Source organism: Anopheles ziemanni, chromosome 2 (assembly GCF_943734765.1).
Source record: "Anopheles ziemanni chromosome 2, idAnoZiCoDA_A2_x.2, whole genome shotgun sequence".
NCBI lineage: Eukaryota > Metazoa > Arthropoda > Insecta > Diptera > Culicidae > Anopheles > Anopheles ziemanni.
In genome coordinates, this window is record NC_080705.1 from 77,188,604 (window position 1) to 77,313,811 (window position 125,208).

General features: G+C 44.3%; 13 protein-coding genes across 14 annotated transcripts in view; 5 read left to right on the forward strand and 8 right to left on the reverse strand.

The window, feature by feature from the left end:
• Positions 1 to 583, forward strand: part of LOC131281048 (uncharacterized) — a 1,331-nt gene extending 748 nt beyond the window's left edge. The window contains exons 4-5 of the mRNA XM_058310300.1: positions 29 to 113; positions 184 to 583. Of these exons, the coding sequence (XP_058166283.1) occupies positions 29 to 113; positions 184 to 471 (373 nt within the window). The 3' untranslated portion in view covers positions 472 to 583. The remainder of the gene's footprint in view (positions 1 to 28; positions 114 to 183) is intronic.
• Positions 584 to 756: 173 nt separating this feature from the next.
• LOC131281301 (large ribosomal subunit protein mL54) lies at positions 757 to 1,439 on the forward strand. Its single transcript, XM_058310578.1, has 2 exons — positions 757 to 949; positions 1,023 to 1,439. The coding sequence occupies exons 1-2, from the start codon at positions 856 to 858 to the stop codon at positions 1,328 to 1,330; spliced, it is 402 nt and encodes a 133-aa protein (XP_058166561.1). The 5' UTR covers positions 757 to 855; the 3' UTR covers positions 1,331 to 1,439.
• A 66-nt stretch (positions 1,440 to 1,505) lies between these two features.
• Positions 1,506 to 2,873, reverse strand: LOC131294426 (uncharacterized). The gene is made up of 4 exons (XM_058322473.1): positions 1,953 to 2,873; positions 1,807 to 1,872; positions 1,640 to 1,741; positions 1,506 to 1,577 (listed from the first exon to the last, which is right to left on the reverse strand). Exons 1-4 carry the CDS (start codon positions 2,871 to 2,873, stop codon positions 1,506 to 1,508), a joined length of 1,161 nt encoding a protein of 386 aa, XP_058178456.1.
• A 252-nt stretch (positions 2,874 to 3,125) lies between these two features.
• On the reverse strand, positions 3,126 to 4,250 carry LOC131289966 (NADH dehydrogenase [ubiquinone] 1 alpha subcomplex subunit 8). The gene is made up of 4 exons (XM_058319323.1): positions 4,141 to 4,250; positions 3,927 to 4,074; positions 3,600 to 3,775; positions 3,126 to 3,527 (listed from the first exon to the last, which is right to left on the reverse strand). Exons 2-4 carry the CDS (start codon positions 4,053 to 4,055, stop codon positions 3,305 to 3,307), a joined length of 528 nt encoding a protein of 175 aa, XP_058175306.1. The 5' UTR covers positions 4,056 to 4,074; positions 4,141 to 4,250; the 3' UTR covers positions 3,126 to 3,304.
• A 4,570-nt stretch (positions 4,251 to 8,820) lies between these two features.
• On the forward strand, positions 8,821 to 36,166 carry LOC131294329 (PTB domain-containing adapter protein ced-6). Its single transcript, XM_058322378.1, has 10 exons — positions 8,821 to 9,019; positions 32,186 to 32,431; positions 32,507 to 32,671; positions 32,750 to 33,036; positions 33,104 to 33,384; positions 33,467 to 33,567; positions 33,653 to 33,965; positions 34,035 to 34,159; positions 34,335 to 35,291; positions 36,076 to 36,166. Exons 2-10 carry the CDS (start codon positions 32,288 to 32,290, stop codon positions 36,139 to 36,141), a joined length of 2,439 nt encoding a protein of 812 aa, XP_058178361.1. The 5' UTR covers positions 8,821 to 9,019; positions 32,186 to 32,287; the 3' UTR covers positions 36,142 to 36,166.
• An 11,585-nt stretch (positions 36,167 to 47,751) lies between these two features.
• Positions 47,752 to 52,541, reverse strand: LOC131294427 (homeobox protein unplugged). The gene is made up of 3 exons (XM_058322474.1): positions 51,503 to 52,541; positions 48,359 to 48,588; positions 47,752 to 48,267 (listed from the first exon to the last, which is right to left on the reverse strand). Exons 1-3 carry the CDS (start codon positions 52,539 to 52,541, stop codon positions 47,752 to 47,754), a joined length of 1,785 nt encoding a protein of 594 aa, XP_058178457.1.
• A 5,383-nt stretch (positions 52,542 to 57,924) lies between these two features.
• On the reverse strand, positions 57,925 to 58,705 carry LOC131281335 (dynactin subunit 6). The gene is made up of 2 exons (XM_058310660.1): positions 58,680 to 58,705; positions 57,925 to 58,604 (listed from the first exon to the last, which is right to left on the reverse strand). Exons 1-2 carry the CDS (start codon positions 58,700 to 58,702, stop codon positions 58,043 to 58,045), a joined length of 585 nt encoding a protein of 194 aa, XP_058166643.1. The 5' UTR covers positions 58,703 to 58,705; the 3' UTR covers positions 57,925 to 58,042.
• A 1,998-nt stretch (positions 58,706 to 60,703) lies between these two features.
• On the reverse strand, positions 60,704 to 77,001 carry LOC131282642 (polypeptide N-acetylgalactosaminyltransferase 1). The gene is made up of 5 exons (XM_058312162.1): positions 75,586 to 77,001; positions 61,927 to 62,140; positions 61,544 to 61,854; positions 61,374 to 61,479; positions 60,704 to 61,294 (listed from the first exon to the last, which is right to left on the reverse strand). Exons 1-5 carry the CDS (start codon positions 76,278 to 76,280, stop codon positions 60,770 to 60,772), a joined length of 1,851 nt encoding a protein of 616 aa, XP_058168145.1. The 5' UTR covers positions 76,281 to 77,001; the 3' UTR covers positions 60,704 to 60,769.
• Positions 77,002 to 79,379: 2,378 nt separating this feature from the next.
• On the forward strand, positions 79,380 to 82,145 carry LOC131286509 (vacuolar protein sorting-associated protein 51 homolog). 2 transcript variants are annotated; one of them, XM_058315480.1, is made up of 4 exons: positions 79,380 to 79,510; positions 79,587 to 80,689; positions 80,774 to 81,709; positions 81,788 to 82,145. In XM_058315480.1, the coding sequence occupies exons 1-4, from the start codon at positions 79,430 to 79,432 to the stop codon at positions 81,894 to 81,896; spliced, it is 2,229 nt and encodes a 742-aa protein (XP_058171463.1). In that variant the 5' UTR covers positions 79,380 to 79,429; the 3' UTR covers positions 81,897 to 82,145. The 2 variants fall into 2 exon arrangements, with proteins under 2 accessions (XP_058171463.1, XP_058171456.1); XM_058315473.1 differs by having other exon boundaries at positions 79,587 to 81,709.
• Positions 82,146 to 89,315: 7,170 nt separating this feature from the next.
• Positions 89,316 to 96,246, reverse strand: LOC131282199 (uncharacterized). Its single transcript, XM_058311607.1, has 9 exons — positions 95,288 to 96,246; positions 94,865 to 95,185; positions 93,387 to 93,461; positions 92,625 to 92,672; positions 92,448 to 92,557; positions 92,224 to 92,358; positions 91,367 to 92,141; positions 91,060 to 91,264; positions 89,316 to 90,981 (listed from the first exon to the last, which is right to left on the reverse strand). The coding sequence occupies exons 1-9, from the start codon at positions 95,556 to 95,558 to the stop codon at positions 89,325 to 89,327; spliced, it is 3,597 nt and encodes a 1,198-aa protein (XP_058167590.1). The 5' UTR covers positions 95,559 to 96,246; the 3' UTR covers positions 89,316 to 89,324.
• A 338-nt stretch (positions 96,247 to 96,584) lies between these two features.
• Positions 96,585 to 113,371, reverse strand: LOC131281488 (uncharacterized). The gene is made up of 2 exons (XM_058310823.1): positions 112,932 to 113,371; positions 96,585 to 96,969 (listed from the first exon to the last, which is right to left on the reverse strand). The coding sequence occupies exons 1-2, from the start codon at positions 112,932 to 112,934 to the stop codon at positions 96,757 to 96,759; spliced, it is 216 nt and encodes a 71-aa protein (XP_058166806.1). The 5' UTR covers positions 112,935 to 113,371; the 3' UTR covers positions 96,585 to 96,756.
• A 2,753-nt stretch (positions 113,372 to 116,124) lies between these two features.
• On the forward strand, positions 116,125 to 117,645 carry LOC131282506 (programmed cell death protein 2). The gene is made up of 5 exons (XM_058311987.1): positions 116,125 to 116,330; positions 116,399 to 116,502; positions 116,584 to 116,665; positions 116,726 to 116,959; positions 117,026 to 117,645. Exons 1-5 carry the CDS (start codon positions 116,151 to 116,153, stop codon positions 117,482 to 117,484), a joined length of 1,059 nt encoding a protein of 352 aa, XP_058167970.1. The 5' UTR covers positions 116,125 to 116,150; the 3' UTR covers positions 117,485 to 117,645.
• Positions 117,583 to 119,928, reverse strand: LOC131282507 (probable 3-hydroxyisobutyrate dehydrogenase, mitochondrial). The gene is made up of 3 exons (XM_058311989.1): positions 119,630 to 119,928; positions 118,464 to 118,703; positions 117,583 to 118,390 (listed from the first exon to the last, which is right to left on the reverse strand). Exons 1-3 carry the CDS (start codon positions 119,795 to 119,797, stop codon positions 117,806 to 117,808), a joined length of 993 nt encoding a protein of 330 aa, XP_058167972.1. The 5' UTR covers positions 119,798 to 119,928; the 3' UTR covers positions 117,583 to 117,805.
• Positions 119,929 to 125,208: the final 5,280 nt, after the last annotated feature.

Consider the following 125,208-nt stretch of genomic DNA (forward strand, 5'->3'; position numbering starts at 1 on the left):
TTAAAACAAATTCTCCTCCACCTTTCAGCTATGTTCCTCCACAGCGGTGGCTCCACAACAGTGAACATGGTGCAGTTATTGCTCTCTATCATCCATGTGCAAACAAGCAACAAGTGAGTACACAACTTCCGCTCTAGGGAAAGAATCGATTCATTGTGTTCTTGCCCTCCTCCATTGACTCAGGTTGACCTGCTGAAAAACATCGTTAAGAAATGCCTTTACCGGCACGTTATAACACCATCGCAGCTGCCGAGTAAAGATCGTCCGTTTGCGCTCGTCACATGGCATGCAATACTGGAGTTTTCTGTTCTCGAACGGAACATTGTAGAATCGTTTATTAGGAAGTATGCCCTCAAGGGGCCGGAGCAGACGCACCGCGATGGACAGTACGACCATATGTTGATTGAGGCAGCTGAAGTGGTTTCAACAATCGACGATAGTGTTCTCTGCCCGAATAAGCAGAGAGATTAATTCCAACCATTCCTCCCTTGCCATCTTCCTCTGACAGGGACTTTTATTCAATGTGCGTCAATGTGATAACTTTTACCGTGTAATGATGGTGCAAAATAAACGATCTGAAGGGCTAACAAAATGGTTCCAATGTAGTGCATGCCTAATTTTCGTTATTTTACGGAACATTAATTTTAGTGCAAAACAAAATCTAAAAACCTTGATGTCATTGGTTAGCATGCTCGTACATACCTTGGGTGAGTGTGACAGTTCAATAAAAACAGCCCTTCGCCGACTTAATCAAAACAGTATCCCACATCGCGATCGTCGGAAACCGGAAAACGTAATTTTGTAGTTTCTTAAGGTTTAATAACTAGTGTAGTAAATTTTCTTTTATCAATCAAAATGAGCAACTTAATCGCAAGCCTTGTGCCATTGATGAGACGAAGTTTCATTCAAATAACCAGCGTACGAAATTATGCAACACCAAAGGCAGGAGGTAAACAAGTCTTGACCAACTTCTGTTCACCGGTTTCGTCCGCATGTTAACGCTAATTTCTCTGTTTCGACAGGAGCCCTCGGTGGGTCAAAAAAAAAGAAGCTCGGTAAACTTGGCCCAGTCGTGGAAAAGAAAGTAATACCAGTAGAAACAGATGCGAACAAACTGGTGAGCTTTGTATGCGGTAGTAACATTATGAAGCAAGGCGAAGATATCAAACTTAAGCCTGACTCGGAATATCCGGAATGGTTGTGGACGATGCACGTCGGGGCTCCTCTGACGCTGGAAGAAATGGACCCCAACACGAAAGCGTACTGGCGCAAACTGAGGCGAATGGCGTTGCAGCGCAGCAATAAGTTAGCAAAGTTGAAAAAGTTCTAATCTATTTGTTTGATGTGTTTAAGGTAATGTGGTTGTGTAGAAAATAAAATGCAATTAATAAATGCTTAGAATTGTATATTCATTTTTCATTGCATAGGAAAATGAAAAGTGACACACGAAGAACGATAAATATTAGTTTATTTTGATGAAAATCCACGATAGAATCAATTTCTATTTATTGACTGTCGGGCTCCAGCTCACTGAACTGGAACAATACAACCAGATATGTAACAATAGCAGCCACGGTCTAAAACCGATAAGAAAAATAATTGAGAACGAGACAGTTTAAATCTCCATAAGGATACCTACTCCAAAAAAGAATCCCATGTCTAAAGTAAAGAGATGCAGTGGCGTGATTTCATTATCATTTCCCAAAAAAATTAAGTTGGTGTTAACCACGTTGCATCGTTTCTGAAACCGAAAGCAAACCAAATCATCACCAAACAGACCGTGAACCATCAGCATATTGAACTTACAATATTTTTTAAACTGTAAGTTAGCTTGCACTGTGCTTGTCCAATGAGATATTTCAATCTTTTCTCCTGGAAATAAAAATGCCAGTATTATGCAGAGTATCCGGAGAAACAAATTGCGATCATATTTTAACGAGAATCCAACTTACCTGGTCGCATATGCTAGATGAATGGTAACAAATGAGAAGTAGCGCGCCTAGTTGTGAGAAAAATCCCAAGCACTCAGTGACACGTTTGTATTTTTCTATCCAACCGTTATGGGACCAATGCAGAATGATGGATAGATTCACATAAAATATCATACACGATGAAATGAAGGTGTTTAGAGCGACAACAATAAGCTGCAACTGATTCGTCCGGCAAAACGCACGTTGCCGTTGGCGCTGAAGCAGCACGCGGTTGTAAAACTGGTCAATGGTGGCCCACCAGTACGTGTCCATTTCATTCTTGAATTTGGCTTTGTTTTCAGAAAGGCAATTCGATAAACGGTCGCAATCTTCCCGTGCGATGTGATGAATCAATACTAACACGGAATGATAGTAAAGTGCGATCATAACGCTAATCGCCTCGATAAAGTAAAATACAACGTAAAACGTAAACTCGGGCCACTTTTCATCATACAATACGACGTACGTGTACTGGTTTAACTCGTAGTTTATATGATGGGTTAGAAACAACCCAAGCACAATATACAATCCCTTGAAAGAAGATTTTGCATTGTTCAGGTTGCGATTCAAGTATTCTCTCTCTTTGATCGTGGCCAGGAAGTCGTTAGCAAGTTTAATTTGATCCGCACTAGAGTAGAAATAATTCAAAAGTAAGTTTACATTCATCGCCACAATCGTAGATACGATGCGAATAAAAAACGCAAACATCCTCACTGAAGGAATAGTTAACAAAATACCGTTTTTACCAACCACTGATATGTAAATAAGTACAAAGTTGGGAACGATAACATGAAGGAATAGTTTAAATGCAGTTAACATTCCATTACTGCTAAATTTTTGTTTCGAAGGATTGTAACGAAAATTTAACACACCAAGAATGTAATAGCAGAACAAGTGTTTCATCGCGCAGACACTTCTAACCCCGGTTGCAAGTTATTCTACAAATAAAATAGGGTCAATGAGGAATAAGACAGCCAAAATGTCAGTTGCCCAACTGCCCAGCAACTGATAATTATTTTTTGATGTACTAAATTATTACCTGCAAACTTGCTTCATCATGTGGGGCATGGCTTGTTGATGGTATACATTATTAATCGCTGTTTTCATTAACAATATTCTTTCGTTCAGCTCCGGCAGGTTGTACGCATGTCTGAATGAAATCGTTTTTAAAGATTTACTGAAGCTAAACAAACCCTCTTTACGTTGAACATGATCCTCTGACAGTATTATTCAAATCACTAACAGATATCAATGCATATCTACACACGATACGATTTCACGCTCCCGGTCTTGCATATGACACTCTCAACCCCTTTGAACAATGTTGCAAGCGCCTAATTCAGCCAGTGGAAGCGAGAGCCGTACTTTGCTGGCTCCCGGGGATAATCTTCCGGCAGGCCGGGAGTAGCATCCGGGTATACAACCTTCTCCTTCTTCGGTGGTGGTGGTCGCTCGGTGGCGTGAACTTTTGCACGACAGAAATATCCATAGTCGGGACGTTCTAGTTGAAGATTATCCAAGACGCACTTATCGTAAACACCCTGCGTTTTGCGGCAACTTGACGGAAAAAGAAAGTGAAACGTTATTCAATGTTCCGACGCAATATGTTTAAACCAAAGTGTAACTTACTGCTTGAATTCCAAATCACCACTGCTCTTGTCCAGGCAGTTGGCGTACTGCGTGAACTCCTGGGCACACGTCTTCTTCAATTTGCGGAAGAACTCGAACGCACAATTGGTTACTGCTTTACCTTCATTGATGCAAGCCCTTGGGTCGTCCAGCTCTTGGCGACATAGCATAAATTCCTACAATGTAAACAACTTGAGTATTCAACTGCAAACTGCGGCGCTCGGGGAAGGTTATGTTTTGATTGAGAATTATATAACAAAGCAATCGCTATTCCCGTTGAAATTGTAGAAGTCGTAGCTAGCTAATCACTTGAAACACACAACTTACATTATTCTGGGCTTCACAGTACTTGCCCAAATGGAAAGCACCGGCGCGAAGAGCTGGCCCGGAAAGGTTAATCTCCGGCACGGTAATTTCTTCCTCCGATGGAAGGTAAGTATCCTTCGTGACAACCATGGCGGAGCCCCTGGACGAGCTATAATAAGAATTATAAGGATCAGATAAGAGTATACATAACCGAGAATCTAGCCTCATAAACTACCTTCACTTTCTGTGCGATCTACCGAATAGAAATCGCACAACGAAAGATAGAAAGATCAGTTCTCCACGACCAAAGATGAAAATTTTCTTTTCAAAACACCGAGCTGTCAAGCACCGATTGCATAAATACGTCAGTTTTGTTTCTAGACCAAGGTTCATAGTGCGAACCAACACATTGCTGTAGAAACCTTTTGGGTACCCTTCAGGAACGTATGCATGTTGTTTAAATTATAAAAAGATATATTTTTGTACAATTTTTTCTTCTTCTTCTTCTTGGCGTAACGACCTCTTGGTCATGCCTGCCCGTTAAGGGCTTACGAGACTTGTTTCCCTGTTGTACGTGGATAGTCAGTCCTCTCGTACAGGGGAGGGTCCGGTCTCGGTTGGGATTCGAACCCACGATTTTTTAAAATTCACTATTTGGAACTGTACATAAAATAACTGGTTTCATTTGTAGACCATTACAAATTACAAGAAATATCCAAAACTCTTCTCAGATTCCAAACAATTTACAAACTTTGAAGTGCATTTCCTAAATGCTAAATGTCCTCCAATAAATGTCGATTGAATTGGAAAAACTATAACAAAAAGAGATGAAAATTGAATCGATCTTAAAGCCAAAGGAAATCCTTCGCTACTGAGCAATACACAGAATAGTTAAATTCAATTGCACTCGAGTTATGTCCTACTCAAAGAACATTCAAAATAACCTCCTCAGATCTGGATTCGAAGAAATGGAGCCCTTATCGAAACAAGATCCGGAAGTAGGCAATAGACCTTTAAATAATCAGTGCGGCAGAGAGAGGGCTGCATAAGGGAAAGGCACACTACAGCATCCATTGCAGTTATCCCAATCAGTGTGATCGTAATCTGCTTCGGCGCATTGTAGCACCTATTTGAAGGTCCAGCCCAAGCCAACGGAAAGCCACTGTTATACATTCCATCCAATTATTTAGTTAGTCGAGTGCACCGTCGATGCTGCGAGCTGTTGGATTGATATGAATCTTCTGTTCGCCCATTTTGCAACTAATTTTATTTATGCTTTTTGGCATCGCATGGGATAGTATATAATTTACCAACCTAACTTCAAAACGCCGGTACTCGAAGAAACTGGTTGGATCAAAACGATAATAAGTAGACGTTCAAAAGATGTAAATATTTCAAAAGTTGTACGTTCTTATGTATCGTAGGGCGCATCAACAGGTCTTATGGTTGGCTACAAAAAACCGTTGGCCCGTAAAAAAAAATGGCACGTGCTAACATGAGGTCGGAAATTAGCAAAAACTTTAAACTAAATTACCGCGCGCCACGTAACTGTGACACTAATATCGGATTTATTGCACCGTAATCATGAAAGCAATCAACGAACAAACTGATGTGCGACAGTATTCACGCCACTTTAACCGGGGAGCTCGGGAAGGGCAGAAACGTTGGACGGTTTAATACCGCTTCGTTTCCTTTATTGTACTCTTCATGCCGCTGTTGGCCATTTTTACTTCACAAAACAAGCATCCCATTGACGTGTGATTTGAATACACAACGCACCGCAAGCGGTTTTGCAACGATGCACGGTGGAAAACAGATGTGGCCGTAATGTGGAGCTCGATAGTCCGACTACTTGCAAAGGGGAAGAGAACCCCCCCGTTTTTCCTACGGGGTTTCCCTTTTTGAGGAAGACTAGTGTCCCACAGCATAATCCTCCCCTTTTGCGGGCAGTTCGGTCAGCATCGTAGCCATCGCAACGCAAAAAGGGCCTGCTGGAGCTCATTGAAGATATGTTTGTTTATTATGCAGCAACTACCGCATTCAATAGCTAAAGGAGCGATCGTGTTTGGCGTAAGAATTCAGCAAGTGGTTTTGATCTTTTTTTTCCACCCCACAAAAGCATGATCGCCCCTCGAAAGGGGTGCAGTAAGGTAGGAGTGTGCGTGATGGTAACGCTATGTTAATACTCTGATTTAGCTGACATAAATGTGTTGGTGGCTTTGATCAGGGTGAGTCGCAATATCCGTACAGTACTAAGCATAAAAACATACATTGGTTCGAAAGCAGCATATAACTTTGGAAAAATCTTAATCTTAATCTAACTCAAGTGTGTTTCGTTGTTCAAGTATTGGCTTTACAATATTTGTAAAAAATAACGATTCATCAATTACTTACGTGGTGCGTGCTGTTTTCAATGATTCTATTGATGGTGGCAAGTAGAAACACGATATGTGTTGCGTTTGCAATCCAGTTTGTTTTATTTTGAAAATGAAACGAGCGCCTTCCAAATGGATAAAAAATTAACTGATGCTAAGAGGTTGCAGCTACCTCTCTATTGGTTGCGACCATCTCAGTAAATATGCCACTATTTCAGTTAACCATCCAACCGCCAAAGCAGTTTTTCTCCGATCGATTCACAACAGGATAGGTACTGCTGGAATTAATTTGGTGAAAGCAACAGACATCGCATTAAAAGATAAAGGAAGGTGTAAAACATCGATACCATGTTTTCTGAAAATAATTTTGAATGTTCAACCTGCATGCTGTTTGACATCCGCTGTGAACTGTCAACGGTACACGATCGGCCACGTAGTTGTATGATCGAGCTGCTACGCAACTACCACTACGCCCGCAGAACGGCCATTCTCCAGCCCCTGCGGAGCGTTCGCAAGCCTGCTGTTCGATCCAGTGGTAGTACAACCGTCCGCCTCAGTGCCAATCGTGTCATCGCCGTGGAGAGATCTTCAACCGATCGTTCCTCCCTGCCCGTTAAGCGCCACCAGTTTTTCCGTACGTGTTTCCTAGTTGCTGTTACTGTTGTTGTTTTCTCGTTGTTGTTGTTTTTGTTACTGTTGCTAGTGTTTATACGTTCCCAAACGCGGTGGTCACCGCGATCACTGCGGTCGCCATTGCGCTGTTTACCTTTCCCAGCATCCCGTGTGAGCCGCCCCGCAAGCTGCTCGTAACGCGACTCGTAGTCCCACCACCCGCACTCCCGCCCGCGTCAACGGTCTGTGTGCGTGTGATCTCCGTCCAGCCCGCTCCCATTCCCGTTGCGTTCCGCAGCGCTCTTTGAGTCCATCTCGAGTGCATACGAACTACGCCGTCGTTTGGCGACGTTGTGTGTCGTCGTCGTACTGGACATTTCTCGATCTCGCTCGAGGGACTTCCATCCGTCACACGAGTCATCGACATTCCGTGGTTAGTTCGGGAGAACCATTTGGTGCCACGAAACACTCGGCTGTGTCGCACAGTGCTGCAGTTATTAGCACAGTCTCACTTCTAACGATCTCGCGAGATCACAAGAAAACAAACTTCCCCCGGCACGGTCGACTAGAAGCAGGATAACCTTCGCCCTTATTTACCTGTAGCATACTCGTGCCCACACCACCACCGCTCGCCCAGATTCCTACCTGTTGCAGCAGCAGTGATCGGCCGCACAATCAAGCAACCATTTTAGCCTCCATCTTCCCATATCATCCCCAGCTCTCCTTAGCACTGTTCTATTCCTTCTCCACCAAGACCTCCTTCCGTACCGCGGTCGGTACGATCATCAAGTACGGTTGTCGATTTGGCAACCTGTCCCTTCTCCCGAGCGAATATCACCATCCAGCTCCGTATCTCGTGTGGTTTCTACCCATGGCCGTATAGTGACGAAGGCTGATCGCCTCGTTCCGCTATGCGACCTCCTGCTGATGCATGCAGCAACCTTTAACCACCTTAGAATTCCGTCCTATTGTAGTTCAAACGTGTTCCTCCGGTAGAACGCGATAAAGCCAGCCGGGGTGGTTAGATTTATCCACCGGTACGTGCTTTTTGCGCGGTGATCTCCCTGTTCCTGCTGCTGTTGCTGCTGGTGGCGACGTCGATTAGCGGCGATGATCGACAACGCAAGCCTCCATCCATCATCGGACAGATCGAGCTGTTTTTTTTATCTCTTTCGCAGCCACTGGGGAGCGGCCTGTCGTTCACCGTTCTCCTTTTTTGGGGGTTTGGCCATTTTGACTCGACGCCAAAGGAAGTTTTGGTTAGCACACGAGCTTTGAAAAAGATGTGCGAAAAAAATAAAAATACGTAATATCGCGATAGAAATTAAAAATGTTTTAAATTGTTGAGCCCGTGTTGTACAACGGTTCTTTCTAACCTTATCCAATGCACATCCAATTTGAGAGACTTTGTGGGCTCCTTTCATTTGTTGTATCCAAGACGATGACTTGGTTTTTCCCATCGATGATCGTATTCTTGGAAATTAAAGGTTCTCTCACAAGCCTCCCCTTCCAATCCCAGCCGATCGTATCATCCCCTTTGGCCTTCTTGATCGCGATCGATGGAGACCATTCCGACTCGTGGTGCCGTTTCCACGTAGCTCCACTAGACCAGCAGCTCCCATTCCCGATTATCACTCTCCGTTCTTTTACCCGCAGGAAACGCGAAGAAGAAGCGTCGAGAGCCTGGGTTGTAGTGCGTATACCGGTGTGCCCCGAGCCCTATCTTGCGTGGTGGTTAGGCGCGTGTGTGCGGTGCATTGAAAATAGGAGTGCAGTGCCGGAGGTGTTTGTGCAGGCAAAAAGTGTCCGTGCCGGAGATCGTTGCAATTGAGCGTTCACGTGTCCGCGAGTGTGCGTCACCAGTACCAGCAGCACCCCTTGTCCGTACCCAGGAAAGGCAATTGTATCGGTGCGCCGGAGGACACAGTGTCACTGCGGTTTTCTAGTGCGGCTGTTCGGAAGGGTAATAGGCGCGAGCGAGGCAAGAGCAGCACCGAGGAGATTCCACCATCATTCCGATTCCGTCGACCTCGTGTTAGACGCCCGTCGCTGTACCGCTGCTTTTTGGGGGGCCCTGTTTTTTCCCCACCAACGTGGACCATTTTAGGTACAAGGCTCTCATTACGGGTAAGTGAAGTATCATTTAGCATTTGCTTTTGGGCATGATTATACTAACGATTTAAATGCCATTTGTTTCGACAATATGTCGTTCGAAGATGTTTTATGATACGAGATTCAAAACCACTGTACAAAAAACCTACAGTGGTTTTTGACTTACGAAAATCTTGTTCAACTATAAAATGAGGGAATATATTTCATTGCAAATTTATTCTGATTTATTTATTCAAAAACGACATTTGAAGAGCATTTTCTTCGTCTTCGATTTCTAGTGTGATAAGCTTACAAATTTACCGCTTACTTGTAACAACGAATGAAATTATATGCATTGTCATTCTGAATTCGTATACATGTTCTGTAATGCCTGATCTTTTTTTTTTTTTTTTTTTTTTTTTTTTTTTTTTTTTTTTTTTTTTTTTTTAAAGAGATTTTGCGCCTTAACGGCGACATTCATCTCTATCTTAAATAAAAGTTACATATTAGGGAAATGTTTGGAATCATGGGATAGTTTAAGGAAAGGATTGGGTGGGGAGGGGAACAATATTGCCTTAATTGTAATGCCTGATCTGTTAAACAGCTACGTTAATGTTGATCATGTGTTGCGCCGAAACACACAGATTGAGAACCACTGAGTTAAGCCCGGGTGACCTAATGACAAAATTATGTGCCATATGAGAGCATTTCCTTATGGTTATGCCACTTTCAAAGCAGTTGATCATCATACTAAAACGCCGTTAACTGTGTTTTTTTCGCAACGAACCGGCACAATTTGGTAAGTCCCACACAATATCTTCTACCGAAAAAATATATTTGTGTCCACGGGCGAACTAGGTTTTGGCTTAGTTTTTTTTTTCGTTTTACATTTCTGTACAACCCACTGTCTCGCCGGTGTTAAAAGTTTGAGGTTGTATGCAAATCACATATGATTGCGAATCTCACCTTTCTCCTGCCGCGCCGAAGGAAGAAGAAAAACAAGCAAACCCCGCGGGGGGAAATAAAGGAGTGTGGGGAGAAAAAAACGATCCTCAACCCAATTCGTGCCCGAATCCTGGTAGGAGCATCCCGTGGAGTGTGTTGTTTTTCTCTTCGCGCACGTTCCACGGCGAGCGGCACGTTTTACGCCGCTGCCCCAACAAACGCCAGGCGGATGCGTTAGGTAATAGAAGATGACGGACCGGCAAATGTGGTGGTCGGCTGATGCGTTTTTTGTTTTTGGTTTTGCATGTGCTTTCCTCATCGCGCTTGTCATTTGTGTGTTTTTCCCTTTGCATATTTTTTTTTTCTTCTGTTTTCCAACGGCAACCCATCGCCCGGACGATACACATTTCCCCTCGCCCCCCCAAATGGCGCCAGATCCGCGATCCGGCTGCGTGCGCGTGTGTGCGTGAGCTGCTTTGGGGAGCAGCGTGTTGGGAAGCTCGAACTTTCTCTTCTCTTCATTTGGTGGGTTAGTTCGTTTGTTTGTTTGATGTTGATGGCTTCCTTTCTTTGGTTGGATTTTTTTCGCGTTACCTTCTTCAAAGTTCCCTGGTTTTTTGGTGTTGTGTCCTCCTCCGTATTTTTGGACTTATGTCTTCGTGCAGGGCAAAAGGAAAGGCCGGTTCCATTATTGAAAAAAACGATGATGAAGTTTTGAACAGGAATCGTTTTGAGTTGGTTTAAAGTTTGCATACAAACCAACAGTTCCCACACCGCAAATTCGGACGACATAAATGATTTCCGGGAATCTCGCTCGGGTACAATTACAACTAAAATGACGTGTCAGTTGTGGAAAAGCTTCTCAAGAGCGTTGGTAAAGGGCGAAAGGGAACAGTACAGAAAAAATACACAAAATAGGGACTTGAGAGAGGGAGAGAGAACACGTAAGCACACTCAGCATATCAGCGACCCAGCGACGAACACACACCTTTGGACCGGGGGATCCAATCCCGTTCCGATCTACTCGATCTAGCGTGCGCTGGAAACTGTTTGGCATTTCGCCGCAACCGCCAACCTGGATCGTGCCTTTTCTCTCACCACCATCATGCGACTTGTGCCTTCCTTTGCTTTTCCTGCTATGCTATGCTTGCCAACCTTCCCCAAGGGGTACCAAAGTCATAGAAACTGCCACCAACACAGATACCCACTGGGCGCCATCGCCCGGCAGTCCGGCCGGGACGGGAATGGGACTGCCGTGAGACCGTGCCCTCAAATGGCACACTACGAACGATTGTATAATGCTGGCTTTGACACGAACACTAAGGTGTAGGTGGAAGTGTAATATTAGAAAAATGTTTATGAATATGTTGCCAAATTTCAGCATCGCTTTGATAAGTGCTGTCTATCACTATTCAATATGACTTTCACATAGTTTCCCGTTATGGAATTAATTCCAAAAGAGTTGGATAAGCCAACTTAAAAACCCATGCCATGTATTTCTTTTTCGAAATGTCAAAATCATTTCTAATTTTGGGAACTTCACCGATAACATTCATTACCATTACTATTTGGATAAAACACTAGATGCCAAATAACGCAAAAGACTGCACGCAATTGAAGTTTATTCCACTGCACAAAGCTGCACGCAATGTCCATCAGAATACCCAACAACCAAACCATAGTGAAGAACAAAGAGACACAGCTCTAGGAAGAAAGAAAACGAGCGAAGCATAAATATCATACCTATCTTCAGTAACTTCCAGGTGCGCTTTGTGCCGTACTGTTGCATATTTGCATGCACTGCGACCACTTTGACGCAAATGCTCGGAGTTAGCTATTTATCTGCCATTCCCCCCCACCCAAGCCCCTGCCCAAGAAACAACGAGACGTTTGTGCTATGCTTTTACCATTCACAGATAGGGGTAAATCCCTCCTCCCTTGGAGTAGTAGGAAAAAATGTAGAAGTGAAAGCTAAATAAATCATAGCCCGCCCGCTAAGTTTCCCGGCCGCGATCATCACACAAAACAATGAAGCGTCTTCGTCCCGTCCTCCATCTTGACGGTGTGTCTTCTATGTTTTGCTCGGCGAAGCAAGAAAGGGCTATCTTTTACTTACTTTCTTTCGGTATGGAAATTCAATGAAAGATAACAGTAAGAGGTGTAGTAAACCTAAATGTTGTTTAATGAATGCTGATGGTGAAATAAAAGGTTCGAAAGTTCTGCCTAGCCATTCCTAACGCAACTGATAGCATAACGCATGATCTAACAACAAGGGTTAGAAAACGGACTCAGGAAAAAACGATGATATCTCTACTAGACCCCACTTAAAAGCTTAACGTAACTGTCGATTGCATGGGGTTTGGTTAATCAAGCTTCTGCCGAAGTACATTACTAGCTGAAGAAAAAAAAAAATAATTACATTTGGATGCCTTTCAGGTTCAGTACAATTGCTGATAACGTTTGGCTGCATTAGATTTACCAGTTTAGGTAAACAAGGGGTGGTAACGCGTAGAAAAGATTGTGTAACAAGACAACTAAAACTACTAGATGCTTGGAAGGCCAGCAAGGAAGAAGTATCATTAGTTAAAAAGAAGAACATGCCAGATACTAAGCAATAATAATTACGTTTATCAAATCCCTCCAAAACTTAGATTCCTCTGATCGTAAAATAGTTTCACACATCCCTTGCTACCCCCTTACCGTTTGAATATCCATTCCCCAGTTTCCAACCACGTTGCAAAAATCGACTGCCACGGGAATTCGGTTTTGTCATAAATCATTCCAGATGCAGTGGCCGAGCGATGAACATTTATTCGCAGCCACTTGCAAACGTCGTGGAAAGAGGAACGTTGCTGAGGCAAAACACATTCTGTTGCCTAAGCTAAGACTCCGATCGGTGGCTCCCCGAAGAGTTTGTTGCCGAGCAACAAAGCAACAACAAAGACCGTAACACGGGCACGTAATGACGAGTCAGTTGCCAAATGGAGTTTGCGCGGAATCTCTCGCTAGTCTCGGGCTCGAGCGAGGGGGCGGATTGATTGATTGCCGATGCTGCGAACCGTGCGCCGTTGGAATGCGAGAAAATGGCGCTTTATCATAATGTGATGGGAGAATTTAAAAAATGAAATCATCCTATGGTGGCTGGAAAGTGCGGAACATTCCATCGCGCAGCCGCTTGCGTCCGTGATATTTCCGAAGAAATAAACAATTTTATTAAATCAAGCGGTCACAGAGCGTCCCACCAATGGACACACCTTGCTTTCATTTATTATGTTTAGATGCTGGCGTAATCAAAACACTGCTTTTAAAAATAAACAAAGTGAAGCCTTTCGGTAGACATCTCCACTCGAAAACAAAATAAAGCCCTCCATAAGTTGGCCTACACATTGTTGACTTGCACAAGTTGTTTAATTTTTTAGATCTGCACACGATTAAAAAAAAACACCTAACCTTCATTTTTGATAAACTTAAGTGCAAAATAAAACCGTTTCCGTAGGCAGCAGGCAGCTTAAGTCGTTAACGAGTGGTGTTCGCCATTAGAAAATTAGTACCTTCATTTTCGTACCCTTAACGTGAGAAACATAACCCGCTTCTGCCTCTGCGAGGGTAATTCACTCAGTTTGCAACAAACAATGACAAAAAAGAAAGACCTTTACTTCTCGGATGACGCAGCGCATTACGGGATGGAGATTTAAGACATCACCAACGGGAGGTTTTTGGCGCTGCCAGGTTTGGTCGTCAAAACAAAAGGTCAAAAAGATAGTAAAAAGTGATAACAAAATAAACAAAACAGCAAAGGAACATACAAATGACTCCAAGGGTCCTTTTGCAGTTTCCACTTCCTGCAACGTTCGAGTGGATTTTTGTTTTGTAATTCTAGGGTTTGAAATTGTCTGCCTTAAAATACCTGAGGAAAGATTTAAACTCTATATTATCAATCCAATGCTCTAACATGGGGCTTATTTAGATACACTTTTTCCACAATGTTATTAAAAGAGTACTATTTATCTAACTCTTCCCATGGGAGTCTGTGCAAAACATAGCTCCAGAGGTCACTTAAGGGTTGAGGTTTCCCTCGAACAAGATCGAACACAATCGCGCCACAACGAAACGGTCCGTTTGTTGTCAGCTGCCATCGTGCCGTATGCGAATGTGGGTTTCCTTGTGGCCCTCTCTGCCTCCTCGCACCCTCGGCCATCCATCACCACTTTTGGGGGAGGGAGAATTGTGTTCCTTTTGGTCATGGCCGGTGGTCGCGTTCTAGCGAATGTTTTCGTGCATTTTTGCCATGACATGACGTGATTCCACGGTGACCATGGGCACCTCAAACACGACGGAGTGTCTACGTCCCCCTCGTGGGGGTGCATTTGAGAGGGGGGGAGGAAAAATGCAGTCGATCGGTCAGCTGACAATGAGTTCGCTCGGTGATTCGTTCTGCCGATCGGCCAATGCGTGTGCAATTCATCGTGAGCTGCCGTCACGGTTGGCCCTCGAACAATGTGCACGTAAGCCCACCACACACAGTGCGTGAATCCGGGGAGGGAGAGGGAGAACGCTGGACGAGGAAGAACACAAATTGGTTCAAACTGATTTGTTTTTTCGTGAAATCTGGCCAATTATATGAGGATCGATAGTATCCTACAAGGTTAATTGTTACCTTCTACACCAACGAAGTGAATGGTTGGCTGACAGTTTAATGATTTTGTACAAATGGCAGCTTTTACCTTGCTTTTAAGAGGAAATGTTTTTAACTGCATCGTGTGCAATCAGTATTTTATACCAATTATTTTTCTCTTTAATATCTAATTTAATAATTTTTTGAAGCTACTCCTACCTTCGTTGAATAAAAAAAAATATTCGTCTTTGGATGAAAAATATACACCACCAACCAAACACGATAAAGAAACGCTATCAAAAAAAAAAACAAAACACCCGTTCGTTGCATAACTGTCGCCTTAAAACCAACTATGCTCTATGCTTACCAAATACCGAACGCGTTTTGTGTTTTGTTTTGATTTTCAAATGATCATCGCGCGTTGTTGGTGTGTGTATCGCGAAAAAAACAAAAAAATGGGGTATGAAAAAGAAACAAAAGCTCCACCCTGCCGGAAAAAAGCACTCAAACGGAACTGATGAGTCAAAACCGGTTGAAACTTGCAATAAAATAAAAAGCAAATAACAACGCAAACTGTGGATTGAATGAAGTACACAAGATACGAATAAGAAGAGAAATATTCATATCTAAATATGCCGATAAATGTCTTCACCCCCTTTCCGCTCGTGTGTGGTGTGCAAATCAGGTTTGTGGTAAAAATTTTCCAGCAAAAAACCGGCCCACGAGAATGGGGCCGCGAATGTCGAATGATCCGGGTTGTTCTTTGTGAAGTCCTGGAAACACCAATACCACCGCGAAAGGCACTGGGGGAGCTGGACCAACCCTCGGGGTAGCCCACTAGCCCCCGGGGAGATCTTAATTTGAGTCGCAGGTTTTACGCCGGGTTGATTCAAGAAGGTACACACATGCTAAACTACCACCCTCTCGCACACAGGTGTACCATTCGCAAACCGCATTCGCCGATGACCACTAGGTAGGGAAACAACTCATACACACAAACACACATACACAACGAGGAAGGAGAAGGTTGAGCAGGTTTGCATCAGCTGGTTTGTTTGCAATGATTGCTATCGGTTTGGTAGCGGTAATATTAGCAATATTTCCAGACAACATAGAAACTTTTGGGTAAAAGATAAATACATTTTTTTAGATATAATCCTAAGCATTTTAATTATAATCCTTTGGTTGAAATAAAATGTACCTGTACCTTCGCTCGATTTTTTAAAAGCAATAGGAAAAAGATTTTATTTATAGATCGAATGCATGTTTAACCGCTTTATCAGTCATTATTGCATTTTAGGAAAAATTTCTGACAAAATTTGTACCGTTTTGGTAACATATCAACAATTTTTCAAGATAATCATAAGCTCTGTGGTTACAATAAAATGTAATTTCTTTCGCTTGATTTTTTAGCAACAATACGGAAAGGATTGTCTTTAGCCATCGAATACGCCTTTAACCGCTTCATTAATGACATTCGTTGGGCAGCAGCATGCATTCGTGTGCCTCGGTTCGGTTGTAGCTAGCTTTACCTCGCCTGTATGCGTATCGTTTGCACTCCGCATTCCATTGCATCTTATCTCGTGTTGCATCTCAAGCGCGTTCCGTCGACGGCTCGCTGCATGGCGGTGCATATCAAAACGATCGAAGATCACCGATAACCTACAACCTAGCCACGACGATTGTGCACACCCGGACGAACGCTGTATACCGGGCTAACCGGGGGAGGAGGGTAAGAAGAATCGGAAACAATCATTTGCATAAATTAGTTAACGCCGGAGAGGTGTACTAACCGGTGGAATGGAAGTGTGTGTGTGTGGGGTGGGGGTCGGGTGAGGCCGGCACGCTGCAGTGAACGAGACGAGACGTGACGATGACGAAATGTTTACAGCATGATCATCCCAAACCAAACCCATCGTGACTGTGTGTGCGATAAGTTCGCTCAAATGCACGCGGAATGCAACTGCATAGCGTGAAAGGGGAAGGGAATGAGCGAGGAAGTGCTGTTGCCCTAAAGAAGATGCATTCTGGTGTGTGGCAATTCTTTGGTTGCAATAAGTTGTGTACGTTATGTTATGAAAACCACATTCCACTGGGTTGTGAATGGAAGGTAGCTGATAGTCAAACAATGACTAATGTGTGACCATGTTTTCATCATATTCTGCGAGAAATTAGAATGGAAGGATAAAGAAATCGTGCAGGTCGTTTCATTCATTCTCAAAACATCCAGGAATCAGGTGGTCTTTTATTAAAACTTGTGTAGATTCATTGGCAATTTATAAAAGTTTGTTCCACATTCATCGCATGAAAGCTCTCACCTCAAACCTTGCTGTGTATGCAAATCTTCCAAAAGTGTGTGGACTTGGTCTTGAGCATAAACATTGTTTGTGATTTCACGAATGTTTCCAAACTTAATATTAAATAATGAACTCAATAATGAGGCTCAAATAAAAGTCCAATTGTTAAAAGACGTTTACTAAAATGTTGCTCTTCTAGTTGCAAATTCTAAACAGTTCTTCCCACTATATGAAAATTAAATTTAATTGAAGGAACTCGTAAAGAGCTTAGTTAGTTAGAATTAAAGGTAAATAAATAAGAAAAGGGCAAGATATTGTATTTCGTTATACTTTCCACAGTCACAATTGGACTGCGCACTAGCGCGGATCGTTAGCAGTGAACGGGGTTCCTGAAATAGGTTAGCGAAAAGTAAGGTTATTCCGACCATATGGTGGCAGTCAAAATGTAACTCACACAGAAAATCAGAATAAATACAGAAAATCAGGACATATGGCCTTAGTTGCCGATCCCGACTCAATAGAGCTTAGCTTGCGAAGGCCCAGGAAGCTGGATTCAAAAGCCGTACCGGAGTAAATCCTCGCAGAAGAAGAAGAAAAAGAAGAAGTTTTACATGCCAGAACCGGACCACGCAGCTTTTATGAAATCAAGTAACTACTAGCAGATCTATTTTCAAATAAAGGGTCACCATTCTCAATTCATTACAAAACTCTTTCATTGGTTAAGTTCGACATGGACAACCAGAAATGCGTCGTTCAGAATTTGCTACAAAGAAGCCTATTCCTAGTGATAGCAGTTCTTCTAGAACAATGTCCTTCATCTTCCAGAGGAACCGTGCCTGATAGATGCGTCTTCCCATGGGCACCTTCACGCATCGCATCGAACTTCCTCCGAGCCGTATCGACAGTACACAAACAAACCCCATAAGTACTCATCGGTGCCAAGGACTGGCCTCTGGGACTGCCGTTTTCTGCGGTCTCTTCAGCGTCCAACGGAACAACGCACATTTCGAGGCATCCCAACGCTGCACGCCGGGAGGGTGCTTGTTGTGGTTGGGCAAGGTCCAAAATCAACGAAAAACCGGTTTCGCCCGAACGGTCGTCCCTTTTGCTCTCCCCGGACCTGGCGTTAAACCGGAGTGGTTTTGGTTTTCCGTTTGGTTCTTTCTTTTCTGTTTTGCCGCACCGAAGATCAACTATTTTATCTAGCTGTGTTTGTTTGGTGGTTCCGTTAATAGTGTGGTTGGGAGGTTTAGAGAGCGAGGGAGAGCGGTATTTGGGGGTTTCTTGCGGTTTTGTAGCTGTCGAACTAAGGCTAGTATTAATGTTTTGACACAACACCCATTGGGAATGTCAGTAAGCGAGCAATAAATTTCTTGTGGCTATTGCTTTTGAGCCCCTGTCATCGAGATGACGTTGAGCTGAAACGATGATGATGATGAAAACTGATAGAAAATAATTCTTAATCCATTACATTGTGCGCTTACATCGCCCCTTTTGGAAAATTATATACTTTCGCAGTATAAATTAATGGTTGGCTTTAAAATTTCGCAAATCCAGTGGCTCCCATCTTGTGGTGAACTCCACGGTGTAAGCTCCCTGAACGAGCGAAACAAATGACGCAATTGCTAGAACGTGATGCTCTAGGACTCGGCCCCAAGGTTAAAAGTGAACCGCCTCCAAGGAGTCGACAGCTAAATCCGCCTCAAGAATGCTTCCTTCATCTGCCTGCGGGGACATGATTGAAGCAGAAACGATCGACAAAGAGCCTCTCGGCGACGTGCTGTTAAAATGTGCCTACCCCTGCACCGCACGAAACAGGGATTGTTGTTGTGGAACGAGTTTTTCCACACTCGAACAGTCGAACCGCCGTTTTCGTGCGGTCGAAGTTGCACAAACGTCGCTCTTCTCCGTCCGTTCGCGCCTTCCGGGAGTGAAGATGAATCCCTCTGTGTGTGCCCTCTGTCGAAGGTTAGCGATTCCAAGATGGGAAGGGAGGCGTCGGTGAAATATCGTTGCGGTTCGGCCGATGGCGGGGTTGTAAATATTTGCATGATCCGGCGTAATCTTTTTGCGGCGACGACGACGACGACGACTTACCGATCGTGCTCGGTTTGCAACTTAAAGTCGCGCGTGCACCTGACAAAGCCCTGGCGGATGTTTTGGTTGCTTTGAATCTGAGATGGATGCTCGAGTCGTTCGGAGGCGAATGGAGGAGTACAGCATTGCGTTTTGTTTATTGTTGTCAGGATCGCTTCGTTTCCTGCTCTGTTGGACATTCTAATTGAATTTAAGCAGAGGCCTGTTTAAACTGTGAAGGTTAAACAAATAGTATAGTTAAACACTTCAAAGCAAACTATAGCCATATTGGTTCGCAAAAAGTTACCGTATTTTCGCGTATATGACACCATCCTAGTGTTTTTTATTCCCTTTACAATTTTTCTTTGTAGGTAATACATTTGTACAACTCATTTAATTAAAAAAAGTTTAAAATATTTTTCACTCCAAGTTTTACATTGGATGTACATTGCTATTAAATAAAACTCCGAGCTCCATCAATCTTTTGATGAAATACCTTTTTTGAGTCTTTATTTATTAATTCTAATTGTTATGCTTCGCTACTGCTAAACAAATTTAATTTTGAAAGTCTTAACTAAATATATTTATTTAAACAATCTTTTTCTTGAAAAGATTCGCCGTTATATTAATTTCCGTACATAACACCACCTCTTCTCTCGGCAATAATTGAAGCCGCCACAGCTGGTGTTATATAAGCCGAATTACGGTACTTCGTTTGACTACCAAAGGTTTCCTTTGCTAATACGAAAAATTCGTTTCATTACATGTTCATAATGGTCCATTTAGCTTTAATATGGATTAACCTACAGTGCCTGGCAGCCAATAAGATCACTTTGCTGAAGCTATTCGTTTAAAATGGTGTGCCTTATGACTATCCCATATTGCAAATTTTCCCCCACTTTAACATTTTTAAACTTTTATAAAACTTCCAAATATTTTTGATGTCTTTGTTTTTCCTGTCCAAATTCAATTCAACAAACACTAACTGCGCCACCAGTCGAGCACACGTTTCACATATGTGATAATAGAATGCATTTTCACGCCAAGGAGAAGTTCATCGACCCCGTCCGTTCTCGTGCCGCGAGATTCGTTTGTCTTTTCAAGGAAACGATCATGCACGGGACAGGGCAAGGGACCTGGCAGGGCTGGAAGGGTGTTGAATAATAGTAATGATCACCACCGACCGCCGTCCGTCCCGCACACATCATTACCGGATCGTTTTTCCGAGCCCAACGCAGGTGAGGTGCCGGTGATCGCACGGTGTTAATACCCTGCTGTATCCGACGTGGAGATTTTCATTAAAACGCCCGGTGGGTCAGTGGGAGTTGGAGCTGGCCGAATGGAAACTGCCACACAATGGACCTATTTCGAATGTCGAAGTATTGGTCTGTGTGCAAGCCGAGGGAGAGGGTGCATGTGTAATACACGTGCAAAGTGATTGGACCCTCGAAGTTGCGATGACGAGAGAAGAAAAATGCACGGTCAACGCCATCCAATTAGCAATTTGTTCCATATACTGTGTGATGTGAAAATTGGCCCATACGCCGATTCATTTCCATATTTTCACGGGTGCAACAAGTGGTGGGGGCTTCGTGAACCCCTAAAGGTGTGAAGCACGCGGTAATGGCGGGGGAGTGTTGGCTTAGGTCCCCTGTCAAACAAGGCCACCATCCAGCGCTGTCACCCTTTTCCATCCCATCCACCCACTCCCAAGGAAACGAGACGATGAGACCAACGTTATCTCACATCGTTTGCATTGTGACACGCGGCGGACCGAACAAACATCGCCCTGAAGAGATTAGCTTCTTTGGCTGCAACACGGTACGGTGACCTTAGCATGTTTAGTGTGGCGCACATTTTCCGTTGAACCAGAGGTCTTTGAACGGCGTTACCAAATCCTTAGCATATGCAACCGCTATTGAAAAGCAGGTAGGAATGGAGGCTAGAGGCACTGTTGAAGTTTTGGAACAATGAACTCTTTTGATAAAAAAAAACATTGGTAGATGTTATGCTAATTTATAGCCCTTCTTTTGGGTCAGGCCTTATGTTATGTCCTATGAAACATTCGACCAGGTTCATTTCAATTTTTGTTTCGAGATTCATGCGAATTCATGATTCTTAAGTCCATGGATCCCTAACAATTTCCAAATCTTGCAATTAATAACAAAATAAAACAACTTCAGATAAGTCTACCTTGATTGAAACAGATTAATAAATCTGTCGATGAACTTTTGCGAAGCATAAATAACTTGAAGATTTACAAATTCTTTGAACGTTCAAAATGAGTCTTTTATATTGTTAAATCTAAAGCTGAATACCACATTAACACTAGTTAGAATCGATTACCAACTAAGCAAAAACTATTTTAAATTTTAGTCGTTTTGAAAAAACTGTTTGATGGTATAATTGTCATGTTTGATAGCTATTTAAAAAAATATAATTATGTAATAAAATAAATTTGTTGCCTCTTTCGAATGAAGATGTTCACGTTTGCCACTGATTTGCATGAACTTTTTTAAAACAATTACTCTTAGTCGTGGATCGTGCTAAACAGAATCTACTGCCATTGTCGCTAAACAAAGCAAATCAAGATTAGGTGAACAATACGTCGCAAAACTAGCCCGCATTGTCTCCGGCAAGAATGCGCTGATTACAGCGAGCTGAACCTTGAAGCGCAGCGTGGCACAAAGCCTCGAGCCTGTAGGCTATTATTAGCCGTAATGGAGATGAGCACCTTGAAGCCGGGTCCGCGGTCTAAGGTTTGTCGACCTTGCCTCGCCTTGAGACGTTGGCCAGTGTGCGTTTCCACAAAGTTCCAGCAGCCACACAAACGCAGAAGAGTAAAAAATAGGATTATTTTTTAATTAATAAAATTCGTTTATATTCACCTTAAAAACATTCAGTTTTGAACAAAAAACAAGTCTGCTCCGATGAACATTCTTTTTGATCCCTTTACCAATCAATAAGTCAATGTCTTACTTGCTTTCTTCACCTTCATTGCTGCCTCCAACTGAAAGCATCCATTCATTGTTGATGACGTAGAAAATTGCATTGCGTTTTTGCTCCCGCTTCGATACCGTTCGGCCATAAAAATGAAACAATACGGAGCGAATGTAAAGCCTGTCTCATAGTAAATTGAGCCAAAGAAAGCGCGCTACTGTGGCGCCTCTAGTAGCGTCAGCCGAAAACTAATATTTTTAGTAGTATAAGTGAATAGTAACAATGAAGTTGTGAAAGTTTCAGACCTGTACTATTGTTTTTCGCTAAATGCCGTATAATGGAAATTGAATGACCAAAAATAAATCCGCACAAATAACTGGAGCGCCGGTAGACAGATTGACAAGGCCTGGAATCCATAATAAAAGCAAAGAATAATTACAAGTATTTTTCTTTTGTACATTTATGCATAAAGCTTGTTATAAAAATAAATTGTTACTATTTACGTGTTCCCTGTTTTTATAAATTCACGTACTTTGTTTTGCCGATTTTTCGACCTCCCATTATTCTACAAGTGTCTTGGAGTGGTACTGGGTCAATAAGATCACTTGGTACCAAAACCAAATTTCCCAGAGTTTCACCCCATCGAAAAAATCTGGGCAATTACAAAGCTTCGTCTTAGACAAAGTGGTGAAACAGTTACAGATGTTCTTGGCAAGAGGAAGTTAACGGAGGTTGCGAAAACGGTGTCCCATTCCACGACATGGGCGTTAATGCAAGAAACAAAAACAAAATACGTGAATTTAAAAGAACAGGGAACACGTAAATAGTAAAAACATATTTTAACAACAAACCTCATGTAAAACTCTACAAAAGAAAAATACTTGTCATTTTTTTGTTTTTTATTTTAATGGGTTCCCGGTATATTCAATTTGCTCAGTTGCCTTGGTGCTATAGTATTTTGTGCGGATTTATTTTTGGTCGTTCAATTTTCATTATACGGCATTTAGCGAAAAACAATAGTACAGGTCTGAAACTTTCACAACTTCATTGTTACTATTCACTTATACTACTAAAAATATTAGTTTCCGGCTGACGCTACTAGAGGCGCCACAGTAGCGCGCTTTCTTTGGCTCAATTTACTATGAGACAGGCTTTATTCGGCAGCCTCGTCCACTCGGCTGCATCCTAACGGAGCTTGCCAGTGGACTTGATTGCATCTTGGTGCATCTTTTGCAACGCTCACTGCGTCCTTCGTTGGCTTCCATTCGTCATCATCATCATCATCATCATCGCCATCGTCATCAGCCAACGTCAGGTGGCTGCTGGGCACGCGATTAAGAAAGCTGGGCATCGGCCTCTTCCCGCCATCTTCTTCGGCCTATTTCCTTCGCCCTTTCACCAAACGCGTGGTGCGATTCTGCACTCCGATCGATAAAACTGCTGCATCGCAACTCGATTAGATGCAGCTCACAATCGACTCCGTTCCTCTTTCGCAGAGTATCTCAGAGTGCATAGTGTTTTTTTTTTGTATATTTCACCGTTCAGCAATCTGGAACACTTTGCCAATCGCCAATTACCCATTGTTTTTTTTCTCACGCCTTCACTATTGCTTTTTTTCTGTGTGTGATAACCACAAAGTTACTCGATCTCTATTGCAAACCATTTCCTACCCCCAGGGGGTTCCCATTGTTTATCGAAGCTTGGAAAAGACACACAATCATAGATTTGTTTTACTCTCCGAGTCTCTTGGGTTGGCTGGTTTTGGTTTTTCGTGAGAAGAATTGAACAATTCCACCCGTTGTTTGCCTAAGACTATTCCACTCGGCTGTGTTTCGCAATAAATAAACATAAATTTTATCCATCAACCATTTCTGTTGGCACTTTGCTTGCTGCTGGTAAATGGTATGGAAATGTAAACATATCGACTACTAATTTGGTAATAAAACTAATGCAAACGTGTGCATCGAGTATTAATCGGTGTGTTTTTTTCGTTCGGTTTCTTTGTTTCGAACACCACCCAATGGCGGATATTATTAATCCATCCCATCGATTAGCGGCCTCGATCACAAACCCGTTAGCAAATCGTGACCGAAATAATGTGCTTCGAGTGAAAATGATCATTAGGAAATCAATAACTTGTAATGTTTACTGTTTTCTGCTGCATCGGATTGTTCAACGTGAATATATTAACCGGCTCTGGTACGTGTGCAGATGATTAAAAACCGGGGTGACCTTTTCAATCTTTGTGACTCGACCGCCATTTCCATCCCCCCGATTGCTTTATTGGGAATAAATCAACGGTTTGTTTAAACGGTTGGTAATAAATTAATTCCCGACCTGCGTACAGTACGTCACGTTGAGGCTTTCAAGGGCAGGTTGTATTTAATATTTTGTTACACCGAAGAAACACAAAGCACTGTGAAGGTTTACTTATAACCGTTGTAAATGTAAAACAGCTTGGAAAAACTCTACTGATAATAATTAAAATACCGCACGATGGATATGGAGTGTTGCATTTCACAATGGGGAAGACGGAAATCTTTTAGTTTTCATCTTTCCACGACCTCCCACCGGGGTGACCCGGTTTTCTTTCGCCGTCAAAGGGTCACGGTTACACGGAACTGTCTCGTTCTGGGTTTCCCTCTGTTCGTCGCGATCTGCTCATTAACCCGAATGGTGCTGGCGGCCGGATTAAAGGGAAAATGCGACGGTTTTGGTTTCATCTTGCTTTTCTTTAACCGCGTCACCGTTTCCTCAGGAGATGTAGGTTGGCACGAACCTCAAATGGGGTACGCCATATCGCTATCTGGCGCGCAATCTTTACCTGGATGAACCTAGGGCATGAGAATAAAGAGATAAGTTGGATTTCCATTTCGAAACCTTGCATTCACTGTTCATCAAAATAGGACATGACAAAAATTGTAAGTTTTATTTTCATACAACATTCCATCGCAGTGTGGGTTGTGATGTTGCTGTTGCAGGAAAGTAGTAGAACTTATCTAGAAAATGTTGACGCCCCGTTCGCTGGAATGACCCAAACTGTTCCTGCTCTTCTTATCAGCTCGCAATCGTCGTCTTTCGTCGTCACCGGAATTCAGTGGCATTTGTGGCGCAACCGATCACCAGTTGCGTCCGCCCGATCCAGGAACAGGAAGTAAGTCATCATGAGGTCTACTCGCGAAACCCCACAAGGAAACGGCATCATCGGGGCGGGTGCTCGAACTAGTTTTCCCCCCCACGAGGGCCGCATTAATGCGATTATTAGTATCATCATCGTCTCCAGCGCTTCTGCGAAGAGAGGGCAGTTAGATTGAAAAAGAAACATAGTCAATGGGAGACACAGCATCAGGAAGACATGTTTTTTACCGCAGACGTTCGCGACGTCAGTCAACATCGTCGCCAGCAGGAGAGCTTATCATTCGTCAAGGGAATATGGGCGTAATAGTGGACGAGTTGTCGTGTTCCAAGGCAGTTGTTTTATGGTGTGCCCCTCGAAAGGGCATCGCCATCCGATGTGATTATGTAGGAGCATATGTCTACATTGACCCTATGGGAGAGGGATGGGGTCCTCCAGGGGTTCATAAAATGCAATCCATTGGTTGTTCATACGATCTCGTTCCGTACTTAACATAGCTAGTGTTTCTCACAACACATTATTTATTAAAAATCTTCCGGGCTTTTCTTTTCTTTTAAATATATTTGTAAAGCTAACAATTGTGTTTCCTTTCTTAAATGGAATTCATCTTCTGTTTCATGATTTAATAGGTCAGTTAGAAGAATCTACCATACTTGTTTGAATCTATTTGGATATTAGTGCAAGTTGACCTTATGGGGTTAATGCCGAGAACATGAATGCGACAAAAAAAAAAATATTAACGTGTCTAATACATCCAAAAAGAATTTTAGGGAAATTGGTCAATTTGAGTTTTAAAATCAATAATACACCAGGATTCAACAAAATGGATTTGAAATTATGTAACATTTAGCTACCATACTTTAATAATTAATGGAATGTGGTATTTCAACCAATTATCAAATTCTTCAAGTACCTGAATGTTATAACTAACGAATAATGAAATATTGTAAAATCAAAAACAAAAACGTCCTCAAGTCCGCCCCGTCTAGAGAGTTTGAAGCATTTTGGGGTCATTTTCCTGGAATAACCGATGGGAAAGTTTGCCAAAAACCAAAAACACACAGACCAGGAGTTAAAGTATTGTTATCAAAAAAACTTCAGTAAAAATCTCTGCAACAGTGTAGTGCGTTAGGAGCACACGGCATGCCTTCGAATCGACTTAAAACTACCAGGTTTGTTACGATAACAGTGGTAAATGCGATGCACTCCCCCATGGTTAACTCTTCAGCTATGGGCATGTTGTACCATTTCCCCCCGCTGGGAACACCCAACCCCATCCTAGTAGCAGTGTTTTCCAACGAAAGCGAAAAGCAACGGGCGAAATTGGTAACCACTGGCAGCAAAACTGAGCCAACATCGCGTTTAGTATCTTTCCCTGGTGCTGCATCGACCTATGTATTCATGTCTCGACTAAACCACCCGCCTTAAGTTCACACACACACACACTCATACGTTGGCCCGCGGAGTTGCGCATTAGCCACGGGATGGTGGTATGTTATTGCGGCGTAATCACACCACCGATTCCATGGTCAGCTTGGGTTGTCTCGCAGTTGTGACGGTGTTTGGGGCCCAACAACTGCTACTGGGTTGAAGCCAACTCCCACCTAGCCCTAGAGGGAGGGCTCGTGGAGGAAGTGTCCAATCCCTTCCCCCGGCAGGAGAAAGTGATGAGGAACCAAAAAGAGGTAGTTTGCGATCACTTCGCACGCGTCGTAAGGGCCGATGGTGGTACACCGCGAAACCTCGGTTTGATCGTCAGGAAGGAAGGTAACGGGGTTGGGACGTGCGGCGAGGCTTCGGCCGTGATTGGAGCGAATTATGAAATTTCCGGTTTCCGTGTTGTTTTTTTTTTCCCCAACCCCGGGTCATCGTGGACCCGCGCGACTTTGCGGACCGTAATTCCGATCGTCTTCGCTTCGCCTTCAGCGGCGATCGGTTTCTTTGCGCTCGAGCGCGCTGAAGATAAATTCCGGTTTACAAGAGGTAGTTGGAGGTCGATTGTCGACGCGGTGTGTGCTTTGGTTCATTCACAAAAATTGCGACCACCTCGTTTAAAGCGAGAAAGCAACAAAACAAGATCACGTAAAATCATTCCGGTCGAAAGACACGCTTCGAGTGGGGTTGTTCTGTAGTATATTTACGATGCTTCCTGATCCTTGCTATTTTTTCACATTAGTTTCCGTCCCCTCTCCCAGTTGATTATGTGCGAGCCACAATTATTGCCATTTCGAACTCCACCCGAAGGACAGCGAAGGGCAGCAATAGCCTTAAGTGATAATCTTCTCCGGCGAAGGATACATTTAATTGTCGCCGATTGGAGACGACTACCCTTGGCTCGACCGAGCTGAACGACGGACGGTCAGAATCACCAACGAACTTGTCTTTATGATTTAATTTGGTTCGGTTTGTTCAACAAGTCATTAAAAAGAAACTTATCAGCCTCGAATGTGTTTAGAATGATGTTTCATTCCGGAAGCTCATGATAGTTTAATTCCTCGAGAATCCAACCTCGTTGGACCATGTTTAATTAGTTCTGGTGGGACCATGATGTTTTGATTGTCCTATCGCATCTTCTAACAAAGCCGCCGAAAACTATTTCGCTTTTCCAACAATTTTCTTATCAACTTTTTCGGTGGCACCTCTCGCTCTAATCAAATCAATCTTCATCCGCAGCACCTTTTTTGGCGTCCGCCACACATGGTGTCACCAAACACCAAGTGACCTCAATTGTGTGCGATTATTCTTGCGCCCCAAAATGCGTGACACCAACCCCTGCCCCCTCCGGGTGACCGAACGAACTGGAGCGAGCAAGCACCGACAAGAAAGGCCAGCGGCGTGAAGTGATCCTGATCATTTCAATCACTCGCATAATTTTTATGAGCACAAACAAAATCGGGTCGACCCGCGTCACCCCAGTCCATCACGACGACGCCCCCTGGGGGGGTGGGGGGGGGGAGGGCGACGGCGGCTTTACAGCAACAAGTTGATAACGTCGTCAACAAGAGGAGTTATTGTTTGTATGGTGGCTTCCGTGCCTCGTGCCCGTCCCCCTGCGCGATAAGACGCCCTCGTGCTTCCTTTGGCCTTTGCCTTTGATCAGCTGTCAAAAGGAAAAGCAGAATGAATCTGACAGTTCGCGTCCGTCCTGCTTCTCCCGCAGCTAACTCGATCGTGGCCTCGACGTGGCGCAAATCAGCGTCGAATGTGCTCGAAGCGCATCCATCGGATACAACCGGGACGAGACACGCTGCTGGTTCCGCCCCGCCGAGCCGTGTATAAATAGAAACTTAACCCGATAATGGCCTCCAACTTCCACTTCAATTTCGCCGCGTTCGCGTTTACGTGTTTGAAAGCTCGCCGATCCTTACGCTCGTTGTCCCAAACAAGGAATCATGTGTCGCCGTTCGCGACCTAAACGACGACCCAAGGGTGTCCACCAGAGGGATTCCCCGCCCCCGGAACGTGCTTTATCAATTGAAGCGAATGGATTAATGTGAAGATAGTTGGAAAATTGGACCCTTGGCTTTATTTGGATCCATCGAGGAAAACCAAAAAATGAAAAATAGGTACACCACCCATCCGTTCCCGTCGCACGTGCCGGACCTTCTCCCGGTTTGCTTAGCGCGTGAATAACGACTGGCTTTCATTTCGAGCGTGCAAACGACTGTAAAACGATCTATTTTGTCGGCTTGATGACAACATTATCGTACGTCTCAGTCCAATTGGTTACATTGTACCCAGTAAAGAAAGTGGTTTGCGTCACCGAACCATTTGTGGCCAAGATTTGTATGTTATGTATTTCATTCAAAATAGCAGAACATTTGAACATTTTATTTTACACAGTTATTGATTATTTTATTTCATGAGCTTGTTTTTGGCAGAGCGGATTCTTTCATTTTTTCAAAATCTTTATTCAGTTTTTTTTAGTTTAAATGTTGATTTTGAAATAATGTCACACAAAGAATTAAATTAAGGAGGAAACGATTCTATTGTATTTCTTTTAATCCTTTTGTCAAAATTTCTTTCTTGCTTTTTTAGCTGATAATATATTTTCTTGTATTTTGTATTTTTATTCTTTCACTTTTAATTATTTACAATGTTAATGTTACTGTTAAATGAGGGAGATTACAATTTTCATACTTGTTTTAAAGCTTTAGTATTATTTTCATCTAACAGTATCTTTTTTACTTTAGTCTGACTGTTTGTGCTCCGTTTTCTTTTCAAGTTTACCGTCACTTGATCCTGACCATATCAATTTCCGAAATCAAACAATTTGCAATATTCATGGGAATCGGGCAAAGATCTATCTAACTGTTTCGAAGAACTAGCTGTTGGTGTGTTTTGCCACCAAGGTGGAAGCTTTCCATGAAATCTACCCGGTATTTTAAAACGTTACTATGTATGGCCAGCGTGAAAGGGACCCTTAATATTTAACGAAACGATCCAATCGTAACCCGGCCATTAATTTATACCGCACCGCTACGGAGGTTCCCTTTTGCCTTTTTAGATTATAATTAAATTAACAGCGGCGTTGCTGGCCGATCCGCTGCGGCGAAAAACAGACTCACACCAGATGCGCGTCCGTCGACGGTTTGGGGGAGGACTTGCGTGAACGTACCTTGAACCGCCATTTCAAGTACAAAACCGCCCACATTTCCTCATACCCATGCCACAACGGTACGCAATTGTCCGACACTTGGTTTTCGGTGGCGTCTGTTGTAATTTCATAATTAGCTCAGTTTCTGCAACGCAGAGCCCTCCTCCCCCCAGAGGCCAGGTTTTCGGGGCTGCCCAGACCAGAAGACCCAACAACCCCCCAGCCTGGGGGTTTGAGGGGAGGAGGTCCGTCGTAACCTTGAGCCGCGGCAAACGGCACCGATCGATTACCGGTTTCATCCGCCAACCACCAGCAAGCCCAAAACACCGGTTGGTTCATCGGAAAGAAAAGTGAAATCCAATGCCAAACAACTATGATGGCGGTGTTAGGAAAACCGAATCGAAAAACTTACACCACGTAACCTTCTCCGGCCATAAAAATGCCTACCGTAACCGTATCGTTGCAATTCTGCTCTACTTTAATTTCTTCGCCAAATTCAATTGGCTGACCGTGACCGTTTTAACTAGCTGGCGTGAAATTCGCACTAGTGATGAGATGAGCTGCGCCGAGCTGTGGCTGCTTCGATCGTTACATTTGAATTCTGTCGATTTTTCCTACCGTTTCTTGTCTACCATATCGCTCATGAGCGTTACAAGCACTTTGTTACTTGAACACATTTATTGACGTCAATAAACCAACAGGAAACGCTTAGACTTTCTCGAGATAAAGAAAGGGAAATTAATGGCCGCCGCTTGGTATCAAAAACCCGAACGTCTTCGACTAGCGTCAAATGGTGCTTTACTTTTTAAACCACTACAATGGGCACTGTTTCGGCCGAAAGCCTAACGACTGCCGATATAATCTCGCCAAACGTCGTTACCTCGTCGTGCCATAAACCAATAGACGCCGGCTGTTAAAAGTTACGTGGGAACTAACTAGCTATCCGCGGATGGTGGATTAGTGGCAAACTTTAGTTCCCGATTTTCCAACACCAACCGTGCTACAATGGAACGGTTTATTTGTTGTTTTAGACGTTGTTTTGTTCTGCCATCACCCTTAACCGGTCCATAAAAAAGTCTACGACCGCATGAAGTAAGTGAAGGCAACTAGTTGCCGTAGCGAAGAGGCTCGTGTTTCCAACCCGTCAATGGGGCTACGTGCGCAGGCGATTCAATATTATATTTTAAGGCGCCGGTATAATAAAACTCCGTTCAATTCACTTCCTCCCGGTGCCGGAGAGGTTGTTGTCGCACAATCTGCTTGGCAGGTTACGATGGACCGTTAAATTTGCGATGGTTAGACTGTTTGCTATCATGGACATGGCGCGTGCCCAACAGTGCACCGATGTCCACGAGAAGGAAAAACAACCTATAGGGGTCAGTTCGATAACTTCCGTTGTGAACGTGTCGGACGGGAAGGAAGTTTTTAGTAGTTTTTTTTATTTCTTCTGTCATGTCCGAAAGAACACGAACATGAGACAAATTATCACCTACACAAGCTTTAAACCTTCTATATAGCCGGGCAGGTTCTTTATTGCAATTGCACGATCACTGGCTCTTAAAATGAACACTCAAATGCTGGAATATACTTAAGCACTTAACACCTTTTTACAAATTACTAGCTGCATGATTCATTTGTTAAAGATTAAAAATATAATGTACGCATTCAAATGAAACTTGGAAAAATAAATGCATAACAAAAGCTGATGCAATTTCTCAAAATGATAATGGCGTGTAGCTTAAGCTGAACAAATATCTGGAAATGAGTTAACGACAAGGCAAGAAAAATAATTAGTCATCTTGTTATTTTGTCGTCTTTACAACAACTTAAAATCCATCAACAATAAAATTGAATTGTTGAAACCAACTAAAATTTTACTGCCTCCACCGACGGGATCGCGTAGAATCGCTTGTGGCAACAAAAACAGGAATCTGCGTCACAAGCATGGCTATTTGGCTCCATTCTATTCATTGGAATTCCCCAGCCACCGAGAAATGGGAGGTTTACAGGGAGACGGCGATACCGCATGGGCTCCTCCTCGCTGCAGCGATGTATGAATTGTGTGGACGATGGTGAACGTGCACCGGATGGCGCACAGCACAATCAGTGTGGCCAAAACCGCATCTTCCCCCTTCCGGCAACGTGTATAGCAAAAGTGTACTGCTACTGAAGGTACATCCTGGTGTGTGTAAAAACAAACTCCAAACAATTGATGACGTCCATCGATGTAACGCGATCGATCGATTGGAATAAGGGCGCCTTTAGCAGTCAGCATCCACTATGGGTAGTAATTTGAGCATCGTCGCGTCAAAACAACACCACCCCATCTGTTGGAAGGCGCCTGACTCTTCTACTTCTGTTCTGACGCTAACGTCTACGGTGGTTTGTTTGTCCATCGCACCGTTCCGATAGCGTTTTATCGCAGTAGGAAACGTGCGGACTCAATATCCACAGAAGCTTTCAGTGAGGAAGGCGTCAGCTTTGTGGCGCTAGCGATAATCGCTGGACAACGGATGTTCCGTTAAGCTTATCATGGTGGCACCAATTATGCACGCCGGTCTGAATCATTTCCCTTTCGCTTACGCCTTCTTTGCAGAGATCCAGCTACGCGGTGTTTGCGGTTTGGACTCGTCGGAGGGAACGAGTGTAGCTCATTGAAGCCGTACCAGCTGAGAAGTGCGCACCGATACGATCCACCATGGCGTCGACGCTCATGTTCTGGAACAAGCAGAACTCCAACTCCAGCCAAAACGGAAACGATGCCAAGAACACAAAGAACGGCCGCAACTGGCTACACGCACCGGATGTGCTTGTCAACGGGCACGTCGCCTATCTAGTCAAAGTAAGTGTTTTAAAAGCCCAACCGAACAAGAATGACTTTAGCCAATCCCTACTAATCGATCTCTCTACCTTTCAGTACCTCGGTAGTACTCCTGTGGAGCAGCCTAAGGGCATCGAGGTGGTCAAGGAAGCCATCCGAAGGTTGCAGTTTACGCAGCAGATGAAGAAAGCCGAGGGCGGTGGCAATGTGAAGACGAAGAAGGTGGAAATTACCATCAGTGTAGATGGCGTGGCAATACAGGTAAGGGAAACAGTACAGGAGTCCTTCGGCCGTGATGCATAATAACTTTGTTTTCTTTTACCCCCAACACCCCTCAAGGAACCACGATCGCTGACGATCATGCACCAGTTTCCGCTGCACAAAATTTCCTACTGTGCGGACGAGAAGGGCGTGAAGAAGTTCTTCAGCTTCATCGCCAAAACGGGCACGGGCTCGTCGACGACGGCCTCGATCAGTTCCGGCGACGACACGACCAGCTCGAACAACTCCACCACCAGCACCACCAACGGCACGGAGGATCGGCACGAGTGCTTCGTGTTCATCTCCAACAAGCTGGCCTCGGACATTACCCTGACGATCGGGCAGGCCTTCGATCTGGCCTATAGGTTGGTATTCGCTGACGATATGCGACGTTCTTGATCTTCGACACATCCGATCTTCGCTCTCCAATAGGCGCTACGTTAGCGACAGCGGTAAGTCGCTCGAGTCGGTCAAACTGCTGGCACAGAAGAAGCAGCTCGAGCACACGATCACCGCCTACCGGCAGCGGCTGCGGGACCTGTCCGAGCTGGTCTCGAAGGCGGAACTGGAGAAGCTGCTGCTGCGGATGGGGCTGCGGGACATCTGCGAGGTGCCGGCGCTGGAGAACGGCGTCGACGGGCACAGCACTTACAGCAGTATCAACAATAACAACAACAACGGCGCTGTTAATGGCAGCAAGACGCCCGACTTGGGTAAGAAGCAGCAACAGTGGAACATACGTTCGTCCCGTGTCCGTAGCTACAATGTCGCACTCTTGTTTACCTTTTTATTTAGGAATTGATGTATCGTTACCGAACAATGACGATCAGCTGCTGATCGAAACGTCACCGAAGCACTTCGCTCCGATCGTTCCACCAAGGAACATCCAAAATCAGGTAATTGGAAAAATTGATAAAACAACAATACTGGTGCAATGTTTCAAATTGATATTAACCTTATATTCAACTACCTTCCTTTCAGATCAACAACACACTGGAGGCGTTCAAGCCAACGGTCGGCACGAAGCTGGAGGGTCTGCTGTTGAACTCGGACTCGGACAGCGATTTTGATCCACGTGCGCCCGACAACGACACCAGCCACACCACGAGCAGCGGCGGTGGAAACAAGATCAGCAACGATTTGTTTGGCTTCGAGCCGCCGAAACCGACGGCCAGCGCCTCGCTGGGCCAACAGCTCTTTGGCAGCAACAACAATGGTCACAATAATGGCTTTGCCAATGGTAACGGGCCCGTCACGAATGGATTCTCCGCCCTGACCAGTCCTCCTCCGATTCGTAAGCCACTTCACTTGACGTTCGTTTGGTGTTTGAGAGTTATTGCAAGATTTCTTTCTTCCGGTTTAGTGGCTCCTCCACCAGCAAAGTCCGCGCCACGGAGAGCGGTACCACAGACGAACGGAAATAGCAACGGATCGAATGCATATCAGGATCTTTTCGGGTCGGCACCATTCAATCCGCAAAGCAGTGATGTAAGTAGATAGTTCGATAAAAGATCATCTTCGTGGTATACGAGTGTATTTCAACAAGTAAACAAAACCCAATCTCATCAGACACGTACACATATTTTTTCATTACTAAGGTCACAATTTGATTGTGAACCTAACAGAAATACAAAAGTTAACTTCTTCACTAACTCCCGGACAGGACTCTACCTCTACACTGGACGAATCGTCCTCCTTCGGGCTAAACGATAAAACGTACATCATCAACAAGAACGGTGTTGCTGGCACCCGGACCACGGGTAACGCCACATTACCGCCACCACAAGCAGGAATAAGTCCCTTTACGCGCGAAGTAAACGTTTTGGCGAACAATTCGTACAAGCTCGACTCTTCGATACTTTCGTACAGCGAGTGTGGCAACGCTGGTGCACATCCTGGTGTATTACCCTTTAACGGTGGTACAGGTGCGCCTCCGTCCTCCTCCTCCTCCTCCATTGGCAATACCGGACCCGCCGGAGCGTCCACCACCAACACCGCCACAAGCACGGCGGCTAATCTGGTCTCAAAATTGAACCCCTTCGCGGCGGCCATCAACGCACCAGCAATACTGCGAAGCAATCCGCTTGCCGCCGTACAGCACAAAACCGCCGCGTACGACGTCTTTACGAACCCGAGTGACAAGGAACGGCTAACCATTAACACCGGTACGGGCTCATGGCTGGACGCCGGATCCTGTCACGGGATACCGCCGTCCGCCGGGGGTAACGAAAGTGCTGCTGCTAACTGTACTGTTAACCCGCACGCACCTGCGGCCACCATTGCATCTGGTACTAACCACCTAAATCAGATCACCATCACCCAGCTCGCCGACCCATCCGGCGGCGATCCGGCTGCCGCTTCCTCCGAGGCACTGTTTGAAGACTTTGCTCTGTCCGCCTTCAACGAGTTCAAGAAGGATCTGAGCATCAACAGTCGCACCGTGAAGCGGCAGTCGTCGTTGCTGCGGGACCGGTTCCATAATAAGCCATCGGTCACTAATGATGTAGTAGCGCAGGTGGGCAAATCTGTTGCTGATGTTGTCATTGTTGGGGACGGGCTCAATGCTAATGCCGCTGGTCTACGCTTGGGTGGGCCTAAAATGCTTCAGCCGGAATTGAAGGTAATGGCTGCCGGCTTCGAAAAGACACCTTCGAGGTCGTTACGTGTCGCGTAATGTTTGTGTTCGTGTGTGCCGTCGCCAACCATGTATTTCTGTTTCCTCGAGACCATCGATCTGTTTAATACATTTTTAAAATATTTACTTTAATATGTCTCATAATTTTGTTGCGCCCTGTAAGAGACACTAATGTTTCCGAACCGGGATGAGGCAGAGGGTCAGAGGAAAGCAAATTTGTTTTATTTTGCTATCACAGTCTTCTGTCACATGTTCTGAAGAATTCTCTAACTTTTGATGGTCAAACGTAGGAAGCTCAAACATTTCACTACTTTTTCAATAAACAGAACAATATTTCTCGATCAACAGCGCTCGACCAAGCGCTTTTCATCATAAATTGAAATTATTAACTAATGTGTTAGCTAATCATGGTTTCTAAGATTTACTTTTCAACTATCCCTTCTTTCCTTCATTAATTTATTTGTGTTTAATTATCAAAACCTCTCGACACAAGTGTAACACACACGTCATTCGTTGTTGATCCTCGAAACATTCATTCCATTCTCGTCGACTTGTGCCAGTTTTCGCATTTTTGTATCGTGTGTGCGTGTGTTCGTCCTAGTTTTAATTGGTCCACCATCCCCCCTAGTCATGATCGCTGTGTTTCTGGAGATCTATGTATTTGCCTATGTGTTCGCTTTAGTAGAGTCTAGAAAGTGGTGTTATATGCACACACTCCAAGTCATACCCTATTTTACTGATACTACCTTTCCACTGTTTCCCGTTACAGACGACCAAGAACGGTTTCTTTAGCTCCGACGATGTACTGGATACGTTCGATCCGCTGAAGAAGTAAATTGGAAATATTTATCTGCTGCATCTCTCGTCTCCTTCAATCTGTCGCTGCTCATGTCCGTGGCTGTGTAACATCTAGCGGTTACAAGAGGACATAAAGTTGGCCACCATCAAGCAGAAGTGCAGCAGATACGGTTCCAGATCACGTTAAACTCCCACACCAGCTGCACAGGAAAACATAAAATCCGAAACAATCGAAAAAATTAACAGACTCCATCAAACGCTGGTGCTTCTGGAGAGCTGGTGGAGAGGATTCGGGGGTTTTCGTTTTTTTTTGTTGGTTTGTTTGTTTTGTTAAGAAAAGCATAAACGTGGCAAGACGGAATGTGCTATCCCCAGGAAAGAGAAATGGGTGAATATGTAATTTGTTATAGTAATTGTATGTACTCCCTTATATCGTAAGATAACGTTATGTATCATCCCTTTCGCGTCCTTCTATCTCCTATGTGTAAACATGTATTGCGTCAACAATGTAAAGGTGATCATTCTAACTGATATAAAACAACATCAGAAATGAATCTCGAGGAACATGGCACATCCAACGGTGGGCTAGGTGTAATGATCTTGCACCAAAACTGTTAACACACATACACATACACGATCTGGCACCCATTTACAAGGGGGCATTTAGGAAAGTTGTTTTCGGGTTACGATGATAGAGCTTAAAGAGAAAGAAAAGCACATATAGTCCCCGGAACAACAAAACCAATGGTCAATGAAGAATATACAATTAAAACTAACGCACCTAAAGCAATATAGTATTATAATTGACAAACGAGATACGAACTCTATCAGCGGAGCAAAAGGAAAACGGTGTGTTTTTTCGTGATGTACATCATGCTATATGGAACATAAAAACCCCACCCTCCGTACGGTAGCTTAAACATATTTACATTTAATCGAACCTCTCGAAAGGAAATGGAAATCGATCTGCTCGGCGATCATTTGCATTTCTGAAGTATCTGTGGTAAAACTATCTTAAACGAAACATTCCCACAATGTGTGTGCAGTAATGGCAGAGAGCATAATTCTCGTTTCTGTTTATGCTTTTTCTTTTTGTAAATCATTCGTTTTTTTTTTGTTAGGCGAGCAACGTTCACTTACATTTACCGCTTCCAACTTTGTTTCTCCTTAATGAATCAATTGGTGCATCGGCAAGACAAAAAGTGGCGTACAGTGTTTATTACCTGTTGATTGTTATACGATACGAGGGATTCTGCTTTAGGACGGGCGCGAGTGCAAAGTTTTGTTTTTCTTCTTAGAATACTTTACTCTGCATACTGTAATATTTCTGTAGTTTAGATGGTTTAATTTTAAATCGAAAACGCTGAAAGAAGAAGAAGAAGAAGATGAGAAACTATCACCCTTTAGCGACATGCACAAGACAAAAAGTCATACGAATAGTGATCCGATAGAGCAATAGATAAACACATTTCCATTTTTCCATTTGAATGCTACTGAAAAAAAAAACAAACCAAACGCAAACTTTTCCTTCCATCGTGTTTGAAACAATCCTCTTACAGAACGAGCCCCCGTTGAAATCTGTGACCAGAATATCACGAATGAACCATTACAACTAAGAATATCCAATAAACACGTAATGTTAGTTCTGTAGGCAAGTGAGGAAGATAAGAAAAAACAAACGGAGCGCACAAAAGTTGAATCCAAATTGTAGTATCACTCGCGATCTGTAATGATCCTTTTCTGTTCTGTCTTTTGTTTGTTTAGCAAGATTCATAATTTTGGTTAGTTGATACAGCATAGCGTGTAGAAAGATGAACAACAAAAAAAAACCAAGATAATACGCAAAAAATCTTTAGGGCCATTGTTATCGTATATGAGTAACCATATCAAAACATACATTTATACTTAGCTAAAGGATGTAGTGAATAAACTAAGAACTAAAAGAATCTAAATCGTACGCTTGGTGTAATGTTGTATGCTGGATTTTACCAAGTAGCACTTTTTTATTAAAAGAAAGAATCAGTTAACATTTTGTATAGATAATATTACTCGCATTCAAAGTATTCATCAAAAAATGGTTGATCACTCTTCTAACTGACAGTCTACCGCGAAACGTACGCCTCGTTAGCGATGAAAGCCCGCTTGCATTGGATAAAGAATAAGATATAGTGACGGTGGCGGATATATGTAGCAGAGGATTTTTCTTTTTTCTCTCATTTTCGAACAAATTATTCATAAACTTCTTTGTGCGCAGAACAGTCTCCGGGTTTACTACCATAATCATCCGGATCTCATCGGGTCCTAATGGTTGTGTTTTGGTTCGGGATGCTGCCTTTTGTGTTGATTTTCTTACTGCTTCGGGATACAGATTATGTTGCCACAACTTTACCCTAGCAAATGTGCGAGCCACTGCCTGCCACTGCCCTGCATGCTGCCGCTGCTCGTTCCGGACCTTGATGATGATGTACGTCGGTTGACGAGCAATTATTATGTGCAAACCATCGGTTTTTACGAACGACCGAACTAGTGCATTCCATCTTCCCCTTGCGGCAGTCAGCTACTGCTACTAGACAGGAAGGTGTAGAAAGGAAGCAGAAATCCTCGTAAAATCGTCGACCGGGCGGTTTCGATGGATGCGCGCGGTACTGTTTGTTGAGTTTGTGGTATGATTTGTGATTCCGGAAACGAACCGAATCGCGGAAAAACGTGCAGCGAAGCCGAGAAGCGAGCCGCGGGCTCGGGAAGATTGAGTGACATAGAATGAAATAGTGGGCAAATGTTGTGACGATGGAAACAATGTGGACAAAATATGGTGCCTACGTGCTTATGGTTTGATGGAGAAATGTTTCTTTCTTCCATACTATGTCGATACCGGAGTAGATCTAAAAACATATCTTAGAAGTAGCTATGCCATCATAATGGTTTATCCCATAGTTTGAACACCGGATTCACTACTTAGCATACGCCACACCTTTCACTGCCTCGAGGGACCCCCCAATGGAAAGATCGAACAAAAAAGCTATCAGGCATCATCATCATCGCGGACGAGCAAATATTAATCATAACCTCCTCGGTGGTGACCCCTCCACATCTTCTACGGGACCGTCGGTTCCGCCTCTCAAAAATTATAACACGATAAATGAATTAGAAGCGGCACCGCATACGACTCACATTTCCGTCACGATTGTTAACCGCTATTCGCCAGCCGACCGACGGTACGGTCGGTGCTTTGCGCTCTTGCACCATAATCGTTAGGGGTGAGCTAAGGAAAAGGATACGTTGAAGGATCGGACCATGACGGTGCGAGCGGCGAACGGTTTGGTTGGTAATCGAGTGCAACCGGATTGACTTTTCCCGGAGGATCCCTCGAGATATGTGATCGAAAACGGGAAGGAAAGGGAAGGATTAGAAACGGGCATACTAGTACGAATACCAATCGACTTGTGCCATTATCAATTAGAACCTGTTTATTTCTGTTAAACCCCAAAAAGAGTGAATGGTCTTTCACAAACAAAACTACCGTGCGACCCCATTTACAATCTAAATTTTGAATTGAAACTTTAGCCCCCATCGGAAAACTAATCTACTTTGATAAACTCTTCTTGATCGGTTGCTAAATGTTTCCAAAAAAGGAAAAACCCGAACCCTATCCTCTCGAGCATGGAACAGTGTAACGAATACACGATAAATGGACCCGATGTTTGACAAGTTTATTTTCCAACCCCCTTTTTTGGCCGCGCGATTTGTGAAATGTGTCACTCTTAACCAGCGCCGTCAGTGCTGAAATCAGTTGAGCGTGTTGATTCGTAAATGGAAATCATTTCGTTGCGCTTTTCCACGGACAAGAGAACGGCAACGAGACGCGGGACGGAAGGAACGTTTAAAATTCATTTTTCTCGGAGTTGCAATTAGAAACGCCCGTCAATCATCTCACATGAATGAGAAAGAATCGTGCTGAGGTGATTAACAATTACTCTAACTTTGTCCTTGAGTGCGGAATGTGGTTCTTGGGGTAATTTTAGAAGCATTCTAATTCTCTTGTTAACTAACATCTTTTGATCTGTAAATCTTACTTTGTGGGCTTATTTCGCACAAACAAAGCAGGACTATTTTTAAAGTGTTAAACATTTGGAAAAACAAAAAAAGCATCCTCCATTTGCTTAAGGTTAACCGTAAACTCAGCACCACACAGTCCCATATGCTACCAATTCTGAAGTTTCATCTTTTCATCCACATGCCCCGCAACAAACTAGCGCAAGTAAAAATAAAATAACAAAATCACCACCGCATTTTTACTGCCCTGCTTGCGGCCCACTTTGCCAGCATTGATTGGACACTTCGTGAGCGCTCCCGGGGACGGCCCACAGAAACATTTTCAGCACATTTTCCCAACTTCGTCCTGCTGAACATGGACGTTTTTTATTATTTTTACTGCCCCCGGTTTTGCCACGAACAGAATGTGTTTTGTGGGTGATGATACTTGGACGGTCGACGGTCCATTTTCGTCTCCGTTCTTCCGATTGCGACATTCCCGAACGATAGGAACTAAAAAAAACCAACAAACAACCAATATGTATTTATGCCTGCGTCCAACCCGGAGGGTGGTGGAGAATGAAAAACTGGGCGGTCAGTGTGGAAAATTAAGTCAACGAAAGCAAAACAACAGAAAAAAGGGAAAACCGCAAGACCAGCAAAAATCACTCGTTTCGAGCAAGAATGTTCGTCGGGAGTTGCCAATCGAGCGAAGGTTTTGGTTTGCCGTTGATTGGGTTTGGAAAATGTCGATACATTGTGAATGACATAGAATTCTCTCTAAGAAACTCTTCTAAAAGTGGTTACATGGTTGAACAAACTTTGAAAATGTCTTTCAACTAGTTAAAAATACCCATTTCGAATTGTTTTGAGATGATAATTTTGTTTTGCACAAAAACTCGAACTAAAATTAATAATATTTTTAACAACACAAAACATCCTCGATGATACCTTGAATGAGCGCTCAGCATCTCCTCAACTCCTGTGGGCTTTCAAAGCTTATCAAGTTGTTTAACGAAATAATTAATTTCGTTCGCGACTCACGCATCAACGCCGCCGTGTTTGAGCGTTTCCTTCCTACCTGTTGTGCCGACCGCCATCATGGCCATACATTGTCCAAATTACGGTGAAAAATGTCTGGCTAAGATTAGACCACTTCGTTCTTTTTGTCGGCATTTGGTCATGTTTTTTTGCTGCCTTTCTTCCCACTGCAGAAGGCGTCATTCTTGCGTGGACCAAGTCAGACAGCAAGACGCTTCAGCGGGCCGTTATCCGTTCTGCCAACGTTGCAATCATATCCGTCGTATATGGGGTTTGTTTTGCTGCTGTTTCAATCAGTTCCCGTTTCTTCCTGCATCACCCGAAAAGTCTCATCAACATCACCATGTCCTGCTGCTTAAAATTCCGTCGACAGCCCACCAGGCAGGGAATTATCGCCGACAATCGCCAGTAGCCACGCCAGCCAGAAACTATTTAGAAAACGATTTGTGAACAAAAAGGCTGGCAAACAACTCATTCACCAAACCGTGCGCGGGCTCGCATCTGATTGGTATTCATCGAACGCCAGCGGAATGAATTGTTTAATTACTGCGAATGGATTGGGATTTATTTCGTGTTTCTCGAGGGAAGGGTAAGGCGATGATGCATCTAATGGTAGAAAAATGCGGGTTTTATTTTATTTCTACTTCGGCCTTTTAACTCACCCATCACGGGCCTGCCGTTTTTTTTTAATGCTGTCTTGGTTCGCTAATCATGCTCACGCGCCCTTGTCGGTGGATTTTTCTTTGAAGTTTCTTAGAAGAAAGGAGGAACTGGTAAAATAATTATGCATAAAGCGAAAAATAACAATTTTATTACGAATTCTTTCATGTTTGAACGCATAATTCATTTGTGTTTTGGACTTGACCAACAATGATCAAAAACATAAGAACCTCGATATATTGTTCATCACAATTGTGTGAGAAAATACAACAAATATTTTGTTCGGGAAAATGTTTTGTTCGGGAAAAAAGGGTCATAACAATTCTGCATCTTTTATTATGATTCAGAAGAGATTTTTAGAATTTTTTTACAGATAACTTACCGGCTACGCACGTTACTCTAACACATGTCATCTTTCAAAGATTAATTCCAAGACCTTTTTTCCCGAGAAATTCTTCTTCTTTTTTTGTAAAACTGAATCCAGCAACATTCGTTAGAAGAAAAATAATGCACAAATTTTCACGATCCCTTCTACTCTGCACGGAAAAGCGGCACCGCAACTTCGAGAGGCGTGTCCGGAGTCATTAGTTTGTATGATGACAAAGGGATATTTTATTGCATGTCCTTTTTATTTGCTAGTGCGCCCGGGTTGGTTCGTTGGTCGTTCGATTTTTCCCCTCGTAGCACTTTTTCATTTCTTTTTCGTTTCGTTGTGTTCGCTCATCGGTTTTTCTCCCGGCCTTGACTGCAGCAAGTTTCCCTCAGGCCGGGAATCGTTTGCCATTGATTTCCTCTAGCGACCACATCGATTACGTACTTCCGGTTCCTCCTTCCGCTGATAGTTGTCTCTGTGTTTATTTCTTACATAGCTCATCGAATAACTTTTCTTCTTCTGGACTAGTTCTTCCAGGGTGTTTAGTTTTAACATTTCTTTTGGATAACCGAAGAATGGGATTTTTCTTACTCTGAATATGGATCATTGTAGGCAGGATTAGACTAACCTTTAATTTTTTCATACGTATTGTGAATAGAAATTTGATAACCAAATAAAAGAAATTTTATTTTGATTATATTAAGGCGATCATCACTACTTTAAGAATCATTTAAACCATTCATTACTCTTAACAATATTTTTCCAAACCCAGGAATCATGCAAATATTGTATACTTAAACCATACACACCACACCGAATACTGCCGCTTAATCGATTCAGAATCCCACCAAATCTTTCCTCCAAAAATGCTCTCACGATTTGCAACATTTCTGCCAGTCAGTCAGTTGGGTCCCGCACCCTCAACAGCCCCGACCCTTCCACCCACGTACGCGCTGGCCTGCGATACATCAACAGCTCACGTCCCGCCTAAGATTTATACGATTGGTTTATTGATTGATTTTTAACGATATGTCACCCGATATATCAAAGCATGAAAGGTGCAGTAACCGATGTTGCCGAATGGGCTTCGAGTTCTCTAGTTTTTATTTATTTTAGCGGGTGCTGAGGCCCAGGTATGTTCAACCGGAGCTGCTTAATTCCGCTCACAGATTGCGTATGCTTATAAATTGATTCCATCGTTCGGCAGGTTCTTGGTTTCGCAATCGAGCTGATCATTTTTTAATGCCCCCTAAACGAAGTTCGATCAGGGCGTGCAGAGGTTTAAATTCGTTTTTTTTCCGCAAAATCATAAACATTCCTGACCTTATTCCCAAGGAAGTGCGTTGAGTTTTGAATTATTCACTTGAGAATAATGTTTCCTTCAATGCCGATCGTTCATCATCATATTGGCATTTAAGGTATCCAGTTTTTGCTATAAACTAATTTTGAATACAACTTCAGGCGCAACACCTTCACAACTTGTATCAACTACTGAAAATTCGCATGATGCATAGATATACAAAAATAGGACTTTGCCAAATGCCTGGGGAATGCGTGAAAATTATTAATCATCCTCGAAACCCAATTTATTCCTTCACCGTGTTTTCCTTTTGTGTTCGGATTGCTAGCCATGTTTTGTCAATGTGACCCTTACAAAACATAAACATATGCAAACCAGCTGAAGAAAAATCGGAAATTTGGCCGGAACATAAAAGCGCAACCGATCATTCATATTCGTTTCAACTTGTACCGCCCATCGGCAGTCTTCGCCACCGATGGTGGTCCCGTCCACATGTGGCTGAATTATAAAGGCTTTGCCATACATTCATTAACGAGTAATAAACTGTTGGTGTCCCGACCATGTGGCTCCCGGAAACACTTCGACGCGATCTTTGCGTCAACCATTAATTGGGCATGATGGTTCGGATGATTTTCCAATGTTTCTTCCGAGGGGCCGAGCCAGCATCCGACAATTTAGCGGCCTTCGCATCGCTGATTTTAACAGCTTTTCGGTTCGGATTTTATGTTTTCCGGAATGCGGAGCTGCTTCAGGCGTGGAGTCGCAGGGCGTGCCTTTCGCACTTGTGCACAATTTTTCGGCACTATGAAAGAATAGTTTTCCTTTTATGTTTTTCCGCCGCAAAGGCGGTAAAGAATGGGTTCCAACACGAGTTATTGTGACATTGTTTCGGATCGCTAAAAAATCGAATGGAGAATCCGTTTTGAAGTCCACATGTCCACCAATGATTTAGGAGGAAGAGAGTTATGAAATAAGTTCATTTTTCTGTAGAGTAATGGAGCAGACACACTTCTATAATAGATTATGATGAGATCCCATTATGAATAGGTTTAAGTTGAAGCATCTTAAACATTATAAACCATTGTTATGCAAATTATAAAAGTGTATCTTTGTCCGACTACCGATACCTAGTTTTCATTTTTAATTATTTTACTTTTTTTCTCAATCCTTCGTATCCGCTTCTTTCTCATTCAGCTCTACCATCCCTATAGGACGTGCTTTGGAATATGAAAACATCCTCCTTCGGCGGATGGCAGCGAAGTTTGATCGATCGCCGATCGACTGACAGCATTCGTTCGTATAAGTAGGCGCGCCACACTCACAGCAACGACGTCGCCTTCCTAGTGACAGTTGTTAGCGCCGCCAATTTCGCACGAACTGTCAGCGCACCTTCACGTGTCCTGCAAGTTGACATCATCGAAACCCGTTTTATAACACAATCGTCGAAAGGGGTAGAACCATCGAGGGGGGAGAGGGAGAGTACATCTGCTAATCGGTTAGGAGATGATGATAAATGGCTGTGTCCTGCAAATCTCCTCCACTCTGTGCTTGGTGCGGTTCTAAACCGTTTAGCGATAGATAGGAGCCTGCTGGGACACGTCGCACAATAATTGTTAAGAGAAAAAGGAAAGCTCCTATTCTGCAGACGAGCGGGAAAAACAAATGCAGAATGACTTCGGGCAGCTTTTAGACGATCGAAAGAGATCAATCCTCGGCGTCGGAATCAACCCCTCCTAATCGGTGTCACCGTTAAACGGGACACGTTCTCATTCAGAATTTCAATAGCAAACCCACATCAAACGGCTCCGAACGCCATCGGGTGACAAAAGCTGGCTCGAAGGCGTGAACCTTTCGATTGTAGCGCACCTTTTTTTTTGGCTCATCTCGTACACTGTGTCTACAAAAATTGGCTCTTTTATCTCGCTTTTCCTTGTCGCCTTGCAGACTCACGCAATCGACTGCCACGAGCAGGGAAAAGGCGTGAGACACCTGGGATAATGAATGAGCTACCGGATTCGGGGGGGTCGTGATGTAGGCCGGCCGAACCCCGGCAGTGAAACCCCGGGCAATACCAATTTTCAAATTGTTAGCTCTACCTTTCAGGGGAAAAATAAAAGACCTCCAGTAGCGTGGATGAGCACGACCGAGAGCAAAAGGATGTGGCATAGATGTTCTAAAAGGAAACGCCAGTGAAAGCAAGCCACACATACACACACGCACACCCGAAGAGTCGCATTAGCGACAATTTGGTGCGTGAAATTAGCCCACTTAGTCACGCCACTAGAGGATGCTGTCGACATTTCTTTTTCCCCGTTAATCGAGGTCCTTGTTTGACTTTTGCGCTCTCTATACTTTTGCCCAATTTTTCAAGGAAAAAAAACACGCAAACGTGCTCTCCATTCCCGTTTTTCCAGGCACTCTCCACAGTCAGAACCAATATATCGGCCTCATTGCCTATTTCATTGCCTTTTGGTCTGTTAATGGTCGGATAGGTTTCGAGCAAGATTTGATTCCATTCCCGTTGGAACGGCGTTGCCCTCCTCTTTTTATGTCGCACCTTTGCGAGGTTTGTCCTTTGCTGAGCAAGGATTTGTCCTAGAGGTAGGACGCAAACGCACACCACAATCCCCCGGATAAACACTCTTCACGGCCGTGGTCGTGGTATGGGCAAGCTAAATTAAAGCTAACAATAAAAAGGGCAACAATTAATGTAATCACCAAAGGCCTCAGCACGAAGCCTCGCCGGGTCGCAGCATCAATTACATCGGATATCTGGAATAGAGCGTGAACAATCCCGCCCCGAAATCTACATCGTGTTCCATCACTAGCTGCTTTTGCAACGTAACAAGATTTCAAAGAATCCTTGCCTGGGAATGGAATGGGCGGTTCGAATTGTATAGCTTGCGCAATTTGTGTTAAACATTACGTTAATGTGTTTTTCGTATTAACGCACTCAACATACATATTTTAACGCCGCGTTTGCAATGGAGTAATAATGCTTCTTCCATCTCTAATATTACAAAAAAAAAACAATTCATAAAAACTCTTATCTTCTCTTTTCCTCCATAAATTGGTCAATGCCAGCTTTTGTTTTATCTTTATTACTATTTTGCCGAAAGGTTTAGCTATCTTATAACCGCTATTTATTACAATCCATCACTTATAAATACAATGTTATCTGTTTTTCAAATTTTTCAACAATTTGAATTTTTTTTTTCTTACCACTTTGCATTATCCACGTAAACTTATATATTTTACTTTCAATTGCTTTCGTTTTGTTAATATCTAATATGTGACTAATTACAGGAAAACTTTGCTTCAAAAATATTAAAGGCATCGTATCAAATTGAATAATATGGTTTTGGTTGAAGAAAGGAATTTTTTGTTGGATTTATTTTCAACATTCATTGTCCGTTGTTCAGTTGTTAATGTTGTTGTCACTTTGTACACTTTGATTTTTTTGTGCTTTCAATCCGGTTGTTAAATGACTAGCAAGAAGTTTAGTATACTTGAAATAAATTTAACATAAAATTTTCGTTCACGTAAAAACATGAAAACCTACATTCCTTCAGAAACTTTAGAAGATCACGATACAAATAAAACATTATACTATGCATGTTTTTTGAAATCATAAAAAAACCTATGCAATTGTGCAAAAAACATAAATTTACTGGGATGAAAACAAACGCCGAAAATAAAATCAAAACTCGTTTTATACAATAGAAAAAAAACAATTTCTCATTTACCGAAGATTGAATCAATTAAACATCACTTCCGAGCATTCCGTGCTCATCATTCCATGCTGACCTCGTGCAATTACCAACAATTAATGCTGATTTGTTTTCCTCATTCATTTCCATTGTATTGTTAACAGGCTTTTTAAATGTTTTCACCAGCAGCATTTGCACACTTCATGTACATCGTTTGTTGTTTGTCACATTTGTTGTTCCACACAGCTTCATCGATGGTTTTATATGTTTGTCTGTTTGTTTTAGCTTCCACCCGGAACAGGAAACCGATTTAAGTGAACCAATTTAAACCGAACCGCGATGCATCGGACTCACTGGGAAATGGTACGCGAAGGGAGAAAAAACACTATCTTTGTTTCTCTGTCGTTTATGTTCACACATCCACACTGTCACCACACATCGTATGGACACATCATCCTCGTTGAAACACGGATTTTAATTGGCAGAGCATAAAATTGGTCTGCTTTTGGTCAGCGTTTTATCCGCTGGCATTTAGAATGCCTTTGGATTGAGTGCACGAGCGGCCGGTAGAGGAAGAGGATTGTGGGAAGGACTGCCCAGAGAGCACAGTGTTAACCCCACCGACCCGTTCCCACCACCACCCGTAGGTACGCCATCGCCGGGCACTCCCAGGGGTTGCAGATTCGGCCGAGATCCCGGCGCTTCCGTTGGAGGGATTGGCAGCTTTTGAAGGTGCTGCTGCTGCTGCTGCTGTTGCTTCTGTTTGGCCACTCCAAATCGCTCGAAACCTCCGGTCTCGACGAGGCCCAGGTCGGCCTTCCGCAGTTCCGCCTTCGGTCCGACCAGGTTCATCTTCTCCATCTGCTGATGCTGGGAGCGGATGGCGAAGCGATTCACGTGCACCGGAATCGGTACGACGATCTTGTTCGTTGGTCCCGATCCGCCGGTACCGGATCCTCCCGAGCTACGGTTCCCGAGGCCGTGCGAGTTGAGACCAGCCTTGACGCGCTTCCACTTGGCCCGACGATTCTGGAACCAAATCTTCACCTGCGGAAAAAGTTCAAATGTTCGATGACGTTAGGTCGAGTATATCAACCAATAAACCATTCTTAATATCCTGTTCCTTTTTCCAACATACTTGAACTTCACTCAGCTTCAAACTCGTCGCTATCTGGCTGCGCTCTGTAAGGCTGAGATACTTTTTGGCATGAAACTCGCGCTCGAGCTCGAGCAGCTGCTCCGAGGTGAAGGCGGTCCGGCGACGACGAGATTTGGAACCCTCGGTTCCACTGCCGGACTTGTGCCGGTTGGCCGAGTTTGACGTGCCGTCGTCATCCGAACAGGCGTCCGAGTCGGAATCTCCAAGATCTGACAAGAATAATAAAGAAGGGAAGAGCATACACTTAAGCACACCTTTATAAGAATAGCACAAAGCAATTCTTTGAAAATGTTCACTTGTAGGTTCGTTATAGTTTTTGACGATTCCAAAAAGGAAATGAGTTCATGGATAAACGAAATCCTTATGCAACATAATGTTTTTACAGACATTGTAAACGTTTGACCAATCATTTTCAAATAAATTATATACTTTTTATGGAAGAAACTGTACATCGAATTTAATTTAAAATGAAATGCATTTAAATGCTCTAACAACAATGACTTGATGTCTTGACAAATGTTTGGAAATTTTTAAATGATCATAAGAAGCAACGAAATTTTGTCCAAAAACAGTTAAAGACTAGTTATTAATATCCACTTAAGGTTGAAATCTGAATATAACAAGCAAGTTAAATCTACTTTTAAAAGACAGACAAAAATCTACTTTATAAAACTCTTCCAACAAGCAACCTGTATTTTCCATCCGAAAGTGAAATAAAAATCCGCGGATGATCCAAATGTTCGCATGACATCCTTGGACGCGTGTCGGAGAACGATTTATCTTCATTGAGTCGCCTGCCTACAATCAAAGCCAACAACTGGTCGTTAAAGCCTACTTGATTCGCCTAAAACCACTCGACAAACAGTTGATCTCACCAATTTGTAGGATCATATCGCTTGGCAGAAGGAAGAACATCTCCTAAGGGAGGTTTTTCTACACCCTACATAACAACTCAACGCGTGAGGAATTTAGTCCTATTTCGGTGAAGGGAGAAAAGGAAACGGAATCTTACGGTTGGGGGAAGTCGCTCGGACGAGAAGCTGGGACTCCTTCAAAAACACATGCAAAATATGGTAAAGAGGCAAAAAAGGACATCCAACAAACAAACCACCAAGCGCCACTTTTCATTACCGCCTACAATGAAAGTCAATTTGGGTGCCTGGCGACTGCCGAGAAAGTGATTTTGCGGCCGTTGGGCGATAATCAAATCATAATTCGGTCCCCTTTTTTCGCCCACCACTCCCCCCGGAAGACCGGCCACGTGATCACTGCGGGAAAATGGACAGTGTATGGCGAAAAAAAGCGGAGGGAACACCGACCGATGGACCGACGTCGTTCGAACGGGTCGGTAAATTATTCATAATCCGTTTAAGTGAATATTATCATCGCCCTCCTTCCGGCGTGGAATGCAGCTTGGGAGTTCATGCAAGGGGCTGGAACTTCATCTGATGAAAGCGAGGGTAAAATAACTTTTCCGACAAAAAGCCGTTACCGATGGCCAAACGTTTTATCGTGTTCATGTTTTTAGATTGTTGGTCCTGGTGACGGTTGGCGTTTGGGCAATACTACTGCTGGTATCGATAAAATAAGACGAGTGCAGTGGGGGAGACAGATATTCTTATTCAAATGCTTACGCTCCCATCCGAACCAAATTAAGTACGTAAACGATACGTTTCACACGATTTGGAGGATTATTAATGTTCAAAGTTACAATATTTGTGGAGGAGTTAAATTAATTTGTTTGTGATTGATATCAAGATTGTGAGCGGTTGGAAGGTGTTTCGCACACCGAAGGTGTTTACGGGGGAATCAAAGCCAAATTTGACTTTTTCTTTTCCCTTCAGTTTGAAATTATCAACATGTTTGACTTACAATATTGCTACCGCTGAACAAGCCTTGAATACTTTTCTTAGGCTGGCAAGTTTTTTGAAATTCAAAATCAGTTGCAAAGTTGACATTACATAATTTATTTACAAACTATTTTTGATATGGATAATGTGCAACGAAAGAGGGGGAATAGAATCGGGGTAGAATAACGATATGCGAAAAGTGTAAAAAAAATATAAAAGAACTTCTTGAGGAAAAATTAGGATGATAGCAAGACTTCTCCATGGAGTCTCTTATAAGATACCGAAATTTCGCAAGCCGCGTTCTTAAATTGTATTCGTATGATCAACTATTTTAAGGCTCTTTGGTATGTAAACGGAAATGGCCCTTAACTATCCATTAAATTCAAGAATAAAATATCAAATATCAAGTATAAAACAGGGGCCGATTTTCACTATCCAGGAATGACATTGAAAAAGCAGAAATGCATGAAATTTGTTTTCTATTGCATTTCGTTCCAGTTGCAATTCTGTCTCATATTTTTAAAACCTACAACAATGTTTTCTTGCACAAAATATGTATTTTGAGTTTCAACGAAGTTACAAAATCCAACAGAAGCATATAAAAATCTTAGAAACTATAAACTCTTAGTACACCAACAGTTCGAGTAAAGAATAATAATGTGTTAACTCTCTTAACACGAGTTTAGTCCATTCCAGAGTTTCAGTCGTTCGTCCGAAAACCACTTCACGCAAACCTTATTTGCATCACAATTTGTATAAAAATTGGGAGTGTCTTAAACTGGAAATTAAGTAAAACAACACTTTAAAAATCAGCATCGAACAATTATGGCATTAATATGGTCGCACTCTTCAGGGATTAGAAATTAAAACGAAGTACTTAAATGTAACTAATTGTTCATTTTTTTCGAATCTGGTATTGAACAGCAAAGAAACGGATAGTTCCATGATTCGTTGAAAGGAGAACACCTTATGAGAGTGTTGTTAGTATTTTCGTGATCTTCAATCATGTATACAGTTTATTGCAAAGCCAAACCAAAAATAACATGTCGGTAATAATAAAAAAAAAGAAAATAGCCCGACAATCCATGCGATGATCCAAATCAAATTAAATCATGACGAATCGTTTTCCATTCATCGAGCTAATCGATGCTAAGTTCCTTTTTTGTCTCCGAACAACTCTTTACAACATTCACCCGAGTCAACAATTGAACGGCCGAATGTTTGTGTCGACTCACGCGGGAGTCATTAATCGTCGGCACTTTGGCGAACTTACCGGCACTTTTGCCACATCCGGCCGGTGAAAGTGACAGACTAATGTCGTCACTGTACGCCGACCCGTCCGCACTGTCCCCACCGTCCTCGTCGCCACCATCGCCACCCTCCACCATTGGCCCACCGGGGGGTACCGCCGTCGGCGTGCTGTCACTTCCGCCAGCCCGCGAACCATCGAACGGCGTACCGTAAGGTTCATCCGGCAGCATCCGATGCTGGGCGACGTGCGCCAGTGGCGGGTGTGGCAGGTTCGGTTCCAGTGACCCCGGGAACGGCACGCCCGGGGACGAGGCACCAAGGTAGCGCGGCTGCTGATGGTGTTGGTGTTGATAGGCCGCGGCCGCGTAAACCTTCGACAGGAGGCCGGCGTCGTTGGCTTGGGGGTGAAATTTATCGCCACTTCTGGCCCGAGGACTCGCCCTTCCGTCTCCCGTCCCCGACGCTGGCAACGGCATGCCGTGAGAGGCTGGTGGAGCGGGCGGCACCGGGGGCGAAGGCTGGGAGTCGATCGATGGGAAACTCGAGGACTCACTCGAGTGCGATTTATTATTGGCACCGTTCGAGTGGTGAAACAAAAAGGACGATAATTTCTCGTTCGCCGCCTGCGACAGATAGCGGCCAGCGGGGGCCCACGGGTGGTACAGCGGGGGGAACGAACCGAACGACAGCATGGCGGCACTGTATCCTGCCGCTGCCGCTGCAGCCGCCGCCGCCGCCGCCAGGTACTGTTGTTGGTGCTGCTGCTGTGGGGTGGAGGACTCCGCCAGGGACAGGGATCCTCCGGAGGGGAACGGTTGTGGTGAGTCCGCGCCACGCTCGACCGGATCGATTACCGGGGACAGGGACACCTCACGGTCACCGGTGAACTGCGGTTGGTCCGAACTGTCCGAGGCCACACTACGCCTTCGCTTGACGGCGATCAGATTCTCGATCGTAAAGGACGAACTGGGCAAGGGGCGCGAAAATTTCACATCCGTGACACCCCGTGACACGGCACCGATCAACGGCGCCGTCGTCTGTACGGTCGACAACTTATCCATCTTATCACACAGCCCCACTGGCCGATCACCGCACAGGCATAAATCACCGCAAAGCCACACCAAAAACCCGATTCCGAAAGCCGTTCCGTACGCGTTAAATCGTATTCACCTTCGAGGAGGTTCTGAACAACACGAAACTACAAACAACTTTACCGCGCACGAGGGCAAACACATCGATCGAGTGACACTTTCCGACTGATTTGATATTCGGCCAGCTTTAAACAACCCCCGTGCGGCGCAACCGTCAACCGACAACTCCTGCTAGAGCAGGCCTTCCTCCTTTGGAGTATACGACCGTCTCACTTCCACTTCGAACAAATTGATTTGCTGAAACAGCACTACTCCTCACGTAGGTCACCCTCTCTCACTCACTCAAACCGTACGTGACTGTCCTTCCTCTCCGATCCGCGGATGCCTGTTCCATTAATTACACTCCAGCACCGTGATCCTTCCAGCCAAACTCCTCCCGACGGAGGTGTTACTGTGTTGCGAAAAGAGATATCCTCTTGATTCAGGACTCACGACATGAATTAATCGGGCAATGAAAGAGACGGCAAGATGTTGTTTGACTACGTTTGCTTTGTTTGGATAAAACAAAATTCCATGAATGGCCGCTGATGCTGGAGATAATTGTCACGCCATTGTTTTCTGGTGAAACGTTCCGCAGGACAGGACGAGCCTTTGTTCTGCAAAACGATGTCTTAATCACGAGTCTTTCCGTGGAGTGCTCTCGCAAATCGATAGTGGATACTGTGAAACGGGCAATTGACCCTCCATCTTGTTGTGGAAATCTTGTTTTAAAATACCCTGAAACTTAGTAACTGATCCATATTTTATCAAACACTTTTCAAACTATACTAAAGTAATAAAAAACAGGTAATGGTATAAGTAGAGTGAATTAAACTACATTTTTATGGTAGTGCCATGCTCGGCAATTGGCTAAACAGTCTTGGAACAATCAACATAAAGTATATAAGAAACCAGTAGTAATGCCATTAATTTTGTAACACGCGAAAAGACGTACGCTAAAAATTATATTTTAATTGCTAGACAATTTTGGCAAACTAATACGCACTCATTTGGAAGACTGCCAAAAGCAAACAAACAGCACGCAATTGTTGTAATTTGTTTGTTTGGTGAAAGAGCCAAAAGAAGAAACGGTAAGCTAGGAGGAAGACGAAGGTAAAATTGAAACGTACACACAACAAATATCACCGTTGTTACAAAAACACTGTTTTTGCCCTTTTCTTAAAACAGCGATTATGTTGTTCGCAAAAGGGGCTGTAGAGTGTTCTTCGCTGGATGATGGATTCTTCGTAAACAGTTGTTCATAAAACCCAATTTGAGGATCTTACTTTGTAATTTTCCAACGTATCTGCAAAACCGTGTGTAGCACCCTGTGTTTTTTGCAAGACTCTGATTCGCTGACAACCCTCCGAAACTCCTCCTACTTAGTGCCGATGTACCACGTTGTGATTGGCTAGCAGCGAACGGTAATAACCGTTTCGTTCAACAGTCACCGAACCGGTAATGCAAGGATATCGATGTTTTCTTCTACATAATAGTAACAACACTACCGATCCGTTAGGAAAACTCGGAATACCCACAAATATCACTTTAATGATGATCCAATTATCGACCGAAAACGAAAACGACAGCTTCAACACTTTCACGTGAATGCAAACATTATCGTTTGCCTTTAAGTAGCTCATTCATTAACCCAAACTAATTGACACCGAATGCAGACATTTCAACGGGGTATCCGTGTCGTTGGCTGTTCATTAAAGTTTTATCTTAACCACTCTAACCTCAAGCCTACGATGGGGAACAGCTGTGTCAACAGGAATAACATTTGTATCGTTTGTTTATAGATTAATTATTCTAGCCATTTTGGTAGCTTATTTCAAACATGCTAAATATGTTATATAGAACTTATTTATTTTATAGCTACCTTCCTTTCCTAACCTTCCTGCCAAATAAGTAAAATAATACAATCGTTTGCCTTTCACGTTCACACAAAAGTATAGTAGAATTGCAACTTTTTCCAAATTTCATTTCCTCAACCAATTTAAGTGTTCTATATCGTTTCGTTTTCGGATCGGAAAACAGTTATTTTGCGGCAAAGGGTTTTGAGAACCAAACAGAAAAGAAAACACCCACATAATACATGCGTTTATGCACGCACCATCAATTTGTTTGCCATATGTCACAAAACCCACCCTTCAAACTCGAGGTTCGATTGATGATAGTTATTTAAACCAGCAAACGGCTAACCTATCATTTTGCAACAGGCATAATTACGTCATGCCTGCCCAAAACGAGAGGGTCATTCGTTACAAATGTCCTTTTAATTGATTACATATTTGTTCACGCTCGCTGACGGTAAACGATCTAGCCGTTCAAAGTGTATGTGATTCATAAATGAAAACATTGGAAAAAAATACTAGAAAAGTCCTGAAACGATTTTTTTTATTGGAAACTTACCGCAAAGGGAACAGTTCAATTCATTACTTTCCAGCAGCGTGTGCATTTATCGCGTTTCGAATAAAAGTCTACAGTATTGGATGGAAGTGGTGGCATACGCCTTTTCAAATAATCAAGGAAAAGCCAAACATATATTTTCCACGCTTAAATGAAACAGATATTTCCCACGGTTTGTCATAATTGCTGGCAGTTTCATTTCATTCTCAGGAAAGTAAAAATGCTTCTTTTAGCATTTAAGTATTTTTTAACAGCTTGCTATAGCTTCTCAGTTCAATATCATTTTAAACTGCTTAGGAAAAAGAAAAAAAATTGGAAAAAAATCCTCTAGAACGAATCAAAATCAGATGTGCATAAATTTAAAAGAAAGGCTGGAAGGATGCCTAGTCCTGCAAAGGCATAAAAAAGACGTTCAACGAAGTTTCAAATAAAAATCCCTCTCAAAGGAAAAGGACCGTTCCAAACCAAATGGTAATTGATTTTCTACTCGCAACTATGGCACTTAGAAATGCGTGAAATTTCCCGCCGCCTCGACCTCCCTGCAAGCGAGGGAGAAATTTAGAAAGTAAATAAATGTCGACGATAATTACTGGTCGATCTGTCCAACGATATTCTCTTTCGAGGACCATATGTGCGATCCTCCAAAAGAGTGAGTATGTGTGTGTTCTGGCTTGTGAAAATGGTGGCGGCGTGTGTTAACATGGCGTGAAATTAAACCAACACGATGCGTTAGTTAACGCTCCTGGCAGGAAGGAATGCCGCCGACCAAATTGTCGTGAAAAACAGCTTCAGTTAACGACGCGCGACCAAGAGCTGAGAAAACCTCCTTCCCGGCTGATTACACCGAAAATGGAAACGGCAGGAAGGAGAGAATTCCAGAAGTGCGCTATAATTGGTAGTGAAATCATCCTTCATCAGAACAAACCAGCGCAAGAGATATAGCAAAATAAGATGAGACGATTTGACTAACGAAACCCCCGCGGATGACTGTACGCCTCTCCGAATGGTGTGAAAATTAAATTTAAATTTTCATCCCATTAATTACCGCAAACGAGCCGTGATTCGTTGGCAAGATGTGTGAAATTGTAGGACGGATGCATCGGGATGCACAAAGGCTGGCACATATGTAGCTGGCCTTCGCGTTTTTCCTCCGTCAGCCGATCGATCTCGAGGGAGTTTCTAAATGTGTTACTTTGTGAGGTGATATCCTAACGATGTTCAATATCAAATAACTTTACAAGAATTAGACTTCGTTAACGTTCTCGACAAAAAAAATATACATACGAGCCTTGGGAAATTGTCCTTTCCTTATCATAATCTTATTTCGATCGTCACACATACACATTTTTCTCAAAATATAAAGTATTGAGGCATTGGGTTTTTGAAAAAGTGCCTACTGAAAGTTTGTTAGTGCTGACTGTAGAATCAAATAAATGGTTCTATACGCATTGGATCATTTGTAAATAGAAGTTCGGCTGCCTACATTTATACGAAATGTATTTATCTCGCCACACTTCTCTCAAACAGAAACAGAATTATCTGGATTACTTTTAGATGATTTTACAATAGTCTTCAGTCTTCCAAAATGTTGATTCGACAGGTTCAGTCATGGTTGAAATTGTTACAACAAAAGATGCATTACTCAATTTATATGCTTACAATTTTTTGGGCAAAACAAATATATAACTTTTCGATTACAAAAAGCAAGGAGCTGAAGGAAAATATGTTCATAATCGAACTTCAACAATTATACATTCAATCGAAGGGTTCACATTCCTTTACCCAGAGTCGGTGCTTTGATGTTCGCCACCGGCGGATATGGCGGTCGTAAAGAGGAAAGGAAACACATCATAAATTTGTCCCCCTGTGCCACGTGGGGACACAGGAGCAATCGCGAACATTCATAACAGATTTTATAGCTTTTCTCATCACCCTCTCCGAAGGTTGCTCTAAGAATGTTTAGTAATTACTTTACATTCCATTGTAAATTAATATTTCCAATTGCTGCGGTCCGTCACACTACCGGCACTCAAACGATTTACCGCCGCGAATGTAAAACGAGGGAAGAGAAAGAAGTAGCGAGCGATCGTCAACCGATCGTACCTTTCTGGTGGCCATCTGTGAATATTAATTACCAAAGTATCGGTTCTGCTCTGCCACCCTGCAATGGCGTTACGTTCGCTTGGCATGTTGCAAGGCAAATCCGAGGAACCAACCATCCCGTAAGGCTTTGGGGATGCGGTCCAAGTGCAAAAGAGTATGAGACCCCGCTCCCCATCTATGTTGCAGCTATGAGGGAAGGAGTGTTGAAGCTTCTACTTGTCTTACTCGCTCGTTGGGCTTGGTTGCTTTGTTGTTCGTTTTAGATTTCACCGAAGCCTGGCTTTCGTAGCCATGGCGGCGTCTGGCGGTTTGATTTGTTTGATGCAGGTCTTCCGTCTTTTCGTCCGCTTTTGCATGGCTTACTCGATCCCGGGCTGTCTGCTCTGGCAAATCAGCACAAGCATAGTTTCTTGGCCGCGAATGTGGAATTTCTTATCCGATCGTCCCGTCGGGACTGGTTTGGACTGGCCGCTCCCAATCCCTGTAGGTTTCTTTTTTTCACGCTGGCCTTATCGCAGAATCGTCAATTCTGTGTCTTGATTGTTTGCGTCGTGATTTTCAATTTGCAATAGTGATTTTAATGGCATGATATTTAGTACGGAAAGTACATCACGATTATTTTTGCATGCAAGATTTTAAAAATTCACTAAATTGATCTTTTCAGGTTTATTTTGGACTTTTTTTATAAAGCTTACCATCGAATAAAGATGCAATAAATGGTTTTGTTAATTGATCACTTATTATTTGAAATGTAAAGATAAATAAACGATTATCATGTAATTCATTTTTAATAGACAGTAGATAGATCAATAATTAATTATCCTATGACCACGCAAATCTATAATGAAAAACATGGAACGGAATATTGAAAACACCTGTGAATTTGTGCCCCCTATCAAACCTAGACCTAAAATCTCCTAGATTTGAGGCCGTGGCTTCCTTGGGTCATAATTCACTTTCCTCAGATGATGATAGTTTGGCAATATTTTACGCAGATAATCCAACTGTATCATTTGCGACTTCTGTTTCTCGATCACTTCCCGCTGCAGACACTGCCCACCGTAGATGACCGTTTTGTCCGCCAGCGTTTGCTTGCCAACCAACCGGCAGCCCGCTCCAATGACACAACCACTACCGATGGTTACATCGGCCGACACGTAGCTTTTGCATTCGAACACATTGCGATCGCCGATCGAAAGCGCCTCCACGGTGCACCCCACCTCGAACACATTGTCCGGCCCAATAACGAGCGGTTTCGCTACGCCACCTTCCGCTATCTCCGCGTACGCCGGATGATTCTCGGGAATGCGGTAGCGCACCGTCGCGTACTCCTCAACGATACAGTTTTCGCCCAGAATGATGGGTCCGGACTCGGCGATTATTGTCGAACTGGGATGGATAATGCAGCCGGTTGAAATCGTGATGTCACCACGTAGATTGCTGTCCTCGCATACCATCGAGCGTGGCATTATTTTGAAGCTGCACGGACGAGAGAGAGGTCAAAATAATGCAATGCTGCAATGCTCTTCAAGCTGAAGCAAAGGAATTACTTACTCGTTCGCTTTAACTACATTCATTGTAGCTTTTTGGGTGATTTTTATATTCTTAAACCGTTTTCGTATGTTTTTGCAGAACTGCTAGGCAGATGTAAATAAAACACCCATCAAAAACAGATGATATATCTTTGACATTTGGACCCCCTTTGGGAACGGCACAAACGTCAGTGAACATACCTGTTAGCTATGAAATCACCAATCAAACAAAAACATTGGTAGTATACCACTAAATTCAAATTACTATTTTCATATTACTACCTTTTCGGCAGTAAAATATATTATTCTCACTAGAAAGTATCCGTGATATCGCTCCGGTAGAGAATGTTTTTCTTGTTTGGCAGTCGAAAACTTTTTTCGTTTAGACACAGAAACACACTCCTGTGGTTCGCTTTATTCGTTGACCACCCTAAATACTAATCATTAAAAAACAGTTTTCGTTTTAAAACAAATAGTTTATTGTAACAATTTCCCCATTCCTATACAACGGTGTCTTCTCCTTATCCCATCCAATCTATCGATTCTCTTATACACATTATTGTACAATTTGACCATTGTGACTGGACTACCAACCTTCACGAGTAGCTGCCATTCCTCTAAGCTGCCATTTCTTTACAAACCCATTGAAAAATTTCTGTATAGATATCGGAATCAGTAGAGCCACGGAAGTATTTCCCCATTCGAAGGAGCTTGTCTAAAAATTCGTTTCGCTTATTGTGCAGCGCAAGCTGCGATAGTCTCACCCGAATTTCGATGGAGCTGCACCGATGCATTTTGAAAGCGCATTTGGCATTAATGATGGCGCGTTTTGGCAGAGCTTAAGTAACCACTAGCGTACTACATATATTATACATAAATATCTATCTTCCTCACTCAAAACATGCACGATTTCTTCCCGTTTTTTTTCGCATTCAATCCCCATGTAGCAAGCTACACGTCGTAATATTAAGTTCCGTGGCACTTTTGAGTTCTCTGTCTTATCATATCTTCTTTGCCCTTCTTCCAATCAATGCTGATGGATATGCTTCTTTTCATATATCCTCGTGGAAAGTTTTTCTCCAACGGGTTTTAGCTGCACTGTTTGGATAATACACTAACGCAGTATGAAATTACTATTTTCTTTGCATTCTAAGTACCTCTCCCTGTTTTCATTCTCATTTTGTATCCCGCTAACGATCGGTTTCCGTTTGGCCGTGATGTTTCTATTATTACCCTTGTGTGATGTATATCTTTTATACATTGAAAATAATGCTGAAAAAATTCTTTTGTATCATAAAAGTTTTAAAAGAACGGAAGGAATGTGATTATAGTTGTTAATGTTCCTAACGAACAGTAAAGTCTCTGTTGATCACACTTGTAGCATCGAAAGTAAGAGGAGCGCAAGCACCTTGAGCATGGAATTTTGTTCACCGTTAGTGTTTCGATTCATCTCCTAACTTCGCCTGCATTCGAGTTTACTTGTCGCAAAGCAATAGCTTCGCAACATTCGTTAAACGAGTGAAATTAAAAAGAACTCTAGGAAGTGTTGGTGGTGATTGGAGCTCAATTTCATACAACCCACATAGTTTGTTTGCGTCACCAATTTTATAGCTTATTGACCAAAATTCCGTTGGTAACCTTCGTCAAATTGGCATCTGTACACCCGCAACCAACCGATGCACAAAGCTGTGTTTGGTTGGTCCTGCTGGTTCAAATCGTCTTTTCAATTCCACCTTCTGTAGTTTCTACCTCCTCTTCACAATTCGAATTATTAATGATTTCCTAACCTTCCCCCCCCCCATTCACTCATCCTGCTCAATGTCCTTAGGGTGTAGCAACCATAACGAGGTATTGTTTTGCTTCCAGTCGAAGTAATTATAGTAGAATCGGTAGTCAGTGGTTGTGGTATTACTATTCCGGGTGATAGTACTAACGGTTTATCGAATTGGATTCTCTCTGCATCCGATCGTCTACGCTCGTGTTGACTATCGGGTTAACAATTTGGAAGAAAACCCATCCTTCCATGGAACATGAACCATATACGTTCAATGGAATGCCTTCGATCATTTTTCCACCACTCCACCACTGTCCATTATTAAACAAAGTTCCTAACTACTGATGCTGAAATTCCCATTTCTGCGTCTTGATACTCGGATGGCAGGTGGCCACGTGTACGTAGCTTTTCGTCGATAGGTCGCTGCTGTCCAGGCAGAGGCCAGACTGCTTGTGGCGCAGCTGCCGGGCCTCGGTGAACTCCCACGTATCGTCGATGTCATCATCGTCGATGCATGGTATCATGACTACAAACTTCGACTCCGACTTGCTCGCCTGCACGGTGGCGCAGCTACGCTCGTTCCGCAGAACACTCCGTTGTGTTAGCGAGAACAGCTGCGAGGCGGACACCTCCGGTTTGAAGCACGTATAGATGCCCAGATTCCACGGTTTGTCCGCGTTCTGTTGAAGTGTGTCGAGGCAGAGATTTTCCGCCTGCGACGCAAGGCGACCAAACTCACGCACATTGCGCGTGGGGATGAATTTCTCCGGGTACACGTTCTTCATGTACCAATCGAAGCTCTTACAGTGTAGCTTCTCACGCAATACCTTCCGGTGTGTTACGTCGCCCAGTTCTGGGTGGTCCTGTGGGAAGGGAACGCATGAAAGTCCGATAGTTTAACTTCGATCTGTAACGGTCGTTTTATATAAAAAAAAGCCCTACCTTTAGATCGGGTCGGTTGAGGTAAAGCAGTTCCACGTAGTCGTCCATCCACACGACGGCCATCCGGACGGTATTGATGCCATGAGTATCACGATCGTTAGGAAATCTAAAAATGCAATAAAGTTAGCTTTCAACACCCTACAAACCAGAAATTTCTTGATTATCCTTACGAGTAGGGATGAAAGTCCCGAAAGATATGTCCAATGCGCGAGCAGGGGATCGTCTCGAGCGTGCCGCCACACTGCCATATCCGGAACGACATCTCCAGGTTCTCGCCACCCCATCCATCCATCTGCTCGTCGTAGCTTCCGATGTCCCAGAAGTAATCGCGCGCTATCGCAAACAATCCACCCGCCATCGTCGGGCTGTACGTGGGGCATATCTCGAGATCCTTCTCGGGGCATTCATGCTTCTGACGCTCCCGCTCGCGCTTCGTCACATCGTGCCAGTCAAAGTGTCCGTCCCATGTGAAGCCACCGATCTACACAAAAAAACCAATGTTGAAATTAAACGTTTTCTGCCTTACTCTAACAATTAGAGCGAAATCAAATACCTGGAAATCATTGTAGTCATTCGTGCTGTAGTAGAAGTTTTTCGCCTCGATCACGTCGATGATCGGCACCAGAACGCTCGTTGGCGACTCTTTGATTCGCTCGAGCAGTGGTTCCAGCCACTGCACCATGCACTCGCAGTGCGCATCCAGGAAGACTAGTACGTCCGCTTTTGCGAGCCGAGCACCTGCCAGCCGGGCCCGTATCAGTCCGACGCTGCAAAGGGAAACGAAATAGAGAAAACAGTCGATCAGTCGTTGGAATTCTTAACTGTTACCATCAATACTATGAGATCAATGTCCTAATTGTTGTTGATGATCGAAGTTATCCCACGCATTAATTTTGAATTTTAGGAACACCTTTTAGAGAATCCTTTTTTCACATATACAGTCTGACAAGAAAGTATCCGTACAGTCTCCAATTTCAACTTCAAGCCTAGTTATCTCAGCGACTACGTGACCTAGGACAACCATTTAAACGACATATCGTAGATAAACTTCTATTCTAACCAATGAGGTCTTAACATTTCGAGAAAGTTACTTGTAGGTCACTTTGTTCTAAAGAAACCCAAAAAAAGGCTCAAAATCGATGACAAAAAAGTATCCGTACACCCACTTTTCTTGAAGAAAAACACTGGTTTGGTGAGGTTCTAGTAGGCAAAATATCAACCTAGTCATTATTTTGAGTTATCAAGTGTCTAATAGTATGGCGGCAACCATTTTATATCATCGTTTAACGTGAAATGGCTGGTGAAACTAGGCAAACAGCTGCAACCGATAGAGAACTATCTTTTTCATGTGATGTAAAGGGAACCTAACTTGGCAAGTTTATTAACCCTGTGAAAAATCTCATGATAAGTCTCAGGAACTTATAATTTGTCGAATTAACCAGGATGCAACTAGACTAAACCCTGCAAACAGACATCTTTCGTGGTTACTCAATCGCTATGAGGGGGTGATTGCTCGAAAAGCTGAAGTCCTCCATACTTAGAGTTTTTAAACATGACGAACGAAGTGTCTAGATCACCAATCATATCATTTGGATTACAACTCTTAAGAAGGTTTATTGGAAAAAACAATAACATTGCATAATTGTACGTTGCAAATTTTTCGTTTCTAAAGAAAGAATAAGGAAGACTGGGGATTTGCATATCGCTGTATTTTGATGCCATTGCCGTGTCGGCACAGTGTTTTATACACTATATACAGACATAATACAGACAAAATTAAGCAATTTTGCCCAAAAACGAATAACAATAGACACCAGATGTCGAACTCAACCATCAGTACGAGCAACGTTGTTCCAACGATAAAACACAGTAGTTGAGAGTTTGTGTTATGGTGTTCCAAGGCCATTAATCGAACTGGAAATATTGAATTAAGTATGAATCATCTGTGGGACATAGTCTACTTCGCCCATTTTGTCACTTGGACAAGCCATGCCTAGGATAAACTTTAAATGTTCAATAATATGTTCTCTGAGTAAAATAACGATCTCTAGAATAGGCCATGTATTGTCTAAGAGTGACCACTTTATGAGACCGTACAAGTGTTAACGATACTCCCAAAGTCTCCGGAATCGATCTCTATACAACATTTGTCGAAAGATACCTAGATTTACCATCAACGGGACATTATGTTGATCTTAGTAGACATCTTTAGAACTATTATGGAATCGGGTCAAATTTCCAGCATCTTTCGAGAAAAAAAGTGGTAGAAATGATACCTTGGCACTTGTAGGCTATTATTGAGGCAAGTGACATTGATTGCAACATATTGGCACATCATGTGCGGATGGCACATCATCAATACTCATCATGTACGGATACTTTTTTGTCATCGATTTTGAGCCTTTTTTGGGTTTCTATAGAACAAAGTGACCTACAAGTAACTTTCTCGAAATGTTAAGACTTCATTGGATAGAATAGAAGTTTATCTACGATATGTCGTTTAAATAATTGTCCTAGGTCACGTAGTCGCTGAGATAACTAGGCTTAAAGTTGAAATTGATGACTGTACGGATACTTTCTTGATAGACTGTAGATAATAAAAAGTAACATTTAAGCTGTTTTTCACAGGTAGACTATGAAAACTAAACCGATTTCTAGAATCCCTGCATCAACTGCCACGAGAAGGTAACATTATTCTTCAATGTCTCTCAAAACCACATTGGCCAGTTATGGTACTTTTCAGTAAAATGTAGTAAGCGAGTAATCCCTTTTGCCAAGCCAGCAAAACAGTGAAATTGTTAACAAAAGTTCTCCATTTTAAAGGCGTATTCAATGACGTATCTAACAATATTCCATTTCAGGTGTCTCGAATGTGTTACTGCCCTGGTAAGTTGCACCCCAAAACAATTTACATCGTTTCCTGTGGCCCACCAAGCCATCACCACCAGGGTAGAGATTGCTGCCGTTCACTGTTGGTGCGAACGTCCATTAGTACTTCGCCGAGCTGCACAACCGAGCGGTAATAAATACCGGCGAGTGCATCTTAAATTTCCACATTTTCGCACAGACGAATTTATGTAATCTCGTCACAGGTGTGTACACCCTCCTGACGAGTTCGGTGGCCAACACCTTTCTTCTGGGAGTTACTGCTACGTCTTTGGGAGTTATTTTTCGTTTTTCTCGTGTAGGGAAAGGAAGAGTTGAATATCGTGTCGTAGCTGAAAAGCAGGGTGGTGTACAAGAGGCCCACCTACGGGAATGAGGCCCATTCGTCAGCTGGAAAGGAGCATCATTAATTTCACTTTCATATCTGCACCTCGCCGCAGTGGTCCTATTGTTTCCCGTGCACTTTTTTTCCGTTTGATCGTTGCATTCCGCCGCCAAAGCGGTACACCCCGGGGGGAATCGTCGGATGCACCCCGGCACTGGGTGATGACGGGGTCAGTCGGTTTGTTTGTTTCTTGGCTACAGTCGCAAAAAATGACTCAATCCACCTCGCCTTCCTCGTCTTCGTATGGAAGAAAATGAAGTGATTAGATTAGTGTGCGACCGGGCGATTCAACCCCAACCCCTTACACCCCCCCCGTACGGTGGATCCAATCCAGCGGGAATTTTTCGCCATGCACTTGTTGGCAGGTTGGTTATGTTTTTCCTGCGACCGACAATTGCCGCCGCACCAATTGTCCACGGTCACTGAGCAGGGAGGAAAAGTTCATCAAACAAGACAGAAGAAGGAAAAGGAGGGAGGACGGGGGAGGAAGGATCGTTCCAACCAAACAACGCCCCCTCATGCCCTCAATACCGGATGATGGTAATGGGAAATAAATTACCACCCGGAATCGGTGGTTGACGATTTTCGTTGTACTCTCGTTGTGTGTGCTTTTTGTTTTCACTGTTGTTGGGACTCAAATGGTGTTTAAATTAAATATTCAGTCACCAGCTTGTTACAAAGTGGGCGCGCAGTAGGAAATTGTTTTGTCATTTTGCAACAAACGCGTTCACGAATTATAAATCAACTGGAGCTGGACAAAAGGTTTCATTTCAAGCTGCCCCTTTTACAGTAATCTTTGATAATCTCGTTGTAATCAACCTAATATCAATTTTACATATGAAATAAAATACTTACAAAAATCTCAGACGGTGGGTTTCTTTTAAATGTCTCTTAACTTTTATCAGATCGAGCACTACCAATTACTAACAGATTCAGAGCTCATTGTAACATGTTGTAATATATTTAACAAAAATAAGATGCATACAATCCCAATCATTGGAACAAAACTGGATTAAGTATGATTTACCAGCATCCAATTCCATTCGCTTCTTGCATAATCCCTATCGTATGACATGTGTAAGGTTTCTTTCCGTCCCTCGTTGATCCACGTTTCGCCTCAAATGTTCCAACAGGCTGCAAAAATAGGAAACGGAAGAAATTGAGATGAATCCATAACGAACGCTAATGATCCCTCCTCCGATGGTATCCTTTTACAGCTGCACAGGGGGCGATAAACGGGGGCCGAGGAAAATCCCAGCACGGGAATTTCGAATTGCTTGCTGGATGACGGCATTTCATCAGTGCCATAAAGCGTAAGGACACCCAAACGTCGCACGTGGGCGCATTGGATCCCGTTAGTTGGTGGATCAATCGGGGAAACCTCGATTGCGTTTCGCCCGTTTGCCATTTTTCGACGTAATTCAATACAAGTTGCCTTTAAATTCAATCGCAAAATGACGTCAGCGGCAAGAAGGAACGAATAATAAATCTAATCCTTATGTCGTTTTGCAGTAAACCATTACCACTCAATTAGCTACGTTTAAATGGTACTAGTTGAAAGCGTTTGAAGCACGTCATAATTCACAAACATCCCGAATAAGAGCCGGAAATGAACCAATTGATTTAAAAAAAAAACCGTGGGCTAAAGTTCCTGCTCAACAAATTGACAAATAAACTGGTAATTCTGTCACAGCCGGCGCCGGTGAATTAAAATGCAATCATGGAGGAGGTTGTTTATTAAACCAGAACGTAAAGTACGTACGATCCCGAAACCCGAGCTGGTTAATTGATTTGTTCCGGTTGTTTTGTGCAGCGTCAAAGTAATTCCATCATCAAAGGATGGCGAAATAGAGCGGAAATTGCACGGGACACACACACAAAAACACCAATACCCGTCCTTTGGCATAATAACTACATTCTATTGGAAATTAATTTACATACCACACGGCGGACATTATTGGCGGTCATGAGATTGACTTTGTTTAGCACCCAGTACCCCATTCCATGATGGCGTTTCATTGGAACCTTCTGACATATTAAAAACCATTAGAAAATGATATATTTGACGGGGTGATTTGTTGCCTCAATGGTTCAACTTTCAATTAAATTAAAAGCATCTCTTTCGCTTCGCCAAAATGGCTGAAAAAGTAGGTCCACTTCATAGAACCGGCCACCGTACTGGGAAGGGAGCGTATATATTTTTCTGAAACTCTCTCGATCGAACGGAAAGAAAATCGATAAGGTAAACTGTTGCATCGAAAATTGGCAACATCAGCTTCCGAGGCAGCACACACCCGGACCAATATCGATGGCGTTCGCCCGACCAGACTACACCCGAGGTACCTGTTGACGATAATTAAATGAACGTCCCCATCTTCGCTCATCAAACTCTTCAACACCGAACGAGCAGGCAGGCAAGCAAGGGGACAACTTTAGCTTTAGGAGAAATGGTCCATTAAAACGCCAGCCCCGGGGAGGTGCTGGAGAAACTTAGCGACGGTCGTATAAAAGGTTTCTACTCTAAACGTCTATTAGGTGGATGAGAGATGAGAAAAACACCGGAGAACAACTTTGCGGCTACATTTTGCACACAACAGTTTGTTGTACGGAAGAAAAAAAGGGGGCAATATGCCGGATCGGACACCGGAGTTGCCTTCTTCTCCGGCCGAGAGGCCTCGAAGTTCGAAGAACGTGCCGGCAATATGAAAATTTACATTTTATCAGTTCACCCGATAGTGTGGTCTTATGGCTCTCGGTTGGATGACTTTCCACCGGACTGCAGCAAACACGATGACACTGTGGTCATAATTAACCGACCATCCGACCGGGTCGTCCATCTCCGCCACCCCTCTCCGGGTCCTGGAAAGATCCGGCTGAAAAAGAGACGCTGCGCACGGCCGTAAATCGATGTCGTTCGCCAGATCGCTTTCTCTTTTACGGCCAACCCAGCTCTCGGTGCGGCGTATGCAAATCGACAAATCCTCGAAAAGGGGTCTTTACGGACCGGATTCTTTCGGGGTGGGGGAAAATACGCCCAACACGAGAGAGCAAATGGGTGCGACCGGAGACCGGTTCCCCCTTTCCTGCCAATTCCCGCTTGTCTCGAAGTGCTAAATGCAATTTGTCCAACTCGTGCGTAGAGTCTTCACCGAAGTGCGGTTTCTTTTCACTAGAAAGAGGTTAGAACAACCTTTCGGTGGTTTCTAAACAACAACATCAACACACAACATCTAAAGCCTGCCGGTAACTGCACTTTCAGCACCCCCCCACTGGTTTCCGTTTTCTTGCGAGAGAAATAGGACACATTGAAGGCAACTGTAAAATGTAAAAACGGAAAAAAACGGAATTATGATCGCGACACACGACCGGAGCACGATCTCGCGGGCTACGATTAAATGAACTACGGAAGCGATAAATAATAGCATCGCCTGCGATCGTTCGGTTTGGATTGTCGGAGGTTTTTGCGGTGGAACGGAGAACCCTCTCGAAGGCACCAAAACCCATCAAGGGCCCTCGCCCTCACAAACATGGCCTCGCCTCACCCGGTGCGAATGATTGATCGTTTGCAACCTCAACCGTGTACGTTCGGTGTGGCATCTTCGACGAGGTTCAGACGGGGAAGGGTTGACAACAATACGCCCAACAACAACAAGATGAGGGAAGATCGCATCGGACGAAGCCGGCGGATGGTTTGAAGTGGAAAACCATTTTCCACTCCGTTCCGTTTGTGGAACGCCGCCACCGATGGAGGAGGCGTGATGGTGGGAGAAGAACAGTTGTTCAACTCCATTCGGTCTTGTAGTGATGACATTCAAAGGTGTTCCTACGGGAAAATAAATTGCATTGACGGTCTGGTGCGTCATAAAACTTTGGCTGGAAGCGGCAAAATGGCATCGCTAAATAAGTTGTTGCACTTTTCGATTGCTTCACGGAAAGAGACCCGTTTCACCGTTAGAAGTTTGCACAAGATTGAGGACAGTAAAGAATGTGAATTCTGTTATGAAACAAGGAACAGTTAAAGCCATGTCTCAAATGTATAAACGTTTCAACACGCAGTGGTTCCATCCTCTTCGAAACTACGACCGATTCGACAGATCTCAAGGCTTATTCTGAATTTGAACAAGTGTGTTTTGGTTCCGACAAAAACAAACAGCATGGTTTCCATAGCATTTGTGTATTGGCCGGTTATTCATTTCTTCAAATCATCGAAACGAGTAAAAAGCTTCCATTTAGAGAGACTTCGCGACCGTGGAAGATTCATCGCGGGTTCTTGTGAGTGAATCATTCAATCGCCACCTTTAAATTGAAGAAGATTTCCAAAATGCTCCGTACCCAAAACGGCGTTCGAGTTTCAAGGCGATCAACTTTCGCCTCAACCGGAGTGCGCACACGATCCGAGATCGAAAAGCGCAAATGGTTGCGAGGTTGTCACCCGAACAACAGACGCAGATTGGCCACGGGGCACAACGCTTTCGATGCCGCGTGTGTTGTGAGGCCAGAGTGCAAAGGATCGAAAAATCGGGCCACAAATCCAATGCGATGTTGATCGAAGATGATCGGTCGCGGAAGGGTTTGCTTCCAGCTTCCAAGCTAGCAGAAGAAACACGTTCGGTGGCATAAACTTGAACTCACCAAAGCTCGGCACTTTGGAGGACCGGTTTCTTTAAGCATGACGCACACACACACACTCACATAGGAACGCACGCACCCATTCGTACGGTACCGAATTTACATATTAGGGGGACGCTTAACGCGTTACGTGTCCCTCAAAGTCTCAATCCCCCCGAGTTCAGCCGAGAATGGTGCCACGATGCTTTCGGCTCGAGAAAACCCGGCCCGGTGGAGGTGTCCGGTCTCGCCACCGAGTCGTCAACGAAGTTCGTTCTACGGTGGCACTTTTGAACACGCTGGCACGTTTCGGCTGACGGTGTCACAATCGTGGCGGGGAAAAAGATGAGCGAGACCGGAGGATGGGGAGAAGCGAATCCATCGCAAGGAATCGGAATTGGACGGTTGGCATTTAGCGTTGGCGAAAATATGCCGAATTGTTGTGAAAGATTTGCATAAGTCAGATGAATAAATAAACCGCGTGTCGGATGAGGTGGGCGCCGATGTACGGTTGATTCAACTGGTGCAGAGGATCCTTCGTTTCGATAGGAAGGTTTTTCCTACGAAATACTAAGAGTTGTTGGTGGTACGTACAATAGATGAGGAAATAACGGTTTAATTCTACCCAGGGTTAAAAAATTACACACATTTAGAAAGTAAAAGTTTTCAACAGAAAAAGATTGGAATATGGGACGTGTTTTAAATACGTTTTATGGAATCCAATTTATCAACACATCCGGTCGAGGAATAAACCATCTATTAAATATAAAAAAACACGCGCAACATAAAATCGTCTGGATCGTGCCTTTCGCATCACGAGTCTACGATCTGTTGACACGCACGAAACACACAGGACGTGCCGTTATAAAATCAAACAAACAGTGTTTTTATGATGTTAAAATAAATCACTCCCGCGCCCTCGGTGTAAGTTCGACAAAGGTTTCGGACTAGCGGGCAAAAGTGTGGCAATAGCATTGGCGCGATGCTGTTGGGTAATAAAAACGTGTAAGGAACCGAATCTTCCCCACAACAACAACAAAAAATCAACACCGTTCCCCTTCGATTCTTTCGAACGTACGATGTACAGGTCGTATTACATTTGGAGCATTAAGCACCAGTGCCTTACTGCCTTGCCTCACTACGTGCATCCAAAACTGACCAACCTTGAGGCGTTGAATAATTCATTCATCACCACACAACACCGCTCCAACCAACCAACGGCGGTTGGCCGGAACGGGCTGGGGGAATGGACACCGAGAGCCACTTTAGTGCCTAATGTCTAGGGTCCGGTAAGATTGACCGGTTACCTCAGCCGGCAATGCAACATAAAAGCCGTCCACGCTTTTCATCTTCCCAGGCATTATTTCCAAATTTCTGTAATCGAATGTCAGTGCAAGATGGCCCGCCTAGCGTCTTGCGTACATACTTCAAATGGCATTCCAGTTTGGGACAAACCGTACAGCGGTTGACCTTTCGGGGATGTTTTGTACGTCAGAGAAGCCACCCTAGTGCGGCTTGCGGTTTTTGGTGGATACTATTCAAAACCAAACCGAACGACGTTGACGTTGATCGACAAAGAAACGCAATCATATACTTGATCGTCAATGTTTTAACTAAAAAGGAAAGTGTTATTTTTTTATCCGTCAAAATTTAGTCCGTTATCACTAAAGCTGTCAGTATGAGAAATTTTAAAACTCATTAACTCTATGCCTTAAATACCATACGCTAGCATCTTCCCATGCAAAACTATCGCTCGAAAGGTTTCGAAACAAAAATGCACACACATTGCCTCCACTAGCCATCAAACGTATTGATACTTTCCTTGGAGCGCAGATGCAGAGAGAAAGTGACCACAGCCGGGCACCCGATTTTCCCAGGAAAACCGCAACTAATTTTTGTCCAAATAGTTGGTCCGCGTGCGAACGCCCAACGCGCGCCCCGCGCACGTCGTTTTTCTTCTTCAGCAGGAAAATAAAACAACGATATAGCGGGGAGTCACGCCAGCACCCACCGAAATCAACGAACCGCGAACGCGGAGGAACGTCTTAAAGACACACACACACACCGGGTGATGGCGTAGTGACTTCGCGTAACTTTTGAGTTACGCCAGCGAAAAAGGGAGGGAAAACGGGAAAACTATCACTGATGGTCTGGTACAAGCCCAGCGCACGCTGTTATGCTATGATGCGCGGTCAGTAATTTCGGACCTACCTCTTTTCTGTAATTTGTGACCGTGAGGAGGGGAGCTAAAAATAAGGGAAGAGCCTGATAATGGACCGGCGTAGAAAACTTGCCAAAACCGACAGAAGAACAAATTCGTCGCGGATTCAAATTTTCTAAATAAACATTGCTGTACTGAAATTATTAAAAATGTTCGTGTCTCCCAAAAGTTAAACTTTCCGCCTATGGAAAGCAATTTAAAAAATCCATCCAAAAGAAATGGCGTAAATCAAAAGTCCCCAAAAAGGCACACTAACCACAAAAAGAGATGACTCGATGAAGAAGATGGTGCCGCCAATTTCACTCAACTTGGGGTACGCAAAACAACAACAACAAAAAATCTCGTTAAAGATCAGAGAGTATCTTCACCTAATGGGTTTGACCATCTTTGGGGGGCAGAAACCAGCAAAAAAGACGCATGGTTTTGGAACGTGTACCTTAAATTCATGTGGCTGACTTGAAGCCCGAAAAAAGGCTGGCACGACCAAAGTAAAGAAGCCCCAGCAACGCATCCAATTATGAGAAAACAGATCTCGTTGGTCGCGAAGTTTTTGGACAGCCGAAGTCTGGGAAAATTATTTGCTTTATTTTGCGGCGATACTTGTGGCATAACCGGGGTCAAAGTTTAACAAACTTTGATGGAAGTATTTAGTCCAGAAGAAAGAAGATTTGTCTTTTATTTATGGCGAATACTTTACGACAGCTTCAAGAGAACTGCTGATAAAAGAGTGATGCACATTACACAAGACAATAATGTTTCACTTCTTGCATATGCATTGCACTCATGCAGAAATAATTAGATTATACGTTTCCCACTGTTTCATCTGAGAAATGGGGCCCATTTCCTGCCATTCCCGTGGCTGCGGACTGTGGGGCGAAACCATTACCCGAAGGAAGCAGCTGGCAGCTACAATTTGCAGATCGTTCCGCCGCCGATCGACGACCCTTTGTGTGTAAATTGCCGGTCATTTTCGCCGCGCGCGCGAGCAATGTTTTGGCATTTTCCACCCATTTTTTCAACACTTTCACTAGCCGGCGATTGGGTTAGTAGCCGTCCGTTTCATAAGGCTAGGAGCAGGAGCGTTCGTCCAGCTGGGCGATAGTTTAAAGTTGGGCTTTCTGAACCCCTCGAGGTTACCGGCAAAAGGGAGATTTCTTTCACACTTTCTTTGGCCGTAGGACCGAAGGAGATTGGCGCAGGTCGCTCGGATCGGACAGTGGAAAACAATGGGAGTCGTTGCATTGGAGGATCGTAAAACGTTGTGGAGATGCAACGTCTGTATAAAAATGTGTTCAAACAGATTACTTTTTATGTACCAATATACAGGGCGGTCGTGCAAGATAAACCAAACGTTAATGGGTTTTGCTCCATCTAACAGTTGTTATGCTGTGCTCCTGCTTTTACAGCGGAAACGCCGAACACATGCAATAAATTTATTGGGGCACTAAATCGATGCGAAAACAATAAGAAAAAAAACCATAAAAGTTTACGGCAAGATAATGTTGATTGAGAAGAAACTTTGAGTTGTGAAAACTAATATAAAAACCCTAAATTCAGTACAACATGTTTCGTCAAGTAATATCCAAAAATTTTGTTTTACGCAACAAGTTCAACACATGTTTTTCATAATTGGAATTGAATTCTATGCAATTATTTTAAGGAATTTTAAATGGTTTGATTATTTTTAAAAAAATCGAACCATTAACATTTTTAGAATACGACGTTCAATTCAGTATATTCGATCATGATCGATCAAGGAAAATTAACGCTGTAGTTCATACGCAAAACTACCTCTCTTTTAGGATCGTTCAAGTCAACACCTTTTGTTTAGAAAAGGATTCAATTTCAACGAAATTTAGTAAAATATCACAATAAATTTATTGAAGCGGATGATTTGAATATCATAAAAATTACCACCTTGTAAGTCTTTGCAAGTTTAAGACCAGGATTTGCTAGCAGGAAGCAGTTCCTCCACAAATTTTTCGAGATGAAAAAGCGAAATGCAATTAATAACCTAAAACTAGCAATGATCAATGTTCTTTTAAAAAATCCAAAAGAAATTGCCATAACAAATGGGACATAATTATAGCCTATCCTGCTTGCAAAACGGTTATCTACTTAACATCCAATTATACGATGATCGATATAAAAAGGCCTCCATCCTGTTGCATTTTCCCACGCGCTCCGAAAACTGAAAGCGCCGAGAAACGCATCTAACATACATATTAGAATCATTTAACACCAACCTAACAATTAATTGCCGATTAAGGGCTGCGAAGGCACAAACTAATTGAACGGTGGCGTTTATGCTTTAATGTTTTAGCGGTGGCCTCTAATGGTGATCCTAATGGGTACTCTCTCTCCCCACGCCGTCCGCGCTCCAAAAGGGAGTAAAAACAGAACAAACAAAAGCGTTCGTCCGAACTAGGGCGAACCATCATAACTCAAACCATTGCGCTTTCGTGCTTAACCGGTAATAAATGTTTATCTTATCGGTTGATTTATTCTCCATTCCGCTGCTACTTCCGCTACCGGTTCGGTTTGGAACCGGGGGAGAAGAATTGGCGAGGAAAACGATTGGGGATTTTCTTACGGGCCTCGGTTCGGTAAGAAGCGATCATTATCAACGCCATTTTGCGCACTCGTGGTTGGGAGCCGAGAAGCAGCCGAGGTAAAAATTAGCCCCCATTAGCTCAGCGTCTTCGTGTTTTCGATTTTCCATCCAGCAAACCGACCGGGGAACTCCGTTATTCGCCGGTGGAAAAGATTACGATGCGTTAAAAAGAAGGTGCTAAGCATGACGATGCCGACGACGACGACGAACCTGTTCCCGGCGCGGTACGCGCGTACCTGTGGTTCGGGGAGTATGGATGTGAGATGGAAACCACACCAAAACCTTAACCATCTCCCGGTTCTCGCCGCTTGGCTTGCGGGATGATTTCGACATTCGTACAGCAAACATTTGGGAAAGCCGGTCGGTCTCGGGAGAAGGTAAAGGAGGGTCAACGGGGATGGTGATAGAGCAAGTTCGGGGTACGTTGACTTCTACGTTGTCCGCCACCCATCTTCCCCAAGGGTGTATTTTCGGCTGACGATGAAGAAAAGGTGAAGAAACCGAGCGTCGTGCTCCACACACAGACATTCTTCTTGAGGCGGTGGTTTTATTTTTATAAAAAAAAGAAGCTTTCCAAAAGAAAACACAATTATTGACACAACTTTAAGCGGAACGGGAATGTCGTGGAAGGAATCTTCATGGTACCTTTTTATAGTCAAGGAAAGTTCAACAAGCATAGGTACAATTTTTGGGGTGTAAAAGGTAGAGTCGAAAGTTTTGACAATAGGAAACCAATAGAACACAAACAAGAAACAAGATCCGTCTGAAACTTTAAGAAGTGAAAAATACTTAAGTTTAGGTTTTAGGCCATTGAACAACAGAATTCAAAGACCACATCCCTACTTTGATATGCTCTGTTAAATCCCATCAATATGTTCCGCAAACGGGCGAGTTCGTGTACTTCTTGGGTATCATCGGCCAGATGGAAATTTTCTAATTGATAACGTGTAAGTAAATAAAGGTAAGAGCCACTCTCAAAGAGAAATGGGTAAAGAACTATTTTTAAAACCATTTTCTAAGCGAAGCGTAAAACATGTAGGCAACAAATCGCTTCGTGCGGACCGTCCATTGTGGCCAGAATGTAGGGCCGGATCAGTTTTTCCACAAAAGCAACAAGAATGAATCAAACGCACAAAGAATCAACAACACCACGGTTGGGTTTTGGCCTTGCTCTGGACGCGCGCTTTGCGCTGTGGGAAAACCGGGCAGAGGGCGAACCCTCGCGGCCGGCGGCGGATGAAAAATAAACGGCGAAAAGATGACAAACACTACTTCGTATGTTCGCGTGGCCGTGGGAAAGACGCACGCCCAAGGTGGAGTGTGTATGCGCGTGCGCCAGTAGGTGTGGAAGCGACGGAGTGACTCAATCGACGCGGCCCCACATGGAAACGTGTCCATGTGCGCGCGCGCGTGCGTTGTTTGCCACGAAGATGGAGAAGGAATGCTTGGGACGGGGTTAACTTCTTCAACCTGATCTGCTCGCTTGGGCACCACCTACCGTTGACGTTGCCGGAGCACCTTCACCTTCGCCGGCAGCCGGCTTTTGACGTAGTAGTCGAGCTTTCCCTTCAGCTCGACGTTGGTGCTGCCGTCATCGACGAGAATGATTTCCTGCAGGAGCCGTGCGTCGGCCGTGTTCAGCACGCTGTGCACCGTGCGCAGCAGCACCGAGTACGGCTCGTTGTAGAAGATGATGATCACGCTGGTGGAGGGCAGGGACGCGATGTCATTGTACCGTTTCCGCTTGCACGCCGGATGACGCCCATCCGGTGGTGTCCGGTTGTAGCTGAGATGTTCGCTTAGCTCCTCGTTCAGCGCGATTGTGGCCAACTGCTTTTCGCCGATGTCCTTCGCCTCGCCGGTCAGCTCTACGCCCTCACCGTTGTTGCCCAGGCCGGGTTTCTGCTTGGCCAGATCGGCCCGTATCAGCTGCTCGTACAGTGCCTCACCGTCAGCACCGAGCAGCACGTTACCCTTGTTCAGTGCGCCAGCCTCCACCAATGCGTTCACCTCCCGGGCACCATTGGCAATGATGGCTTGCGGAAGCAACGGTTTCGCCTGTTCGCCCCCAAGTGCATTCGGGGAACCGTTCAGGTTCTTGAAGTAGAACAGAACGAACAACCCAAGTACGAGCAGCAAAAGCACCTTCGAGTAGAGATGCCGCCGGATGCTGAGCCCACCGCGGATGAACATTGTGATCAGACTCCGACCTGGTACTGTGTGTATATGTGTTTAAAAATTGCCGTTCACTCTCGGTCAGCTGCAGCTGCAACGAGATGCGTTCCTTCCTCTGCCAGCGGCGATCATCGAAGCATCGATCAATCGCGGCTGCCGGCTGCTGCTGGAAGTCACGATCCGTCGTTCAGCAGAATGACATCCCCACGTAGAGGCCAAAGAAGATGACAGATTGGCAATCGAGAGAAGGGCCCTTTGCGAATGCAGACCTAGCAGATGTTGCAGATTCGTTGCAACTGGATGTATGCACTTTTTTCGTTTTGCCTCTTCCGGGATGCTGTAATGAGATCCGTTCTCTTTCGTTCAGCCGAACTTGACGGTCGATGAGAAATTCTCTGGCGTTTGATCGCGCGAAAGGGCAAAAAGCATAGATTGCTCCGATTCTACGTTTCCATCCCGCGCTCGGGATGCTGTTGCTGAGCGAAATCTGTCTCCTTCTTGCACAATTGCGGCCGAGATGCAACACCAGCCCTTTTCTGCGGACGGTCGTTCTCAAGGACGGAGGCACAGGCGCATCGGTGCGATGGCGATATCAATACCACCTGTCGAAGGAACCGAAACGAAACTTCCGAAACAAAAGAATCCTAGTCCACGATGGACTACGATGAAAGGAAAATGTTTTGTGCCGTAAATTCAGCGTCGTGAGTCATTCGTACATTTAACGAAGGTCTTCCGCGACAACAATTCCTTGAACCAACACGCACACGGTTGTAATAACAGGACCGTGAAATTAATAAACCAATTGTAAAACTATCTAACGCACGTTCACTATTTGTATCACAAACAATCAATTGTTTGTAAAACACTTTCACGCATTCACAGCATGCACCGGTCGAGTTAGAACGCCACGAACAACAGCAGCGAGAAGGAAGAACCGCTACACGTAAAGATTGTGATGGAACTTTCCCCTGCTAGGGGCAACTTGCTATTCCCTGGCGGAAGGTTATCAAGATCCACCGTGTTGGTGAGTTGGTCGTTGGAAAACAAGTTTGCAACACAATTCAGCAGACGGTGCACCAAAGTCGGGAGCGTCCGAGGGCACACGGAAGCCTATCCATCACATACCGAAACAGCGACCGTCACGACTATCCCGCTCGACGGACCTCACACAACTGACAGCAAGAGATGCTTGACAAGAGCAAGATGCACAGTGTGCTGTTGGTCACAACTGTAAATAATGGCTAAATTAACTAATTTCTCAATAACTTTTTAGTGGCTTGGCCAATTTTAGCGCCAGAACTCTCAAATGAAAGGTCTTTTAAAGACTGATAACTCTGTGCAACAAAGACTCTTCCGCAATTCTTAGTTTATGAAATTCTGAGGCGTAGGTGCAGAAACCTTGGTTGGTATTTTCTGCTGAAATAACTAATTTGTTAATAACTTTACAATTGCTGAACCGATTTGTACATGTGACCCCTCAAATGAAAGGTCTGCTCAAGACACACAACTTTGTACAACAATGGATCCATCCATACTTTCTAGTTTTTTAGAAAACAAATTGTGTGGAAAAGAGACAGCACTCTACTGGGAACAAGGTGAATAAACTTCGATAGCTAAAAAGCCAAAATCTGCCAATTTGTTAATAACTATTGATTCTCTTAACCGATTTTCACGATTGATCCCTCAAATGAAAGGTCTTTTCAAGACGCGCAACTGCGTTGAAGGTAGATGTTACCGTACATAAAAAACACACCTGGAATGTTTTCGCCCGAGGGGGCGAAAAGGCAAATCAGGTTGGTTGGCAATTTAGGTTAAAAAAGCCAATTCTCGCATAAATTGTAAGTTCCTTGACCGATTTCCACAAATGACCCCTCAAATGAAAGGTCTTTGCAAGACGCGTAATTTTATCTCAAGGGTCTTATTACATTTTATCCATCTTTTCTAGTTATTTTACCAGCTCACGTCGAGAGAAAAGAGGAAATTTCCTCTCGCGGAGACCAAATTTGGTCACGCACACATTTGCATTTGTTGCACCAACACACAGAGGTCGTGAGCATATTTCGCCCGGATCTCTCAAAATTTTTGGAGAGAATTCGCCTTTTCGCGCCAAAAACGAGCGGCGAAAAAAGTGAACTAGTGGTGGGTATTACAAACTTGAACTGTGAATAAAACAGCTCATTTGGGCCAATTGAATATCTCAAATACGTTAGATATATTTTAATGGACGCAAAGCACCAGTTTACTTACCTGTCTAGCTTTAAATACATTATATCAGCCATGTCTGAGGCGCTATTTGTGAAGAATGCTATCAGAACCTCAAACATGTTCGTTCCGCGATAAAGTACCCGCCGAGGAAGTGCGGAAAAACATCAAAACGACTTGTTTCCCTGTTTTAGTGACCCACGATGGATTCAATTTGAATGATAACGCTGTCATAACTGTTTTTAAAACATAATAAATGCTACTCTTCTTGGAATGAACTCGGGTAAATCAGTTAGTGCATATTCCCAAAAACGACTAAATTGTTCGTGTTGTTTGAATACAATTAGAAGAATAATGTCAACTATATTGATATTCTTAAGCTGGCCGTAAACGTTGCGAACTTGTTCGCGCGAACAATTTGACAACCAGGCATTGCCTATGTTAAGGAAAGGAAAGGAAGATATAAGAGGATATCTTCCTTTCCTTTCCTTAACATAGGCAATGCCTGGTTGTCAAATTGTTCGCGCGAACAAGTTCGCAACGTTTACGGCCAGCTTTATGTAAATCATTCATCGAATTAAACACATACGGATTGGGATTCGGACTCGAAGATCCGAATCTCAGAATGGATTTGAATCGAAAGATTTGTTTGTCATTCGGAAAGAGGCTTTTAATAATGAACAAAAAATGCAACAACGAAGAGAAATTGTACAAAAAATAGATTATTTTCAATTAATCAACAATGTCTATTAATATCGCCATGAATTTACGCATGTTTTACTGGCATCTGGCGAACGTTCAACAAGTTTATACCAGTTTCGCGAGCTGTCATTTATTTCAGGGATTTGTAAACAAACACGCCTCTGACATTGCTTTCGTACGTGGTACGTACGAAGCTATTTTCCCTTTTGTTATGTGATAATTATATTTATAGTAGTTAATGGGCCCTAAACTGAACCTGCAATATGGGAGAGAAATCAGGCAACCCGTACGATATGGACGGACCGTCCTTTGACGCGGATCGTTACTTACAGAAGCTGCTAAAGGTAATGCAGAAGCTACATGTAAGCTGGATTCGATGGGAAAACTTAATCGAATGCATTTTCTCCCTTGCTACCACAGGAATGTTCCCTCAAGCAAATAATGGACACCGAGGCGGCAATTGTACGCCAAACGCAAACCCTACACAGTGATATGCAAACGCTGGTGTACGAAAACTACAACAAGTTTATCTCGGCCACCGATACCATTAGGAAGATGAAAACCGACTTCAAATCGATGGAAACCGAAATGAACCTGCTCATGACAAACATGCAGTCGATCACGGACTTTAGTGAGCGCATCACGGACACGCTGCAGGAAACGCGCTCCCAGTTGACGCGCCTGTCCGGCAAACATCAGCTGCTGAAGAAGCTGCAGTTTCTATCCTCCCTCCCAGCCAAGCTGAAGACGCTGATTGAGGAGGAAAACTACCAGCAGGCAGTGCAGGAGTACTCGCACGCCCAGAAAGTACTGCAGCAGTATGGCCAGCAGCCATCGTTCCAGGGCATCCAGGAGGATTGCATTAAGATACTGGACGAACTGAAGGATCGCTTGCGGGGTGAGTTCCGGCAGACGGGCAAGTCGGCCCAATCGCTTACGGAAATCGGAGAACTGTTGTTGCAGCTCGGCGAGCGACCGTCCTCGCTTGCCAAAGAGATGCTTGAGTGTGCGTCCAAGCGTCTGCATGAGCAGATCGTCGTACTGCAGGATCAAACCGATCGCGACATGATCGAGTTCATCGATCTCGGCATCGAGGGCTTCCTGAAAGACCTAACGCTGGTGATTAGCTCGTATAATGACATGTTTCTCGCGCGTCACCTCGACCAGGAGGCGGACAACTTCGAGCAGGTTGCGCGACTTGATCTGAACGAGTTTGTTAATCGAAACGTGGACGAATATTTGGCGTTGGTACAGGACAGGGCAGAGTTGGAGATTGGCCACGGCGATTCCCAGATCATACTGCGGGGGCTGGATCGATTGCATCGGCGAATGACCGCGATGCGTACGCTCTGCAAGGCCGTTGACATGAGCAAATCCGGACTCGATATCATCGTCAGTGCGGCACAGCAACTATGCCAGGCGCATATGAAATCGCTCAAGGATCACTTCGCGGATAGCTTGAGCTCCATAAGGCTGGCACTGGTTTCGTCCAACACAGCGTCAGCATCAAATTCCGGATCCGCGTCGTCCACACAGTCAACCTCCGTTGGTGCTGGCGGTGGTCAGGTTAATCCACCTGCCGCAGGAACGGGCACGGGTGGACTGAGGGAGCTTATTTCCAACCTGTACGTTTCCACCATCGAGAAGGTGAAAGGACTTATGCAGGATCTGCTCATCTTCCTCCAGCCCGAGTGGTCATTCAATCTCAAGAGTGATCCTAAAGGCATCCAGTGTATCGAAGGTATCCGTGAAAACCTGCTCGTCGCTTTCCTGCGTCATTTCTGCTGCACCGTAAACGGGTACGGGAGCATTAGCTCGACTGCACCGCCTACTCTACTGCTCGTCCTCTCCAAGGTGTGCCTCGAGATGGAACGGGCCGGTGTTCACACACTAACCGCACTCGTCGATGAGCTGTACAGTATCGACTCCGAGCGTAGTGTAACGCTTGTACACGAATCGGAACTGTGTGCGGAAATGCGCGACTCGGCCCAGCTCTTACTCGACTCGTACGTCCGCCTGCAGGCCCTCAACCTTTCGCAAATGCTGCGCAAGAGCGTGGAAACGCGCGATTGGCTTAACTGTCTTGAACCACGGTCGGTACGGGCCGTGATGAAACGCGTCGTGGAGGAAATCTCCGCCATCGATCTCGTGCTGGGTGAGCTGTACGATGGCAGCAGCCACGCACACGGTACCGGCTCGCGGACCACCGCCAGCAGCGATTCCAGCCGGAAGACGCACTTCAGCAGCATCGGCACTTCGAAGCAGTCGCAATTTCGGTCGACCTGGTCCACCTACACGCCCCAATCGCAAATGGACAGTAGCTTCGTATCGAACATGCAACGGTTGTTCTCGGAGAAGATCGAAATCTTTGCCCCGGTCGAATTCTCGAAGGTTTCGATCATTACCGGCATCATCAAGATCTGCCTCAAAACGCTGCTCGAGTGCGTGCGTCTGCGTACGTTCAGCCGGTATGGCCTCCAGCAAATCCAGGTCGATGCGCACTACCTGCAGATGAACCTGTGGCGTTTCGTTAGTGACGAAAAGTAGGCTTCTCCATTTCTTCCGTATCAACTACGCTCCATATGTTCATACCCTTTGCTTGTTTTCCTTCTTACTTTCAGCCTTATTCACGTGCTCCTCGATGAAATCCTGGGCTCGGCCGTGTTACGCTGCCTCGAGCCTATCCTCATGGAACCAAATGCGGTGGAAATTATTTGCGAACGTAACTGAACGGCCCAAAGTTTGTTCAACAACCTCAGAGACAACCGAAAATTCATTCCATGGCATGCGATGAACATGCGTTTGATGGTAAAAAAGTATTCCAATAAAAATTGTAGAAGTATTTAAAATTCTGATACATGTTTCGGAAACAATACAGCATCCTTGTCTTTTTCGGATATGGTTTAAAAACGAAATGAATACCCACGCATCACCAAAGGGTTGATTTTTCATTTTTCATTAAGTTTCCTGCTGTAGTTTCATTCCACATTTTTCTTGTTTCTTTTTTATATAATACAAATGTATGTACAGTACAATCACATTAATCGTTAATTTGTTTTGTGTTTTCACCATTTCTTTTTTTGTTTGTTTTGTTTTGTTTTGTTTTCAACTAACGCATTTAGGTTCGATTTTGTTTTGTATATTTGCATCCCTAGATGCGTACCATTAAACACTTCTCTATCGGAACACACACTCCATAGAATTCATTCAATCCGTTTTTTCCATTTCGGTATTCCTTTATATTTTTCCCCAAATATTTTTCGTATTCTACTCACCCCCTCAATTTATTAGTCTGATTCTACTTGTGTTGTCCTTTATGCTTCTAAGTTAAGTCTGAATTTGTGTGTGTTTTTTGTATTACTTTCATCAATGGCTATTTTTGTTTCTTCATTTGTATTGTTTACTTTGCGTTTGCCATATCTTTTGCTTCCAGTTCTAGTTTCATTTTATTTTGTATAAAGACTGTATTAGATTTGGGTTGTTGTGATGTCTACTTTCATTTTTACGTTTTTCCACTGTCAGTTGCTAATAGTTATGATCATTTTAAACTGTATGCGAGCCAAACACCCATCCTTCCTACTGCTACATTCAGTTTCCATTTACTGCAGATTTTTCATTTGGCGCTTCCGGAAGGAATTTGTTTGTTTTGAACGTGGGTTTTGCGTACCTTTAACCATTCGTAGTTGTAAACTTTTGTTTTCACTGTTCTCCCACCGTACTCGTTTGCTCAAACCCATGGATTGATTCCCATCAAGTCCACCAGTTACTTTTTAATTAGTTTTTCGGTTGAAAGTAATGAAAATGAAATAAAAAGAGGAAATAACACTGGTGTCGGAAACCTTCTGAACATAAAGGGTACTGCGAACAATTTATCTACTCTCAATACTTTGCAAGACATCAAAGTTTGACAACCATATGTTAGGATAAAATTTGAATTACAAAAATAATCTTTGTATTGCTTCCATCAAACCTGAGCTTCCATTTCAAAAGTGAAGGAAGCTTATCTAAAATTAGCCATACATTTCGACAGATTCACATTCGACATGTTGATGGTTGGGTTAGTTTCAACCAAAAAACAAAAAAATTATTACCTCATTATTACCATTCTTTTGTATTCCAATATTGAACGCAAATCAGCACTCAATAATACAGGACGGTCATTCGCCTACCAATTTTATTACATAAATCTGAAGAGGCTCTTAAGAATTGCAAAAACAACATATTTCGTGCAATTTTCAGTTTCCAGTCGAAACTGGACAAATTTTAGATTGGCTCATATTTTATTCAACTCTTCGACGCTCATTTATTTGTTTGTGTGCTTTCTTAAACTCATTGCATCGTATCTCGCAAGGGTCTAGCGCTAACTATAAGGATAATAATATTAATAATAATTATATGATTTTCTTCGATAAGACCTGGTCTCTCATCACCTCAAAACGCCTCCGCTATTCCTGTGTTTACGCTGAAAACTTATTTTTGAACTTATGCTACTACTATTACAAGGTATTATCGATCTACTTTATTTCCACCGTACCCGATGAATCGCGGAGAGTACAAACAAAATCCTTACAAATGAAATGAGAACAAACAAATGCGCATATTGGAGGTATTTTACCAAGAGAAAAAACCTATGTTTTTCCCACAATCTCACATTCTTTTCTGCATTGTACTTCCTTCTGGCCAACCCTTTCTGGGGTTCATCCTACAACACTGGGGAGCGATATACGGATTTAAAACACATTCATTTTCCAATTTTCCACCACAGCTCACTTTCCGATTACCGTTCTTCTCAATATCGTTATGATGCTTGGCCGTGCCCAGGCTGGTGCTAGAAAATAAACTATCCACTATTAAACCCGATAAATGTGCTCTGTGTAGTATCTCCTACTATTTCTGTATAATGGACGCATACGATGGACACCTGGTGCCTGGGGATGTTGTGTGACGCGGGATCGAACAAAAACCGTGCTTGATATTTTCGTTCTCTGTAAAACTTTGCCTGTTCTTGCTACTTTCTCATCTCGTGTTGTTTTATTTTTCTGAAAATTGCTATTAGTTTACTACAAAAATCCGGTTTGTGATGTGAAACTGGGTAACGGTGTTACGTTTCGAAACGAGCCGTCTTTTAAGCTTCATTACATGGGCACCTATTTTCAACACTCAGCCTCAAACGACCTATCCTTGCATGCACAAGACACATGCTGGATTTTAACTGCAGCGTTGAGGGTGGTCATTATAAGCTTTCCATTATTTTGTTTTCCGCCTGCACACTTCTCATTCTCCTTAGCTCCAGTTGTTGTCCCAGGTTTCCCTTTACTTGATCCTCCCACATCACAACATTTGTAATGCACACTCTTTCACTCTTATCTCTGCTCTCGGGATCACTTTGTTTTTTGTCATACAAACATTTCGTTTTTCTTTTCAAATCAACTTATTTAATCATGTATGTTTTGTTTTCTTTTTTCACGTTAATGTTACCATAAGGTTTATTATTATTATTATTATTATTATGTTTAGTTTCATTATTGTTATCAATAGTATTAATAGTAAATTTGTACATGTTTCACATGCTACGCTTTCACATTGACCGATTGGATTTGTGTGTTATTAGTTTTATCTTTTATCATCGTTTATTAATTTGTTTTGTTGTTTCCCCTTTTAGCTCTGATTGCTGATCATACGCCGTCTGCCTTCGTTTACTGCCCTATATGTTCACACGCTCGTTGCACAGTTTGCCGGCGATTTGCGATAAAACGAAGCCGTAATCCCGTTCAGTGACTGGATGGTTGTTTGTTTATCACTTTGTTTCTTTGTTAGGATGCCGTTGCCGATGCTGCGGGGGACTTTACTTTGTTTCCCATTACGGTTTTCGGTGTCCTTCTCTTATCTTTCTCGCAGTTTAGTACTAGAGCACTCTACTCCAGCATTAGTCGGAAGGAAGCGGAAGGAGGATGAAAGTGTTCTTGGGTTAAAGCGTTTACGTGTAGTTTTGGTGCTGCTTCTGTTGCGTTGTGCATCTTTTGTATGTTAAATGTGTGTTTTTATTTGTTCTGTGCAATTATGTACTTCGATTCTCTATTTAATGCAGCAGAGCATGCCTGATTGTTTCCTTTCAATTTATAGCTTCCATTTTCTACCATGTGTTTCGCTTGCTTGCTTATTGAAAATATTTCCTAATACACGCACTACTTCTTGCCGGGGAGCTGTTTCAAAATTGTTGGGATTTCTTGTATATGTATGTATTTGTGTGAGTGTGTGTGTTCTTATGTAGTATGTATGCGGGGAGTGCACATATTTCTTTTTCTATCACATGCATACACATATTGACACTACCTTATCTCTTGCTGTATTTTGTTAGCAAATTTGGGCAAAACTGTTTGTTTTAGAAATGTGTTCGGTTTATTTTTTACTATTATTTTTCGATATACACCGTGCAGTTATTAAGTACTGCAAGTATTTGCAGCAAAATGCAGCCAAGAGGGTATACAACAGAGAAAGAGCATCTACGGCAACAATAACACGTGGGCACAAGTTCGTGTTGCATTTCCAGCCCATTATGTTGCGCTTTATCATAAGCTGAGTACTGGGTTCGTAATGACGAAGGAAGGGATTCATGGAACAAGGAAGCGGGTAATCGTTTTGTCCACGCACTGCAAAGACTAGTTGAACGCATCTACGTATTACTTGATGTGGAGTTTTCGAGAAAGGGAAATTCAGAATTCGCAACGCGTCGGATGAATGCGAATTGTTGTTTAAATTGGTTTTCTATTTAAAAAAAAACATCACCACACTTATGTTTCTCTGCGTCTTCGCATCACTTTTGCTAAAGCTGCGTCACCCTATTAATAAGATTGTTATTTTGTACCTTTTAAGCAGAGACAGACACACACAGACCGACCGGGCACCTTAAAAAGGCTCGTCTCGCGAATAAATGTCATAAGATCTATATATGAATGAATGTATCGTTCCACTGCCGTTCGTTAATCTCGTGCACATTTATGCTCTATTATGTCGGGATTTCATTCGTGGTACCCTGTGGCCAACCTGTCTCTCCTCATCTGCAAAGTCGCGTTCTCATCATCCTTTTCGCACCCTTTCTGAATCACCGTTCGCCTTATTCTGCTCTCAACTGCATATGTTATATCATTGTTTGCTGTTTGTAATTCGTTTTCTTACGTGTTATTTGTTCCAATTTGTTTCAACCTACACAACACACATGCACAACAATTATATTTTTCGTATTATATGTAGGTAACATATATATACATATATATTTATGCCTTTTTTGTAATTTGTTTCGTTCGCTCCTCAGACCCAGTTCGTTCTTTTTTATACCATGATCCTTCCTATGTCACAACGATGTCCGCCTTAGTATGCGTTGAAATGGATTTAAAACAAACAAACAAAAACTAAACATACCGACCTACCTACCCCGCTTTGCCCTTGCTGCCTTAAAATTTTACGCTGCCAATACATGATCGTTTTCATTATTTATTTCTTTTTTAATTAGCTTCCGAGTCCAAAAGAAATCAATAAAATTTATAACTCAACCACTTTTCATAAACATTTTCACACATCAGATGAATTTTCGGTTTGCGGATACCGAACGCAAGCCCAGGGGATGTAAGAAGGACATGTTTTTCTTTTTATAATAATTTTTTCTCATTTTTCAATGTCTGTGATCGAGCGTATTTATAGTTTTGTTTGCTTTTGATTTCTATATCCACATTCATTTTGTATCAACTTAAGCCACAGATACAGAGAGAGAGAGTCAGAGAGAGAGGTATCCTAGTTACACTAGTACTTTCTCTCTCATTTCTATTCACCTTTCCTTTGCTTTCTTCTGCGTTCCTGAACGCTGGTCACAGTCGCGCTTTTCGACAGGTTTATGATTAATTATTATTTTGTAGATTTCGTCCCAAAGTGTGCTTCGTTCCTCTTCTTCGTGCAGTTAATTTCGCTGTTTATTATCCACCGGATTTGGGCTGCTTTACTTTGTTTCACAAAATTCAGTTTCCTTCAGCATCTCTATTTTCTCTTTTCATGTTTGTGAATGTGTACGTATATATTTACATATACATACATTTACATAGGTTGCATTTCGAATTTATACGCATATATGTATGTATATATATATATATATATGTTTTACGAATCCTTACCGACTAAAGTTTAACACAGTTACGCAATATTTGTTTGATTCCTAAACATCCACACATTCATACTCTCTTCTAAAAACGCGTTCGTCCTTTCTCTCGCCTCTACCACTACTATCCTCGCCACAGCTTTGTGGCTCTTTCCACTTTCCCCTGGAGACTCGGTTTTACAGTGACTTTATCATCACACCACCCACACCACACGACAAAAGGTGGAAGGGTCAGTCGATGTTTTTACTTTCATTCATGTATTTGAACAACGATCAAAAGCCACCGTGTAACACATTAAGCCTGCAAGTATGTTCAGAAGTGCTGTTGTTCCGGAGTTTCATTACTGCAAAGATTGCACGAAAAACAAAAAGCCAACGCAACAATCACTATAGAAGGAGGCAAAACATGCTGACTTCGACAGATTATAAATCAACGGTTTGAGTAAATAACGTCCTCTTTCTGGTGCAGCGATAGTGAATGTTATCTTTATGTTGGATTTTATATGTATGCTAATATGACTTATCTTCCGGTTTTTCACTGTACAACAGCTTCATCCCAAGTTTTTCCTTCTCCTTTAGGAATTTCTTGATCTTTCGCAAGGAAACACACCCACACACACACACACTCACTTTCACACGCACCGGCATACATAAACAACACATTCATACTTATGATCATCACGTACATACACACAGATACAAGCAAACTGCCTGTTTATCACCCCAATGCTTTTCTCCTTTATATAACTGAGTTTGAATTTTTTTCTTAGCATCATCTTAGTTGCGCCTATCATATTACTTAGTATATTTTTACACCACAACAACCCGCTTGTTCGCCCGGTGGATTTCTTTATTTCTTGCTTTCTCCAATCTCCGCCTGTTATCATCGCTATCGTTCCCCGTTTATCACCCGTCTTTATGTGTGTGTGTGTGTGTGTACGGTTCTCTATCTCTTTTCTGAATCGGCTATTTCCACTACCCCCGAAAAAAAGCCGCCGAGTACAACTCACAGAGTTCAATGTGCGCTCAAAAGCGCAAGCAAAAAGCTTGAGCCTTTTAATGAAGAAATCCTGTAATTTAATTCACTATAAAATATTATCCTGATCGTGGCACGATCGATAACTCCCAAATGATTTTACTTTCACCATGCCGAGAAGAGCAAGTATTGCAAAAATACACAGTGTGCACAAGTTCACTTTTTACCACCACCAACACTGGAGGTGGTGTTTCATGGGCAGTAGTTTTAAGTTAAACAAAAGTTTCCAAGCTAAACAGGGAACTGTCTGTAGTAGCGATGCCAAACAGCCTTCTACCTTTAACCACAAGAACACCGGTTAGGTAGGTTTTCCTTCCTCTTCTATTCATATTAAAATCGAGTAGAACACTTTAAAAACAAAAGTAAAAAAAGGGAAGGGTTTGTAATAAAAACTTCAACTAAATTGTCGCCCCTTTCAACTCTAAATGACTGACTAACTTTTGAGGATTTTACAAGAAAGATCGGGAAAAGGCAAGCTGTTGTGTGGTATTTCCTTTTTTTCATTTACCCACTTTTACTCGCTGTCAACCACCCACATTATCTCTCTCTCTCTCTTTCTCACACACACACAGGCGTACTTTCAAATGATACATATATAGTATATATATATATACTTTCGCGCTCACACTGTCATGCCTACCTAATATTAATTACTGAGTAGTACCCGAATGGAAAGCAACACAATACAACAACAAATAATAGTAATAATAAAAGTAATTAAAACAACGGGAAGGAGGCAATTATAAACCCACCGTAGGGGGTCCCTAGTTCCCTGTTGAAGTTGGTGTCCCTAAGCATACACACATAGATGGATATATCTAGAATATATCAGCAGATGCCACCGGCGACCGGAACTACCTCTAGGAGGTTCGTGTGTGTGTGTGTGTTTGTGTGCCGTTGCACCTAAGGTGTTGGGTGTCCTGTTCCTGGTCCAGTTCGTTTGACTCCACTCTTAGCAGAGGCTAAGAGTACTCTACTAGGGTGCAAACGTGTTCATCTGCCCGCCGCCGGTTTGTTGCTGCCGCGAGGTAGAGGAGGCTGAAGATGATGACGGGCCACTGCCACCACCGTTGCCCCCACCACTGCCACCACTGCCGGTGGCCGGGGGGATCGGTGCAAATGCCGGATACTTGAGCGTCGTCTGCAGCAGATCGTTGTGCTCCTCGAGCGAGTTCGTCGCGTAATGGACGACGAGTGACTTGAGCGAGTCGTAGATAAAGTACGGCTCCGCGAAACCATAGCCACGTTCCGTCTTCTGGATGATGCAGTGGTTCACGCACCCATTGCAAGCGATCGAGAGCGCGTGATGGCCGGCGCTGCGTGCTCGAATCAGGAACGTGCCGGTCGGTTTGCCGGCCAGCACTTGTTCGGCGTCCTGGCGCGAGAAGCGCTCCCGCAGCCACGTCGTATCGTCCATATGCGGCATCTCCTGGGCGGTCTGGCTCGCGGCGGAAAGGTACCCGTCCTGGAGGATCTGCTTGATCTGGCTGTCGGAGATGCCCTGCCGTTTGAGCCCCTCCAGGTACTGGTCCTTCTGCTTGGTCAGGTCGAGGATCTCCGGTTTCAGCTTAATCTGGACGCGCTGCAGCTCTCGCATATGCTCCTTCTCCTTCTCCATGCCATCGACCAGCGTGCGCTTGCATCGGTCCAGCTCGTCCAAACGCAGTTCGATGAGTGTGCGATTCTGCATCAGGCTGCACTTTTCGTGCGCCTCTGCTTCCTTCTCGTACTGGGTGTGGATCTGCAGCTGCTCGTTGAACAGCTTGCCGGCCTCGATGAACGCTTCTTGGGCCTGTTTGCGTAGTTCCAGGTGCGACTGCGCCTGGTTGTACTCCTCGCTGAGCTGTTCGCGTTTCTGGTGCATCGCGTCCAGCCGTAGCATCGTCTCGTACAGGTTCTGTGCCAGCTGGTGCACGTCCTCCTCCGTCGGGTAGATGTCGTCTTCGAAGCGCGAGATCGGATGCAGCAGGCAAATGTCCAGGATCGTGTTGTACTCCTTGAGCGTATGCGTCCGATACTCGTTGATCAGCTGCACAAGACTGCTGTAGGTGCCCTCCTGCGTAAACCCGTACAGCCCATTCTTGTGGTAGATTTTAATTGGCCGATCCGCACCGTCCTTCTTCAGCACGAGTGTATACTCGCCCGCGTCACTGATCGCATCGCGCACCAGGAAAGACCCATCCGGTGCGTCCATCATCTTCTCTTTCGCGACATCGCGCGAAATCTTACCCCAGTACCATTCCGCTTCGCGCAGCTCAGCCGGTGTGTCCGGGTCGGTAAGAAGCGTGCGGCTGGCCATAATTTGTGAGCCGCTACCGATGGAAATCGAACCGTACACGACGCTACCCGATAGCGATGAGGAACCGGCCCTGGTAAGGGTACTGCTGCTGCTACCACCAGTATACTCGTACTCTGGACCCTCCGGTGATGCGATGAGCATCTTCTTCGTGACACCTCCGCTTCCACTGGGGCCACCACTTCCGCTGCCGCTACTGCCACTGCTCGTACGAGACGTTTTGCGTGGCGGTACGGCCGGAATCGAGAGGAACTCGGGCAACGGTTCGTTCCAGTTCAGTTTGTACATGAGAATCTCCAAGATTCTCAGATGGTTCTTGATATTGCCCACAAATTGCCTATACCGTGGGGGGTGAGAGAAGCGTAACCAATTAGAATGAGTGAAGAAAATGCCGAGAATAACTTTCTATACTTACACAATCCTCTCCCATGCCGGTCGCATCAGAATATGGCACCAGTTTTGCAGCAACATTGTCGGCTGCTGTTTGTTTCCGCGCTTGAACTGCAGCTGGCAAATGCGAATCAGGTGCTGCATGAAGTAGTGGAGTGTTTTGCTGTGATGTATCGGCATCTCCTGGATCAGATGTTGCATCTGTTCGGCCGCTTGCATATCGCCCAGCTCTGAAAGCAGCGTGGAACGGACGTTTGTATTCTCGACTGTTCTTTCCTATCCTCTTAACTGTCAATCGCTATCTCTCTCTCTAAAGTTCACTTCATACTTACTTGAGGCTTCAATAAACGACTCGTACAGCATGACCGGTATTACCGGGTCCGGCAACTCGTGAAAGAACTTCTTAAGGACCGTCGCAACGCATTCCGGCGCGTAGCCGTTCAGATCGATGTTCAGTAGATTCTCGTTCAGCGCGTCGCGTAGCTTGTTCACATCGTCATACCGTGGCGGCGTCGTCCGGTAGATGACGTACAGATCGACCATGGTGTTCTGCTGTGCCATGCGCTCGAGGCTGCTGCACAGATCGATGACGATCTGTGGGGCTTTCTGTTGCGTCGCGTCGAACTGCAGGCAGAGACCCTTGGCGAAGACGTACCGGTGCTGCTGCTGGAGCATTTGGTGCTGCAAGAGAAGCCATCCGGTTGCACCGGTCGATTGTTGCTGCTGCTGCTGGTGCTGTTGCTGCTGCTGGAGCTGGTGGGTAGCGGCACTGCAGGGCGTTAAGCCCGTCACCGAGCACTGCCGGTGGACGACCAGATTGCACTGGGTGCAGAACAACCCCTGGTGGACCAGTCCGAACAGGATCTGCTTGCACATATCACATTTTTGCTGCTTCGAAAACGAACCATCGATGAGGTTGTGACCCTGGTGGTGCAACTGTTGCTGGTCTGGCGTCGTGCCGGTAGTGGCGGTACCGCCCGCAGCAGCCGGCGCACCTAGTTCGGCCACCACCGCCGGAAGGGTTGCCGTCATCTCGGCGCTCGTCAGGAGATGTTTGATCGTCGTCAGGATGGTTTGCTGATGGAATTCATTCTTAATACCCATTTGCTGCGACGAAAGATAAATTAACAAAATATAAACCGAACATGCTATTAGTGCCAAAGGGGCAAAACGGAGATAGAAAACTTACTTCAAGCTTATCACGATCCAAATTCGGTAAATCACAGCCTTTTATAGCTTTCGTTTTGAATACCTCCACGTGGTCATACATATTCACAGCGGCCAACCATTCCAACACATTTGCCGTCGTCCATTCGTTAATTGACTGCACGCGCAATAGGGAAGGAAGGAAACGATAGAGTTAGAGACTTGAGCGTTATGTTTGTCGAACGTTGAAGAACGTCCTTGTTTTACCTTTTCCGTCTTGTAGGTAGGCGGTACGTTCGGGTAAATTTCCGAATTTCTTTGGCACGGCCCATAGATGGCTAGCGGGAGGCATTTGTAGTGGAAACATGCTGAACAGTCTGTGGTGAAAATAAAAAACGAAAGCAATTAGATGTGTGAGAAGAACCGTAACACTCTTGTACTTACTTCTACACTGTCCTCCTTGCCGTCCAAGACCCCAGATGTAATCTCGGCCTGCAGTAAATCCCGTGGACACCAAGGCACAGGATGACACCGGAAAGAACGTTGGTTGAATCATCATTGTCGAGCAGCAACAGTAGCAACAGCATCGTTCACCACAAGGAGAGGCCAAGACGCGCCATGATCACAACGAGACAAGGGGGAAATGATGGAAGGGGCAGAATTCCACGTGGAAAAAGGAAAGAAGTAAAGAAAGGGCCGCGACAGAAGAATACAGGAGAATTACAGAACACGGGAGGGACACAACGTGTTAAGAGAGATAAGAAAAAAAAGGGACGAAGGAAGATAGCACCGAGCACAGAGGAAGAGAAAAGGAAGAGAAAAGGAAAAGAAAACAAACAAACAAACAATAGAGTTAGTTTAAGTATTGAATTTGTATCATCTTTGCACGCGCACGGACACCCTTCCTCTTAAAATGCATTTGCAAAGAAAAGTGCAGTCAAAACATAATCTCACAAGCAAATGAACGAAAGCATCGTGCAGGATTAAACCACCACAAGGCGGTTAGTTTTCATTGTTTTATCTATTTCTTTTTTATCTAATCAATTGACTCATTCGTTCACCCACAAGCATTCACAGATTGATTTGTTTGTTCGTTCGTACGTTCATTCATTCTCTCATTCGTTCCGCCGATCGGGTTTTTCTTCCGTTGCAATGTTTCTTGTTATGTTCTATAATTTTAGCGTTGTCTAACACATCGATACTTACAAAACAAACATATAATGGGAGTTACAAAGTACACGAATTCAGTCGCGTGAGCTTTGCTGCTCGATTTTATTTCGCCTTTTGCAAAAAAAACGAGAAATTGGGTAACATGTGGTGTTACACACATGATTGATTGGATTTGCGTTAGAACATTTTGTGTTAGAACATATTATAAAGGATGGAAGAAAGGGAAACCAACATGATAAACAAACAACAAAATTTACAGAAAAGCGGCAACAAGTTAATGTTCATTAATAGAAAAAGAGAAGAAGAGAAAGACATAGAAAGAGAGAAAAGAGAGAGAGAGAGAGAGAAAGAGAGAAAAAAGAGAAAAGTATAAATCAACTTGTTTCGTGATGAGGTAACACGCGTGAGTTTGAAAGGTACTCTTGTATGGTCATTTTGTATTACAAACAAAATCTATGCACAAACATACACGTCCACTCACGTTCGTACATTATTATTTAAAGTTAGCAACAAATAAAAAGCGGCACACACGCTCGCACGTACACACACACACACAGCCACACACATACACACTCACCCATACGCACACGTACAAAAGGAGAAGATATGTATCTCTCTTGCTCTCTTTCTCTCTCTCTATCCCTCTTGGTCTGTCATTGCACCCAAGATTTTAAAACATTTCCCAAAATTAAAAAATAACATAAACAGAGCAGTTTTATTTAAATGAAAAACAACAACTAACATCGGAAGCAGAAAACTATTTGCTGAGAAGTCATAAGCAAGGGAGTAATAATATTATTTCATCACTTAACAACCTTTTGCATTGACGTTCATGACGTAACAATTGATGCATTTGCAACTTTACAATAAAAATAATTATGTTGTTTGTCATTTTTTGCAAATTAGAAGTGGTTTACATCGGACAGCATGAATTTATGACACTATATTATTTACACTACAAAGAAACCATTAATTTATGACACTATTTATAAGCAAAAATTACAACATCAAATTACGAAGCTTGCGTGACTGATTTTCAAAACTATGAATCTAGATGGCAACAAAAAAATTATAAGGTGCATGAAAGGAGTAATAGGAAAGATGTGTAATTTGTGCGTGTGTTTGTGTGTATGTGAGTGCATATGTAATGATGAAAGTTTCCTTAATATTTTGCAAATGGAATGTCTACAAATTGAAAAAAAATTCACATGTTACAACTTTATATTGAACAGGCGAGTCCTCCAATCGTTTGTTATATACAATTCCATTTGATCAGTTGAAAATTATGATAAGCATATAAACATTGTTGTACCTGTGTGAATTAATACACAGTTTAGAAGCAAACCAACTAAAAACATAAAAAAGCAAATGGAAGTGTCTCTTCACAGAAGTAAATGTGATAAAAAGCATAATTGAATCGAACGGTACAGGAAGTTATAGCAAAGTACAATGTCCGGTCTGTGCGCGTCTACAGTAACTTCTCATCCGCCCATTGGATGCCGAAAGAAACTTACTTGGATCATCGCGGTCCGTGCCCGGCGTGACGCACTTGACGTAGAGATCTTCCGGTGTCGTACCAGTGCCGGACGCGGCGGCCTCGGCAGCTTCCTTTCCTCCGAGTCGCAGTCCGCCAAAGACATCGGTAATCTGCTGCTGGTGTTGCTGCTGCAGCTGGTGGCCGGCAGCGCCAATGCAGGCGCACCCGATCGAAACACACTGGGCAGCTCCACCACCGGCACCGGAGCTACCGGACACTTGCTGCTTGGATCCGGTGAGACCAGACAGAAGATACACGCCGTATGGCGGGGTAGGGTCGGTCAACGTGAATTGATGCACTAAAAATGCAAAAAGAAATAAAAAAAAGTCGGTAAATGAAAAACGTCCTTTACACCTTTTCCACAGTTTTCGTCGTCTGCCATGACGCTTCTACTACTTACACTGTACGTAACCCGTTTGCTTGGTGCGCACATTTGTCGCCTTGTACCAGGCGGCACCGGATCCTCCAGCACCGGCCGCTGCACTCGTCTGAGGTTTCGTCGTCGGTGGCATCCACACGTGCACAACGTCATCTTTCTCGTACGCGAGCTCATCCACCGTTAGCGGGGCCGTATTGTCCGCCACTGCGCAATGCGTGACAAATCCTTGCGGCTGCTGCTGCTGTTGTTCCTTCTGCTGTCCTTCGCCCTGAGTCTGTTGCGATTCATCCATTCTCACCTATTCACTTCCCGTACGAAACCGTCCCACTATCGCGTTTTCTTCTCCTATTTTAGGGTTCAACGTCGCGCTATGCACGTATGTACCACCCGTATCTCGTCATGCACGCTCGTCTGCCGCACAGCTGCTACCCACTGGGATGGCGATGGGATATTCAGGTTGATCGACCGTCGATCGTTTACTTATCTCTTCAGACTGCAAGGGGATTTTATCCCCTGTTTAATGGCGAAGTGTGTGTTTCCAAATTCACTCCCTCTAATGTTTTACAAACTAATCACACACCTGTCTACGACAGGCGCTTCTTGTACTACGGGTTTTATATCGCTTGTCGGACGTATGTTCGATTCTTGCTCCACCGTCGCTCGGTACTATACTCCCGGTTCCATCCGGTGATCGTCGTCGTCGTCGTCGTCGTTTTTCCGCAACCAAAACCAAAGTGTCGTCACCTTAACTAGCTTAACAGGATCAACACAAAACTCGATTCGTTGTTTTAGCGCTCTTCGGAGGGAGAAGCTTTTCTTGAGCCCTCCCCGGGATCCTGCTGAAGGTAGCCTTTGATCGTAGTTGTCGCGATAACACACCGACGTTCTTGCACCGATCCTTACTACCAAATCCTGTCCAGTAACGAATTGCGACGATTAATTAAAACAAAAGATATACTGCTTTACATCGGATATATGTCCACGCAATTAAACGTCCTGAAAATGTCCTTGCTAGTTTGGAAACCGCCCTTCTCCACAACTTCTCCACGTCACTGTTTCGGCGTACCTGTCTGTTATTCCTTTCTTCGTGGAAGGAAAAGGTTTCCACGCTTACACACCAAATATTTATCGCACCAAATGATTGACTTTAGTTGATTGTTCGTTTTACTGCTGTCCCTTTTTTCCTGTTTGTACGTGTGAGTGTGTGGTATGTGCGTAATTAACCCTTTAATTTTGTACGCCGCTGGAGTCACGGCTACTATGCTTTTTGATTTGTAGATGGATGATCCTCCTCGCTCCACGACACTTTCTGCTACGAACGGGTTTGGGGTGGTGGTCCGGCGAGCGCGTTTGGCGGCTCGATTCTATCAACCATGGGGAGGATGTTGTCTGCTTCTACTTCTACTGCTTCGTCGTCTTCTTCTTTGTAGGTTTGCGTTTCGCAAATGAGATAAGGCACAGAAGATGTTGGTGTGATTCAAGAAGTAAGCCTACACTTTCGCTTTTTCCGATGCATCATCGTAGTGAGCCGTGCTGCTGCTGCTGGTGCTGCTACTGGTGCTGCTACTGCTGTAGTGGTTGTAGTAGGCAGGGGAAGCCGAATCAAAGCTGCTGCTGCTGCTGCTGCTGCTCTGGAAGCGATTACCTGCTGGATAGGTAGTAGCGAGGCTGCGATCGATCTCTGCGAAGCTGACAAAGCATTGCTGCGGCGAAAAGAAAGGAAAAAGAAGACGATTAGCTACGGTACAATGTTGTCCACTAAACTCCACTAATTGTAGGAAAGTTTCAAAAGAAAAGCAAATCAAATTCCCAAAACATTCTGGTTGTAATGTTACACCTTGCTAATTTTGTACAAATGCGTTAAACATAACATTTCCGTGTTTACAATAGGTTCAATCGTTTATTTAAAAAAAAATATTTCACGGAACATTGTTGCTAATCTAATTAGGAAAAACAAATAACACCTTATAAAAGTAAAAAACGAGCAAATGATTATTATCACTGACGGTCGCAAAACGTGAATGACGCGTTCATTTATTTATAAAAAAAACTTAAAATGAAGGAAAAAAAGTTCACAAATCACGGTCTAGCCTTCCGTTTCTACGAGAGTTGTGTGTATATGTGTTGGAATGCAGGCGGCGGCGTCTCGAAGAATATTTGCTTTCGAATGGGGAACCATAGGCGCGAGTTTTATTTATTCGGAACCGCATCGAACTGGAAACGATAAATTATACACAACACTCACGCGGCAGCGATTCACTGCTCGGGCAGCAGCAACTCGATCTATCCCAGAGTAGAACCGTACCGCACACCGCATTCATCAAGCCGATCTCCGACCGACCACCTCCTCCCCACACACCACTTTTTCCTGTTGGCGTCTTCTTTTCCCACCCCCGAAAAAGCTGCCTCTTACACGGTGTGCGTCTCTTCACCACGGTGCACAGAGAGAAGCCGACTTTTCCGCGTATCCTGAAAACAAGGTGCCCCCACACTCGTTGGCGAACGACTTCATCATCAATGGTGTTCATCTGTCCCCTCTGGTTGAACGAAGGAAACCCGCGTCCCCGTGCATATCTTCATACCCACACACAGTCATCTAATATCGTATGATCTTTCTCGTCGCACAAGCTGTACATAGCCTGTTTTCCTGCTCAATTGATGCACGCAATAATTATTATGCATTGCACACTTGATTGCATTTCGGGAACGTACGATAATTCGCGATGCACATAAACAACTCTCTTCCTACGCACTAAACAACCTTCCTTTTCCCCCAATCTTTTCCAAGCGACTGGAAGTCTGGTTTTATCCTTAAAGGGCAATTTTATATGTATATGGATACAACATATAAAATACAACAACTGTTTGAGAAAGAGACACGTTACCAATGTTGAACATCTACGAGATGCGCCCGTTTGTATACATTCGATGCTTTACTCGTATCGGCCGCATATCTGTATCTAATATCCCACTTATAATACAAACTCCCACAGCGGTTGTTACAGTGAAGGATGAACATTTGTTTCATAACGATCCCGAACTGATCAGTAGTTAGCTTTTCATGCTTCAAAAATCACACATCGACTTTTATGCCCAAGAATTATAAATCTTATTACCATTTGGCTTGAGTCAACAACTCCAAACGCAAGAATTTCATCGCCACACATCTTCACGATGGCAAACATCTGGTGAACACACCTTCCCCGATAGGGGAAGTCGCAGAACGACACCATTGTATGGTATCGATGTAGAACTTTCTCGCCTCACACGCTCCGCTTTGTCGCGTTCTGGCCAATATCTCGGCTACATCGGCTAAGGTATCACATCTCAGCCCGCTGGCTGGCTAAGAACGTGCACAAAACGCAAAGACGCAATTATTGTGAGTGAGAGATATATGTATATATATATAAACATTTTGAGGCACATCATTTTCGGTACGTTCGTCGCGTTTCCGAAGACCGAAAAACGACGCAATTCCATTCGTTCTTTTCCTCCAAAAGTTGAGGCTAATAAAAATCCCATGCTTGCACCCGGGAACAGACGTTTTGCTGTACGGTTTTTGTAAGAAAACTAGTGGTGGGAGTGAAGAAATCTGACAAACAACCGCCGATTTTTCGAAAGGGAAAATAAAAACTCACGCTTGGAGTTGTAGCCCACAGCAAGCTCGAGAATACAACGTAAAAATGGTACAAATGGTCTCATTCATGTCGCATTTGTCTGCAGGAATCAATGAAGGGAACAAAAATAAAAAGTAAAATAAATATAAAAATAAAATAAAATTTACAATACGCTACATTGTTCCGTTCAGCACTGTTCCTTCTTCCACACGTGCACAATCAAACCATGACACTTTCTTATACTGGGCGGTCTGATAAGAGCTATCACTACCTCCCTGCCCTCCCCTCCCAAAACGCACACACACACACATCTACGATCGCAATTGTGACTACAATTTTGATCCTATAAATTTTTTTAATTGTTCCGATATCAGGCTCATTATTCCAGACAGACTGGAAAGTGCTGGTTGGGTTGGTCGTCTTCTTCGCTTTCTTTTTTCCATCTTTGCTGTGCTAAAGATAAGACCAGAACCTCGACAGGAATAGACCCTGCGCGCCCCTTGGTCTCACAGAATCGCCGGTACGTATGTGTGTGGAAGGTTTGTGCGAGAGCGTGTGTTAACGGTGCCTTGATAAGACGAGCATGTTACGATGATCAAACCCGATCCCTCACGCTCACAGCGAGCTTCGCTATCTTGTACCATCAATCTTACATCGAGCCACTTTTCTTCCTCGACCATCCTCACACCTCGGTTGCAGGTTTGTTCAGATTTTGGGTCGTTTATCAGATGGTAGTCGTTTCGATGCAGACCTAAGGGAGCCTCTTTCTGAACGATGACGGCTAAAAAGCCGGGCTGCAACAACACCGGAAGGTAGAAACCTTTAAACGATCGTACAGAGGAAAAGCATCGACTTGAATCGGTACAATGTAGAGGGGCAAAACAAAAATTGCAATTATTCATACCGCACGCAGCCTGCTCGCATAAAGCATCATCAATGTTTCTACACCGCGATCTGCGCCGCCAAAGGAATGGCCATTTTCAAACATTAAACTTATTCTCGGCCGTCCGCTTCAAACAAAGTATAAACCCACCGTCAATTACCTTGACATTTGGCCCGCTAATCTCTTCTTACCCTGCCGCGTGTCTGATCACGATCAAAGGAGAGGGAGGGGGGAGAGGTCACGAAAGGCCGAAAGCCACCCAAAACCTGGAACAGGAAGCATACACACTTTGTCGTCGTTCGCGTGGTTCTTGGCAAACATTTAAAACGCATTAACAAAAAATAATATATATTCACATTCCCCCCCTTAGGCCGAGAGGAAGGCTTCGTCGATCTGCTGACGTCTGAGAAAGCTTTTCCCCATCCTCCCTACATTGACACGAGACCTTCCCTCCCTTCGCCCTTCGGCGCAAGCGTAATGCGATTAAAAGACAGAATTGCCATCTCTGCAACCCCGCGCCGTGGAGGGGAGAGCAAAATTAAAACGCAAGAAAAAAAAACCTTTATTGAGTCCCGGCTCACGCAAACCGGCCAGTAATCGGGACGACATAAAAATAATAAAAATACAAAAAAAAATCATTTCAATGCGACTTCTTATCACCGCGACGACGGTGAAGGCGACGGCGACGACGAAGACGCTGTATGTAGATGCCTTTTTTTTAGTTTCATTTTCTCCTATTATTTGCAATGAAAATAATCAGCTACTGCAATGGGCAAGGAAAAACGAAGCAAAAAAATGGCCAGACACGCACGGAGAATCTTGAATCAGTATGCGAGAGGTTCAGACGCCGCGGAAGCGTGATTAGAAAATGGCAACGAGTCGAAGGAAAAAGATTATTTTTTCAACTCGACTTTTTTTATTCGACTAAGCCGGAACTGGGCCAACTGCGCACAGTCAGTAGTCATTCATTCAGAAACCCATTACTATTGAAGGTTTTCCCATTTACTCGCGTTGATTCTAGTTGATCGTGCCACTAGAGAAAATGTTACATTATGTATCTTTACCTGGTCCGGGATATCATTCCATAGCAGATGATCAGCTTGCAAAAAAGAAAGAATACACCCGGTCCCGCACGAAATGGTATCGATCGACCTAATTTTAATTCAAACAGATCCGTTTCGGATCGCTTCCGTCAGATCGTTTAGCGTGGCCACTTCGTATCGAAATATAGCTACCGTCGCCGTCACCGTCCGTCATCTTTATTCTTCACGCATGGTAGCCCCACGGCATCGGCTAACCTTAGGAAAAAGCGCACTGCAAACCCTCTTGGCCGATGGAGGAAACCCGGGCCCGGGCGGGACGGGTAATTTAAAGTGTGCGATTTTTTGCCTCCAAAACCATGGGGCTCTGCTTTTTACTACACGGCGTGTGTAAATACATAGCACCAGGCCGACAAAATTAGCGGTCAATAAAAAGCAACACACATGGGGGGGAATCTGGTGTGTCACGGAAAAGGGTTGGGGGGAGCGATGGGGCAGGTTACCGGCCGGAAGGCGCATGACGAATGGCACTCCCCTTCTTCTTCACCTTCGCAAATGCACATTTGCATGGCCGCCACAGGCCGGCAGCAAGCAAGGTGGGCCCCCCAAAGCAAGCACCTTGATAGATTTTACATTATTGATTATCGAAGTCGAAAAATTGGCTTTTCACACCCATCGCAATGCTATCGTCATCATCATCACCATATCATCTGCAAATACAGGAGCGATAATGAAACGGGACAGCAAGGAATTTTATCGTGACAGTTTGTGGTATGAAGATCTAAAGCAAAGGCCCGAGGGGTGGTCTGGGTGGTGCTGAGTGGCGGGAGGCACTAATAGCAGGGCTAGACAAACATGATTTTGGGGGCGGGCCAGATAGTGTTGATTGAGTGGGCCAACATTGCAGAAACAACGGGAGGGGGGTGTGTGGTGTGGTGGAGATCGTTGGCTTTACCAGGGATCTGTTAACTTGAAAGATGTGTATGAAATAAGATAGTAAATCTAATTTCTTCTATGTTGATAACTTTATTTTGAAGAACAAAACTTCTTTCTGTACCAACCCAAAACTGCTTTGACGAATAGGCGTCCAGCAAACAAAGACAAAAAAATTCACGACCGATTGATTAACGGAACCGTAATTCGCACCAACCTTCTAATACGAGTCAGGTGCCCGAGGATCAATCAAATCGAGACATCGAGAAGAATCGAAGCGTGGAGACAACTTGCAGACGATCAATTATAATGAAAAATACAACCAATATGCTAAATATAGGCATACCAGTTGTCCTGGTGTGATCCTAATACGCATTAGGTAATAATAAAAATGAAAAGAACCGTAAAGGTGGAATATTTGCTACTTTTGTAAAGCAAGAAAAGTCTTCTCGCTGGTGACGAAGCACCCGTACCCCCGTGTTCTTATTGGCGGCCTGTGCAAGCTGTTCAAACTTTCAAGCACATTGATGAGGGCTTAAAAAGATTTTTTTTGGGTTTTACGAATGCAAAGACACATTTAAAGATAAATAGAAAATACTCTGGGAAAAGCCTGGAATTCCCAGCCGAAGTTTGTTCGTTAACGATTTATTGCCTTAATAGACACGCACACAACACAATGTATAAAGAAGTGACTCAAATATATTATATCCATTTACGAGGGTGGAAAATTATTCAACAAAAATTTTAGCACATTGCTATGCTCGCAAACAAACCTACACATACCAAGCGTATGCCATGTCAGATCATTTTCGTAACTCTTTCTCTTCGATTTACAAGATTAAATTTCCATCCAAACAGTTTCTGGACTGAGAAAATCATTACGATTACCTTTGCTAGCAGGAAAACGATCAATTCAAGCACGTTTGTATGTAACCTGAAAATCCCGTTTCTTACTGTTAATCAGCAACAAAGTTTCTCTGTCATTTGAGGGTTGAACTAGTCCTTGGAAGCTAGGAAATAATCGTTTGTTAACACTCGCGATATCTCGTTTTGCTATCCTTTGCTCCTGACAAAGTCTTTTACGGGTCTTTATGCCTAGGTCGCTCTTTATTCTTCACCGATATTTGCTTTGTACGTCACTTGAAAGAAAAATCGCCAATGGCTGATAATAGGGTGATTTGATAGATTTTACAGATGATTATAAATATGATAGTAATGTGATTAACAATGTGGCAACCAAAATGCTAAAAAATCGCGCGTGTAGAAAAAGACCCAACCAGGCGAATGCCCCTTATCTGAAGGTCGTTTCAGCCGACCGTTGTTTAATTTTACCAGATTGCCCCCGGACCTGACATCAGTTTCAACGTTTACTTTGGAAAGTGATGCGACTGTTAGTTTCGGACAAAGAAGCATCGTTAAAATTATTTTCAAAATTTCACCCACCACCGACCGGCGGGGCCACTGACCCCCCGCACATTATCATGCACCACCACCATGTGACTTGCCCAGATTGAGTAACATTGGCACGTGTAAGTGATAGAAAGCATTTGGAAGGGAGGGGGGGGGGGGGGAGAAGAGTGATAGATAGGAGAATAATTTTCGGGTATTAGCGGTGGGGTAGGGTGTGCGGGGTGGCGGTTTGAGAAAACGCTTTTCAAGGTCCGGAAAGGAGAGAAAGAGATTTGGCACTAAAGTACGAGAGGAACCGTAGGGAAGAGAATGAGAAAGAAAGACTTTTCCTGCCACCCGTGGACACCTGCCGGAAGTGAAAGTGAGTGCCGGTCCCGCCGTGGTGCACTTTTAGGGATAACTGGTTCCATTGGGGTTGGGAGGGGGTGATGATACCTTCCCCTGCGATCTATCTTCAAATGAGGCACTAGATCTGCTTTGCTATGATCCAATTGGTTCGTCCATGTGCAAGAAAAAGGAAATTTTCGATTCCTGTCCTCAGCATAACCCTATCATTTTCTGAATTAAAAGAAACAGACACACGCCAGCACACATACGACGCACGGGAAACTCTGCTCCATCTCTCGCGCACTCTCTTCCCATCTCGCTCTCCGATTCCCTTAGGAAGAAAGTGGCGAGAGAAAGTAGCGCAAGAAGAGCGCATCTTCTATGCACGGTGTTCCAATGCGCACGCGCACAAGTCTCCTCCTTTCCCTACTCCCGCGCACCGAACACTCCACGGCACATTACAGGTTGTCAAAAAAGGCATGAATGAGAAATCCACCATTTCTCCCAACTCATCCCCCTACCCTCCACCTACACCAGCCAAGCACAGCTGAAAGAAAAGCTGCCCTCGGTTCACCCCTTTGTGGAAAGCGAAAAAAGGAAGTGCCACCTCGGATGGGGGAGCGAAACAACCGGAAATCCTATACCGCGCTGGGAGGATTAGAAAAGAGAGCTAAATCTGCCTCCCCCCCGCAGTTAGAGGTGAAAGAGAGCACAATGGATAGAAATAGGAAAAATTCTTCTTTTACAGTAGGCCGGGAGAAAGTGGGAGACGAAAAGAGATTGCGATCCGGGGCCGTCGGACCACTGAGAGCGCTGTAAGCATTTGACAGCGGCACAGGAGAAAATTCCGAATGGCGTTGACCCGATTTTTACCGGCATATTCACTCCGGGCCGGAAAGGATGTTGGTACAGCACACAGGGAAAGCAGCGTTGGAAGGATCTGTCAGATGCCACTCGGTGGGAGCGGCTAGGGAATGGGGGGGAGGGGGGGCTTTGCTGAAGTAATTTCTTTTAGTTTTTCGTCTTCCTTCGCCTGACAGTGTCACACTTCTTTGTGTGTTTCGGAACACGCCAGCAACGAGCCACCCTGTTTCCCGTGCAATCTAATGCCTCCTCAATGACACTTACTTGCTTTCGCTTTCCCCTAACCCCCTCCCCATCGGAGGGTATTAGGATATGATTTACTTCCAGCCCATTTCACATGCCTCCCCGTTAAATCCCACTCGTTAAAGTACTTGGTAGCAACTTTTCCCAAGCTTCTTTTATTCGTCACATAATACGTGGTCCCTATTCGTGGCAGATGATTTCCAATGTCGGCCTAAGAGAATTTAAAAAAATAACTTACGTCCAATGAAACAGGCAGAGAAGATTGTTGTTCATGTGTCAACGATGAGTTTAAGGCATTAGAAAATTGATTCCCCCAAAAGCTGGAAAGAAGGGTTTTCAACAAAGCACGGACGACATGGAAGGGTGCGTTCCGTGGGGGGAGGACAAACTCTATCGGCACCCGCACACATCAGCAAGCAGCAGGACAGAAAAGAAACGACCTTGAGGTTTAATGTACAAACCTTTGACTGCCCTATTGTCAACGTGAATTCTCATGTGCTTGCGCGAGAAGGGGGTGCGTATTATACATTTAGTTTTCCTAACAAATCTATGGTAACAAAGAAATTGAAAATATAATTTACACTGCCTTTCACAGTGTTCGCAAAATTATATTGTGATGCCCCCTAAGAAATAGTAGACTTTTCTTCTTCCGACAATCAGTCATTTTGTGTAATTTATACTACCGACTACCAATATGTTCTCTTCCTCCAACAGAAATCTCGCGTTAGATCTTATTTTAAGCAAAGCGTTTCCAATTTTTTGCTGCCAAAAAATCCGGTTCACACTGGACAAAGAGTGTCCGGACACATGCAGCACATCGGTGTTAGTTTGGGCGTTTATACTGATGTGTCTGTGTATGGGAGATACCATTTGTACCGCGCGCGAGAGAGAGAGTGCAAGCGTCTTTGAAGAGCAATAGAAAAAGAAGAGAGGCCTATGGGCGAGAGAACACACAAGTGCCTACCGATCAACAATCGGTTTCTATGCAACATTTATGACCCTTCCCCCTCGATAAACCCCCTCCTCCTTCCTGCTTGCAGAGACACCTTGACAAACCACGGCCCGTTTCAGGGGTTCGCGATAGTTTTCGCCGGGTGTTAGTTGTGCTCGTTGGAGAAAAAAAAAATGACGGGTTTGTTAACCATTGGAGGGAAGGGGCATTGGGAAAAGGGGGGTTGCGTTGTCTGTTGCTGTGTGTCAAGCAGTCACCACCCAAAAGGTACCACACACCAGCCGGCCAATCCTGACACCACCATCGGACACATGAATCCATCGACTGTGACCGGTAGCACAAATTATGCAACGAACGCACCACCACTCTGGACACGCACACATACACGCACACATACACACGTTTAAGGGTATGGAAGCATCGTCCGAAGTGGTGGAAGGGAAAACAAAACGCCACAGGCAACATACCGGCCCGCTGTTCGGGAAGTGGAAGAAGAATACAAATCATTCGAGCAAGAAGCGTCCTCTCTTCATATCGAGCACGTCGCGGAATGGCGTTCTAAAAAATATTAGAATATTTTACGTACGGTACACACACACACACGCTGGCCAGGAAACTTCGCTTTCCACCGGCGTGTATTGTGCGTCGTGCCTCTTGGGTGCCCCATGGATAAAAAAAGGCAACCAAAAACCCATTCGTTCTTCGTCATCCCGCGTATCCATCATTCGTCCAAAGTTGGCGTCGTCGTTAATTTCGTCGCGTAGAGAGCGGTCGTCGAGAATGGGTGAGGTATTGGCGATTTAAGAAAAAAAAATCAGCATCAACGGAAGAGGAACACACGTCTAGCATATAGTTTGCCGGTATATACCATACGCGGGGGAAGGTCCTACTTGCGTCCCGTTTGCGCATACACATTCATCTAACACGAAAAAGTGTTTCCATCACCCTCAGGCCATTAGAAAACGCGACTCGACACAGGCAAACCAGCTCTCCACGGAGCAGCCAACTAGTCGACCAGCGAAACTAAACCAACGAGCTGGCAAGCGTGCCACTCGCGGCCGGTAGCAGCAGTAAAAAGCGAAGCGCAACAGAGCCGCTGTGTGTGCGTGTATGTGTGTATTTGTTCCTTCCTCAAGGACAAATCGGTCCACTACACCTCCTCGCAGCCGCCACACCAGGCCGTATCATCGCGTCCCTTCATCCACCGCTTTGTACCAAGATCCCGTTCTGTGCGGCGTCTTCGGACTCGCTCCAACTGCTGCCTTTGCTGCTGCTTTCGCACTCTGTTCAACCAACTAGTCTTCTGGCAACGTTCCACAAACTTCGCTGATCTTCTCATCATCCGCTATGCTTTTCTCGCTGCTAGCTAGCGCGATGACGAAGAACACACACACACACTCACTCTCACCCTCTCTTTTTCTCTCTGCTGCTGATGCTGCTGCTCGCGCACTCCTTTCGCATCACCCCATCGCATGCTCTGCGCCCACAAATGCGGCCACTTCTGCTGTACCGTAGGCTCATATGATGGCGACTACTGCTGCTAATGCTGCCGCTTCTGCTGCTGCTGCTGCTGCTGGCTGGCTGTATTTTTCGAACCCCTTTTGCTTTGCATATGTGTATTATGGGGGCAGATAAGTGCGCATAGACGGATGCATGCTTCACCTAGCGGTGTTACTACAGTCAAACGCTAATAGCAACTGTGTAAAAGCAATACTAACTTACAATCGAATAGAGCCATTTTTATACTAGCTTATCGAGATCTCCCCTACATATGAATTTAATTGCATCACTTTTCTTTCCCTTTTCAAAGAATTGGACAGTATGCTGCTAAACTGCTGCACCAAAGCCTGCCCATACTTTCTTAGTATTTTTAGTAAGATCTTGAAAACTCTTAAATTTGAACCAGCAGTACTCGAAAAACTAGTTCCGTTTGAGTAGTCGTCCCAATTTAATTACGTAGGATTTGACCTACCGTCTCACATCAATCATGTAATTTACTTAGCCGGCGCTACAACCACTGAGCGATCTTGGCCCGACAGAGCTCCTTCCGAAATTGCTCCCGGTCGCTTGCCAAACTGACTGGTCCATTTCCGTATCCCGGCTTTTCTGGTGGTGTCATCTACGCCATACTTCCATCTAAATTCGAGGCCTACTATGCCTGCTCTGCTGCTCGAGACAGCCTAAAAAGGCAGATTCGCTTCACGGCGATGAGAACTTCGTACAACTTGTATAGCGCGTCATTATATCGGGTCCTCCATTGTTCCTGTTACACACAGCCAAAACCACCCTGAGCATCTTTCTCTCTACAACAGCTAAGAGGGATTCGTCAGATTCCGACAGATTTGATGTCTCGGAGACGTATGTAAGCACTGGAACTCTAAATGTCCGGTTGTTCCTAGCTTCGACTGCCTTCTTGGTTCTTGGGTCTTGGTTTCGGCAATAGTTGCCCAACATCATCTTGGTTTTTCCACGTTATTCTGCAATCCGAGGTTATTAGCCGCTTGCTCAATCCTTTGGTATCTTTCTGCTTCATAGAAGAGTGTTCTACCAATACTGTCAATATCATCAGCGTATGCCAGGATCAGGATAGACTTATAGAAGATGTTCCCCGAAGTTTCTCGTTTTGAATCTCAGATGGCCCTCTTTAGCACCTTATTGAAGAGTTTGCAGGCAGGCATCACCTGCAACAGCTATTTCTACTGCTATGCTATCGTTATTGATCTTGATTGAGGAATCAGGATCTTCCCACTACAATGAACGGATAGCTAACCTAGTGAATCGTCGTTGCATATTTTCAAGTCTATTGCACCAAAGCCCAAAGTGTGGGGATCAACTTACGTGACTTCTTTCAAGCCAAAGTAGAAGACACTGCTTTAGTATCGTTACTATTATTCGCTAGCTACCTGTCCCGGACAAGAATCTCTCCCGCGGTAACTCTTTCCGGGCGCCAGGTTGCACCCAGGCGAAGACGCTTTATCCTCCCGCTTAGCTACTGATCATACTTCATTTAAATTTGGGTAGTTCATAAAATGAGACTTGCTCCGACAGCGATGCCTATTATCATCGAATCACTTACCAAGCTAATTGTGCCAAACATACAGTCTGACAAAAAAGTATCCGTACAGTCACCAATTTTAACTTTAAGCCTAGTTATCTCAGCGACTACGTGACCTACGACAACCATTTAAACGACATATCGTAGATAAACTTCTATTCTTTCCAATGAGTACTGAACATTTCGGAAAAGTTACTTGTAGGTCACTTTGTTCTAAAGAAACCCAAAAAACTCTCAAAACCGATGACAAAAAAGTATCCGTACATGATGAGTATTGATGATGTGCCATCCGTACATGATGTGCAAATATGTTGCAATCAATGCCACTTGCCTCAATAATAGCCTACAGGTGCCAAGGCATAATTTCTACCAGTTTTTTCTTTCGATTTTCTTCTTCAATGGCCCGCTCACAGTTGAGCACGTCGTACTGACATGGCCTGGTCACCAATCGTTCTCCAAGTAGCTCGGTCCATGGCTGCAGCCCTCCAACCCCGGTCGCATCCGATGTCTCGCAGGTTCTGCTCCACTTGGTCCATCCACCGAGCTCGCTGAGCTCCTCGTCGTCTCGTGCCGGGCGGGTCGCTGGTGAGCACCTTCTTGATGGGGCATGAGTCCGGCATCCTCATGACATGCTCCAACCAACGAATCCTGCCGGCCTTCGCCACCGTCAGGATGTCCGGCTCGCCATACAGCTCAGCTAGCTCGTGGTTTATCCTTCTCCTCCACACGCCCTGCTCATACACGCCGCCAAAGATAGACCGGAGCACGCGCCGCTCGAAGACTGCGAGAGCGTTAGCGTCCTCCGTGAGCAGAGTCCAAGATTCGTGCCCATAAAGGACGACCGGTCTAATCAGCGTGCGGTATATGGCACACTTAGTGCGTGGGAGAAGCCATCTGGACCTCAGGAGTTTGTGGAGCCCATAGTAGGCACGATTCCCCTGAACAATGCGCCTCCGGATTTCGCAGCTTACGTTGTTGTCCGGAGTTACGACAGTGCCAAGGTAGCAAAACTCCTCTACTACCTCGAGTTCGTCGCCGTCTACTGATACACTGCTCCCCAGCCTGGCTCTGTCACTGTCAGAGCCTCCGACGAGCAGGTACTTTGTTTTCGTCGCATTGATCATCAATCCAATCCTTGCGGCCTCGCGTTTCAGTCGGGTGTACGCCTCGCACACCGTCCTTGTGTTCCGCCCGATGATGTCGATGTCATCCGCGAAGCCGAGGAATTGGAGAGAGCGGGTGAAAATCATGTCGAAGCCCGCGCTCCTCATGACACCTTCCAGAGCGATGTTGAATAGAAGGCAGGAGAGTCCATCACCTTGCCTCAGACCCCGGTGAGATTCGAACGGATCCGACAGCATGTTCGAAATTCTCACCTTACACAGCACCCTCTAAATTGTGGCCTCTAGCAGCCGACCCAGCTTCTTGGGAAAGCTGTACTGCCGCATAGTCTTCCATAGCTCATCGATCGATTCGATATATGCTGGAAATTTGACCCGATTTTCAAAATAGTTCTAAAGAGGTCTACTAAGATCAAGATAATGTCCCGTTGATGGTAAATCTAGGCTTCTTTCGACAAATGTTGTATAGTGATCGATTCCGGAGACTTTGGAAGTATCGTCAACACTTGTATGGTCTCATAAAGTGGTTACTCTTGGACAATACATGGCCTAATCTTGGGATCGTATTCTTACTCAGAGAGCATATTATTGAACATTTAAAGTTTAACCTAAGCATGGCTTGTCCAAGTGACACTACATACAGCGTTTTTAGGCACATTGGGTCGTCAAATTCCTTAGTGTTTCTTACCACTTAGAAACATATCACAACGATCTAAGGCTCAGGTTTCGTAGTTGATGGATGACAAATTTAAGGGGTCCAGTATACCACAGAATAGTGCTACTCCCGCTTGATTGATGATTGCGTTTGACAAGTTGAGCATCCAGTGACCCTAAGGAGCAACGATTCGGTATAATTATCACTGTTAACGTTGGTCGTTGGAGAAGAGGATAGTTTGCATAGGCCGCCGGCCACCTTCGGTCATAGGTCCCAAATAGCACCCGGTTGTATAATATGGACATTGGATTATATATGTTCTAAGATATTGAAACACCCTCAAACACCAGGGGAACGGTTCAGTCAAGTACCAATCGATAGAATTCGGAATCTTCTGAAAGCACCTAAGCGTTTGATTGACTTTCGCCATTGCTGTTCGGGTAGTGTTCATACAATTGTCCATCGCATTTCGTGACATCGTGTGTCCACGGGTTGCTGTGTGAGTTGAATTTCGTGAGCATGGCTCTTCTCGCGTCCCTCTAACAACGCAGTGTATTTGGTGAGGTTGTTAGACTACTCGCTCGCGTGCATACGTAAAACCATTTTCACGTATTCCGCGGGCCGAGCGTGTCTGTGTACGATAAGCCCGTGGCAAGTTGGTGGTTCCTTCCAACACACTTTACCTTGCCCACAAAATGTTTCCACAAGCCAACAGGGACCACCACCTTCATCTTCCTTGACGGATACCCTGACAAATTCGATCCCGGCTAGATTTCCGATCATACAGACGCGCACATACATAGAGAAACACACGCGCGACATAGCACACTGTGGGCCACCCCACTCCCCCACCATACACACGTCACCAATTGTGCACACCGCGGGCCGCTAACCGGCATCGCGATCATTCTCTTCCCGACCAGCAACGCGTGTGTGTGTGCTAGACGTGGACACGCGTGCGCGAGCGTGTGTGGAATAAGCGATGATCGCGAAGGCAACTTCCGCAGCGCACCTTTGAGGAAGTGGCCACAACCACACCACGACGTTGTTACCAAAGGCAGTCAAGTTAGAGGAAATACAAAAAAGCAGTCACTAGACCGCTGTGTGGTGACCCAGACCAGACCTGTTCCGATGGCCTAGCAATGTATTCTGCCAATCTCAGCATCAATTTCCAAAACATATTCACCCCGATAAAAGTTGCACTCAATTTGCCATCTCCCATTTAGCTACTTCTACCGTCTGTTTTTGTAACAATGAAAACATTCTAGCAACGCAAATGCGTAGGTCAGCAATGCTGAATAACTTCAATCGAATCAAGTAATTAAAAAATCAAGCCGCCTAGTATTATCTACATCTAGCATACCCAAGTCGGCCAAACCGGCATCGTATAGTACATCCAGCCAGCATGTAGCCAAAGCCATCCAGCAGCAAATCTTTCCAAGGTGAGTGAGAGTCGATGGAAATGTCAAAAACCCATCTCTGCTCATTCAGTCAACATCAGTGCTCGGCTGGCAGTCCCCACATCCCTCCCCATGCTTCCAGCGAGCAATTCCAAATGGAGTCCGACGGAGAGATGAGTATGCGTGCGCGAAGAAGGACTGAAAAGGATACCCATAGCGATGGGGCGCAAGTACATAAAAAAAAGTGTGTCCGAGCACGGTGCGAAGCAAGTTTGACGTTACATACATATCTCGCGTGCATGCGTCTCTTTTCCGGGTGTATGCTCCACTTATTCTCATCCTTTTCGTGCACATCTTTTTTACATCGAATCCCACCATCGCCAACCGGTCATACATTGTCAATGGAACCAGCCTGCCAGCCAGCGAACTCTCATTTTTCATGCAACGCTTTCGCAACCTGAATCCAATCCAGCAGCACGAGCAGCAGCAGCAGCAGCAACGGCAGCAGCAGCTTACTTACACACCAAAAGCCGCGACGCACACACAGCTACTTCGATCTTCTTCGCGAGGAGCTGCTGGCACGTCCACACGTCTTTGCTCTAACTCCAGCGTCTTAGATGGTCGTTGCCTTTTTTTTCTTTTCATCAGCCCAAATTTATTCACATTGCCTCCCACTCACGGGCGGCGTGTGGAAGCCACCGCGCGATCTAGCAGGCAAATTAAAATGATCTCTCATATTGCCCCCCTTCTTTTCCCGCAACCATCAACACTCAGCCCCCTTCCCTATCCTTCTACCTTGCCAAATGTAACGCTCTCCGGCACTATCTTGCCATCCGGCAGCGCAAAGGGAAGGGCGGTGTGTGTTGGGCTGGCAATTTTTATCATCAAGCAAATTAAATTAGAAAAAAAAGCAACCGATCCTCACCACTCACATTTCCCGTTGTGCATACATAATAGCGAATGCAAATGCTGCCCCCAAACGCTCACACTGTTGCCATGCCGTCCAGCGCCAGTGCCAGTGTGATCATCATGCAGCAGAGTAAGGGGGAACCCGATTTACACGCTTGGCAGATCATTCATCGATCTTTCTCCCCCATGGGAGATCGATCCATCTCCCCATGCAAATATGGCATTTGAAAGAACGAAGTACACTAATTTTAATTACCATCTTTTGTCAATTGCCAATCGCGTCGATCAACTACTTTGTTGCCAGATGAAACATTGTGTGCGCATCCTCTTTCCTCTGCCTCTATGATGCTCGTCCTCGCTCAAGATCCCATCGTCCACCACAGGCCTGTATCCGTAGTAGTCGAAGCAGCAACTGTCACCTCGCGTGTTCGATGTAGTTGTGGAGAGGCTCCGCGATTCTACACTCGTCGTTCACTTTCTCTACACCTTCCGCACCCCTAGCATGATGTGGTTCGATGTCGGTAGATTTCCTGCTGCTGCTGCTGCTGCCGCTGCTGCTTCTGCTGCTTCTTCTTCGCTTCACACAGCACACGACCAGCTGCCATATGCGCGAACATTCACACGTACACGCTCGCACACATCACCCCTGGCGATTCCACGGCAAACTACTTTTCGCGACAGCAAAGCGAACGAACAAAAAAACCACTCACACTGCTGGGCCTCCAAATCGCGAACACCGTTCGACACTCGCGGGGCAGGGAGAAGAGATAAACGTCAAGCGCACACCCGCCGCCACACACCGCCGCGACTGCAGCGGCGGAGAGAAGAAAAAAATCGTAGGAACGAATGTAACGAAATCGCTCGCAATTTTTTTCCCTCAACCTTTTCGGTTACGGCAGATAGACTTTCCTACGACTTTGTTTTAGCCACTCTTTTGTTCACATCACCTTAAAAACTTCATGATAAACGTACTAGAAGCCGTTAATTCTTCAATCGGCCGATCATTTCATCCACCTTCAGGGATTCACTTCAATTCATCTCGGGTTTGTTGAAAAGAAATAAAAACGGTTCCACGCGACACACTCGCGAATACAAAGGGCAGACCTTCGCCACTTCAACGCTTGCAATATTCGACACAAATTTGCGGAACTTCAGTCGCTTAACGACACAGAGGCGCTAGAGAAGCGTTAGCGAAGAAAAACGGCATGCCACACTTTCTTTGTCCTTTCCTTCTGGGAGCATATTTCTGACCCTCCTCTGCCGTGCGGTGTGCTAGACTGCTACGGATTAGTGTTGGCAGAATCGGGCATGGTCTAATGTAATACTCTGGTCAAAAACTGTAGAGCATTTTGACAAATCGTTGACAAGAAACCTTTGACAGTTCGGTTAATGTTGTTTGCTTTTAGAACGACCGTTGTGTTGGGGAGTGCTATTGCGGTTGTGGTACAGTTCCAGTTCGGTAGTGCATCAGAGCGGATGTTAGCAGTGCACAAGTTTCCTGAAAGGGTTAGCGGAAAAGTAAGGTTACGGCACGACCGCGTGGTCACCCCGAGCTGGAGCTCAGGTCAGAAAAATCCTAGCTGCCGCACATCTCGTTCTGTTTGAGTCAATCAAGCGGACCACGAGTTCTTGTGTCCTGACAACGGAAGGAATTATCCCTCCCGTGGCCGGCGGGTGGACATATGGCTATTATTAGCCGGTCCTAAAGGACGAGCCCCTTCATAGGAGTTCGGACAGAGTCGGTACGCCTCTGATTACGAGTAAGGGAACAAACGTTCGACTTAGCGTAGGAGGATATACCCCGACTCGCATAGCGAAAGAAGAAGAAGCGGTTGTGGTAATTGTGTCTGTTTTAAGTAAAATTTTGCATAATTTGAGCACACACGAAGGCAGATGGGCAAGGATGCTGCTCACTGCCACGGTTATCTGGCCGTCGGCGATCGGGAGTACTACTTCCGGAAGGTGCTGTCTCGGTTTCTTAGGCTACTGAAGTTGACCAAAGATCCCGCGTTGCATATTGCTATTGGTCAGGTGTTTGCGTACACGTTGAAGGATCTTCCAAATCCGATGAGTAAAGATGGGTCCTCCAGAAAAGGGAAAATTGTCGTCAGTGCTCGTCGTTTTCCCTTTGTTTATAAACAATATTTGACACTTGAGTTCAAGCAATATGGTGGACATGAAATCCCCTATTCCATAACCGTACCCAATCTGCAAGGTTTGGCTTAAAAGACCGAATGCCTCAATTTACGATGCGGGGTTGACGAGTTTGAATGGTTTGTACTGCGCTTGGTTTCTGCTTGTGTCCGTGTAGTTACATACGGTCAAGCGGGATTAAAGTGCATTTCGTGCGATTTTCAATCTGGTTTTGAAGGTTCTTATTTTTCTTCCTTGCATTGTATTTCTGTCACAGCAAAACAGGCACGATACGAATCGTAAATATTTGATTGTTTATTCCGTGCAGCCGACTATCGTAGCATCATAGATCAGAGTTTTTTCATCGATACAATGAACGAAAAGGGTAAAAAAATTCATCATAGTGAAGGTGTGCTGGTACTGCTACGAATCACAGATTTCGCAGCGGACCGTCGGTCGAATCTGCTGAACGAACGAACACGACGTCCAGCAGAATCCGCAGGTTATGCGCAGTACGTTTCGTACCACTCTACTGTCAAACAGGGCAACTTGAATGTCATATTGTAGTTGAATGTCATAAAGATGCCTTGGCCATACGAAATTGTGCAAATTGTGAGTCTCAAACAAATCGCTACGAGCGTTGCAAAACAAACTGTTACGATTTACATGAAATAACTTGTTAATTCCTCATCTAAAGAACTGATTCGGTATTTAACTGATGACTACCGACTTGCTCCAACCAATTCCATCTCTCCGTTTAAGGCCTTGGTATCTAATTTAAGCTAAATTTACATTGCACGCAAATACAATCCACGTGCTCACGGGAGGCTCTCAAAGTCAGTTTTGCGATTGCTTGGCATACCCGGAAAGGGTTTTGATAGACTGTGGCATCGATTGAAAATTAATCTTGGAGAAAAAACTGCGCTGCCGATGTTACAAAATATATACAATTTCGTTTTTCATATTTTTGCAATAAAACCCTTTTTAAGATTTAGTACTTTTAATAAATTATGGTTAAATAATGTCTATACCTTTGCGCAACATTTATCGGTACAATTTAATTCATTGAATGCCGGTTATGAATGGAACAGCCCTGATAAAACATTAAAATAGTTGAATCATTGCGTGGACGCTACCGAACGCTGAAGAAACTTGATAAGTAAATGTTATCGAAGGCAAAAAACAAATTTAATATGAATGAAACGTTTTTATCAAACTTTTTTACATTTTTCGATTACGACTGCTCTTGACAATCGTAGCTGTCAAATGCACGTTGCTTTGTTTACATGCGGTATCGCGAGATTTTCATACACCACCAGGAAAGCAAAAACCGGCCTACACGATGGAAACGACACCGGTCGATTTAGGATTTCTGGAACCGAGTGAACCGTGGCTACTAACTAACAAATTTTTCCGCAGTAAAGTTGGAGGAAAACCGGCATGGCTGGAGCTACTTAAATTGCCAAAACCGGACGAACTGCTGTGCGAACAGTGCAAGGAACCGCTTACATTCCTATGTCAGGTAAATGTCGGCAAGCTTATCATCTAACCTGTACCAAGGGATAATGGAAATGGATTCTGGTCTTCTAGGTGTACGCTCCAGTCGAGGAAAATGAAGCAAGCTTCCATAGAATATTGTATGTCTTCGTGTGCTCCACCGCAGCATGCAATCAGTCCCCTGCGCCGGAAACAAGGTAAATCGTTTGTATTGCATCGTGTGCCTTTTAAGAGATTTGGTCAAATTTAATACATCCCTCTGAACGTATTTATTTCAGAACCATCAAAGTTTTGCGAAGCCAACTACCGCGAAGGAACGAGTTTTACGAATATGATCCACCGGATGAGACAAACGAATCGGTAATACGTTTCTTCCCACCTGATCTCACAATATGATAACAATTTCCTTTTACCGCAAAGCCACCAGTAAAATCGCCAGTTCCTTTATGCGTGGTTTGTGGCTGTCGTGGACCGAAGCTTTGCTCCCGATGTAAATCAGTGAATTACTGCGGTCCATCCCATCAGCGGCTCGATTGGAAAGGGGGTCATAAAACTGTATGCTCCGAGGAGGGAACTGTCGAACGAACACTGCAACGTGAGCCAAGCTCAATACTGCTGCCAGAATTTGAAATTATAACAGAGCCTGAAGAATATGTAAGTTATTTAGCAACACTATTACAATGGAACGATTCCCAAGAAAGGAATACATTGTCATTTCAGGAGGCTAAAGCCAAAGTTTCCGAGGAGGAAAATGAGAAACGGCAAATGGAAGAGTACGAAAGGCTTAAAAACGAAGGCAAGGTTGGTGCGCTTGACGATCTACCCGAGGGAGAGTTGGATAAGTATTCCGGCGAACAGGTGGAGGACAAAACGTTCAACAGATTCAAGGCGCGCATTGCGGTCGATCCGGACCAGGTTCTGCGCTACGAGCGTCGTGGCAATCCGCTCTGGCTGTCACCGGTTGTACCGAAGGAGATACCAAGCTGCGGTATGTGTGCCGGTCCGAGGGCGTTCGAGTTCCAGATAATGCCCCAGCTGTTGAACAGTTTGGCCAGCGACAGTCTAGATTGGGGGACGCTAGTATGCTACACATGCGAAGGAAGCTGCAATATTGAGGGATATGTAGACGAGTTCATCTATCGACAGGATGTGTTGAACTTGAACATAACAAAACCATGATTGCAAAAAACCGAATCACGGTAAGTAACAAATGACATATGGTGTTCGGTATTTTAATATTTAATGTTAAAGGATATATGTGGCAAACAAGTTATTAGATTTTCAAAACTAAAGCACAAAAGCCGAAAGTTGTTTCAAAATAAAATCTAAACGTAGCTGTATGTTTATTGACGTTCATAAATGCATTCTCTGGAAGACGTTTGCGATGTTTTAGGAAACGTATGTGGTTCGACAACATGTTGCACAGTCATCGAATCAAACTAGGCCAAACCGGGCACCTTCAGCTAGGCGTGCACCACGTGCGAGCCCCAACATTCGCACTCACTTATTCTCGTTGTTCTTGATGAAGTCGTACACCACCGAGAAATCCTTATTGGCCAGTCCCTTCGCCATCAGCGTGCGGTAGATCTGATGGGTCAACGCACCGAGCGGAATCGGCGAGTTGGAGCTGGTGGCCACCGCCGACGCAATGCCAAGATCCTTCGTGATAAGCCCGGTAGCGAAACCACCAGCATAACCGTTAGCAGCAGGTGCAGTAGCAATGATACCGGGGACGGGGTTGTTCACCTCCGACGCCCAGCTACGGCCAGTCGAAGCGTTGACAATGTCGGAGAACACTTTGGGGTCGAGTCCGAGGCGGATGGCCAGGTTCATGCATTCCGCCAGACCGCACATCGAGATGCCCAGCATCATGTTGTTGCAAACCTTGGCCGCCTGTCCCATGCCATACCCGCCGCAGTGGGTAATCTTCTTTCCCATGCCCTCCAACAAATCCTTGACTGCCTGGTACTCCTCGGTCGAGCCACCGACCATGAACGTCAGTGTGGCATTCTTGGCCCCGGGGACACCACCGGATACGGGAGCATCGACGAACGTCGCTCCGGCAGCTTTCACCTTCTTCTGGACCTACAAATACAAGTGAGCAGCAGGTTTGAAAAATGCTAATCCCACAAGCTTACTTTCGATCGTTGCTACTTACCGCCTTGGCTACATTCGGATCGATCGTGCTGGAGTCAATGAAGATCGTTTGGTTCTTCACGCCGCCACCCCCGATGATGGTGTCATATGTGTTTGCCACGATGTCATTGTTCGGCAGCATCGTCACGACGAAATCGGACGCCTTTGCCAGTTCGGCAACATTGTCGTATGGCACCGCCCCCTTCGCCTGCAGGGAGTCCTTCGCTTCCTTCGAGATATCGAATACGTGCAGTTTGTGTCCCTATGTTTGGCGAGACATTTTTAAAACATAAGTAATCGATCAGTTTGAAATAATACTTTCTATGTACATATTTATTCTAGCACGAAGATATTCTCCTCTCTTTCACTAAACTGATAATGGGAATAGCAAATTTAATGTAAAGGTATGAACACAACTTGTATTCCGGAATTGCGCAGTAGCACGAAGTGCTAAATGGCTTCTGAGGCCCGTTTCACTTTCATTACATGCGCCACAGTGTAAACGACCCGCCCCGTCGTGGAACGATCGCGACGAAAATGTAAGCGTTTTTCAAGGTCGACTAATAATAGCACACATTAGATCTTGGGCTCTAAGAGGGAGAGAACTGGCAGTGAGGAAGAAATCATGGATCTTATCGTTATTTATGACGTGATAGAAGTGTGCCGGTTGCCGAAACGATACCATGCCTCTACCAGCGGGTTGCTTGTGGAGAGCATGTTATCAGTAATTAGTAACATTGCAGGTTCTAGAGATAGTACGTAAGATGTGTTTCTAACGCGATCATATGTCTCTAACGCGACGTGTAAGCCGGAAAGCCGCCGAAAGAAGGCGTGTGTAAAGGCAACCGGGTTTATCGATTGACGTGCCTCCACATCGACATGCTGGTATTGCGATGAGACGGGGTGGCATTTTTATCAATTTGACATTGGCTTATCTTATCAGTTGCAGCAATTCCGCATGTCGTCGGCGGTGTTCGGAATATCACACCACATATCGGCTGGCGCTATGCGCGAATCAGCGCTTGTGTTGGTGATGGAAATGGTACGATGCGGTCGCTTTTGACGGTCAAAAAATCCGTGACGACGGAATGAACACGTGAGTATTTGTGCCGTTAAACCTGGGTTCACCACGTTTTACGTAACCCCAGCTCCACATCGAATGTAATTCGACCCGTACGCATCACCTACCTTCGCCATCAGGTTGCTTGCCATCGGGCCGCCCATATTGCCGAGTCCGATGAAGCCAACGTTTTTGGGGCCACTGCTGAACGAGCGGCTCAGCAAGTCGGAGAGCAGCTTCATCTGGTGCTGCTGCTGCTGCAGGCTACCGGCGCGAGATAGAACACGGAAAGCCATTTTCACTCCAAGATCTATGATCAAAAAGGTGTCAAAAGCAGATCACGGGCACTTTGACGGGCAAATAATTGAACGGACTGATCGCGAGAACGATCCGGACGGGACGCTTTTTTGCACGATACTGCGGTCGCGTCGAACGGAACAGTCGTATCGCCTGTTTGGGGAGCTGTCCCCAACACTGCTGTGCACGATTACAAAGTATGCGCAGGAAGTTGATGGAAGCATGTACGCACACTACCGAAGGAGCGCATAGAAACCGGCTTAATTGGGGAACCAGCTTGATGGGGCAATGTTTTCGTTTGCGGTGAAGCCGTTTCGGAACAATAGTTTTCTTACAGACTACTAAATCGTGTGATCGAAATCAGAAAGGAGATGCTTGGCTTATTCCATCTAGACGATGCCTGTAAAATTATAAAGTTTATCAAGTCCGCACCGCCCACTTTACTATACAGTCGAGAAGGGGTACCATACATTGCGTAAATTATTTAAACGGAGTTATGGTGTTTAATTGCAAAAAAAGGTTTCGATTTTTAAAAGCCGCAGTAGATCACGACCTTACGTATGCGACCGACACAAACTTAAAGGTGTAACTACGATTGCATACATTCCGGTAACTCCAATGTAGAAGCAACTTTTAAACGACGCCAGCTTTCATCAGTAAACTTGTTGGGCCTCGTGTGCAGATTAGTTTTGTGAATATGATTTTTTACCATGATTCATCAGAAAATAGTTTAAAAATGAAAAATATCAATGAATCTGCTTCTAATAATATTTCAGAACTATTTATTTGCCATGGAACCTCCACCAAATAGATTTGCTAACACAAATATGAGAGTTTCTGAACTAGATGTGGATTTTATGATTGAAGATTATTCACTTTTCACCGCTATGACTCATAGAGAAACTCAGGCTTGGATGATTTTTTGCACTGCCGCATCGCCTCCATGAATCCTTCGCAGGGCTTCATATCGGCTGGCACATCCAGAACACATGCTACGAACCGCTTAATTTCCCACTCGCATTCATCCGAGGCAGCGTGTTTAGCCGGTTGCGTGGAGCTGGTTGCACTAGCCACTTTCGGCTCAACGGGGTTGACGTTACTTTTCTCATCCTTCGTTTCCGTTCCCTCGAATAGTCCTCCAAGCGCACGCCCCATAACTGACCCAATCGCAACCCCACCGGCAGTAGCTGCCATTTGGGATAAAAATCCGGATCCTACTGGTGTATTCGCTTTCGTTTGGGGTTCGCTTACGGATGAAGTTCCGCTTGGTGCTACATTAGGGCTAGAAGTTGGCTCTTTTTTCGAATCAGGTGTTGGCGATTTATTCAATGTAGGTGAAACCGTTTTCTGGCGTGAATCTCGGCGTGGCATTTTTAATCTTTTTCTGATCGTAACGTTATGGCAAAGGATAGTAGCTTACTATGGTTCTAAAGTCATCTGAGAGATATCTTTTAAATTTCAGTATATACTATGACCGTTTTAAAAATAATGCATCAAAGAATGCGTGGGCCAGTCGTATTTATGACGTGGCACATCCCCAATGTTCATTCAACCGTTGGGCGATAATTAGTCAATTCACAGAGCGTACGTCTTCTAGCCAAACAGGGTATTCTGAAGCTATTTAGTCCACTTTCCAAATTAGTTGATTTATTGGATTACCTGAATGCAGGTAAGTTTTCCAAGAACAAAACTCTGTCATTCAAAGTGTTGTTTTTAATTCAAATTTAGGCCAATTTTTAAATTGAGCACGCTTTATAAAAAAACATGAAATGAAAACTAAATCAGCGTACAGACAGCCAAATCTGGAGCTTCCCTGTGAATCTTACCACTGCACATTTATACGTTAGCGGTGCAATATTTGCTCACCTGATACCCTAGAGTTCTTCTCGCCGTGTTTACACTCTGTAGCATCCGGTCGGCGAAGGTATCCCGCCCAGCGGCGCTATCCCCGCCATTGGCTCGCTGGCGCCATTGTGATAAACAGGCTGTATACGCAGAGAAATCTCTGCAATCACAAGTCATTACAAGCCGTTGGTGGAGAAAAAAAATGCGATAAACGAGAAGGACGATAATAAAATTAAAACAATATAGACTACTCCGTTTCTAGTAGGGGCTGGGGGAGGGTTTGGCAGCAGTTATGAAGAAATATGATTGTGAGCAACTTGCGAGAACGGCACACACTCGATTCAGCGACATATTTCACTTCTTTACCTGGCTCATGCGGTTGACGGTGATACTAAAATGTGGTGCTCTTCCTGTTATCTTATCTTTAATGTAGATGGAATGTTTCGTACAAAGTCACCACCCTGATGGAGAAAATTAATAAACGAAACCGTTGTTCTCTACCACGTCACCTCCGGCGTTGACTCTTTAAGACTTTCGAAATGGCCAGTGGCCGTTAGGAATAAATTCTATTCGAGAAATTCTGAACATGGAATAGTTTATGGTTTTATACTAATAGGTGGGCTCATTAGCAGTATGATATGGTTATGCATTGTTGAGCTTCACAATACAATGGTTATCCTCTGGATGGCTCCAAAAAGGGAATTAAAAATAAGTTAAAAGAGAAGTTTTAAACTAGAAATAATACACTATCTTCAAAATACTGGTTTTGGAATGCCGCACAATTCTCGTAACGAGAATCAAGCTTATTAAGAATTTCATATTAGATTTACTTAGCCCTAGTTGTCATGTTTCCAATATGGCCACGAGGGACAGTATGCTTCAATTGGATGCATGAAACATAATTGTTTCAAATAGATCAACTTCCTTTCCTAATATACGTGCGTTTCATCATCCTATCGATAGACAGTTGGTTGATTGTGTTGTCATACAACGGGAGCGCCAGCAGATCTTTCCCGCTCCACCGGAAACCCTTCCCGCACTTCCCGGGAAAACACGTAAGTCATGCGTCCCATTTTCACCCCGTTTTGGCTGTTGTGCCGAGAAGTGCAACGGCAAGCACCGTTGGCACCGGCCGGTGTGCTCGAAATTAGATTACCACGGCAAAGTAGAACGGCAAACAGTTCCACCGAGCCATCCCGTGTGCGGTGATAATGGTACGGTCATGTGCGTGATGATACTACCTCATCCATGAGAGAATTAAAACGATGAAATTGCCACATCTAGGTGCCGGGAAGCTTCACGAGCCCCGGGCGACGACAATATGAGCCATCCGTGATTTATCGTACCTTCTGGTACCAGTGCCCTGCTGGGTGTTTGGACATCCAACATCCTCCTGTCAGCGGTACTAGTAGGAGGCAAATAATAAAGAAGGCAAAGTATAATCATCCTTATCGCGGCACTGCAGTATCTTCCCCCGACAGTCTTCGAATGAATGTCATCTTTAAGCATCAACCTATCTGCTGCCTTTGCAATAGGATGGGCAGACAGGTACGGGAGCTTATTAGATGCCCCATGGGGAAGCGGTGTGGTGGCCTCGACAGGTGACACATTCTCACACATCTAGCCCCCTTACCACCGAAGAGAACGCAGCATACAGTCATCTCGAACGTATTAAGCAAACCTTGTTAACACGTTAGACAAACATTAGATTTACACACGCACACACCAATGGGCCCCATGGTCGTTTCGGTGACAGTGCGGGAAAAGTACCCCACATGGGGCTCCATGCCTTCCATGCTTGTCGCAAGCCCACGTTGGAGGAAATCAAACTGGCCTCAGCCTTAGCTAATCATCCATCCGCCGCAAGACCCTGCTTGCACTCATCAGAAACTCGCGCTCGAGATCCTGCGTGGTCAAAGTGGACACTATCGGGGATATGGGTGCTGTTTGCTTTGTCAGAATCAATATTGCTTTCGGTTTAATTTGTTTAAATCCTATTCCAAAAACAGTAGGAACTCCACCAACCTAAAATTGCACTTTAAAATGCGATCTTCTTGTGGTTTTAATTGTTACTTTGGTCATAATATTAAAAAAAAACGTTATCTAGGTTTCAGCACATTGCTTGCTTAACAACGGTGGGTTTTCCTATACATAGCCTGAAGAGACAACAACAGCTATCTGTTCCTACATACAATCTGGTTACAAAGTGAATGTAGCGCAAAGTCATTGAATTTAAAGTGTATGATAAAACTGCAATAACTGATTTTACTTATTTGATTGGCCTAAAAAAAGGACTCTTGGCAAGTTTTAAGGAGTGCAACTAATTGTGTCAAATTGCAGAAAAAGAGTACGATCAACAATATGGTTTTGTACAGGACGAAATGTAAAGTAAAAAAACTGTTCAAATTATGATAGGAAATAGTTTGAGTAGCAGGAAGATTAAGAAGAATTAAATAAAATTTCATTTTTCTGAATTTGAATGGCGAATGAATAACTGCCAACATGTGACACTATTTTTGCACATTATATTTTAATCTATCAGGTGTAGCATTTTTCAAATAAAGTCTGCTTCCATGGTAATGCAACATATAGTTAGCTTAAGTATTTGTGTTTTTTTCCCAAGTCTTTTATAAAAAAACATGTTTGATATCCTCTGCTTTGTTCAACCATTTTCTGCAGAGTTTTGGATGCTGGAATCGCACTTACGAGCGAGTTAAGCGAGTGATACTTTAGGTTCATGTATTTGCATAGATAATGCCAGATCTCCAATGTCCACCCTCTACCCTCAACCTGTGCCCCAGGGACGTTCCGAGGTGCCAGCACCAGTTTCGTCGTGGCGCAATAGTATCCGTGCTTTTCTTGGCGATAGAACAAAGTCGCGACACTTATACACCATCCTGTGCTACACCTGTGCGCTTACTTACTAATATAGTAGTGAGAAGGGATCGTAGATCATAAAGGTAAAGGTACAGTACTATCACCTCTGGACGAAAGCGTGAAAGCGACCCGGTTCAGGAAAGAAAGAAAAAAACAGCACACGCACGCAGCAAGTGTGTAGCTATCTTATCAATTATCACATATTTGTTCTGTCCCAACACCTATATGCGCGCCAGTTCCACGTATATGGGGAGCGCTGCCTCTTAAGGCTTCGCATCTCGATGATGACATGGCGCGAGCTGTTGGAGAAAACACAAAGCCTTTAGTGGCCGCACCACCAAGAGGGGCCATTACCAACACCGACTAATACAAATGTCACCATCAGGTTAGCGCTCTTCTGCAAGGTTGGAACACGCAAGGGGGGAGTCCGGGGGGGGAGGACGTGGTCCGGGCTCAAGGTACACAAGTGGCTCTTCTGTCTCGCTGTCGGCGGACATTCGGAAGGCTATAGGAAGCTACCGCACTGGCACGTCAGCTCATTTCGTGTCCAAACGTGGTCGAAGTCACATTTCGGAGGTCTCACTCGAAGTTCGGTTTTGGGATCGGTATCCACGCCGGATCTGTTGGGGCTCCCAGAGGAGCAGTTCAAAATGGTGGTTGGAAGAGGTAACATCGTCACCTGTTATTG

Bases quoted from the DNA above. Each gene is read 5' to 3' on its own strand.
- LOC131281301 (XM_058310578.1), top strand. From the start codon at position 856: ATGAGCAACTTAATCGCAAGCCTTGTGCCATTGATGAGACGAAGTTTC. The intron at 950-1,022 runs GTAAACAAGTCT...CTGTTTCGACAG, and splicing joins TGCAACACCAAAGGCAGGAG to GAGCCCTCGGTGGGTCAAAA.
- LOC131294426 (XM_058322473.1), bottom strand. From the start codon at position 2,873: ATGAAACACTTGTTCTGCTATTACATTCTTGGTGTGTTAAATTTTCGT. The intron at 1,873-1,952 runs GTAAGTTGGATT...TTTTATTTCCAG, and splicing joins CATCTAGCATATGCGACCAG to GAGAAAAGATTGAAATATCT. The intron at 1,578-1,639 runs GTAGGTATCCTT...TATCGGTTTTAG, and splicing joins ACATGGGATTCTTTTTTGGA to ACCGTGGCTGCTATTGTTAC.
- LOC131289966 (XM_058319323.1), bottom strand. From the start codon at position 4,055: ATGGTTGTCACGAAGGATACTTACCTTCCATCGGAGGAAGAAATTACC. The intron at 3,776-3,926 runs GTAAGTTGTGTG...TTTACATTGTAG, and splicing joins ACTGTGAAGCCCAGAATAAT to GAATTTATGCTATGTCGCCA. The intron at 3,528-3,599 runs GTAAGTTACACT...TTTTCCGTCAAG, and splicing joins GGTGATTTGGAATTCAAGCA to TTGCCGCAAAACGCAGGGTG.
- LOC131294329 (XM_058322378.1), top strand. From the start codon at position 32,288: ATGGCGTCGACGCTCATGTTCTGGAACAAGCAGAACTCCAACTCCAGC. The intron at 32,432-32,506 runs GTAAGTGTTTTA...TCTACCTTTCAG, and splicing joins ACGTCGCCTATCTAGTCAAA to TACCTCGGTAGTACTCCTGT. The intron at 33,568-33,652 runs GTAATTGGAAAA...CCTTCCTTTCAG, and splicing joins CAAGGAACATCCAAAATCAG to ATCAACAACACACTGGAGGC.
- LOC131294427 (XM_058322474.1), bottom strand. From the start codon at position 52,541: ATGGATAAGTTGTCGACCGTACAGACGACGGCGCCGTTGATCGGTGCC. The intron at 48,589-51,502 runs GTAAGTTCGCCA...TATTCTTGTCAG, and splicing joins CGGATGTGGCAAAAGTGCCG to ATCTTGGAGATTCCGACTCG. The intron at 48,268-48,358 runs GTATGTTGGAAA...CTTTTTCCGCAG, and splicing joins TGAAGCTGAGTGAAGTTCAA to GTGAAGATTTGGTTCCAGAA.
- LOC131281335 (XM_058310660.1), bottom strand. From the start codon at position 58,702: ATGAATGTAGTTAAAGCGAACGA. The intron at 58,605-58,679 runs GTAAGTAATTCC...TCGTCCGTGCAG, and splicing joins AATGTAGTTAAAGCGAACGA to CTTCAAAATAATGCCACGCT.
- LOC131282642 (XM_058312162.1), bottom strand. From the start codon at position 76,280: ATGTTCATCCGCGGTGGGCTCAGCATCCGGCGGCATCTCTACTCGAAG. The intron at 61,855-61,926 runs GTATTTGATTTC...TTTTTTGTGTAG, and splicing joins ATGACTACAATGATTTCCAG to ATCGGTGGCTTCACATGGGA. The intron at 61,480-61,543 runs GTAAGGATAATC...TTGCATTTTTAG, and splicing joins CGGGACTTTCATCCCTACTC to ATTTCCTAACGATCGTGATA.
- LOC131286509 (XM_058315473.1), top strand. From the start codon at position 79,430: ATGGGAGAGAAATCAGGCAACCCGTACGATATGGACGGACCGTCCTTT. The intron at 79,511-79,586 runs GTAATGCAGAAG...TTGCTACCACAG, and splicing joins ACTTACAGAAGCTGCTAAAG to GAATGTTCCCTCAAGCAAAT. The intron at 81,710-81,787 runs GTAGGCTTCTCC...TCTTACTTTCAG, and splicing joins CGTTTCGTTAGTGACGAAAA to CCTTATTCACGTGCTCCTCG.
- LOC131282199 (XM_058311607.1), bottom strand. From the start codon at position 95,558: ATGGATGAATCGCAACAGACTCAGGGCGAAGGACAGCAGAAGGAACAA. The intron at 95,186-95,287 runs GTAAGTAGTAGA...TTGCATTTTTAG, and splicing joins GCAAACGGGTTACGTACAGT to TGCATCAATTCACGTTGACC. The intron at 92,558-92,624 runs GTAAGTACAAGA...TTTTCACCACAG, and splicing joins GCAAGGAGGACAGTGTAGAA to ACTGTTCAGCATGTTTCCAC.
- LOC131282506 (XM_058311987.1), top strand. From the start codon at position 116,151: ATGGAAACGACACCGGTCGATTTAGGATTTCTGGAACCGAGTGAACCG. The intron at 116,331-116,398 runs GTAAATGTCGGC...CTGGTCTTCTAG, and splicing joins CGCTTACATTCCTATGTCAG to GTGTACGCTCCAGTCGAGGA. The intron at 116,666-116,725 runs GTAATACGTTTC...TTTACCGCAAAG, and splicing joins CGGATGAGACAAACGAATCG to CCACCAGTAAAATCGCCAGT.
- LOC131282507 (XM_058311989.1), bottom strand. From the start codon at position 119,797: ATGGCTTTCCGTGTTCTATCTCGCGCCGGTAGCCTGCAGCAGCAGCAG. The intron at 118,704-119,629 runs GTAGGTGATGCG...CGCCAAACATAG, and splicing joins CAAGCAACCTGATGGCGAAG to GGACACAAACTGCACGTATT. The intron at 118,391-118,463 runs GTAAGTAGCAAC...TTGTATTTGTAG, and splicing joins ATCCGAATGTAGCCAAGGCG to GTCCAGAAGAAGGTGAAAGC.